This window comes from Sparus aurata, chromosome 15, assembly GCF_900880675.1.
Source record: "Sparus aurata chromosome 15, fSpaAur1.1, whole genome shotgun sequence".
Lineage (NCBI taxonomy): Eukaryota > Metazoa > Chordata > Actinopteri > Spariformes > Sparidae > Sparus > Sparus aurata.
Genome location: NC_044201.1, coordinates 29,763,334 through 29,906,715, shown reverse-complemented (window position 1 = coordinate 29,906,715; position 143,382 = coordinate 29,763,334). Strand labels below are relative to the sequence as shown.

Below are 143,382 nucleotides of genomic sequence, written 5' to 3'. Positions count from 1 at the left end.
TGTGAAAATCATGTCATAAACTTGTGGTGTGAATGTGACACATTATGTAAAAATGTCAATATGGTACGTAGTCGATGACACATACGTGAAATGTATCCATGGTAGCAGAAATATTAACCTCCATTTCTTCCTGGCTGAAGTAGCTGCTCGTTGTCCAAAACTATTGAAAGTGAAACAACTGGCGTCTGATTAAATCCCACGTACACCGTCACGCTGCCTGAAACTTCCCAAAGTATCCAGAGATCTAGAGACGATCTGCTGCACACTGGACACCGTGTTCAGCATCGTCACACTCCGGACCAGATCTGTCTCTGTGCTTAACTTGTTTGCTGAATCAGCTCATCCTTGCGAGCGAGGTGTAATTACTGTTTCTGTTGCAAGCTGTACCTCGCTCTCTGTAAATAATTCAGCCTTGAAATCTGCATCCTACTTTGATAAGCCCGTATTAGTTCTGCTCTTAATGAAAGCACTCTGTGTGAGTGTGTTTGTCAGACGGAGACGGAGAGAGAACAAACAACAACAACACTTGACAGTGTTTTTGTAAAACTAACAAAGCAGAGACGGGTTGTGTCAAATAAAAGAATAGAGAGCCGTCCCTCACCCCGGCACCAAACGTTCATCCAAGTTTTGTGGAAATCTGTCCTGTAATCCTGCTGACAAACCAACAAACAAACACACACACAGGTGAACCTATAACGTCCCTGGCAGAGGTGATGAAATTGATTTTGGTGATCAAAAACTCAGCAGCAGGAAACACAGCGACAAGAGGTAGAAATTAATCCCAAACGGATGGAAGCAAGAAACACAGTTTTCTCCTCTCGTCCAGAAAAAGGACAAACTCAAAATAAATAACACATCCATTTAATGCTACAGCAGCTCTTTACTCACATCCACAGTCTGTACAAGTAGTTGCATATTTCTATATTACTATCTCCAGTTTAATGATGACAGTTTTGTTGTGAATGACATGCCTTGTTTGGTTTCATGTCTGTGGTAAAACTGCGTGATCTCTGATGTGTTTGGGAAATTCCGCCTTCCATCCTTCAGTCCGACCTCCCCTCTAGTACTAGTAAAAATGTTGTGGTGGCTCAGCTTATAAAACATACTTATTGCCCCGTCACACGTACAGTAAACTCTTGAGGAAAGTGTTGTTCAAGAAAGAATTAACATGAGCAGAAAAGCACTGCGGGGTCTCGTCTTTCCTGAAGAGCTCCAGCATCCCAAAAGTGACAAACATGGTTTCAGTGCTACAGTGACACTGACAGCGATGGTGTGTGTTAAATCTGTAAACACCGAGCTACACCAGCACATTTCTGTCCTCTGAGATAGAGAACGAGGCTCAGAGTTGTGCACTGACTGCTCCACAGACAGACACAGTTGATGTCTGAGCTGACATGTGTCTGTCATTCATCTCTGCTGCATTTCTGCTCAGACAAACCTGAGTTCATTTACACTTCACAGCCAAACCTCCTATGGAGAGCAGCGCTGCGGTAGGTGTGATGTGGTTTAAGCTGCGATGGCATGACTACGGTGCTCGGGAGAGTGCATGTGCTGTGATAAAGCTGTAACCGACACACGGACTTCCTCGTAATCACAATCTGAGGAGTTTGAGTTGAAGGAGCCGGATCTTGGCGAACAGCTCGTCTAATGCTTCCCGCCTTCGGTGAAGTCAGGAGGGGCTTAAGACGTGTCTCATGAGGGAGAAGTAGAAACCAGTTGTCATTTCTGTATTTTGGCCTCTTTCCTGCACTCCATTTTTTTCTCTTTGGTAAACAAGGATTCTCAAGATAAAGCTATGTTGGCCACAAAGTGCAAAACACAACTTTTTGAAGGGCAGGGGTGAAAAGAAAAAAAAGGGCACATACAGTGCGTTCTCACCACTGAAGAGGGCACTTTAGCTCACGTTTTGGCTCCCAAGATGGCAGTTTATCATGTTTCAACCAGCCAAGGGGGCAGTATAGTGTGTTTTGCCAACCAAGAGGGCACTTTAGCGCACTTTTTTCAACAATTGGGCCACGAGGGGAGGCGAAGGCGACGGTGACGTGCACACCACTGAACTAGAAATCAAATCACAACATTAATTTGGACCGGAATACCTGCTATCAACAGGGATCGGTGCTGATTGGATGGATGCACTGATAAGGAAGAAAAGTTGTTATTTGTGTGTTTGTATGGATCCCACTGCTGTTTGTCATCTTCACACAATGACTTATAACGTAGAAGCCTTTCTATCAATCCCCATTTACTACCAAAATACTACAGACTGCTGCTCTTTTGCCTTCACCTACCAGTCCTGTACAACCCCTTCAACCCACGCAATTCTGTTCATCAACTTGTACACATCAGCTACAAGCAGCTTAAAACAGCGCAGAGCGAAACCAAGATGAAAAATAAATAAAAACACCAGCACAGTGCCAGAAAATAGGCTCCACGAACAGCTGGATTTTCTGCCAAGGTTTGTGAGATAACCTGAATATTGAGAAGACAAATTCCTTCAGAGCAGGACGGTGAGTACCACGGACAGCTCCTGCATCCCTGACATACCCAGGCTTCAGCACCATGGACAGCGGCCATGACACACTGTCAGTGATCCCAAACAGGAGGTTGTCTTACACTCACCAAGCTAAATCTACTGGAGTCCAACACCACCGCCCAGCAATGAATCCTACATTTATGTGGGCTGTAATGTTTAGAGAGGCGATGAATCATCTTTATGGTCGTCTTAAAGTTGTTTGTTGTGCTGTTGAGTTGTACTGTGTTGTACCGAGAGGTCGTTTCAATGTTTTTTACAACTGTCATTGATAAAAAATGGGTCCGGCACTGTGGTAAACACTGTTCAGAACATTGTGTTGCACAGTGACACTGCTGGACTCTGTTTTTTATTCAGCGTTGCACACAGAAAAGACAAGATTTATGTCTTAAAATCATCCAGCTTCCTATTTGGTGTGGTGAACATATGTATCTGCATTACCTCATCGTCCCCTCCTCGCTTCTGTTTTACACATTTAAGCTGCGTGTGCTTTAATTTTTCTGTCGGCACCTCGGCAACGTCGCAAACGAGGGTTCTCCCTTCATGCATTATTTCTCAGAGGATTTAAATAATTAAACGTGTTAATTAATGAGTCATCTAATGTATTTTGCATAATGCCAATAAAGATAATTAAACGTGTAAATTATCTCATTGCTCCGCTGTAAGGAAAGCGAGTGTAGCCTCTGTTTCATCAGGTGTTTCAGCCCACACATGTGGAGCAGCTTTTGTGAGCTCATGTCGACGTCGGCAACAAGATCAGAGTGTTTGACTTCATGACACAGAACGATTCATGCCGTCAGACTGCATGGATTTGTTCTCGTTTCCTTCATTTAGTACATTTCTGCAGAGGTGCAGGTGCTGTGTGGGAGAATCTTTGCTTTGATATCTGACAGTTTAAGAGGGTGGCACATATTTTCTGTAGTTTTAGGCGACTGGATTTTGGGCAACAGGAAGAATTAACTCTCAGTTATCTTTTGTCTTTTGTCTCCGTCTCATGCTGAGCTGCACCCAGTGGTGGAGGAAGTGTTCAAGGGATTATAAAATTAAAAGTAGCAATCGTGCTCTGCAAGAATACTGCTGCAAATAAAATATTTCATCAAAATAATTCAGCTAACATCATTACGGATATATCAAAGAAATAGTTCACCAAAAAATGTCATTTCAGTAAATAATATTATTCACCCCCTTGCTGATGGAAAGTCAGGTTAAATTTTGTAGTCCACAAAACATTTGTGGAGCTTCACAGAAAGACAGAGCTGCAGCATTCTGCTAAACAACTGAAGCAGCTGGAGACTATTTTAAAAAACAACCCCTGAAAAAGTAAAAATGCTCCATACAGCTCATCAGCATAATCTCCAGAGTCTCCGGAGGCCCCGAGATCCCAAAACTGATTTGAATAGACATTTACACCCTTGACATGCGGTTAAACTTGAGCACCGACATCAGTGGTTACAGTTTGGGCTTAAAACTGTTGTAAACAGCAGTTTCAATCTGTGGGGCTTCCGGAGACTCTGACTCGAGCTGTGTGGAGCAATTTTACGTCTTTCAGTTGTTTAAGTTCCATTTTAAATCAAGTCTCCAGCTACTTTGGTTGCTGAAACTGAGAATGACGCAACACTGTTTTGCTGTGAAGCTTCAAAAATGTTTCGTGGACTTTGAGACTGACTGAGCTGATCATGTGCTTTGTTCTTAATCTGTAATAAAACTTGTACAAGCCGTCAGATAAATGTAGTGGATTAAATTGTACAATAAGTCCCTTTTGAAATGTGGTGAATTAAAAGTATAAAGTAGCATGAAGCCTGAATTTGAGCACACATTGTTCTGTATGAGATGGATCGAGTCTTTGACCCGTTTTGGATCCTTTCTCTGCTGTTTCCACTGGATGTTTCCTCCCTCCAGCTCCAGATATTAATAAACTCGTCCGCCCACTTCCTTCCTCACCACCACCAGCAGCAGCAGCAGCAGCAGCAAGACTCAGACACTGATAGAAACATTTTGCTTTCCAAATTCGATAGATTTTTTTTTTTTCACCTGTATTCATCCACTTGCTTGTGATGGAGCAGACGGCAAAATCTGCTCATGAATGAGTAAAAACTTTAAACCCTCTGATTCAAGATTCCCCCTTTCATCCCGGCCTAATGAAGTCTCAGCGCTCGTCTGCGTCTGTGATCATGTCGTTAGTCAGCCCCTCCTGTCTACATGACACACTTACACCTTCGAGCTCCTCTGAGAAACATGACATCTGCCTTTGAGAGAGTTCAGGTCTTGATGATTTTCCAAAAGGGAGAACATAAAAGCAGTGCCTGCCAAAATGAGGTCAGAAAAGTGGCGACTGCTCAGATTTCAGGAGCAGATAGTGTCTGCCAAAAAATCCTGACCAGACACTTTGCGAGTGAACACCTTTGATCCACTCAGCTGCTCAAACAACTCTTCTGCCAACACACGGCGTAATTTCACTTTGTTGTGTCTGCAGGTAGTCTGCTGCTGCTGGAGGGCACCGACACTGCATACACAATCCTGTCCTTCAGTTTTCCTCTAAAAGGAAGCCGGATTCTCCTCAGAGCAGCTTTCAACCTTTATCTTGTAATCCCTCTTCGGTCCACTGACTCGTGCATCCACGCAGCCGGCGGTGTTGATGATAGATTTCTACCTTTATTTAATTTAGCCAGGTAACACGCTAACAACACGTTAGCTGTCATCCAGCTGCACACACAGTAATCAGCCAGACTCATGTGCAGGGAGTACAATGGAAGCATGCAGAGAGCTGGATGCAGGAGCACTTCGGCAGCTGAATGGTTGCGGGGCATGTCGCATGGTCGCACAGTTGCAGCCGCTGTTTCATTCCAGCTGGCGACCTTTGTTGCACGTCATACCCCTTCAATCTATCTCTGCCATTTCCTCTCCTCTTAGAAAAAAGTGCCAACAACAATCTCTAACCCTGGATCCAATCCTGCAGTTTTAGGTTCCTGGGAGTGAAACATCACAGAGAACCTGTCAAGAAGAAGAAACTCCCGTGCCAAGTTCTAGACAACTTTTACAGAGGAGCAGTAAAAAGCCTCCTCACACCGACACCGATAAAAATAATGAGAAGAAAGCCTTCACGTCCCTGCTGTCCTTCATGCACTATAACTCTAATTAAGTTAATGTATAATGTCTGTTGTGTCCAGTATCCGGCTTTGTTTTCCGTTCGTTGTCATCACTGAACAGCGACTCGTCCTCCATTTACCCTCCAGATGCATTTCCGGAGTTTTAATGTGCTTGAGGTCACAGTTACCTGTCAGACATGTGTCCAGCCTCCTAACGCCTCCTCTCACTTGCTTTTCTGTCTCACTCCACCCTAATTGTTGTGGTGCTTTTACTCGGGCAGCTGATTTTATCTCTGAATTGAGCATTTTGGGCAGTTTGTGTACTTGAAGCTTTCTGCTGCTCTGTCGTCAGCGTCTCACTTTGGAGGTTGGAAAGGTAAAGTAAAGGGCATTTAGTCTGCCGGCTCAAACAACTCTCAGGCCTCTTTTTCACTGTCCATTACTGCATTAACTCTGAATGAGTCCCTGTTGATCCCTGAAGCTACCAACAACATCCTTTAAACTCTTTTTTTACCATTTTTTGAAAGTGCATTGCCCAGATCGGAGCCGGAGCGCTTTTCTTGCAGAGTGGGCTCAAACTTGCTGGATGACTTTTTTTGTATCTGTGAATTCAATTTTACGAAACAAATTGTCTTAGAGACGGCGTGATATTACAGCAGGCATGCAATAAAAGTGACACTTCTACAACATTTAAATGGAAGTGCTGGAGAAGTCAAAGTGATGGAAATCTGCTCAGTATTCATATCCTGCACTGCAGCTACAGTCCTTAATCCTTTGCACACATTGGGACGCAGCAGTGGGAACGAGATGACTCCCTAATGGGGATGGATCGCTGTCTCAAGGGAAGAAAGTGAAAATGTAAGGAGGAGAGATGTGAAGGAGAGCAAAGCTCCACACTGTGACTTTGACATGTCATTTCTCTGCTTGTAAAAATACACCAGCCGAAGTTGTAGCAGCACTCGAGTCTGTGTGACTTACAGCATTTGATATTACAAAAACAACAACATAAAAAAAAAAAACGTTATTTTTGCCAAATCACATCGCAACATATCATGACGAGTTGTTGGAGGTGGAACTTTTATAAGGTTTAGTTGTATCGAACACAATTTTTTTCTCAGCAAGCAGCAGTCAGTGGTAGTTAACTGTAAGATGGCGAGCAACGGCGTGCTAATTGTCTAATATGACAATAATAACGGACCAGCCTGACAAAAAAAATACATTATTTTATTCACAAACTTTGAATAAATACAAATGGATCTGCACTCAGCACACATCCTCTGTTTTAGTTTGAATGAGTGTGTGAATGAATGGAACATGGCTTTCTGTAAGAGCGCTTTGAGTGTCTAGAAGAGCGCCATGTAAATCCAATCCAGTAGATACAGGAAATGTTTCGGCTTCTCTCCTGATAAATGCCACTGATCCAGTGGCGTGCACAGACTTTTTGAAGGGCAGGGGCAAAAAGAAGGGCACTTTAGCGCGCGTTTTGGCTCCCAAGAGGGCACTTTAGTGTGTGTTTTGGCTTCCAAGAGGGCACTTTAACGCGTGCTTTGGCTCCCAAGAGGGCACTCTAACGCATGTTTTGTCTCCCAAGAGGGCACTTTAGCACGCGTTTTGGCTCCCAAGAGGGCACTTTAGCATGCGTTTTGGCTCCCAAGAGGGCACTTTAACATGCATTTTGGCTCCCAAGAGGGCACTTTAGCACATGTTTCGGCTCCCAAGAGGGCACTTTAACATGCGTTTTGGCTCCCAAGAGGGCACTTTAGCACGCGTTTTGGCTCCCAAGAGGGCACTTTAACGCGTGTTTTGGCTCCCAAGAGGGCACTTTAATGCGTGTTTTGGCTCCCAAGAGGGCACTTTAACACGTGTTTTGGCTCCCAAGAGGGCACTTTAGCACACGTTTTGGCTCCCAAGAGGGCACTTTAGTGTGTGTTTTGGCTCCCAAGAGGACAGTTTAGCATGTTTTAACCAGCCAAGGAGGCAGTATAGTGTGTTTTGCCAACCAAGAGGGCACTTTAGCGCACGTTTTTCAACAATTGGGCCACGAGGGGGGGCGACTGCCCCCCTGCCCCCCCGTTGTGCACATCACTGCGCTGATCGAATGTAGATATGATGTGTATGTTAGTGGGAAAGTCTTCTTTTCCTGCTCCATCCTTTGATTTGTTCAGCTCAGTGTTTTGGATTCACATTCCTCCGGTTCAGTCTCTCTCATCATCAACAGTTTCAGAGTCAGAGATGTTTATCAGGAGTTGGTGGAGATCCAATCAGAGCTGAATATTTCATTTGTTATCAGGAAACAGTACTGATTAAATTCTTCAGTTTTTCTGTGTATGGAGGATAGGAAAGGAGAATGATTTGTTGAGAGCTTGTTCCTGTGAAACTTTTAAAGATAACTTTAGATTAAAATACAAAGCAACATGTTCAGACACTGATCTCTGGCGCACACAAAGCTTGTTGTTTGCTCAGAATTCTGTTTGAACCGCAGATTTGTTGCATGTTAGAGAACTGTGTTGTGATTCTTCATCCAAAATCAAACCAACCAGATGAAACAACTCCAACAAAAGCAGCAAGGGATTATGGGTTGTCAACAAATGGCTGCTGTCGTCTGATAGTCAACAGTTACTCATGCATGTAAAGCTGAGCTGCACCGAGTTAAATCTGGACTAATGGTCAGATTTGAGTCAATAGCTAATTCGTCACGTCCTCTCAGCTGGCGGTGTGAACACCACAGAGGGTCAATTTATAGGAATTTGTGCCAGATGAGGAAAATTAGCCACTAACAAGCTGTTTCTGAGTGACACGGAACAAATCCTAAAAAATGCATCACATTAAACTTTTCCACTCAGACTCGGATCAAAGAAACCTGAATCTGTGACTGCAGACTGATTATACCGCCGCGCTAAGTCACTCTGGATAAGCGCTTCAGCTACACGACGAGTATTTCTGGCAGAGAGGAAGTCGGCTGAGAGCGGGAGGCAGAAGGAGTGACAGACAAAAGGCAGTGACAGACAGACGCTGAGAATAAAGCAGGAGAAAGACACCGAAGTGAGGGAAGAAAGACGGAGTGACAGGGCAAAGATGATATGAAAGAATGGCCAGTGGGGATGAATGGGGGAGCTGCGAGGATGTTTCCGGAAGCTGTTTAAGAATTAATCCAACAGCGAGAGGTAAACAGAGCACAAATACATCACACCCGCCGCAGAGCTCCCTGTGCTGAGGCAGCTAAAAGGGAATATTATAAAGATGCAAATGTGGCCCATTTACAGGGGTGCAAAGGCTCCGATTGAAATTTTGGGTGTTTGTGCTCGGTGAGTATATATACGCATAAAATCAAACGCAAGGACGGCAGACGGATGCACACACCACCGATGAGACATGTAAACAACCGACACTGATGAAATATTCCCTCACTGCTCTCTCACCTGACATAACCCCTCATTTCATCACATCATTCAGGTTTATGACATTTTGGGCCTTACGGTCTTGATTTTGTTCGATCACTTACGATAACATAGTCATTTCTGAGATGTGGAGACACAGTGTCATCACTGTAACTTTAAGTAACTTCAGCAGTAAGAAGATCACACAGACAAGCAGGTAGAAGTGACGTGTGCGCACCTGAAGTCAGTAATCCGGTAATCCGTCTGTAATCTGCCACCGCACAGGAAAACTCAGAAACGCAGACTATTATGTAGGTCAAAGCTGAAGCGGAGATGCAACAGATGTTGAATTGTCTTAAATTTCTCCTCCAGCTCCAGTTTGACCTGTTGGTTTGTTCGGTCTCAGTATAAAGTGTGGACAGCTGAAGCTCCAGCAGGCACTGTCAAGCACCGAAATAACAATATAGCATCCGGTTACTTTTCAAAATAAAACACTCCGTGTTGACACCAGCATACAAATCTCAAAAAAGAGACAAACACAAGATCTTCTGCTAATCCTTCGGTCGGGAACACTTCCTGGTGTTGTTTTTGTAACACAGACCTATAACTGCGGTCACGAGTGATTATGTGATTATCACAGGAACTCCTGTGTCGGACTCAAAACGCAACCGGTAGGGATTACCGGACAGCAGAGCAAAACGGGATAGGAGCCGTAACGCAGCGGACAGTAATGCAGCGGACAGTAACGCAGCGGACACGTATCCAGTGGAAATTCGGGGCAAGCAACATCACCAAACACTTTGAGGGCGCACACAGTATGGAGTTAAAGTAATGCAGCATGTTTGATTGCTATAACAAAGCGAGTAAAGTTAGCAGCCTGGCTAACGCTAAAGAATGCAGCGCCCTGGCAGCGGCACCCGGTTTTGTTTCTGTGACTTCAAGTCAGGTTTGTTTGTTGTTAAGCTTGTAGACATTACAGTTGGGTAGACGTTCAAAAACCATCCATGACGAAAACCGATAAAATATCATCCAAAAAAAAAGTACAGATAACAGTAACGTCTGTCCTGAATCTTAACGGTACCCTGGTACCAACCCAATTAGGAACAGGTACCAAAAAGTACCGGTCCTTGGTATACATCCCTAGTGGTGACGATGATGATCCCAGGGTCTATTACGCAGTTCTGTTGTGATACCATCTTAAAATATCTGCGAGTTGTCTTTATCTCTTTATCTGTTTATCTGTCTGTTGCCTTTATGTGGTCAGAGTCTCACAAATCTCATTAACCACAGCGATGTTATCAATCTTTTACTTTCAATTATTGTTCTTCTAATGTCTGCATCATATTGAAATACTCAGAAACAACTGCTGCAGCTCCAGAGTCAAATGAAATCGTGTTGGCGGGACAGAAACATGACTCAACCCCCCCGTCCCCGAACATAAATCCACCAACATGAACTCAATGACCGGCTGAATAAATGAAGCAAAACAAAATAATTCAGGTATGAAACTCTTAAGGTCTGAGACTCAAACTGCTCCTCACTGAGACAGAAATACGTGAGCAGACACACACACACACACACACACACAGCCTCACTTCACCCCGCTCTGAATCGATTACCCCTCCTACATTTAGAGGCTCGGGGTGTTAGCCATTAGCTCTCCGCCTCAACCTCCCCAAAGGAACCCAAACATTAGAACAGCTGAAAGGTCTAAAAACAACCTCGGGGGAACTGAAGATTTTGCCACAGGAAAACTTTCTAACAAAGGCTCCCCCATATTTTCACAGCGTGCACATTATCCCAGGCGAGTACTCAATTCCACAAAACCTTCAGGGTGCTGTCTGAAGAAACACTCATTAGAGGGTTTCAGTCAAAAAGTAATAATTCTGCTGTGCCGCCGAATGAGAGAGGTGGCTTTTAAAAAAACATGTCACCTTCTTCTCTGCTCGGCTTTGTGTTGCTCTGCTTTGTACATGCCGATTGCTAAGCAACGATGAAATAGTGGGATTGAAAAAAATGCCAGCCTTTTTCACCGCTGTAATCATTTTAGCGGCTGTCTCAAAGAGGCAGCTTAATGCCTCCATTATCATCATAATCAGTGCGAGAGGGCGTCATGCAACTAGAAGGTCAACAATTTGAATCCAGGAGGAGCCAATCGCATCAACGCCAAAGTGCACGAAGCCGAAACACTTAAAACACGTGAAACTTCCTCTAATGAGAAGATCGCTTTGAAGATCAGCAACCTTCTTTCTTAATTGTTTGTTCAGGCTTGACATCTGAACTGCAGTAGTAAAGTACTGGTTTAATTCATTCCTCCATCAGCTTCCGGGTCGGGGAAGTCCCGAAGCGACGATTACCGAGTGCGGTTAGAAATCCTCAATTCCGTTCTTTTCCCTGTCCGCTCTCGATAATAACTGTTATAAACTGGCAGGTAAGACACATATGAACTTTGATTGCTTTTCCATGGAGTCATAATCATACATTTTCATCCATGAGCCGCGGAACTCTACTGCACTCGGTAATCGACTCGTCGGGACTTCCCGTCAACAGGAAGCTGCTGCAGAAGAGTGGTAAATTTAGTCAGCTTTTCAGTAGAAATCCAGCTAAGCTAGCGGAGGTTAGATGCCCCGGACTATGTGCTGAGACCCTATTTGTACTGTTGCTGAAGTTTGGTGCTGTTCTGAGCATTATTTGTGGCTTTTTGGTGGCGGTTTATATTTGGATCCATTTACTGCAGTGTATTGTTGTCGTGCGGTCGTTTTCTGAGGTTGATAAAACTCCGTAAATTAGCGGTCTGCTAACTTGATCTCTCGAGAGGGAGTCTAACACAGTTTCACTGTGATTTAGACCATGGATTAAACTTACACCGGAATATCTCTTTAAGGGTTCCTGACAGAACTTCACATATCAGGAGGTAATATGACTTTTGGAGTGCTGTGAAATGGTCACAGTTTGGTCAGGTTGTGTCACAAAAATGACTTGGTTTAGGAAAAGATTGTGATTCTGAGTTCAAATATCTACGTTACTTATGTTGATTTAATTACGTTAGGCACCTCATTTAGGAAACTCAAAACCTAATTCACTTTCACACAGCCACACACAAAAAAGTCCTGCATCCAACACATCCAAGCAACATTTCTAACTTCTGAGGTCAACATCCGCAGTCCTTTAAGCTAAAATAAAACAGCAGATAGAAGTGTTTTCTGATCTGATGCCATCATTTGTCTTTGCTTCCCAAACCTGTTACAAATCACTGCTGGGATAAAACTGCCTCCTTTGCTTCCGTCATGGTTCCTGCGGACGCTAGAAGGCTTTGTCACTTAGATATATGCTCATTAGTCTCAGTCCATACACGGCACTAATGACGCCTACAGGGTGGGACGCCGGGTGAAGCTCCTCGCTGCCAGGTGAAGGAACAAACAACCGGAGACACCACGAGCCACATGGTGTCGTAACAGACGGACGTAAGCTTTCACAACTGTGAGAAAATTGGAAGAAATGGATTAAAAAGCACTCGTTTGGAGAAGATGCTTTTATTCAAAGCGACAATAAGTGCATTCAAACCACTTAGAAACACGAGATATCATCCATAATTGGGTGTATACCCTTTTAAGCAAACGACTAAAAGCCTGCTAAAGGATAATGCACCACACTCACACTTCTGTTCACTCTCGGCTCGTTCAGCTCTCAGTTCTGCCTCATTAGCGAGTCCAAACCCGGAGAGTTCAGCACCACGGACAGCTCCAGCTGTTTCTTTTTTAAACCCACTTTGACAAAAAAGCCTTTAACTTTCTGTTGTCTTCTCCGTCTGAGTCAAAGACGTGTAGATTCAACCTGACGGTGTTGTGGAGGCTCCGTCAGGCTGTGATGGGTTCGCCTTAAACTGTGAGTTCATGATGTCACTTTGCATTTTCTCACATTTATTAAACTTTACTTAAACGTGGAGCCTTTTTCACGAAGGTGTCATGTATCCTCGGGAGAATCAACCACATAATGATGATATGAAATAATAAGAAAGTTGCATCATCCCTCATATATCCTGCTTTATCCTCTGCGGTAAATCTGATGCTTCTGTCCCGACTCTGTCAGTCACAGAAGAAAAGGACGGAGACAAGGTCCTTTATGATGAGAGGCACAGAGATGTTAATGAGGCTTTATCGTGCGGTAAACTTCAGCTGTCATCGGTGTCACTGAGACAGTTTGTGATCATGTCGTGAATGTTTTAAACCAGGTTTACTCTGAAGACTAACGGCGTCTCTCCTGCCCACAGGTGCAGTGTGGGTAAACTTTCCTGACTCTGCTTTTGTACGATCTTTAAACGTTAAAACCCAAATTAAGAATTGAATTATTATAAAGTTTTGCAGGTTCATCAGACTGTGTTTTATGATCAGCATAGACAGGTTGTATATTTCCTGAAGGACGGTCGGGAGGAGCATGTTTACCGGTGGTGTAGTGATAACATTACAGTTATTTTAATAACTTTAGTTACTCATTACTTTTGCAGATTTCCTGCTGCATCTGACCCAAAAAGTGTAATGTAAGTCTTGGCAATCAGATTTAAAACCCCACAGACTTCTATATGAACAATTCAGTGACTCATTTAGCCAATAACAAAATATCTTTTGCAGTCTATTTAATGTTTTCCATGTGCAGTTGAAACTTAAACTCACAGAAATCTTATCGTCTGCTCTTTAATCTCCACGTATGCTTTAACTTCCATCTCGCTGCTCTAATATCAGACTGCAGCCAGATTCAAATCAGGATCTTTTCTCTTCTCAAGAAAAGTACCAGAGAACAAACAGGTTGCTGTGAACACGGAGCGTTAATGAATCTTGTCCTTCAGGAGCAAAGAACAGACGCTGCATCTATTATTAACAGAACTCAGCGTCTGAATACTAAAGAAACACAAAGGGCAGCGTATACGACACTTCGTCCTCACACAACATGTAACAGGTAACTCACAGGACACAAATCAGTCACAGACACTCAGGAGTGATTCTGTAAAACAAGAAAGATCTGGACAAAGTAGCAGTGATGAGAAGCTTTGATGCATTTAAATTATTATTTCAAAGTTGTTGCTTTTGGGATTCTCGCTGACTTCTGTCTTAATACTGATGTACACATTCTGTCCAAACAAAGGTCCCATGATGCACACAGGAAGGGGGGGGGGGACTTTGCCTCTTAATTGCATTTATTAAACCACATTTAGTGCATTTATAAGTATGTCCTGCAGTTTGCTGTAAGTCAGCCAGCGCAGCAGAGTGGCTCCTCATGTGACTCTAACATATATCAGGCGATCCTTCTGTGAGTCTTCTTGTGATTTTGGACAAAAAGAATATCACCAGACTTGTTAGGGTTCAACAAAACCATCTTTTCATCGAGCAGCAGTGGACATGTTGGAACTGTGTCCTCACACTGTTGTGTGAGGCGCTGTGAGATCCCACAGCACAGCAGCTGAAACATTAATGTGACAACGACAGAGCCAACCCAGACGTGACCGAGTCGCGTGTTGGGTCTGTGTTATTTTAGTGTCACTGTCAGGTTGTGTTGCCTCTCTCCCTGTGTGTGTGTCTCTCTCTCTCACACACACACACACACTCTCTCTCACACACACACACTACAAAGACTCGAAAATAGCACTTCTTTCCTCGTGCTGTAATCATGCGAACATTTGCATACAGCAGACTCATTCATTCCCCAAAACCCTGAAGTAAAATCTTAATGATTATCCTCGTTGACCCAAAATCTCTCTCCTTCTCTCCCTCTCTCTGTCTCACACACACACACACACACACGTCTGCAACAACAAAGACTCCTGCTCTTTCTGCTATTTTTGTCCATAATTAATTCATGAAGGATGCTGTGTTTTATGTCTCTTTGCGATGGCCACTGGTCATGTGACCTGACAGCTCAGGCAGGACCGGTGGGCTGCAAAGACGCCGGACAGCTGGCCGCTCTGTGGGGTGTGTGTGTGCTTGTGTGTGTGTGTTTACACATAAATGGCATTCATGCATTTTTGTATGTGTGTCTGAATTTTCGGTATATCCACATTTGCATTTATTTTTTCCCGTGCATGTGTGTATTTCAAAGAGGTCGGCCACTGGGGAGGAAAATAAGCTCAGCTCACCACACATGTGGTTCGCTTGATTACATAAGAGCGGAGTGATGTTGCAAGAGACCGAGGGAGGACGGTGAAGAAAGGGATGGAGGGAGGAGGGAGGGGAGAAAAGGGGGATGCTGAAAGAAAATCTCTCTCCATAAAAATGTAGCTGCAATATCCACAAATTCTGTAGGGTTTCATCAGTAAACTGCTGCGATGCTTCTGAGGCTCTGTGATATTTTACACTTAAAGTTATCACAGGGAGACAGAGTGGATTTAGTCTCATTCAGTGGCAATTACAGGAAGTGGAGAAGAGACTTGGAATCTATTTTAGGTTGGAGGAAGATAATACTGTTGTGTCTTTCCCAAGAAATCAACCTTCCTTGTGTCCCGGCAGCAACAGCGACAATAAGACTTCAGGCCAAAATCTACAAGAATCATAACGACCAAACTAAATTACCAGAAAATAATCTTTCCTCTGATCCATAATATGTTCCACGTCCCCTCCAGTTTCCTCTCACAGACCCGTGAGGAGAAAACACCAGCAGTAAGAAGATGGTGAACATCTAAATGTTGCATTTCTAGGTGACTTCAACTCTTCCTCACACCTGTAAACAGGTGATCGCATCTTTTCGATCGTCTTTCTGCTTCACATTGTGTGTCTGTGGTGGTAGAAACTCCACTCACTTCACTGCTGGGTTCATTTTGTCAAACCAAACTCCAAACTTCAACTTCAATCATGTTGACAATCAGCCAAATGTCCAGATTGTCAAGACACTTTGCATGATTCCCCCTCAGCATGATTCTGAATGATTCTTGTGACCTGTTAACCTTCAGTCTAACCCTCTCATGTGTGTTCTCTACGACAGGAAACAGATTATTTAGAAGTCATCTTAAACCATTTAAGTGTGAGCACCATGTCCCCAAAGCCTTGTCCACAATTTTATTTGATCATTTGTTTGCATCTTCATAAATTAAAAATGGTGGAGGGAAAGAAAACAATGCACCAAGAAGCCTTCAGGTTTGATCTAAATACAGGCCAATTTAATGAATGAATAGTTTCATTAGGCAGAATATAAACCCTCTGGGGCACAACGTCCAGTAAAGTAAAATGTTTTAGTAAAAGTTAAAATTATTCCTGTATCACTTTTTATACCGTTGATGCTCGGCGACTTTTATCTTTAAGTTTTGGCCCTCGAGGAGAAAATGTTTGAACATCTCTCGTCAACATCAGGCCAACATCTGCACCGATATACAAAATACATCTACCACATTGTGTTGAAATCTACTCCACAGAGGATGAACCCTCTTTATTTCAATGACTCATTAATCCTGAAACACTTGATGCAATGACCAGCTTTGATTCCCAAAAAGTTTTATTTGCATATTTTGGGGGAAAATGTGTTTTTCTCCCGCTGTCGTACAATCATGACAAAAAAGAAAACTCATACATTTTAATACTGGAGGAAATCTCCCTCGTTCACATGTTATTTTTGCAGCCTCTTAAATTAGAACGCCGCAGCTCTGAAATGGTAATTCAGTATGTGTATCACCATCACACATTTAATCAGACCCAGCTATTATTTATCTTATTTAAATAAGTCAGTAAACGCATGAAAACACCAGAATAAAGAAATATTCAAGAAAGCATAACACAAGTCGACAAAGACATGAGACAGGAGCGAAATAGTTGAATATTTGATGTTTTTTTGTTCGACGTTTGTGTGTTATAAGTTGTGACCGTGGCTGAGCTCCTGTGTTTGTAAAAAAATGTGAGATTTATGTATTTTTAAATCAGTAATAATCTCAGGTTAATCCCTGTGAACGCTCCCATTTGAGTGTTTTGTACACTGATGCAGAGAAGAAATAAAGGTCAGTTTATTACTCGTTTGCCAGGATGTCATTGTGTAACTTGTTGACAGCAGATGGCCGATGGCAGCCAGTGATGCAGAAACAAGGTTGTGTCTGTGTCGGGGCAGTCAGGCCTCTGCAGAAGAGAAAAACACAGTCGGCAAGAGATATAATAAGCATCTATAAATAATGATAATAACAACAATAACGCTTTGAGGCAAAAGGCCTCGATCAGCATCTGCATTACTGCTTAAGGCACAATAATCTGCCGGTCCATCTCACACACTTTACCCCCACGAGAGAACAAGACCAGCAGAAACGTATTAATTCTGAATACAGAGGGGAGCCACTGATGAAGAAGGAGCAGCCACAGTGAGAGCTGCAGGCGATGGACTTCACACCTCTAACTCCTCATCAAGGTAACCAACTCCTTCTCCCGTGTCCTGCTGTCGAGTGGAAAAAAACTCCCACTGTGTGCAGCGTGAAGTCGGACTGCAGTCGCAGTTATTAAGACAACATGACTTTGTTAGAGGCTCCGCTGTGGAGTGGCCGCTCGCTGCGACCGGCGCTATCGAGCCGCGTTCACTGTTACCAAATCAAAGAATGTTTAAAAAGTTAACACAAGACTGGGCTGTGTTTGTCGTGCATCTGCCATGAAGTAAGACGTCTGAGGAACGATAAAGTCCACGCTCCCCGCTGTCAAAGTGCACTCTGTAAAGACACCATCCAGTACAAGAATGTGGCACTTTATAGACTGGAAACCAAATAATCTGTATATCAGTTACGTTTCCTCACAAACTTTCAGCAGTCATAAACATTTTAGGAGACTCAGTTGAACCCTGAAACGCTCAAAGATTCCCCCAATGGCAACAAAACCTCCCGTGTGCCGCTGAAGAAATGCTAATATGCTAACAAGCCAGCTGTCATCACGTTATGTGTCACTTTGTCATTTTTATTGTCGTCACGTCCTTGATGAAGAATATTCCTCTGAAAAGAAAAAATCAATTTTCCTGACAAGGGCAAGTCAGCTGTTCACACTCCTCACACCTCATCTGTCTTGTCTCCTTTTCATGCAGAACTCATTTACATGTCCTCAGACCGAAATGACATTACGGGTTGTTTGTTTGGCGGTATGAGTGCTCCGAAACGGGCTCGTGTCAGAGTTTTCTGATCCGCCTAACTTAAGCTAAAGACTGAGAAGAGTGCTAATCATCAGCAGCAAGATGTTAATTGCACGAAACTCAATACAGGCTTAATGCGTCTGTATGAGAATCATCAGTAAACAATGAGCCCGATTTCAGACGGATGAAATTACAGACAGAAATGCTTGTTTACATGCAGCATCATTTCCTGCTGAATCCTCGATGTGTGTGTGTGTGTGTGTGTGTGTGTGTGACCCATTTGAAATCCATCACAAGACTCCATTCTAAAGAACTAGTCATGACGGATACTGTGTGTGTGTTGAGAGACGTCTTAATATAACCATACGAAGAAAAATCTTTATTTTCAGCCAGAGGAAACAAATAAAATATGTCGACAGTTGATGCTGTGCAGACGTTTTCCATCCATCAGCTGTATGAATAATGGATGGAGCTTCCTGTTCTGAGTGGCTTCCACCCGCAGTTGTTCCTAACGGCCAGCAGGGGGCGACTCCACCGGTTTCAAAAAGAAGTCAAATTGTGAGTAAGCTTATGAGAAAATGAGCCTGCTTGTCACATCTCAGTAAAAAGTCCAGAACGTCATGGACGACGTGAAGGTGATTGTGTTGACTATTGATTATGTAATTTATGGGTTGTTGTTGTTGTTGTTTTTTTTTAAAGAAAGAACAGGAAACGTCTCTGGGTGTGTATTTGTTTTTGAAAATGTTCTGTGTATAAGCGCATAAATATCATTTCTAGGGTTCCTAAGTTAAATCTACAGCCCGTCCTCATGAGAGAAACGTCTGTGTAAGTTGTTCAGACAGAATTTTATGACACATATTTATGTTTTTCTTTTGTTGCCAGCGACATCGAGCGGCCGTAGTGATAATTACAGCAGCGTAGGAGGACGTCAGATCACTGCAGGGAGGAGCGCAGGCTGGATGTCTGGGCGTCCAGTGTGAAAACAAAAGTGAACAGTGAACGATTTAAACTTTCAGTGAAATTACGTCACGTACATACATAGTGTAGGATGTTCTCCTAAAATCCTAAAAGAGTGGTTTTAATGCCTGAACCCAGCAAAACTGCAAACATCCAACAAAGGTCTGGTAAACTTTATTTGTATAGCATCTTTAAAAACAAGGTTACAACATAACAAATGTTGAAAATGATGTTTTAAACAACTGATTTTATTGAAGCCGACATAACTTGTTATTTCGTCTCCTGCTTTGCGACTTCTTAATTGTCCTTTGTTTGTTTGATTTTCAACTTTTGAATTATGTCTTTAAATGAAGTCACTAATGTGGATTAACAACATCAAATCAACATTAATGCAATGTGAGTATGTTATGTCTGAGTCGACTAATGTAATGGTAAGTAATGCTAATGGCGTCCAGGGGAGTCTTTTGTGTGCATCGAGGACAAATAAACAGAATCAGACGCGCAGGAAAAAAAAAAAATGTCTTTAACCTCCTGTGGTTTTGTATATTTCCTGTTTTGTCTTGTTTGATTTGATGGGATGAATTGCAAACAAGCTCAAGCTGTGACACATTAATCACGGATAAGCGATGCAGATACAGATAAGCACGCGGCTCATAATGCATTCTTTCATAAAGAATGAAAAGCCTAAGATCCAGTTTCCAACAGAGAGTAAGTGCTCTCTGAAGAACGAGGTGATGTATATATAGAAGGAAAGAGCTTGTTGGAAGAGAGTGGAAAGGTGAGAGAAGAAGTGGGGGAGAGAAAGAGAGATGGACAAAGATAGAAAGAGAAGGAAGACAGATGCTGTTTTTCTTTTTGGTCCCCGTCCAAAGAAAAAAAAACTTTTTGGTTGAGCTTTTAAATTCTGAAAATAGGATCCTCCTCAAGGACGAGACGAGTTCAGTGAGATATATTTGGGCAAAGAATCCAGAGCCCAAAATCATGCAGCCAAGCGAAGACTACAGCTTATTATTAACTGGCCAAAAGTATGTGGACGCATATTTCCTCGTTGAACGTGTAATTCTTAAAAAAAAAAAGCTCTCTTTTTTGCTCTCCGTCAGGCTGCAGGTTTGCTCTCATTCAGACTCGTGAGCAGACGAGAGGCGATGTTGGCTGATGAGGCTCACAGTCAGTGTTCACGTTAATCCAGAAGGTGTTTGGATGGGATGGAGGTCACGGCTCTGTGCAGGGGTTGTCATATTGAAACAGGAAACGATGTTCACCCAAAACGCACTGTTTTATAAAACTAATACACTATTGTATCCTGTCAGTCGAAGGCCTCAGGCTGTGTTTGTACTTGATGTTAGGTGGTTAAAGTCCCACTGTAACAGAATAATGGATTACTGATTATCCTACTTTTACTTTACTTTCACTGAAAGAACCGCAGAAGTGCAGCAAAACACTATAAAGTGGAGGAGGCTGCATATCTCTCACAACATACTCTGCTTTCTTCTTCTCCTCTTGTTATCATTCACATTGCTCTCACACTCGTCCTCAGCCTGTCTCTTGCAGTTAGCTAAATGTTGACCTGAACCCTCTTCAGGAGTTTCTTCAGGTAACTTCCTCAGATAACTGAGCATTACGTTTGCTGATAAACTATTTCAATACCTATTTCAACAAGGAAACGTTCGACTCTGCAGCCATTTCGCCATCACAGTTCTTCTTTAAAGGGATAATTTCTGTTGCCGTGCTGGTTTCTAGACTTAAAAAAAATGCGATGCAATATGAGACTAGATGTCCAACAACTTCCACTTGTGTGTTTTTTCTTGATGGTAGTGATCAGAGGCAGCAGTTGCTGAGCTGACTCGATGTTGTCGTCACTGTGAACTGTTGTTGCCGTCTCACTCTGATGTTTGACCTTTTCTGTGCAGAACGATGTTTGAAATGGAAATTACACGAGCAGCTGAAACCGACTAATGACAGATTTGATTGTTGTATCTCTGCAGTTACATTTTTGTAGGAGGCCACGTGTCAGACGCAGTTTTACTTGCCTTGATATACAGAACTAACGAACCACGAGTGCAGGAATATTGCAGTTGATTTGCATCGAGAACACAATGACACAAAATAAAAGTCTTCTGAGGGAGATCAGGGACCAGCAGGCTTTTAGCACCGCGTGTCAGCCTTTCAGAGCAGGTACGTACAGTTTCTGATTCAGAGCTGGTCGGGCGACATGTTGCGTTCTGAAACCTTTAGATGTTCCTTCATTGCAACAAAAGTACGACAGCACGTTCAGGCACTTTGACCACAGCGGGTCTCTATTTGGTCAAAGAACTCAGAGTCCAGAATCTGCGTCGTATCAGCCGTGCGGTGATTTAAGTCTGATGTGTTGTTCGAATCTCCTCATGAAACTCACTTTGAGCGAGACCACTAATGAGCAACTGAGCCGCACAAACAGAAAAAAAGAAAGATGGTCGTTAATGGCGCCTTCTCCTCCTCCTCATGAGTCTCTATTCGCAGAGGCTTTCATCCATCAGAGCGGCAGGTAATAACACATGATTTGTTTGGAGGTATTTGGAGGTCTGTTCATATGTAAATGAGGATTTTAGAAAAAGAAGGTGAACCGCAGCAGCGCTCAGAATATCGTTTATGGCCGTGTTGAAAAATTTAGAGCTGAGGTGAAGATGAGTTACGATCTGATAAATCAAGATGATTTATAAAATGCATCATTACTGGTTTTATGTCTTCCAAAAACTCATTGCGTTGGTGCATGATGAAGAGACTCCAAGCTCAAAACTCACACATTAAACCGTAACCAGGCACAGACGCAGGATAACTTGTGCTCTTTGTCCGAAGAAGATCCTGCTGGTCTTCAGATGTGAGTGATGTCCCTGATCTTTCAGCGGCCGCCCACAGACTCCGGGCCGATGACCTGTGACCGGCTCCGGTCTGCTGTTCACAGACAGCTGCTGATGCTGTTTGTCTGCTGTGTTCGTTCAGAGTCAGATTTACTGCCACTTTGCTCCTGGATTTTCTGCCACAAACATCACATCAGAGTCGCAGTTTGTTCCTCTCTCTCCGAGCTGCGTTTCAGGGATGATTGTGCAAATAGTCAGAGGAGACATAAAGACAGAGGTTAAATATGAATTCCCCTGGATTTATCTGGATATTTGTACCTTGGGGCTATACTTTAAATAGTTTTGTCCTCCAGGAAAGTCAGTCACTCGAATTTACCTGAAATCTTTTTTCTATAATTGGTCCTTGCAGCTGACAGAACAGTGGAAAGAAGAAGCTGCATGTGTCTGATTATTCCAGTTTTTCTCCAAATAAAGAAAAAAGAAAAAACGTTATCTTGTCGTTTGTGGTTCCAGAGAAAGCTGCATAAAACTGGATGAATTGGCTCCGGTGATGTCACTCAGTGACTGAGTTGCACTGTGGGTAATGTAGGCGTCAGGTGAAAAGCAGTCCACTGGTCTGGCACTGCACACCGATAACACTGTAACACTCACTGAGGGCGTTTTAAAACAAATTATAAGAAATTGATCCTTCTCAGAATCTGGCGCCTACATTACCCACAATGCAACTGAGACACTGAGTAACATCACCTGCCCACTCTCACCAGAGATTTATTGGATTACCAGCAGTGTTCTCTGGAGAGTTACCCTTTAAATTGAAAGTTAAATACACTTTTTCGTAGTCTCATTTCAAAGTTTGCCTTCAGGAGGTTTCATAGTTTCTCCTAACAGAGTTTTTGTGTTTACCTCGACAGTTCAGACGTGTTGTCTTCTAATATCTAATCTTGAAAAGGAGACAGTGACTTTACCTTCAGACTTTCATCAGTGTTTCTTTTTGCTGCGTCACGTCTGCTGTCTCCTCTCAGCACGCGACACAATCTCAGCGTCTGAAGCATCTAATGAGCATTTTAAAATGTGCGTGTGTTTGCGTGTTTCAGACTGAGCGTATTTGAATTTCCACTGAGCGAAGTCAGTAAAGCTTCTAATTGACTCGCTGCTTCATCATTCATTATCAGCCTAAACTCACCAACAGAGAGCAGAGAGCACTTTCAGCTTCACATCATTCTGCGATTCATTGCATGAAGAGCAAAAGCAGAAACATGAAAGGATTTTTCCTTTTTAATTGGAAATTTCAGGCTACAAAGTACTTTGAAGATCCCTGCTGCTTCCAGAGCAGTTTTTGGGGTGTAATATTCCTCCCGACTCTGACCAAAGGCGTTTTTATTTGGGGATCGTCAGCTCTTCAAACTCGCTGCTTAAATAACTCTTCAAGAGGAAGAGGCTGGCTGCTGCCTCCGCTGGACTTAAGATTATTATTTTTACATATTTTGGATTTCTGAATAACTTTTGGAAATTGACAGTGAGAGTGCTCAGGACAGCATAAGCTTTCAAGTCCCGCCTACATTGTGGTACGTACAATTTATCAGAGCGACGAGGCCCTCTCTTTTTTTATTCCAGAGTTAATGGGATTAGCCCGACTGAATCCACCGTATCATTCCTTTAACAGAGTCCTCTGTGCTCAGCATAACACCAACTACTGCCACGGCTGCCGCGTGTGATGAGGAAGAGGTGAACAGGATGAGGAAGTGAGTCATGGACGAGAGAGAGAGAATATACACAAAAGTGAAGAGAAATGAAAACACCAATTTTACAGTGGCTTCATCTGAATATGCGGAAAGAGACGAGAATGTGAAAGATAGAGAAGTAGTGTATGAACGCTCAGAGCGGAGAAACAGAAAGACAGAGACTGTCAGAGAGCGTCGAGGCTGCACAGAAGAAAAAGAGGTAGATTGTGTGAAAGAGAGAAAGAGACCGAGGCGGAGCGGCAACAATACCGGCAATGAGAAATCACATTTTTTGTGAATGAAAAAAGAGGAAGAGAGGCAGAGGCAGACGTCTGGTTTGTGCAAGGTAAAAAAAGACACACAGGGAGAGAGCGAGACACGGATGAACTCAAGAATGGAAAGGAACGAAACAGAAAACATTAAATACAAAGAGGCAAACAATGAGAGTGGCGGTGAGACAGATGAGGGTGAATTAAAAATAGAAACGAGGGGCTGAGACGAGAGTTTGTGAAGTAGACAAGAGAACAAGAGATCAATTTAATACATTATTAAGTCACGTAAAAGAAGATATTTGGAAAATGATGAGAACAAAGACGATGTCAGAGGAGGAACGGAGCAAAATGTGAAGACAGATGATGAGAAACTGAACTGAACATCACAAACGTTTTTAGGTCACAGTTGCACAGAACAAAGCGAGCGGCAGCCTCCGACACGCTTTATCTCAGACGCTTTATTCACGCAGACTTTCGGTATGGATGCTACAGAGTGTCATACAAACATCTGTTCAATATGAAAAAAGCTTCCTGGGAGGGAAATTTGTGAATGAAGCAACTGTTGGAGTGTGTGTGAAGTGTGTTTCATTTCCAAATGAGGATCTGGCTGATCCTTGAAAGCAAAGACAGACGTTAGCTGTCATTTTTAAACCATCTTAAAAGCTCAGATGGCAATTTTTTTTTAAACATAAAGGACCCTTCAATTCATCAAAAGTTAAACTTGTGCATTTTGCATCAGCATGCAGCCGGGATGTGATGGAGTGTGTGCATGTTGTGGTTCATACTGTATGTGAAGTGGACCAGCATGAAAATTCATAACTTTTCATTATTCACACTCTTTTTCAATATGACATGTTTAGTGCTCTACGTGTGTGTGAGAGAGAATGTAATGATCGAGTAAATGGCTCCTGACACATAAAGCAATAGTCATCAGAGAAGCTTTCATATCTTAAAGTGGTTTCAAATGTCTTCATTGTGTCTTAAAGTGGCTCCTCACATCACCTCTTTCACAAATTGCATGAATTGATTTTTCTTTGAAAGCATCAGAGGACAGAAGAACGGTTCAACAAACACCTGCGACACATCGTCACCTCACAGCGTCGACAGACGAGCGTTTCTCTACGTGTCTAAATGTGTTCTGTGATAAACTAACATGTGTGATAGTTTCACATTTCCATGTTCAACAAACTGTTTCATATTTATACATCCAGCAGACACAGAACGACATCGACATTCAGTTTAAGTCGTGTTTGAGTTCAATATCTGATTCTTCAGATGTTGCCTGAATAAAACCACGTGTTCAAATTTGTGTCATATATAATCATATCAACTATCAACATTTCTGTATGTGTCATATTGCATTCACGTTGCATGTGTGTGAGCTGGCTTCCATGTCAGGAGGCGGGGGGAAGGTGTGTTGTGACATTTGTAAGCTTGAAACCACCGGATGTTTCTGACAAGACGTCGGGACAATTTCCAGCTGTGTGTGGAGACAGAACCAGGTGAGCCAGAACATGACACCCTCGTCTGGTCACGTGGGATGATGCCGCTCAGAACGGAACAAATAAACTAAGACTGGCCCAAGTCCGGGACAGAACCAGCACACCAGATTAAGATGAGTTGTGCTCAGATTTGGGTCAGATCTGGTTCTCTTTGCTGCATGAGTGCCGTCATCAGACGCAGTTTGTGGGCCAGATGAACGTATCCGGCCTGATCTGAGCTGCAGAAACTGGTGGGAAACATAAAGTTGCAACAGGAGGAATGTTAATAAAACTTTGATCTATAATCTATGTTTGCAGAAACGGACACCAACAACATCTGCTTTGGTTAAGAATCATCTCATTTTTCCTCAAACTAAACCATTTATTTAGTTGCTTAAACCTGACCAGATGATGGATGGATTTGTCAACTTAATGATTTTCTTTTTAACTTTAATTAAAGCTGGAGGGTTTCGACTCCATCGTCCATCTATTATCTAACGTTACGTTTAACTCAGACAATAAAATCATGTCTCCCTGCGGTGCAGCCTTGTCAGGTGTGAACACGTGGCTCTGACTGACTGATTGATTGGCAGGGTGGAGCTGACGGAGGGCAGACAGGGTCGATCTTTGCCTCCACCGTTGATAAATCAAAAATGAATCGGCCCCTTCCTCGTCGCAGCCATTGGCTTAATCACATAATCAGTGCGATGGCCGTCCAGATGAAGTCACTGCTGCCTCCTCGCGCGGTGACTCATCATCAACATGTCTTTGACTCATCGTATTAACATGGCTTGTTGGCTCACGTCATAGTAATAACACTAAAAGCCAATGATTCAGCACTGAGTGACTGTGACAGGCCGTCCACCAACCGCCACAGTCCCCCCTTCATCTTTCCATCGTTCATTCATTTGAGGCCACTCTCCCTCGTGTCTCCTCCCCTCCCATCACCGCTTTCTCTCCCTTTCTTTCACAGCGTATCACTTCCTCTCCACTTTCACTCTGCCCTCCTCCTCATCCTCCCTTTCTCTACATCCCACTCTTTTCTTCCTCTTTTGTTTCTTCACCTCTTTCTTTCCCTCTCTCTCCTCCCCCTCTCTCCATCTCACCAGGCATGCAACACAACTCACTTTCTGACTCGTGGGGAAAACAAACCTCTCACGTCAGAGCTCACAAAGCTGAGCTTCGCCAAGGAAATGAAGTGCAAAAAGAAACAAGGTCCACGTCTTCTTCTTCTTCTTCTTCTTCTACTTCTTTGTGTTAAGAACATTGCAGTAGGTGTGAAGTTCTCCTGGAGTTTCAGCTGCTCTCCCTGCTGTCCGCCGTCATTTGAAGAAAGCAGAATTCACTCTTTATGATGGTATTTCTGAGCATGATGTGGGCAGGCTGAATCAATAGCAGCCGCTCATGTAAAGGCTGCCCTGGGCGGCCGAGTAAACGAACAACAAAGTGCGTCACATCAATCGTAAGTGCACTTTGATCAATAATAACTCAGAATCAATGCAGCTACAGTATCTGTCACAGTAGCAAACTAAACTGAACTGCACTGAACTTTTGATGCGACCGCTGGCGGTTATGATGCTGCCTTTTATTTTCATCGATTGCATTTTCCACAGCTCGTGTGGGCGGTCGTGTCCTCGCATGACCAAATGTCCTTGAGCAAGACACCAGGTGGCGTGAGCGGCAGCCCATTATGCCGAGGGTTGCCGGTTTGAACTCTGCAGCAGGTAAAATATTCTTCTTAGTAACCCTGCAGCGGAGTCAGGAGGACCGTTTCTTCTTGGTCCTGCAGCTCCCTCTGTGTGTGGCAGCATCTTAAAGGTGGAGTTAGCAGTTCTGCAGAGAGACTGTTCGTATTTGTCTCAAACAAATTGCCTTCTCCCTCCTTTCAGCACTCCTGCTGAAGTTGCACCCCACCATGATCTGTGCCACTTTTTGTGTTTCCTACTTACAAAGACAGGGTTGTACACATGCTGATTTTTTTTCAACGCACACCGAGCGAACCACGAGCAGCTCGGGAGGAAGTTTTTGCTGACTTTGACGAAAAGTGTATTTGACTAGAATTGCTGACTGCGTGTTGGTTTGTTCAAACTAAACACAAAGAGATGATGCTGTTCTGCACTTTGTAAATCCAATCTGATGCTCCACACGGAAATGAGACAGTGTGCAAAGAAGCCGAGCGACACACTCTGTATGAATTAATGAACGGGACATTTGGAGTTTTTACTGGTTATGAAACAGTCTCAGTTTAATCAGGATACCACTGTGTGACTTATATACTGAAAGCAAACGAGACCATCAGCGAAAAGATTAACCATGTTCAGACTGTTTGTAATTCATACATTAGCCAGTTATTTAAGAAGCAAGATTATTTTTATATCTTCTAGTTTTGATGGTGAAAACACTTTTCACATTTGTCCACAGGGCCCTCCAAAGCCAGTCGTAGCGACTAGCTGCTGTTAGCATGCAGTTCTGTTAGCTGTGCAGCTAAGTGGCTCTATGAGTTGACAGTAGTTGGCCTGGATCTGACCTCGGATCACAGGGGGCAGTTACCGCTGTTGATGAGGTTTAGCTCATCCCAGTCCCACTCCGAGACACCAGACTGGGACTGGGACTGAACACAGTCTCCGAGACTCAGAGAGGACAATTTGAAGACACAGGATAGAATACAGAGGCGATTTACAGCAGCTCTGAACAACAACATCATGTCTTTCCACGACCATGTCATGATTATTCTGGATATCTTTGGACAGTTCAAGATAAACTAGCTTCTTCTGTTGAAGCCATAGTTCCACGAAAAACATTTTATCGGGCCTGAGCTGATATTTCTCAATAAATATGGATATAAATCTGTAATCAAGCCGTTAATTATTGTTGATGCCATATCTGGTATCAAAAGTTGATTTTAAAGCAATTTGACTGATGACGTGGTCATTTTAGTGATATTGTTCTTAATAAACATCATATTTATTTAATGTTGTTACAGTCAGTCACAGCAAAGTGTTGATGTGTTTTGTGGGAATTCTTTTATATCGTGTTTTAGGACATTTATTACAAGTTGCAATTAGAATTACCGTGTACCGTGCAGCAGTGTTACGTGTCCCCAGAGAGCAAAACCTGAGTGACACTCCGGGGAAACTAACAAAACATTGTACAAGTCACTAAAATGGGTCAAAGCATATTGTTCTGTCAGTGTCTGAAAGGTGGCTGTGGGAATAAAACACACAGTCACTCGCTGATTCTATCAAAATGACAGAGGAACAAAAGGATTGGACCCTGAAACGAACCACAGTGGGAGCCGCTGATTGCAGTCGGCTGAGGGAGAACGATATCGACCTGTGATCTAGATCTTGGAGGGTTCTCTGTCCGTAACAGCAGCTTCTTTTTTTTTGTGAAACCAGCATACATTTTTAAATTTTTGGAAACAAAAGGATGTCCTAGTTTTTTTTGGACATGATGTGACACTGTGTGCTCTGCTTCACATGAGAAAGGCAGCTGATTACAAAAGACAGAGGATATAATGGCTTGAATACAGAGCAGTGAATCACTCGTCTCCATCTTTCTTTTCTTTTCCTCTTCCTCTTTCATTTTCTTGCCATTTCTTTTCCCGCTAATATATTTTGGCATCCTTTCTCCAAAATTACACTCGCACATTTTAAATCTCATTAATCTCATTTAATTTAATAACAACCCAGATTTTATTTATTTATTTTGCTCACATCAAAGCGGTGACTCATCTGTCTTCGCAGACATGCCTCGGTCTTGAATAGTGTCTGGGATTCATTCAGATCGCTGCTGTCGGAGGGAAATGTTTTGTTATCGTCTTTTCTGATCTGTGACAGAATCACACCTGGACTGAGTCTTACCGATCTCTTTTGTTCTGGGAGAAACTTGAATGGAACTCATATTTAGAAGATCATAATTAGGTTTTTGTCTGTAATTATTTCCACATTTAAACAACTAAACACAACTACGTGTTTGTTCTATATTTTATTGAGCGGTGTAATTATATTATCCCAGATGTGTCCAACAATGTTTAAACCAGAGAAATCCACAATTTACTCAAAGTAACAGTGAGTTTCATTTGGTTGCCTGTGACTATAACTTCCAGGAGAGACACGGAGAGAATGATAAAACCATCTGTGAACATTTGTACCTTGGTCACATCGGATGGTTTTCTTTTAATCAGGAATTGTGGTTATTAATCACATGACATGTTTTCTTGTGTTTTTAAAAGCGTGTTTTCATCAGCAGTGTTCGTAAAGAAAGGATTCAAACAAGCTATTTGAGTTATGATGATTGTTTTGCCTGCAGTTTTCAAGGTTTAAACTATCTTACCAACACTGCAGCGACACAATTCTTCTCTTTAAAGTGTTCAGCTTCTCCTCACCTGTACCGCCTTCGTGTGGGGAAACATGAGTGGAAAACGATTACCCCGTCAGGTTACAGTCAGTATTGGCAGGGAAAATGCAAATGAATAATAACGATGTGTTTGCAAAGGAAACATCGATCCAAAGAGTCGCTGAGGGGAGAACGCCTGCCTGCTATTTCAGTATCATTAAATGAATTTCCACAGAGAACATTTGTTGTTGTACCCACAAGTCAACACTCTGCACTCAATGTTGCATAAGTTCACCACTGAACTGTTCAAACATGGCATAAATAAATACATTTAAAAACAGACGCCTCTTTTTTTAGCTATATCTGAGTTTCAGACTAGATGTGGAAATATTTATGGCAGCAATCATTTCTCAAACCGTGTTGTGTAGAGAGAAATACTTGTTTTCTCACAGTGACACTTAAATGATCAGCAACAGTTTATTACAAGATGTGTTACGCAAAAAGGCGCCGAACGATCTGAAATCAAATTAACACCCGCAGCAGACGAGCTGGGACGGGAGTGGAACGACTCCTCCCACAACAAACTGCTTCTGTAATTAACCCAACCAGCGTTATATATATATATATATATATATATATATATATATATATATATATATAATATATGTATTTGTACCCTGTTAAAAGGGTCTTTTTTTCCATCAACATGTGAAGTTTTTCCTCACTTGAATCGAGGGTCTAAGGACAGAGGATGTTGTTCACTGTACAGATTGTGAAGCCCACTGAGGCAATGTGATTTGGGCTATATAAATACAATTGATTTGATTTGATATATCCTGTACGACGGCCGCAGAAAGAGAATCCTTTGCAATCATTAGTTTCATACACATAAACTTTAAAAGAAATCAGTTTAAAGGGAATTTAAACTTTCTAAAAAACCTTATTTCTCAGAAACAAAGCAGATCAAAGAAATTACTGACGTAATCTTTTGTGTTATTAAATTAGCAAGGACACAAATCGTCGGTGTTTTGTTGTTGAGTTGGCAGCCTGTCAGACATCAGACATGATGATCTGGGGACGAGTCTCAAATATGTTTCTCCAGGAAGTTACATTTTGCTGCTTCAAAAGAAAACATGCTGCAACATGGCAGCAATGCACCCGGCTTGTTGGGAAAACCACAGAAGAAATACAGAGTGTCATCAGCGTAGAGAGTCCATGAGGTACACTGACGTTTGATTCCAATGTGAGCCATGAATCTATTATCCAGAACTGTGCACAACGACTGCACCTAGCCTTGCTTCCAGTTTTGAGACCAGTTTTGCCTGGTGGTTGCAAAATGTATATATTTGTCTCAACCTAAATCTTTAGAGCTCCATCTAAACAACCATATTTTCATCTATATTCGAGGATAGTCTCAGTTTTGCATCTGGATTATGTGTATCTATAACTTGGTTCCAGTCTCTGCAGGAGGGGAAGCTGTAAGAGCTGTTAAACACACCACAACACTGACAGCTTCTGCACTGGATGCTATCTGGGGTTCATTTCTACATCATCCCAGCAACGTCCTGAATCAATATCATCTTTAATGCGTCACAGATAAATGTTGTAACAGAGTGGAGACACAAGGTTTCTTTGACACCCTTCTTGTATTTTTAGAAATTTATTCAACAGCCTCAAACACAGAAAAGCAAAACTCTGTTCAGTTATTTATACACAGTCAATAAAGTCAATAAAGGTTTTTTTCTTCGCTATTTAAACTTTGGTACTTACAGTGTAGACAAGGTCAAGATAAAGGACAGGAGTTCAGTTTATGTTTACAATCATTTTTATTACAAAGTTTGGTTTGGCAGCTCAGTTAGAGAGTAACAACTTAGCTTGGTGATTAGTTTCTGTACAAATACTGAAGTAAAGATCGTGCGACAGCATCGTGAGCGATCACTCGTCATCAGTTTGTGTGTTTGTGCTCGGATCAGAACAGGAAGTCCTCACAGCAGAGACGGTATTCACATTGACAGAAATCAAACTTGGATTATATTTTTTGTGTGTATTTAATCACTAATTGGAGCAAATGATGTCACGCTATCACATTTGCTTGTCATCTACTCCTTCGATAAAACTATTCACACTAACATACTGTATATTTACATTAAACACGCCTTAATACTTTTCATTAGAACATTTCCACCCTCGTGCGGTCCATGTTGTCTGTTCACTGCAGTGTTGAAGGTAGAACATTAAAACATAAAAACTGCGACCATCAAAAAGATTAAAAGCTTTAATTAAGGGACGTAAAACTTCTTAAAAACAAAATAAATGTGGAATTAACTATTACTACAGGGTAGCTATAGAAAGGAACGTCAAGGTTTTACCATGACAGCAGCAGAAACACATTTTACATTCTTGTCTACAAGATTTTAATATTTAATGTAATTACACAGGGAATCTGACAAGGTGACGTGTTGCCTCCTTACAGATGAAAGCTATAAAGAATAGCAAGACGAGTTTAATGTGTCACCAGGGAGCGATGGAGTCACCGCTCTGTTCTCCCTCCCATAATATATGTACACATGTTGGTTTACAGTATATTAAAACGATATAATTCCCTTGAGGACGGCTCTTTTTTTCTGTGTACTTTGATGTTGCTGCTGAAAGTACAAAATCCTGCAGGATCAATGTTGTATGCACCATTTAATCCCAGGAAAAAGAACATCCCCTTTGGTACAACTGCTTTAGAAAAAAGGTGATTTGATACATGAAACAGGAACTACACTGTGGTTTATTTATTGTGGCTTCTCCGGTCAGAAACTACTTATGAAGTGGACGTCTTCAACTGGCCTCATTTAGAAACATTTCTGGCTCATTTCTGGAGAACTATGGGCAGCAGTAAGTTTGTGTCACCACCAAGGATGAGATGCTTTTTTAAAATCTTACATCTTATATTATCAATTACACTTTAAATGTTCACATCTTTTGTTGGACAGCCGTCATCTGCGTCATTTGATCTTTGGTTGGTTTCATTTTGAGCTGCTGCGGACACAGATCTGCACATCCTGCAGACTGGACTGTATCGTAGAGGTTCCCAACCTTTTTGACCTCGTATTAAGTATTTTCCCATCTCATCTTACATGCCAGTTCTCACTTCCGACACAGCCTAGCCAGTGGCCCCACACTTCATTAATGGAGGCATCATCTTGTGGAGTTGTATTAAAAGCAAGAGAAGTCAGAGTTTTTGGTTGGATGGGTCGTACACAAAGGTTTGAGTCCTGTGAGTCCAGGTTTTTAAGTTAAATGACACAAATTTAGTTCACACAAAGCCCCTACAAACAACTGGCTTCAAGAAAATGTGATTTAACGGATAAACTGCTTCAACAATGTGACAGAGGCAGCTGTAAAACAATGGATATATTCTTTTTAGTATCACACCCCACATGAAATGACTGTTTTTCAGAATTTGATCCATTCTGTTTTATAACATTTGCAAAGCTCGAAGAGCCGCAAAATGTAATTGTTGTATTCCTGCTGATGTTAATGGAACTGGAACTGTTTTGACTTCATGTGCTGCTGAGCAGCTTTCGTAGGAATGATGAGACCAAATCAAATGCTGTGGCAAGAATCCCAGTCCATTCCTGGGTGTGTTTAGACCACAGGGGGGCTGAAATCAGTCAGCTGCTGAGGAAATGTTGTAGCAGCTTTATTTAAGCCAAAAGCATGATATTTTCCTGAACCTAACCAAGGAGATTTATGCTCAAACATACCTTAACAGCAACTGTTTTGTGTTAATAACAGTCCAAGAGTTTCACAAAATGTTTATCAGCAAGGATAACCAGACGTTGCATCGTGTCTTATTGTTAATATGACCGCAGAGCTCCTCACATGCAAAACTGATGCTGGAGCAGTACATAGATCTTCACTGATAAAGCTGCCATATGTGACGAGTACATGTTGTCTCGGGGGCCCCTGATCCCTAATTTGGGGATATTTTGAAATGAAGGCTTAATCCTTTCTGTGATAGCTGCACCTTCCAGGTATTAGCAGCTCGGTTCCACACCATGCTTCAGTTCCACTGAGCGTACATGAAAGCCAGAGTGCTGGTGGGAAAGAGTGAAACCTGAAAAGGTGGCGCTCTGCAGTGTTATCAGTGAAGGTGACTGGTCTGATCAGATATATCTGTTTGGAGCGGTTTAGGGGCTGAAAGTGCAGCGAGAGAGAGAGAGAGAGACAGGCGTTTTAACTCTGCTCTTTTCAGTGGGAGGACACATGCGGTAACACTTGTCAGCCAGTCTGAGTCCACAGCCGCTGAATGTCACAGGAGCGACATTTCAATTTACCTTTTAACACATCTCCTGTTTCATCTGTCAGTGGCGCTGCCTGACCTGCTCACCTGAAAACCATCTGTGTGGTCACAGTGAGATACCGTGTGAGACAAACCGAGTTTTTCTTCGTCAGCCTCGAGTGAAAGTACCATGAAGTCGGTCTCATTATTAAATCTGCATTGTTAATAATGTCTGATTCTGATTCTGTGTGCGTTTATAAGATTTGTTTTCAGGTCTTGGGGAGCTTTTCAGTGGCTCCACTGGAAGCCAGCGTTGCATTGTGGGTAATGCAGTCATCAGATTTTAAAAAAGGAAGAAGAATGTGAGGAATGAAAAAGGTGATATCTTTGATCATCTGTTTTTAAACTCTTCATAATGAGTCCAACAGTGTTGTAGGAGCGCCGTGTTAGACAGGTGGACTGCTTTGCAAAAGCTTGCGCCTACATTACCCACAATGCAATTACACCACTGAGCGATATCACCGGAGGAAATGTATCAGATTACATGCAGCTTCCTCTGGAGCCACAAAAGACTTTATACGACTTTTATTCACATATGCAGTTACCCTTTAATCTCTTCTACACACAGACATTATTATTATTATTAAGAACAATGCTTCCACTGTCTGAAACTGATATCATCAGGTTGACAATGACTCACTTTTCCTTTTGTGTCAGTGTTGGACGTGGATGTATAGCTCTGCACTCCTCACAGGTTCTGGATTTAATCTGTTTTGGATGGTCTTTTGGAAACACATCCATTGGCAAACCCTCTCCATATATTCGATGACAGGAAATGGAGCCGCGCCATGCGACGGCACCGAGCCCAGACCGAGCACACTTCAGTGGTTCTGTCCTGCTCGCTGCACCAAACATGATTCCTTTACTTCTGAAGCTGAGGGTGTGTAGAACTGTGAACTGTGACAGCGGAAGATGTATTTTACCCATTTGATTAGGGTCCAAGTTAATGAATCCAGATGGCCACAACAGGTGACTTTTTATAAAATAACTTTAATAATAACAACTGTTAGAGCAGGAGTTTGTGAGTTTCTCTGGAGTAACTTTGTGTTGTTCAGTAGACACTTTAGAATTTAGCCCCGAGCCGACACCAGCTTTTGATTTTGGCACACTGTGTGAATCTATAGCACGTCTGTCGCAGTCCCACTTTGGCAATTAAAGCTCAGAAACTGGCGGTTGTTTCTTGTATTAGAAGATCTTGCACAGAGCAGCTTTAATTAGTGACTAGAAAGAGAATAAAGGCAGCAATTAGAGTTCTTACACTCCCTCTGAAAAAGTGTTTCTTGTGTAAGTGACTAACTGCCCTCTGTCATCCTCACTGGTCGCACAGCAAATTCAAGTTAATGAGGGCAAATTTTCAGCAGCACAAACTGTACTAATACTGGTGGGATAAAAAAAGTTCTGTTCTATATCAGTGAACATTTAGGACACAAAAAAAAGACTGCAGTCTTGTGAGAAATATGAATAAGTACCTCTTTGCTACGAACCTCTGTACATATGAAATACTAGAAAGATAAAGCTGCCAGAAACAGAACCGAGCACCAGCTGTCGTGTTCAGGCTCAACATATACACCGAGAGAAGAGCTTCACGTTACACTTAACTATTAATAACAACTGGAAACTGAATGTGCATAACTGTGAACCTGTGCTTTACAATGATGACACTCTGAGCTGATGAGACACCTGCTATCATCCGCTCCACATCGGATTTTCTTATGATGACACGTCTAATAACCTTTTAAGAGTTGAACACATATTTTCTGGAACATTTTTCTCCCAAATTTTTAAATTCAGACATCGTCTCCTCTCCTCCATGCTGATGGAAAGTCACGTTAAGTTTATGTATTCCACAAAACATTTCTGGAGCTTCACAGCTTGAAGTGTAACTCTAAACTAAATCTGGGATCTAGAGGCTTCTGGACACGAGATGTATGGAGACGTTTTAGGTTTTTCTAGTAATTGTTTAGGAGAATGCTGCAACGCTGTTTTGCTGTGAAGCTTCAGGAGTTTTGTGGACTTCAACACTTCACCTGACTCTCCCTCAGCATGTTGGTGGAGCAGACAATGACAATGAGTTTCATTTTTGGGGTGAACTGTTCCTTTAAGTGTGTTGAGGCTGTGTGTGAAAATTGCATTTCTTCCAAACTTTGGATTCTCTTTAATCATGTTGTATCCTCACTTTTCTCTCTGCTGTGGAGTGAGTCGGGCGGCATAGAAAAAGAGGATGTCATACATGTAGCCAGCCAACTGTCAATCAACTCTGATCAAACACACACACACACACACACACACACACACACACACACACACACACACACACACTCCTGATGAAGCAGCGTGGCTTCGATATTTTAGTGTTAAACATTTAATATATCATAACTAAGACAGTTTTTTCCTCCTATTTTGACACCAGATTTAATTTTCAGGAGCTTTTGAGTCATTTATTAAATAAGTAATCTGAAATTAAAGGATGAACTGACTGTCGCTTCGTTCTATCACAGTAAACTGATGTTGATTTTGAGAAGTTGAGATGTGTATTTATTCAAAGTCCTCCACTTAAATGTTTGAGCTTCACTGTGCAGAATAATGTGTGCGCAGCCTGTTAACACCGGGAGGCTCTTTCTATTATTTGCTGCTCAAAGTGTGAATTTTTTTTCTCTGCGCTCACTGAAAATCAGATTTTTAAGAGGCGGGGCAATACGAGCATGATCTGTGACATCACAGGTAGTTCAGAAGCCAATCCTGGTTGAGTATTCACCTGGAAGCCTCCAGTGCACACACACACACACACACACACACACAACAGGGACACATTTTGTCCAGCAGTTGAAAGATATTTGCATATGCACATGTTCTTGAATTCTTTAATAAGAGAAGGAATATGGGTCATTTTAAGGAATTTAATGTGGTTCTTATACTTTTATCCTTTTTCTTCAGAAACCATGTCAGACACATATCAGTCTGATGATCATTAAAGAAACAGTCCTGTAATAATTGATGGTGTGGAGAAAAGTAGGGCATTCTGAAAGCTCTGCGTTTTAACCGTGATCCACTCTTTGATTAGCTCGGTCCTGGATTGCGCCTGTTTTGCGAGCTGTAGTGTGACTGAGCCGTAATCAACTCAGAGTGCCCAGACGGCTGTCACACATCGTGTCAAATCTGAAACATGAGGTGCATAGTTTGAAAAAAGACTCTCATGTGCTGCCACCAACCTTTTTACAATAACAGAGGGAAAAGGCACCGAGTTCTTCTCTCTCTAAACATCTTCATCTGCAGCGTTTGAGCCTCCGTCCGACTAGTTCCTCACAATGTTGTTTTCTTTTAAATGCATGTTTGTTCACGAGCGATCAGCCTGATTTCAGTAAAACAGACCGATCAGCTAGTTGTTTTGCAATAAATAATTGGCCGTGACCAGCAAAGGAAAACCCGCCCAGTCGCCAGGATAAAATGTTGGCAGTTAACATTTCTGCAAACCACCGACGGTTGTGAGCAGACTCTCATGTCAGGAGGTGGAGTGACCATAGATGGAGACTGTGTGACGCCAGTTAATATTTCAAATGAGACCTCGAGACAATTTACAGCCATGTTTGTGTTGAAAAAAAAGACTGTTTCATGAGAAGTGAGGAGCGCTCCTGCATGATGATAACAAGAAAGGAAACAAAGGAAACTTTGCAACATTAAGAAAAGTTTCAACGTACCCCCGGTTTGCAGAAAACACACACTGCCAACATTTACTCTGAAGCCTGTGTTGGGAAAACAGAGCAGGTTTTGGCACATTCAACACAGAGTGATACTGAGGAGAAAAAAAAAAAAAAAAGCATCTTTGAAATATATGAACTCATATCAGGTACATCAGATCCTCATTCAGATCCAATTTGACCTCTGAAATAATGTTTGTTCCAGAAACAGTGTGTACAAATTTTACATGTTGAACTTGTCCACCGAAGCAAAAATCTGCTTTTTTTTTTAGAAGCAGTGAGAAACAGTGTCACCGTGATAACATCTGGTGGTGTGTCTTCACGGGCAACTGAGCTCCAAAAACTTAAAAACTCCTTGTTGTGAATGCAAGTTTTCCTTGGCTCAAACTGGAAATAAAAGACACTGGCTATTAATCATTTCCATCCATGGTGATAGCCGAGTGTTGCTCCAAAAAACATTTGTAACAATATGATGTGCAAAAGGATTGTTCAGCAGGGTAGCAACCAGTTTAAATGCATCAAGGTGGCAACCAAATGTTGGACGTCACCACGAGGGAAATGAACTTTCTGTAATCGGGAGTTCACTGCAGCTGCACGGTGGATTCATCGCCAGTGAGTTCAACTTTCTCTCCTTTTTTTCTCAGTCCTCAATTCTCTTCTGTGCGCCTTCATGTGCATCCATTTAATTACAGCATCCCGCCTCATCTCACCTCAGTAATCATTGTACAAATTAGGGGAAATAACCAGTCTGGCAGCGTGGTGACCTTGTGCCACAGCTTAAGCCCACAGGGCGTTTCCCCTGGTGATTGTCTCTGTTGCTCTGTGCAGCATCAGTGATGAACTACAGCTTTTACACATCCGTATCTGGCTTCTCCACCAGTTTCAGAGCCTCGTGCATGCCTGCCGCTGACAGCTTTCGATTGATGTTCCTGTAGCGGCACCGCAGGAGGTTACTGTAGGTGGTCCTCAGATCACGGTTGAAAAATGCATAAATGAAGGGATTAATGAGGGAGTTGGCATAACCGAGCCACAACAGAGTTCTCTCCAGCCAGAGCGGCACACAGCTGCACTCCACGCCGCAGACGAACGGCCGGGCGGTGGACACCAAGAAGAAGGGCAGCCAGCAGAAGGTGAAGGCACCGACCACGATGCCCAGAGTGGCCGCAGCCTTCTGCTCCCGTTTGAAGATGGACTGGTTTTTCCTCTTCCGGCGTTGGTGGTGCTCACCGGTCTTGAGGAGGCGAGAGACACGCGTGCTGCACTCCTCCTCCACTTCGCGCTGAAGCTTCAGCGCAGCTGCCACGCAGTCCAAGCTCTCCTCCTCTTCGTCAGCTTCCACCTCCGCCTCTGTCCCTTCAACGCTTCCTGTTTCTCCAGACACTGCTGGTTGGCGAGCCTCGTGCCCACCTCTTCCCCCTCGGTGAGCCACCCCTGAACACTGCTCCCCTTCCCTGGGGAAGCCGGTGATGGTGTGTTTGGCTGCACTGAGTTTGGCTGCTCGGTAGATCCTGTAGTACATGATCAGCATCACTGACATGGGGATGTAGAACGCCACAGCTGTGGAGTAGACGGTGTAGCCGAAGTCCTGACTGATCAGGCAGACCCTGCCGTCGTTGACGTTCTGCGCCCAGCCGAACAGAGGGGGCAGCGTGATGGAGGCTGAGAGGAGCCACACTGACAGGATCATCTTGGCCATGCAGCAGCCGTTCTGCCGGACAGGATACGTCAGAGGTTTAGTGATTCCCAAATACCTACAGAGAAAAACACGTTGAAAGTTCACTCAAACATGCAGTAAAAATATTCCTCATGTTTTCTTTTATTTCCAGCCCAACACAGAGACACTGTCTTGCCTTATGCGACCCTGAGTACGTGATGCTCCCTGACCTTCAACAAGGTGCCCTTGAGCAAGGTGCATTTCAACAATCTGTCGCTGCCATATGCAAACCTCAGGTGGGACACTGGGAATTTTTATGAAAGGGGAGCTCCAAGATGCCGAATATGAACACATGACAGCAGCAAACCACTCAGTGTTAAATCAAAGCTCGGGGTCTTCGGTGCACAGTGTGTGGGCAGTTTGACCGGCAGAACACACGATAGTATCAACACATTTATGTTCACATTCAGAAATCTCAGGGGAAAAAATATGGTTTAAAACAAACATTTACAGCCTGGATTCAACCCAACAGCCTGCAGCAGAGACGCAGGCGTGTGTGTTGGAGAAATGATTTCATAATCTTGTTAAACTGCTGCCAACATAAAAGCGGAAACATTTATTTCAATAGATTTAATTCTAAATTTGGGATAATTTGAGAGTCTTTTTTCACAGCACATTGCTTCTGAATGCTTTCAACTCCCACACTGACCCTGATATTCACTTCAGACATGCTGTTTAGTGAGAAAGGGAATGTGTTAAACAGTGGACAAAGACCTGAGAGGAGAGGTCACAGGTTTGATCCCTTTTCCTCACCAATTTTGTCTGAGTGCCCTTGAGCGAGACCCTGAGCCACAGTGAGCCTCCGCGCTCTGACCAAATCCCATGTTTCAGTGTCTGCGGAGGACTGAGCGACAAAACACCACATCAGACTGCGTAATGGGATTTTTGGAAGAATATGGTGTGTGTGTGTGTGTGTGTGTGTGTGTGTGTGTGTGTAGGGGAGAGTGGGATTAAAGAATAGGATGTTGCCACAATGTGTCTATTTCGGACAAAATCTTCACGCTGAGAATATTTTTCCAAAGCTGCGATGCGTAAAAGTAAACCAATTATGTGAAGAAACCTGCCCGTGTGTCTCCTCTGGTTTATCTAAATAATCCTCAGATATCTTTCATATAATCTGATTGTTTGACACATTCTTTTACTGCATTAGGGATGCAAAAGAAAAAACTTCACTTTGGTAAAGACATAAATAAGTTTAGCTCACCTGTCGATGCTGATTACGCACAGACTCATGATGGACGCGGTGCAGCACATCACATCCATGGCAATAAAAACGTTACAGAAGAACTGTCCGAATATCCACTGACCACCAATCAGGTCCGTGATACTGACGAACGGCATCACGGCCAGAGCCACTGACAGGTCCGCCATGGCCAGAGAGACGATCAGGTAGTTGGACGGTTGGCGCAGCTTCTTGACGAAGCACACGGAGATGACCACCAGTAAGTTCCCACAGATGGTGGACAGCGTGAGCATGGTGAGGACCCCGCCGATCAGGACTTTCTCCACCCGGCCGTAGCTCAGGATCTGCTCGCCGCAACGGGTCCCGTTCGTCTCCATGACCTGCGGCTGACTGGAGGTGGACGGAGAAGTCGCTGCTGCCGCTGCTGCAGCCTCTGCGGCGCCCTGCGCAATCATCAGCAGCCGGGGCGCAAGAGCCTCCGAGATCATCATGTTGGTGGAGCCCCCGGGATCTTCACCACCGACTCTGTCCTCTATCATGAATGACGACCTCATGTTGCCACTACCGAAGGTTCCGTTACTCGCTCCCACAACAACCATTCTGCTGCCTTCTGTTCCTTTTTATCCATGGACTTGGAGACCCGTCCGGTGGTGACATAGACGCGCACAGATGTGCCGGTGGTGGTGTGAGAAATGAGTAATTCCCTTCCACAGCCCCCCTCAGGACAAACTACTCTGACATACCCTCCTTTCCTTCAGAAAGCCTCGACGCCTAAATTCTTCTATTTTGAGGCATACTCGTCATTACGCACGTGGCGCGCCGCAGGCATATTCCCAAAATACCTGACCTATAAAATACGTTGTGATGTTCCTGTTGTCTGTGGCCACCCTGGCTACCATCCCGCTTTCCCGCCTGATGTGCAGAGAGACTGAAACTTAAAAACCGCAGTGCGCGCATATTCATATCAGAAAAGTTGTCGCGTGACGTCAAAAAGGCATGTTGGATAGCCTATAGGCTGCCGAATAATTAGTGTCTGAGCATCAACTCGGTGGTCCACAGAAAACAAAATCTCATGGGCCTGTCGGAGTGCATTCTACCGGAAATGTCTTGGCAAGGACAAAGTGTGCCCGTGGATGACCGTGCGTAATTGTGCAGAACAAAGAAATGTTCTTTGGATCTCAAATGCTTTTTTTTTTTGGTTTCGCCTGTTTTAAAGCATTTCTCCCCCTCACGCGCCCTCTCGGTGTACACGCGCACACGCAGAGGAGAGAGAGAGAGAGAGAGAGAGAGAGAGAGAGAGGAACACAATGGGAGAAATTGCAGAAAATGTGAATGGAGGATGAATGACGGTGAGAGAGAGTGGGCCGCCGCCGGGCATTCAAGAAAATTGCCACTATTACACAAATTATCCATGTGAGGAACATTGTGTCAGAGTTTGGGATGAAAGCAGCAGAGTCTCAGGGATATTTAGGATTAGTTTCAGGGTTAACTTCATTTAATCTTTAAGACAAAGACGCGGGATGTTAAAGTGAATTATTTAACATGAAGTTTAATTTGAAAGATGTGTTTCTGAGACGGCTGATGTTCTGGTTTTCTCTTCATCCCCACTTTAATCATATTTACAGTTCAAGACGTGACGTTAAATGAAAGTTTGAGGGTTTAGATTTGAGATTTACAAGCTGCCTTCATCTCACTTCTTAAACGTCTAAGATTTATGTTGCCGGAGGTGAGAGCAGGGACCTCAACTGTTCCCGCAGCCTTTTCATCATTTTCTAATCCAGGCTCAATTGTATGATGAACCCCATACGTGGTTATGGTACTAATGCAGCGAGTAGCCTTGGACAGTAGCGCCCCCCAGCAGCCACAAGCCTCAACTACATGCTGCTGCAGTAGTTCAGTGCTGGAACTCCCTCTTTTCTCTGTGATGTGTTCATAAATGTTATTATTTTAAACAGGAATAAAACAAATCCCCATGTAATGTATTTGATTTTGTCCCAACAAGCCTTACAGATGACAGTATTGAGGTTGGGGTCACCTGAGGTCATCGAGGGGAGGAAGAAAGATCAGAAGCAAGACACAACTTTTACAAATATATGTCGTGGCCACTTAGATGTTTATTAGGACCTTTGGAGAGTCTTTAATGATGTTCATATCAGGCTGTGGTCGCATACTCGTCCATGATTGGATGCAGGCTGTCAGGTTGTTGTATTTGCACACAGATGTGCACGTGATAATGCTCTTTGTATGCGTGTCGGATGCTTCTGGCCTCTACGTCGTCCATTAACGTGCACCTTGTCGGGCGTTACCCTTCCACCCTACCTATATGATAAAGTTTGCATCTTCTTACAGTTAGTGCAGCTACGGTGTGGATTAAAGTGGGATGTTGTGATATGAAAACACCTGAGAAACAAAAGTAAATGTGTATAAATAATATAATCAGCAGTTTAAGAGGTGATGTTGTTACTTTTAATCGACATCAGTCTAAATACACAAGAGGGCGGAAAATAATGGCCGACTCTGCAAACACTGCTGCTGTTTTGACCTGCAGCAGCAGCGCAGTTAGAGAATGTAAACCAGCAAAGGCCACAGATCGACACCAGCAGCACCTGAGGTCAATGTTTCTGCTGATTTGACACCATATACGAGCCCTGTGTGTGTGTGTGTGTGTGTGTGTGCAGCTCTGGGAATAAGAACCAGCTCTTAGACATATTTCAATAAAACCCGGAGCTGTCAGAGCATCAAATAATGCTGACATCAGCTACATTTTACAAACAACATGATGAGAAATATCGTATTATTTATGCAACATGACAGAAGCAGGTGAACAAACCATCAACTTTGTGTGAACTTTGGTCCGACTACAAGTGTCTCCTCGACGTTATTAGTTTTTATATATCGTCAGCAACTTTAACAAAGGTTCCTGAGAGTCACTGATAATGTTTGCTTAAACATTTTATTCAAAGCAGCTGTAAATGAAAAGTCCTTCAGCCGAGGAACCATCAAACAGTCGAGCAGCAGAATGAAGAGTGGGTCCCAAGAACTTTTGGACATTTTTAAAAAGTCACTTTCAGACAGTTTACAAAAGAAAACTATGAGACAAACAAACCAGATATTTGAACAAAGTTTTTCAAGGAAAGCTACTGAAGCGACCGGTGAACTCTGACTCTCTTGAAGGACTCCACCCACATCAGACGGGCTGCATGCTAACATGTTTAGCTTTGCAGCTACACTGAAGATTGACATTTTTTCACATTTTACATTTTAGCAGACACTTTTGTTCAAAGCAACTTACAGTTTTAAAAAAGGGTGTAAATATCATCTCCAGGCTTCTGGAGTCAGCATGGAGCCAATTTATGTTTTTATCCCAGTTGTTTGTATATTTTATAAACTACTCCACAGCTGGAACTTTCATTTTTGGGTGGACTGTTCCTTTAGATAAACCACAGGCTGACATAAAAACACATCTGTTAGAGCAGACATTATCCATCTCTTTTTACTTTGGCACTTAAACGCACTTTTAAGAATTAGATTGTCTCCAAATGGTCGTTGTTTCTATGATGGAAAGTCCAAATCTCAGATATTTATCTGTAGTTTGGCTCCAGGTAACTTTAGAATCACTGACGATCTTCCTGCTTCATTGTCGTCTTTTAAAACAACTTGTTTATTTCATAGTTAGAGTCACGTTGAGTCCGGTTCATCACTCTCATCACTTTATTGTTCGAGCCTCCGGTGTTGTTTTAACACACGAGCTGGGATTTGATATAATGACCTTTCAGTACCTGTTTCTCACCATCTGTGAGTGTTGGATTCATTTTTATCATCTCATCCTCCTTTTGCCGCCTCATTCTTTTATTGCCCCTTTCCATGATCCCGATAGGAATGGGCGGATCAAGCCAATGAATATATGAATAAATGAATACATAAATGACTGACTTTCAATCATGTCACTCGCTCCTGCACAGCTGCAAATTGTTTACCGAGCACATTAAAGTGGATTTATGGAGGTCACGTTCGTTCCTTCGCTCTTTTGTTATGTGATGTTGATTAATAAACCTGTCCGGTGAGTAGTTAGGAAACATTAACCAACCGTAAAGAAACATTTAGGAGGAAGTTAAGACTGATTCTAGAGTGAAGCACATGCATCACACACACACACACACACACACACACACACACACACAGTTCATGTTCTCCAGGTTGTTGGTCATGTGTTTACTTTCTGTACCTGAGTGTGATACATTATTAGAATTATTAGCAGTGCAGATTAAATCTCTTTCACCGGTCACACAGATGTTTTTTACTCATGCTGGCAGTGTGGCTGTGGATTACAGATGTTCATGATCCACAGAGGATGAACGTAGCCTGAATAAATGTTATGAAGGTCAGTGATTCTTGAGACCTGGGACAAAACATGTCTGTGACATAAATCACACTTTTTAGCTTAAAATATGCATAATATATTTTAAAAACCTAACCAAAATCATAAACAGGTCAAGGGTGGCACCACAAAGTGTGTTTTGATGTTGTCTAACATTTTATTTTTATTCTAAATGATGATATGTGACCAGTGCCTGAAAAAACTCATGTCTGGAAGCAGGTCTCATCACAATCCAAGGCTTTAAAAAGTCCATAAAGTAATATACAATTGAACTTTATCAATATAATGTGTAAATTAAGTAGTATTTATTTCACAAATATTACAAAATAATAATTTTTGGGTCTTTTTGATGTACTTTCTGGTCAACTGAAAATGTGTCCGGAGTTTTTGTGAACACCATCAGATTTTTTTAAATTGGGAAAAAAATCAGGAATAATTCAGGGCAGCTATAACTCAAAGGACCCCTTTCCTTCCTCCTTGGTCTTCCTGGTGAAATGAGAAAATTTGAGCTCTGGTAAGTTTTTGATAAAACTTTGTTCTTCATATCTATTTATTAATATGCACATGTCACAACCATAGCGTATCAACTGCAAGTCAACATCTGAGTAAAATTTTCTGCAATCTAGCATTTATTTATATAGATTGGCTCGACCGTGATCAACAGATGATGAACAAGATGGCTCCTGTCAGAATCTTGTGTGATTTAAGGAGAAATGTGCTTTTTTTTTGTCAGCACCATCAGAAAATACAATGTCAGATGTTTTTCTGAATCTATACAGTCTTATGAGAGTTCAGAGGACCTTTTCAATTAGATTTTTCAAGTTGGTGATCACTTTATTGTTCCTGCAATTTTAATTTGTCAACTCCTCTTCAACTCTGTCAGATACATTTTTTTTATAGTATTTCCTTGAAAGGGACATCTGTTTTATTCCTTGAAGGATATTTGTTTAGAGACAAACACATTTCCAATGTGTATTTGTATTTTTAATGCTTAAAAATGAAGACAAATATAATTTCATGATACGATTTCAATTCTACTCACATTCAACATTCTAAATGTTGACTTCTTTAGCTTTAAAAATGTAATTTTATTGATTTAAAGACCTGTGCGCTTTACTAGGGGAACTTAGTAAACTAATGAGTAAAATATTTCCGATAAGATCATTTCAAATAAAAAGTGTTTTTATGTGTCTGATGGTGTTGACAAAAATCAAACATACAATTTACATAAAAAATCTACAACCGGGAGGTTAAACCAAAACATGTTTAGATAGACAAAACATCATTTTATAAAAATGTATTCATAAATTTTAGAAATTATCCAAATATTTTTTAGGAAAATCAAAACCTGCTTTGTCAATTATCTCAAGAATCACTGAGGTACGTTTCTGTAATACCACAGATAAAACTAACATTTATTAAAGTTGTAACTTCATGTTTGTGCTGATGCTTTCATTAGATTTATGCACAAAACCCACTTGGTTAGGGTTCTGGTGATAAATAGCAGCAACACATTTTTATTTACTGTGAATAATAAATATAACTGTATTTATTAATGTATTCAGTCATAATGTGGGTCAGGTGTTTTATTGTCGTGCTTTTATTGTGAAGGGGAGAGTCACCTGAGGGCAGCTCACTGAGCTTCCTCCACCTGTCGTCCTGCTCAGGCAGGAAAAACCCGTTCCGGTGACTCCATCCATCCACCGCCACAGTTTCCGGCTGCCCCTCGAGGACGCGGCGTAAATACTGTGTTGCCAGGTTGGAGAGCAGTCGCTGTGGTTCATCCCTCTGACGAGAAAGCAGCTCGGTTTGTAGGGATGGAAGGAACCGGATGTGGATCGCGTTAGGATTTAGAGTCTCAGCTGGACCGGATTTCAAAACACGGAGAGAAGGGCGTCTGTCCGCTGAATCACCCCCCGCTGCAGGGACAGCGTTTGTGATGGTCCTCGGTCAGATGTCGGAGGGTCGTCGCGGTTCTGTGTCGGAGCTGTAGCCGTGGATTCACCCGAACCGCTCGGACGCTTCCTCCTTCCACCTTCAGCGCACTGACGGCTGGCCTGACATCATTGGCTGCTCGTTGGGAATGAATCATCGTCTTCATCAGGGGGGGTCAGGGATGCTGTCACCGTCACGGCACCCTTAAAAAAAACCACCAGCAGACAACAACACGTACACAAACCCGCCCAGAGACCCGCTGAGCCGCTGGTTGCTCCCTCGGAGGCAGCTATGGAGGAAATCCTGCGCAAGCTGCAGAAAGACGCGTCCGGCCACAAGCACAAAGCGATCCGGGACGCCTGCGCCTTCGCCTGCGGTGAGTGCGCAGCAGCCCCCCTCCGGGTCTCCGGCTCCAGGGAGGGGGAGCAGAGGGATGGGGATGTGGGGAGATCCGTTACCGGGTCCACCTGCTAGCTTTAAAGCCCAACAGAGAGCAGCTGCAGGGGTCTGACAGGCCTGAGCTGAGCTGAGCTGAGGGGGAACCTGTCCGCCGCACGAGCTGAGGATTTATTTAAGGTGGTCAGGTGGAGGGGGGCTCCATGTCCATGTGCAGGTGGGGTGGGTGTAGCTGCACCAGCTGTTTGTGGATGCTGGCTCTGACTGAAATCAAACCTTTTAGTTAATATGTTAGTATGACAGTTTAAGCAATTGGATCTGATTGGACCGTGCAGCTCTCTTAAAGGAGCACTGTGTAGGTTTGAGGAAAGATTTTCATGCCTAAACAAACCAAATAAATAAGAAAATAGTAATAATAATCTTAATCTTCATGATCTTAAAGGACAGCACAGTTTAACTTTGAGCGCTGATTATCACCTCTGTACTCTTGTAAATATTAAACTTCTTCCCCAGAACGACATGGTGCCCCCTTTAATGTAAGATAGCCTTGCAGAGAGCCTTGCATTGTGGGTAATTGTAGGCACCATGTTTGAAAAGCAGTCCTATAACCCTGTTGGACTTGTTATAGACAAACAAATGATCAGAATCGATATAGCAGAGCCACAGATGTCTTTCTTTTCATTTTACACATTCTCCTTACTTTTTAAAGCCTTGTGCCTACATTACCCACAATGCAACTAAGCCAGGGAGTGACATCACTGGAGGTAATTTATCAGATTGAAGCAGCTCTGGAGCCACAAAAGGATTTATACTTCTTTTTTCTACAAATGCAGCAGTATTCCCTGTAAGACCTGCAAACACACGTTAATGTGTAAAATTGGTGGCGTTTCCCTTTAAGGGCAGATTATCTTGTGTAAACATAAGTGGAATTTGAAGGATAACTGGAGCTGAACTTCAGTCTGCAGTGGCCACAGAAACAATGATCATAGAGAACATTTATAATGAGATAAAGTAGAGTCAGATCAAACGACTGTCTGGTAAATAATAACTAGTGATGAAGATATAACGACTAACAGGTTAAAGACGAGTATTAAAACACATCCATCAGTCTGATCAGTTCAGAAAATGACGTCATGTCGCTGTAATGAAGCCTTTAAAAGCAGGAAACAGTTGATGAGAATTTCACAGGAAGTGACATGATGACATCATGCAGAACAGAGCTTATTGAATAGTAACGTTTGTGCATTTTATTTGAAATATTATAAGATAATATAAGATGATTAAAAAGTGTGTAGAGCAGGAGGCGTGAGGCTGTCAGATCCAGTTTCACAGCAAACTAACAGAAGAAAGATTTCACAGCATAACAAGAACAATCATCTGGACTGCTGTGTGTGAATGACTCACTCCTCCTCTCTCACCCAATTAAAAGTTTTCAGATGAAAACCTTTTTTGCACTGAGAGCCTTTTTTCCAAGTAAAAAGGACGAGATTGGACTTTGAACCTTCCAAAGTCTCATTAGTCTGTTTGCACAGTTCAGTGATTTTATTCCCCAGAAGTTGTTTCCTCAGCGAGGCAGAAAAGTCTCCGACCCAGCAGACAGAACACACACAAACACTGAACCGGTTAGCAGCGAACCTAAAGAAAATATATACGAGACGCCATTTCAGCATGGAGGGAAGTGATTCCCACCGGCGCCGGCGCTGCGCTGCGCTTATTAGTGTTATTAATAGCAGCGCTGAGCCAGCCTGACCTTTTGGTGACAGGTGAGACAGCAGGTAGAGAATGGGCTCAGATTGTGCTGATGAGGGGACAATCATGTAATCTTACACACACACACACACACTGAATTAATGCACACACACACACTCCAAGGCCATGTTTAAGCCTAACGAGGCGTGACCAGAGAAACTTGATCCATGCACACACACTCAAATGTGAGGTGTGTGTGTGGATGGAGGTGTCGTTGGTGGCCACAGGCAGAACATCGTGCACTGCTTTTCATTGTGCTGCCCTCTGACTGACGTGTGTCCACCCTGCAGCTGAGTGCAGCTCAGAGGAAAGTGTTCCTGATGGGCCTCATCAGCCGGGGAAACGTTTCACCCACTGCCTTGAAATGTTTTCGCCGTCACGCCCATAACATTAATCAACGTGCAGCTTATAGTCGTCTCTGAATGTGATGAATGTCTAATGACCCTGTGAACTCCACCTTAGACACACACTCACACAGACACACAGACACACACACACACACAGGGCACATCTACAGTAATATACTCCACAGTGCACGGGCAAGGTGAGCGTACAGGAAACCTTGGAACGAGTGCGCAGCGTGACAGATTGTGCAGAGTAGCAGGAGTTATGTGATGTTTTAGAGACGTCAGCAAGAGTCGTAATTTAAGTTTCTAGCGGCGAAATAATCCGCAGTGTGTCCTCTGTTGGCTGAACGTGTGAAGCCAAGGTGAAGCCACTGAAGGTTTTATAGACGCAGCTATCTGAGGTCATTTCAGCATCAAGATGAACGCGCTGTAAGACATCTGGAAGACGTCTCGAGTGTATCGTTTCCTTTTTAAAACGCCTCAGTAATTAGCTAAAGCAGCTGGTTACTGCAGTTTTAATCAGACAAGGAAGTGTGCAAATATATTTTCCCTGGCAGCAGGATCTTGTTCATGCATATTATTTGTTAAACATATATTTGAAATGCAGTGTGAGATTCTTAGCTATGGTGTCTGAGCTCATAGCTTTGTTGTCTCTTTGTGTAAAAGGAAATCTCAGTCTTCCCTCTGAGTGTTTCTGAGCTCAGCATACTGAACTTGAAGCAGCTGTGAACTGGTGTTTGCTTCTTCTTTGTGTCACTGTACTGCAGCCTGCAGTGTCTGCTGGATGTTTTTTAATCCCTGTTTCATTTTCTTTCTTTGTTGCATTTGATCACAGAAACTCTCCAGTCTCAGAATGGATCAGCCAAGATCTCCCCTTCAAAACTTCGGTAAGTTACACGACACAGATTTAGTTTCCGTCCGACTCTGTTCACTTCACTTCAGTGTCCGAGGCAGGAAACCAAAGCTTGTTAACAACAAACTGTAAAGAAGACTGGAAATGTTCTTTTTGTGATCATTAAAAAACAACGTTTGAACCAACGGTGACTTAATCCGTCTGAGCTGAGAGCTGCTGGGCCTGAAGCTTCCTGAGAGCACCTGAAATGTTTGAATGAAGTCGTTTGATAAGTTAGTTGAGTCTTCAGCCACACACACTGTACAGCCTGCAGCCGGCTGATAACCACATACTGAAATTCAAAATGTTCTCTGAGCTCTGTGGTTTTTTTGCACGCCTCTGTTTTACACCGCGCGTGTGATTTGAATGAATTTGAATGATCAAATCATTCCAGGGACGATAATGCAAATATTGAACGGAGGCAGTTACACATCACTTACACATTAGTAAACATTGCAAAGAATATATGAATTTAAATGAACCATCCATGATGCAAATCCAGTACAGCGACTCTGCAACGAGTGTCAAGTGTGAGAAGCTTTAAAAGAATACCTGAGGTGGTTTACACAACAATCTGTCAGGAAAACCTTAACAATCAAACTGGAACAATATAGAGACAGTATTTTACATCTCTTTTCACTGCTCCACAGATGACACTCAGGTATTCCCCTTCTAAGTTTGACAAACCAGGGGATTGCAGACAAACTACAACAGTGTCTCATAGACATTAAGGACTGGCAGGTTTATAACGTCCTTCTGTGAAAAGAGGACAAGATGCAGCTTTGTCCCCCAACATCAAACCTCTGCTGCTCTCCAAAAGCTTTAAAGTGTTCTATAAAGTAAATTAACTTGAAACTGTGTTTTCGACACACCCACCAGGGTTTTTTTTCTGCATCAGGACGACTCTGATCACAGCAGTGCTGCAAACTAAATAAAGGAAACAATGGGAAGACAAACTGAGGTTGTTTTCTGAAAATGAAAAATAAATTCCTGGATTTTCAGAAACTCAGTTTTCCGTGTTTACGTCCAGTCGGGCATAATCAAAGATCTTTGGAAACGATGACGCAGCCACATGTTAATCAGTGTTTGTAGGATCATTAGAACTGGAACTATGTGGTTTATATTGAGTGTTTGAGTTTGTACGGTGACTGAACGGCTGTTTGATGGAAAAGAGAGACAGAATAGGAAAAGTCTCCTTTGCGGTTTCAGCTGTGTTGTGTGAACAGAGATTATTATTTCTTTTTCTCAAAGTCCCAAATTAAATATCTGTGTATCTCACTTTAAACAACTCGCTGGGATCATGTTTAATTAACGGAGACACGAATCAAGACGATTCTGTGTGAATAAAAACAGTGTCGACAGCTCGCTGTAATCTAATCAATGTGTCTTATAGTGGAAATTCATTTTAGAATGAAATTGACAAAGAAGCAGTTTGAAGCTGTGGGTCAGTAACGTGTGTGTGTGTGTGTGTGTGTGTGGTGTGTGTGTGTGTGTGTGTGTGTGTGTGTGTGTGTGTGTGGTCAGAAACACCCTGAATGTTACATTTGTTCTGTTTTGGATTGTATAATGTTTTCCAGGTGATCCTCTTGTTGACTTCACTTCACGTTTATACTCATCATGTCTATTAAATGAAGCTGACAAACTCAAACTGGACATTCACACATGCAGCCAGCTGTTTAAAGCTGCGGACCTCCAGCGCCGGGCTCAAACTTATCAGTGCAGTTTTCTTCTGGTTGAGTGCCTCTGTGTCCTCATTTTTTTATTGCAGGAATATTTGCACCACTTGTCATGGAAATGTTCCTGTGCATTGAAGCTCACTCAGTTATGTCGAGCGCTCCTTCTGTATGAAATGTAAATGTGGAGTGAAAGGAGAGCTGCTGCTGCTGCTGCCGCTGCTGCTGGTCGCCGTCGGATCACGATGAAGGTGCCATAAATTCTGGAGGCTGTTGCAGCTCAACACGCCATAAATGATTTATTCAATAACCTGAATTGTTTTATTAGAGATTATTAGATTAAATATTGATGATAATGTCTTGGTAATGTAGTGCGGTGGTTCTCAGCCAGCGAGCTGTTCTGTCTCCACAAAAAAGATTTCAAGCTTCTTATTACAAAATGAGCTCTCAGCCTCTCGAACAAAGACGACACCTACTTGTGCAACAGCCTGTGGGAGGGTTGGTGTTGGGGAACAGGACGGAGCGGCGGTTCTGTCTGCAGGGCAGCTGCTGTGGGAGCCTCTGATTGACAGAATAATGCTAGCTTTGATTGAGAAAATGCATGTTTGGCTTGAAAAGGAAAGTTTTTATGCTTTGTGTCGTATAACTAACTTAAAGTGCTGAATTTGTTGGTTCTCTGAACATTTCAGAACAGTTTTTAAATGGGTTATGGACCCGTCATGCTGTTCTGTGGTTGGCTTTGAGATTCTCGTCCTGATTAATCGTTCTTTGTGTCTTTTGAAGCAGGAGAATCTATTGTGCGGTGTTAACTTTGTGCTCATGAATAACGTCTGAACTCATTGAGGCTGTTGGGAACCGACTGCGGCTCCTTGCAGCCCGTTTGAACCCGTGTAGTTGTGACAGCTGAGGATGAAGCCGTGTAGCCTGCGATCAGCAGCACAGCGCCGTGACTCAACCAGCTCCAGATAACAACAAGGAGAGCCAGCGAGTGTTCAGCAGTAAACAAAGAAAGATCCAAGAAATGGGAAAAAAAATCAACCCTCAGCTCTGTGATTCAAACACAGTCGCTGCGTTGCGTAACCGACTCTCTCCCACAGTGTCCTTTTGTTTTTTTACATTTTATTTTTAACTGAGAGAAGTTATTTTTATTTCTTTGGGTGAATCCATAAATAAACTCTTCTGAGCAGCTCCACAGCTGACTGTAACTGTTTCCACTGTCAGATATCATCACTATCATCGTCTGGAATTAAAAAGCAAAAGCCAAAAAAAAAAAGAAAAATTATAAGGAGAACAATTTAACATGAACAAGAAACATGAAAGGCACCAGATTACTCTCAGACACGGTATCCACAAGTCAAGATATAGAACTGAAAGTCGCCAAAACTAATTTGTACTTTTGTTTGTATACAATTAAAGTGTCCCATATTAAATGTACTTAAAGAGTAAATTACACATATGTTTAAGATGACTGTGTACTATGAGTCAACCATGATCCTGTCTGATTATCATATCCAGTATGCAGCATTATTCAGTGTTTTCTTTTTAAATCCAGTTGTAGAAAATTTAAGAATGAGTTACTTCGGCTTGGATGCAACATGCAATCTGTAAAGTAACTAGTTACTTAAGTTATCAAATCATATATATTTGATATTGTGGATTTGAAAAGTAGAAAAGATAAATGTAGGTAGTTTTGTCTCAGTAATGCTACACACTGATATGAAATAAAGAAAATCAGCTTCTGTCAGTGTTTTTTCTATCGATCCGTCTGCGTTAAAGTTCCTCATGCCTCGTTTTTATCGTTGCGTGGACTCTGTGTGCTCGTTGCTCTGATGTCTCTGCAGAATCTCAGTCTGAAATGTCTGAAAGTGACGTTGTCAGAAACTAACTGCGTTAGCTGGCAGCAGTTATCACAGCGTCTCTGCACTCCGTCTGCAGCCCAGAGACACTGACTGCCTGACTGCACCTCCAGTCTCATCACTGTCAGCAGAGACGGCGGCTGCAGGCAGAAATATCCTCCCACGGTCTGACTGTGTCTTGTTAACTCTCCTTTAGGATGGTTTCAAAATGCACAGCTGCTGGCCTCTATTGATTCTTGAATGTTTCACTGATACTTGAAATCTCATGACATAATGAAAGGCTTCTCTTTGATTCGCGTTCGTCTTGAAGCAGATTTGAACTTCTAGATCTGTGTGTCTGTGAAATATGAAGTCAGTGACAGAAGCTCACGGTTGTGATTTGATATTCTGAACTTGGAGTACAAACAGAAGCGCTAAGAGCAGCAGAGAGGGAGGAGGATGTGGAGTTCACAGTGGAGGTCAAGACCGAGGCCTTCTCAGATTTTGCTGATGTGTTTTGCTCCTCAGTCCTCCAAAACTTTACTTCCTATTAAATATTGAAGCTGTGGGACAACAATAAAGTTTCCTTTTAGCTGCAGTCTGGTCTGGAGAGGTGAACTCTGACTGGGTTTAATATGAGGCAGTATGGGATGGAGCAGTAGATGAAGTCATGGACAGAACAGGCTGCATTTGGACTGAGCACAGATGTGATGTTCTGTCCATTTCAGGGTAAATCTACTGAAAGCAATGTCAAACTGCAGTCAGACTTCTTGTATCTACACACAAACTTGGATTCTGATACTACGGTAATGTAAGTTGCACTGAAGCGTTGCTGTTAACAGAGCTGTCATGAGCGGTTTGTGGTTTTGTGTGTGTGCTTGCAGAGAGCGCTGCCTGCTGCCTCTACAGATGGCTCTGGAGTCAAAAAACACCAAACTGGGACAGACAGCGCTCACCGGGATGCAGGTAAAGTAATGTACAGCAGAACTGTGACTTCCAACAAATAATAAGGAGCAACAATCTTCTTTTACAGCTGAAAAGTTTAATTTATAGGCGATAACATGCACCTGTGCTCAGGTCAGTTCAGTGTTTTGTTGCTACCAGACGAGCAAATCCCAGACAGGTAGTTCTGTGTTACTGACATCACTGGGTCTTGCAGTGCTGCTGTGTTATAGAACTCATCATGAGCTCATAATCACCTCCCACATATGCAGTCTCACCACTACTTAAGCTAGTTGCAAACACTTAAAAATAATGAAATTGGGAATAAAAGACACTGCATCAGCACCAGCATCAAGATTCTGCAAACAAGCAGCATTTTTAGTATCTTGCTGTAGAGGATAAAGTGTGCAGCTGTGTCACGGTGAAATGTCTTTCTTCGTCTCCAATCAGAAGCTGCTGTGTGAGGACAGGTTTGTGGGCGGAGTCACCATGGAGGTGGAGGTCCTGGAGAAGCAGCTGCTCAGCCAGATGTTGGAGGCCATCAGAGTCACTCCCTCCCTCCATGAAGACCTGCAGGTGGAGGTCATGAAGGTAAGACCCGGGGATGTGTGAGCATGCTGTTTCACCTCCAGACAGTTTGTGTGTCTGCAGACGAACTCTGTGTTTTTAAATGTTTGCTTTTATCGCACTTGTTCCTCCGTGCACGCTCGCTCTGCAGCAGGCCTGCCAGAAAACCAGAGGATGGATGTAAATCTGGTTGGCAGCTGAGCAGCTCTGCATTGCAGCTTTTTCTTTGATGGTTTCCTTTTTTTTTGGCTTCTGTAGAGCTCAGCGTCATGCTGCGTTGTGCCTCTGTCGTTCTGGCAGATCTTGCTAATTTGTGTTCAACTCAACGCGGACCGACTTTGTCTCGGTGCTTTTGATTGCGCCGATGTTACATCAGTTGGAGTTTGTTTCTTTAAGTTGTGAAATTTGAAAAAATAGCAACATTCATCACCAACTTTACTCTCCTCCTCTTATCTCTCTGTCAGAAAGTAAAAAGCTGTGTTTCCGTCTGCAGGTCCTGCTGTGTATCACCTACTCACCAAACTTTGACATTAATGGAGACTCCATCCTGCGGATTGCTGAGGTAGGACCGCCTGAGTCTGTTTTTAGAGTTGCATCAGCAGATGTTTGAGATCTTACAACACACAGGGACTTTTTACTACAGTGATACTAATCAGCAACATGCAGAAATGAATATTTTAGATTCTTTGTTCAGCGGCTGTGTTTAGAAACGCTTCTGAGGAGAAGCAAAGCGTCCAGCTGTCATGGTTTCTCTTGGTTTACATCAGAGTGTGACTGTTTGTACCCCCAGATTATTGTCTTTTTGTACTTGGATTAGACAAACTCGACTAAACTAAAACTCAGTGAACTCGAACAGTTTCACAAACAATCAATATGAGACATGTTTACCTCTCAAACCTCAAGTTTTAAAAGATTATAAACCTGCACTTTGTTTGAAGTTTCTTCTCTGTGCAGCTCTTAACTTTCACCTGATGACGAAGCAAACTGAGGCATCGATTGTTTGCATGATCGCAGTATTGATCGGACCGTCTCAGACCGTGCAGCACAGAAAGCATTGCTCGTTTTATTACATCTAAGAGGACGATTAACTGGGAGCCCAACAGGCAGAACATGAGCTCATTCCCTCCATAAAGAGGAGGCCTCGCTCCGTCACTGCTCAACAGAAGGCCTCGTCTCATGCTGTAGTCTCATCAATTATTCAAAAGGTTGCAATGAGTGGTCCTACACACACACACACACACACACACACACACACACACACACACACACACACACACACACACACACACACACAGAGTCATGAAGATGGGCTGATTTTGACACTTTTCGATCGCTGTAATCCAGACGACCTCTCGTGTTGCTCAGTGTTGTCTCTGAAGGTGAACAACATCAATGTACTGTATGGATTATTAATATTTAAAACATTTATGAACATTTAATGCTGCACATCAAATGGACAGCACATCATTAAAATCTTAAATCATAACACAGCCATTAATCAAGTCTTTCTATCCTGTGAATCAGGTATAACTGTGTATTCAAACTGTAACTATGGAATATAACTCAATCTCAGTTTCTGGTAAAAACACTGGTTTCCTGCCAGTTGACCCTGAGGCGATGTTCTTCTGTGTCTCTTTGTCGAGGCGCTCTCTGGATTTCAGCAGATTCTCTGAAGCTCTGCTCGGCTTTACAGCAATACTGGAGGTTTTGAGAATCTAACAGCTGCCACATGTAAGCTTGAGAGATTACTCTGCAGGCTCCTGAAGGATTGCAGCTGGAGTCAACGTGGATTTCACTATTAGAGAAGATCCCAACGCAAAAAAATGTATTAACACATTTCCCAAATCACTCCAGCAGCATAATCTTTTTCCACCAGTGGTCTGTTTGTCCCTTACTGTCTTCTAACTTAAATCTTAATTGGACAGAGTAAAGCAGCTGTAACAAATCTCCATTTAAGTTATTTTAGAAGCAGCCGTCTGCAAGAAACTGAAAAGAAGTTGTTGCTGTTTGCAAAAACTCTCTAACTGCGACTTCCTGTGAAGCTGCAGCCCAAAAACAGAGAGGTGTATTCAGCTCTGTCGGGGAAACTGTGAGTGTTCAGCACAAACTGAACATAAGAATCAACACCAGGGAAGCAGAGCCGACGGCTGAGTGGATTCAAAAGTTTCTGTAGATGTTTTGATGCTTTTTCTTTCGGCCATTGAAACTTGATCACGTTAGAGCTGATTATTCAAACTTTTTCCAGCTACCATGTGCCCAACCTATATGCACAAACTCGCGTATTGTTCTCCAAGCTGCAGAGCGTTGTCTGTACAGTGTTTGCATGCAGCATCACTCCCCTCAGCAGCAGCAGCAGCTCCTGTACCCAGGTGATGTTTGACGTCCATTAACAGCTCATAAGAACCCGGTCAACATGTTGTGTTAATGGGCTGCGAGCTGCCAGGCCCGACCATCTGCTGCTGTGTGTGGGTGTCTGTTTGCGATGGGTCATAACTCAGGGTGACTGCAGAGGTTGTCAGCACCACTCCATTATCAGTTACATCCCAAACAAACAGCGAGGATCAGAACAGCTCTTAATGCAGAGACCGGCAGTGCGGAGGGATTTATTCAGGTTCAAACACTGGGAGCTGGAGGTCATTACCTTACCCGTAATACGATCATATCTGTGACATCGAAAAGTCATTTACACCCTCGAAATCATCCCTGGCTCCTGAAATTGAAACACAGTCATGCCTGGACCTCCTGCCTGTTTAAAGTTAGCTCTGTGTGCTGTAAACAAACCAACTGGCCAACAGTTTGCAGTGCAGGAGTAGAGATGCATGTAGAAAAGAAAGAAAAGATGTTTTGCTATTATGACTGCGTGATAAATACAAACATGGAGATACAATTCATCACGTGGCTGGAAAATACCACTTATTTTACGAATGAATGTGTCGTACTGTCAGTGTCTGACCAGCAGTCAAATGTCCACAACTCCAGGTACATAATCTAAAGTTTTGCAGCTTTAAAATGGAAATTTTTTTGCCTTGGTCACGTTCATGATTAAACTCAGCTGCTGCGACAAATATCTGAAACATCGAGCGCTTCCAACTGCTGCAATTGTTAAAACAGCCGGAGCTGTTAGCTTTGAGCTATAAGAAGTGTTCATTTTGGGAGGCAGCCCACACAGCTCACAGCCACTGTGGCTGGAAGGTCTCATAATGCAGGATGTATTGATCTGTCATTGATTAGACACAGGTGGTGAATCCCTGAGGCTGCAGAGACATAAACTGTGAATATAATTAGCAGACAGAGCTGTGTCTGTGGCCGGGCCTGTTAGTTCTCAGTCTCTTCATTGTCAGAGGACGGTGCAGATCTTTTGTAATTAGGGAAATAAATCCTGGCTCTCTGACATGTTTCGTATCTCTTCCCGTAAATCATCCGTGTGTTTGCCTCTGTTGTAATTTGTGTCGTTCAATCTAACCAAGACTTACTGTTGCACAAACGTAATCAATCCCAGCTTTATTTCCAAGATCTTAAAGTGAAGCCAAACAATTGAAAATGAACCTCAGGTGAACAACAGTGTCTCTTATGATGATGTCAGAGCCTCCTGCAGGTTCTGTATTGATCCAAATAAGCTCCAACTTTCAAAAATCCCTGCAGATCAATTCTAATCTTCTCCCTAAAATAAACCGTTTTAAACTCATACCTGGGTACAAATAGATGCCTGTGTGTGTGTGTGTGTGTGTGTGTGTGTGTGTGTTGCACTCCTTGAATGAAAAGTGAGGCACTTACACTCCTGTTGTTTTTCATCCCTTTGGGATCATGTGTGCTGAAAATATGCTATACCCTCATGATACTGTGAGCACTTCTGATAAAAGCATCAACTGAGGAACCATGTGTTATAAATAGCTGTGTGTGTGTGTGTGTGTGTGTGTGTGTGTGTGTGTGTGCTGCTCAGCTATATATAACACGTGGTTTTTCAGATGACTAACTTCTATCTTTCCACAGATCCACAGTGTTTCCTCTGTGACCTTCTCATCTGGCTTGATGATGTTTAACCCATTGACAACCCCCCCCCCCCCCTGCTAAATCCGGTAACCGTGGTAACCTGTGACGCCATGGAAACCTCCCGTTAATCTCCCTGATAGCCGAGTGTCTGCCTGTGATGCTGTCTTGGGACTGTGCGTCATCACGCTTCTACGTGTCTCGGACGGAAGAAAGACCTCACACACTGTGTGTGTGTGTGTGTGTGTGTTTAGGTGTGTATCGAGACCTACGTGTCCAGCTGTCACCAGCGCAGCATCAACACGGCGGTCAGAGCCACGCTGAGCCAGATACTGGGAGACCTGACGCTACAGCTGCGCCACAGACAAGAGGTCACAAAACACACACACCATACAGTAGTTACACACACACACACACACACACACACACACACACACACACACACACACACACACACACACGTGTAAACTACAGTGTAAGAAAAATAGCAGAACTCAGTGTATGATGCTGTAAGATTATCAAACTCTGAACTCTTTAAAGGAACTAAACCAAGTGCAGACAGGATGATGAGTTCAGGGACCGTGGGACATTCAAGTACTCACAACAGAAACAGGGCCAGCTCGATCTGTGAAATGTGAAATCTCAGAGGCAGTTGAAGCAAATAGTTGATTAATTGGTCAGATAATAAACAGAAATTTAAACTACAATTTTCATTCATTCATTGTAAAATCATCATTTTTAAAAGGAGTTTTTTGGGAGGAGAGACAGGCACTTAAACAAGGTGTTCAGACAGACGGTGAGTTAAGGTGCTGTAGATATAGGCAGTACAGCATTCCACCAAACTGGCACTCAACAACACTTTCTCAGCTTTTCATCAAAGTGCTGTCACTCTGTCACATACACCATCTCAGTAAACACACCTCCTGCTGCGTCCTCCTCCGCAGGGTGCCGATGGAGACGAGGTGACGGCGCCGCCGCTGCACAGAAGAGGTACGTGCTCTCCTTCACTTCTGCAGATCTCCTCGTCTGCACCAGGGCTGTAATCACCTCACCTCCATTATATCATCACGCACATGATTATATTAAACACCTCTTCAAAGTTCTGCCTTTACAGAGTGGATAACGCAGGATTTGTTGGTGTAAACATGTAGATTTAATCACATGTTTATTACTGACGTCGTAGTTAAAGGAAGTGGTGAAATTATTACATTATGATTAACTTATTTATATTGATAAGAGGGGCAGAATATAATACAACACCATAACTAACTGTGTCCTCAATGCCAACAAACACATATTTTGTTAATACATCTATAATAGTGTCAATTAAAACATTATAGGCATCACAAGCATTGATTAAAGGTGCAGTATGTGGGAATTTTAGTTTAAAACAAAAAAAAAATCATCATTTTGAGGAATGTACCTGTTTGAATTCTTTCTGAGAAGCATCAGTGAATGAGGGATGTTTCTCGAATGGCCACCATAAAGAGGATGAACCTCCTTTGTTTTTAGATAACGACGCAGTATATCCTTTGGTGACTCCTTGAGGAAAAACTTTACATCTTTTTCCTCCTGTAAGAATCCACGACCAGTAAAGTCTCAGCAGGTTTCTTCTCTCCAGCGTGTTGTGAAAATCAAACCTTCATGGAGCCGCTGCTGGCTGTGGATCTTCTTTACTGTGCAGTACAAACTGTTTTATAGTTGTTGTAAAGCCGCTGTAATCAACTATCTGCAGGTAGTAAGAAACACTTCCATAAAGAGAGACTGGCAGGGCTTCTTTATGACAGTCATACACACACATGGAGAGTTTGCAGGCAGCTTCTCAGAGACTGTGGTATTGATTCCTTGTATTTATCACACATAAATGTAGAGATGAGAGTGAGAGATGGGAGAGTGTGATGAGTATTTAATCACTTGATTGAAGTAGGTGCTGTGAATTAACCCGGTTATTGTGTGTGTGTGTGTGTGTGTGTGTGTGTGTGTGTGTGTGTGTGTGTGTGTGTGTGTTTGCAGACATCTCACCCACCAGCCAGGCTCTGTGTGATGATGTGGTGACGGTTCTGACAGTGTTCTGTGAGAAGCTGGAGTCGGTGGACAGGTAACACTTCAGTGTCTTGTTGTTGTTGTTGTTGTCGTGTGGAGGTGATGGTTCTGCTCGAGGGTTTTTGTCTCTGAATCACAAGATTTTTTTCCTGACATGTCATCAGTCTCAGAGGAATCTTATGCCACACAGCTATGTGACGGACGCACATTTAAACAAACAAAAGCTCTTGAACGTGTTAACACACCGTGTTTGTCAGCTGATGTAGTGGAACGAGAATGAACAAGACTGACTGGATGTTACTAGAGGACGTGTGACTTCCAACATCTGTCGTACATGAAATGTCTCTTCTGGTTCCAGTGGTAACCAGCTCCTGCAGCTACTCTACCTGGAGTGCATCCTCTCCATGCTCAGCAGCTGTCCACCCACAATGCACCTGTCCAGAGGTTTCACCGACCTTGTATGGTGAGATTTGTAACGCTGTTCCAGACTGAGGCTGAATCTCCTAATATTAGCTTTCAGATTTATTTTGAAATGGAGGCCAAAGTGACTTCTGCTGAGGAAACACAAGATTAATAAAAGAGGATTGATACTAAGATGCAGTTATTCTCAAGTCAAGCAAAAAAATAACTATTTCCAGTTAATGTTAATTTGTTTGTTAATGTTAATCTCTGATAATGGTACGTTTTGAGTTTTGCAACAATAATATTCCTCCTACAGGAAGCAGCTGTGTCCGTCCCTCGTGGCCATCATGGGAAATCCTGTCAACGACAAAACCATCGCCTCTCACCACGGCTACATGGGAGCGCTGGAGCGAGAGCGCCTCTCAGACAGACTCAGTCTAGGTAACTGGATATACCAGAGAAACATCTAAAAACATTAGAGCTGTCCTGCAGATCCAGAACAAAGTGTTTAATAATATGTATCTCTGCCAGCAGTCAGCTCTGATCTTTGCATTAATCAGTACAGATAATCACAGATGAAGCTGATTTTAGACTCTGGTCTGTCGACTTCTTCCTGGTTGTGTGAGGAGGATGATCTCAGTGATTCAGCTTCATGTCCTCCTCTGCCAGGGATCAGCCTGGACATGGACTCCTCCGGCGGAGGGGTATCCGATCAAGGCAGAGGGTCCGGCTGCTCCTCCAGCGCCCCCGCCAGGATCGCCCCGGTGGTGCGGACTGTGTGTTACATCGCCGCAGAGCTGGTGCGTCTGGTGAGCTGCGTGGAGTCGATGAAGCCGGTGCTGCAGTCGCTGTACCACAGGATCCTGCTGTACCCGCCTCCTCAGCACCGCACCGAGGCCATCCGCATCATGAAGGAGGTGGGAGGAGGAGACGTGCTGCTGCTTCACTGCTTCTAACTTTTCAGATTGAATGTCTACCGTCAGACAGACACTGATTCTCTTTACACTTCACTAAAATATGTTGAAGTAATTCATCTTAGTTGATCTGAAGTCAGCATCATGATGTGGGCGTGCACACATACAAAGGATTCATTCAGGGGTTGACAGTGAGGCGATTAATATAATGATGACAAATATTTATGTGTGTGTGTGTGTGTGTGTGTGTGTGTGTGTGTTAGATCCTGGGCAGTCCGCAGCGGTTGTATGATCTGGCAGGTCCGTGCGTGGTGGAGCCTGAAACCAGGAAGCGCTCTTTCTCGAAAAGGAAGTCCCACCTGGACCTGCTGAAACTGTAGGTTTTACTTCCCTCTCTCTGTTCTTTAAGTGAGTCTTTGGAATATTTTACTTTGCAGAATTTACTCTGAAACCTCAAGTCCTAAAGATAAAAACAATAAAGTAAATGATTAAATAACCAGAATAAAATCTGAATCCTCATTTCTGCTGAATACAAGCAGAGCAGTTAAGTCACAAAGTATGTTTGTGTGTTGTGTGTTTCCCTCTGAAGAGTGATGGACGGGATGACGGAGGCGTGTATGAAGGGAGGCATCGAGGCGTGTTACTCGTCCGTCTCTTGTGCCTGCGCCCTCCTCGGGGCGCTGGATGAGCTGTCGCAGGGCCGCGGCATCCAACCTGAGCAGGTACACCGCTGAGACGGGTTCCACTTTGGCCCTCTAAAGGGGCGTTCAGACCGAACGCGATAGACGCGAATGGAGCGGCTACTCTACATTGAAAATCAATGTAAATGGCGCGATTACACGCGATTCAGGCGACGGCGGCGCGAATGGAGCGTCTGGCGCGGCGCGAATGAAGCGTCTGCCGCGGCGCGAATAAAGTTGAAAATATCCAACTTTTCAAGCGGCATCGCGCCGCGACATCCAATCAGCGACGAGTTCAAGCCAACGACGTCACTTCCATCACCTACGGTTGTTTACGGTTGCTCAGGGCAACGGTGGAGGAGAAGCTAGTTGTAGCTCACCTCAGACAGATGGACAGGCGCTCCACAGCTGAGATGCAGCGCCTGTAGTTGGTGTCCAGGCGGGAGATCCTGGCACCGACCCGAGCTAACAGGTCCTCGAACTGGGCTCCAGTCAGCCTGAGCTACCGCTGGAACCGGTCGTCATCCAGACGGAGCTCCTGGAGGAGACAGTGAAATTCCCCCAGCTCTGTGTGTCTTCGGAGGACTTCATGAACCCAGACACGACGGCGGGTGGTTTTCCGGCGTTTCTGGGACTTGTACAGCAGGTACAGTACAGCAACGGTGGTGATATCAGCCATGATAGACGTGGAAAGACAGCGGGTTGAGAAATACCGGTTCAAAAATGAGCGGGCAAGCGGGCAAGCGCGAATGACGCGAATGAAGCGAATGACGCGAATAGTCCAAAATGATCACGCGGCGCGAATGGAGCGTCCGGCGCGGCGCGAATTAAGCGTCTGAAGCGATTATATTCGCGTCTATCGCGTTTGGTCTGAACGCCCCTTAAGAGATAAAGTTGAGGCGTGGCCAGACGAAACCAGGAGAAAATCTGTGTTGTCTGATTTTAGTATGAATATAAAACAGTAACATGGCTGCTGTGTTTCTCAGGCTCGGCCTCTCCTCAGACGGCTGGAGGACTTGAAAGATGGCACAGAGTCGACACGTGAGTCCATGGAGATCAACGAGGCCGACTTCAGGTGGCAGAGACACATCCTGGCCTCTGAGCAGGCGCCCTTTGACCCCAGCTCTTCCTCCTCCAACATGGCCACCACCGGGGCCACCGAGCGCAGCCCCGACATCAGCATCAGCATCACCACGGAAACGGGCCAAACCACCCTGGATCTGGAGGTGGGGGAGATCAGCCTGGGTCACACCACACCTGAGGAGTGTGGGGAGGACGCACACCTGCCCTCGCCCTCATCCTGTGGTGTCCAGGAGGAGACCAAACGTGAGCCGAGCCACGAACCGGGCCAGGGGATCCAGCAGGAGGAGAGAGGAGGTGCAGGGGAGGTCGAGGGGAGAGGAGAGAAACAAAGAGCAGCAGCAGCAGGAGGTGGTGGAGGAGTAGGAGTCGGGGAGAGAGGAGGTGTAGTTCCTCCAGATGTGGTTCAGAGGAGTCACGGCCTTGTTTACCCTGACATCACCAACTTCCTGTCGGTGGAGTCCAGGACCAGGTCACATCATGGAGGAGGGTCCCGATACAGTGAGAGCAACTTCAGGTCAGTATCTGAAACCAGAAGCTGCCTGGAACAAAGACCAGCATGATCGTTTCTCACAGTATGATTGTTAGATTTAAAGTGATCTACCTGTGTGTTGGTCCGTCAGTATGGAGGAGCAGGACCTGTCGCGGACAGAGTTCGACTCATGTGACCAGTACTCCATGGCTGCTGAGAAGGACTCGGGCCGCTCCGACGTGTCTGACATCGGCTCCGACAACGTCTCGCTGGCGGACGAGGAGCAGCAGACTCCTCGCGACTGCCCGGGCCACCGCTCCCTCCGAACCGCCGCCCTGTCCCTCAAACTGCTGCGCAACCAGGAGGCCGACCAGCAGAGCGCCAGGCTGTTCTTCCAGTCCCTCTCAGCGCTGCTGCCTCGTCTGCTGGGATTGGCCACCGCCACCGATGTGGACCTGTCGCTACAGAACTTCTCCTCCAGCTTCTGCTCTGGACTGCAGGCCGGTGAGCGAGGGAGGGGAGGGGGTTGATTGTGTGTGTGTGTGTGTGTGTGTGTGTGTGTGTGTGTTAGTAAAACAAACAGAGGATATTTGTTGAAGGCAGGCTGATCGGTGCAGCAGCCTCTTCCGCCCTGTCCACAGTTTTACAGACTTTCATTGTTTGCTGTACTCATTATTCTCTGTCCTGGAAACTCTTCTGTCTCTGGTTGACTCTGTATGCACGAGGAGTTCAAGAAATTGCCAATTTAGCCAGAGTGTGAATGTACTGTATATCCTTTAGTCTGTGCTCACTTCATCAATTTCAGCAGGAACCATTTAATTTAACGTTTTGCCTGCGAGGCACGGCCCATAATCCATCAGTGAAAACAGCGAGCCTGCTGGGAGTTTTTACATCGGCAGAACAAAATTAGGAAAGAAATTAAACTGTACGGTTAACTGCCTTAATGAATTTGGTCGCGGCTGTAAATCCCCAGAGTGACTTTTCAGATTAAAACACTTGACTGATCATCAGCTAACAGATTATATCTCACCTGCACACTCATTCCCCGTCTGTCTCTCCTCCCCTCGCTTTTCACTAACTTCCATCTCTTTTTTTTAATTTTAGTTTCCCTCCTGCTTTCCTTTGTGTCCGTCCTCATTTCTCCTCCTCCATTCTTCCCCTTTTCCTCTTTTACTTTTCCCTTTATCTCTGTCTCCCTCACTATCCCTTCATCATCCTCCCCCCATCCTTTGTCTCGTTCTTCTCCTTTCTCTATCCCTCCTTCGTGCCTGTCTTATTTCCCTCCTTTCTCCCTCACTTTTCAGTTTTCTCACGTTCGCAGCCTATTTTTCTCTTCTGTGGACTCCTGCCTCTTTATTCCACTCACTCTCTTGTTCGAAGATGAAATTCTGCATGGATGTCTTCCCCCTTCATTTCATCGCTTTTTCTCTTTCTTCATAATGAAAGACAAGAAGGAACCGATTTAAGAACTGTGTCCATGCAAACGGCCCCCGTGAAGATCAGGGTGCTTTTCAGTGAATGTGGTGCATTGAATGATGTCCTGCGCTCTGCTGAGGGCAACATGCAGGTGTTTCATGTTTTTGTGTTTCTCTGGCCGACCTTCTCTTTCACGTCGTCCATTAATTGCTGCAAACGGACACCTTCAAGGTCGCTATCCCACTTTTTTTGCCATATGCATGAAGAAAGGAACAAGACAATGAATTTGTATTTTTTGTATCCAAATATGAAGTCTTCACAGGCAGAACCTCTGTTTCCCTGACAACACCCGCAATAATAGGATGGAGATAAACTCGTCTGCTCAGCTCGTTGTAGTCTTTGGCTCAGCTATTAGCCAGAACGCTAAGAATGCTGCCAAGATTCAAGATGGGATGTGAGTTCGGGAGGACGGTGTCGGCTACATTCTGCAGCTTGTGTGTTTCAGGCGTCATGTCGCGGTGTTCAGATGGTTTTGCCATTAAAGGGGAGTTCTCTCTCTCTCTCCAGGTGGGATCCACTCTCCAGGTTTCGAGTCGGGCGACACTCTGAGCTGTCAGTCGCTGATGAACGCAGACGGTCTCTACCTGGTGTCGTACTACTCTCTCCTGCTCAACCTCAAGCTCTGCTGCTGCGACTACTACCGACGGAGAACGCTGACGCCCGTCCTCAGCCTGGTGAGCAGAGTGCCGGATCAGTTTGCGGGGGTGTTAAACATGATGACACTGGTTCAAACACTCAAAGAGAAAAAAAAACTAATGGAGTATGTACACGTTGTGGTATAAAATACTCTCCTCCTCCTCTGCTCTTCTCTTGCCAGTAGTTCCCATTCAGAGCCATGTTTGTAGTGTTTTTGAACCGGTCATTTTACCTCTGCTTACTCTCTTGCAATGGCAGTTTGAGTTTAGCCCGAAACTAATAAACTGAATACGACTACGTGGCAGACTGAAGACAAAAGCTTGACAGAAGACGCTTCTTTCACATTTCAGATCCAGGATTTAAATTCAGAATTATACTACACTAGCCGTATTTGAAGATTTTCTGCAATAGGTTAAATCGACTTTGATGCGTGGTGTGTGTGTGTGTGTGTGTGTGTGTGTGTGTGTGTGTGTGTGTTTTGCAGAAGGAGTTTGTGCGTCTGATCCAGAGCAGCGGAGTCCTGGTGGTTCTGTCTCAGGCCTGGATCGAGGAGCTCTACCACCAGGTGTTGGAGCACAACCTGCTGGGCGAGGCGGGGTACTGGGGCTCACCTGAAGACCACACACTGCCGCTCATCACCATGCTGACAGGTACAGACGGCAGCGATGGGCCACATTTTACGTAACAGACTTCAATTGGCAACTCCCCAGATGACTAAGATCAATTTGCAACCTGACCATTTCTTTTTATCTTCATCTCCTCTCTCAGATATTGACGGTCTGGGCAGCAGTGCCATCGGAGGTCAGCTGATCAGGAGGGCGTCCAGCCGATCGCCACTCAGCTGTGATAAGGCCGGCAGTGACATCGTGATGGCAGGTCAGTCGCTCGTTGGGATAAAACTGCTGCAAAACCTCAGAAATGTCCACGCTGGATTAAATGTGGGATCGGTGCATCCATTTTCACGATGAATTATTCATTAGTTCCACACCATCATAACAGATATTTCAATAATAACTCTGGAGTATTGTTCAGAGGAGGCTCTTTTCATCTGCATCTGCCGCGTTACGACACTGCAGGGTTCAGTCACCCTGAATCTGCTGCTGTGTTAATCGTTTGAAAACGCTCCACCTGCTGTGGGCTGAGCGGTGCAGAGAGGTGCCCAGAACGGTGCTGCATGCAGAGCAGCACCTTAAATATTAGCAGACACAGATGAGCTGTAAGAGATGAGTCGATGAATATCGGGGCGGATGCTGCAGGTCTGTAACGGGGAATGTAATTGCAACATCAAGGAACATCAATTAAAATCTACTCACGAGTGAAATATATTCAGAAACCCTGGTGTGCCACTTAGTCTAATGAGGAAACAAAATGATCTCACAAAAGTTCATAAAAAGGAAATCTTTACTCCACCGTTCTCCTTATTAAACAGAAAAATACAACTGCACAGCGTCGGAATTCAAGTTTCTCTCTTTTACTAGACGATTGTGAACTCGTATTAAAGCACACTTCATTCAAACACAACATAAAACACATGAATTCAATATAAGAGTCTTGGTTCGTCTTCACACAGTCACTTCTGGTTTGTGCCAAATAAATCCTCAGTTCACAGAGTAAGATGTGAAAATATTCCTGCTCTACACGCTGTTTTCATCTGCTGCTGATGTCCAATGTCTTTCTGTCTCTCCTCTGTTGCATTTCTGGCTAATCTGACCCACAATCCTCTGTGCACCGGAAGAAACATCACATACATCACTGTGTGTCAGGCAAATATGAACAAACTAAGGGGGAAAAAACATTTGAAGCACATTCAGTTGTAAGGACTTTATTCTTTGTACTCCTCCAAAAGTTCGTGCTAAGGTTGCGACGGATGTAGGAGCAAGAGGGTTCACAGCACACTGTCATCACAAAGAAGTTTGTCCCATGTGTATTCATACTGCATGCAACAGTATGTACTTTGTAAGGGCAGCTGCAATACATTCTTAAAGTAAAAAGACAAAGGATGCGATTCTGAACACAACATAGTCCTGATCAGAGGCGATCTACATCTCCTCAGACCGCCAACGATATCTACAACAGAGAGTGTAGTGATCAGTATGTAGCAGTTATGCCTGCACCTTCTGAGTCACTGACTTGTCTTGGTGTGACTGCAGTGAGAACAAAAAGAGGCTGAGCAGCAAGAAAAACATGAAGTGAAAGGGTCAGAAACAAAGAGCAGGAGAGAGACGGAGAACATGAGTCAGAGACCACCTGAGCCTCTGCTGCAGCCCCCTGGAGGAATAAAGAGCGGCCATTGTTCCCACTGCTGAGTCATCCCTGCATAAACACAACTAATGCTCTGTTTGACTCAACAGCAGCATCAGTTGCTGCAGCCACCTGCTGTGTAAACACCCACTTGTTTGTGTGATATGATCTCGATGAATGTCTGGTCTGTTACATACAGCACCTTGTTGTTTTCATGCATCAGCGACAGCAGCTTCACTCCCGACTCACCGCTTCATCCTGTGTGTTTTGCAGGAGCCGTGTTCTCGCGCTTCATCCTCACAGGCGTGTGGAAGAACCTGATCGATGTGCTGTCCACGCCGCTGACGGGACGCATGGCCGGCAGCTCCAAGGGCTTGGCCTTCATCTTGGGAGCAGAGGGGGTCAAAGAGCAGAGCCAGAGGGAGCGGGACACCATCTGTCTGAGTTTAGACGGGCTACGCAAAGCTGCTGCGCTCAGCTGCGCCTTGGGTGAGCAAAACATGTGTCACATGTGTCTGCATCAGCAGGAAAAACAAGATACAGCGCTCGTCCCTACAGGAATACTTTGTTTTTCCTCCCTGTTAACACAGAGAGGTCGAAGGTCACGGTCGGATACAGCAGCCATGGAGCTGGAACAGATTTAAGTCGCTTTCGACTGCAACACTAAAGGCTTCCAATGAAACCACCCTGCCCTTATAGGAGGACAGCTTCTTCTGTAACAGTTGATAACATAAAAACACTAATTGAATCTGAATACACAGTTTTATTTTGGTGACAAGGAAGCTGTTGTGACTTTTTCTTATCAAAATGAAACAACAAAACAAACCTAACCCACTGAGCGGCTGCTGTACCGGGACTCGTAGTAGTTGACACATCGTCTTCCGGGTCCAATGAATGAATGAATGAAACACGTGAGCGTCTTATGCAGTCACCAAACCGTTATTCATGCCTTTGCGCTCTTAACAAATAAGCGACCTCAGCCGAACTGTGCACACACTTATATTAACTCTGTAACTTCTCACATGTTAGCCACAATGCAATAATAAGACGACGACGACGACGACGACGACTGTCAAAAACTGTGCTTCCCCAGTCAGCAGCACACCTGCTGAGTAATTACCTGCTGTTCTATTTAACAATTACCTGCACCCCACAGTACAGAGCGCCACCTACTGTGGCATCCAGGTACACACACAGGTATACACACATAAACCAAAAAATGGCTTTAACAGATGCAATTTTAAAGGAACAGTTCACTCAAAAAATGAAAATCCAGTTATCATCTCCATCCAAACAGCGTTGCAGCATCCTCCTGAACACCTGAGGAGAGATTTGTTTTAAATTGTAAAAACAACATAGAAGAATATGAAATTCTTCGTATATCTTGTCCAGCATAACCCAAGTCTCCTAATCCAAGATTCTCAATTTTTTGGGAGCTCCAAATATGAGTATGAATCTTCACCTGAAACTTCTGCGTGGTTGCGGAGAGATAATGACTGAATGTTTTTACATTTTTGGTTGAACTGTTCCTTTAGCAGTTTCAAACAGTTTTTACTTTGTAGTCTGACAACATGCAGAGCATCAGCCAACATAGAATCCTTGTTACAGAAATACAAATGCAACTACAAGGCAGCACAACAATAAATCCTCTACTAAACCTCGAGTCATGGCAAGAAACCAAAGAGAACACCTCATGTGGATTTAGCTTGTTTGCTGTGCACAGCTGGGCGTAGAATAAAGAAATGAACATGATATGAAGATATAAAGTGAAATATAGCCTGACATATGTTCCCATCCCTGGCTCCTGCTGTGCACACAGATTTGTTTGGAAATGTATTCATCAAGGGGGGAAGGTCTTGCTGAGCGCTGAAGTGTTTTTCCTGCTTCACATGAAGCGCTCACAAGCTGCCCAGCAACCACCCGAACACTCAGCAGATCCACCGGAGGTTAACAGAGAGGTTAAGGTTGTCATGACGGAGAATATCAGGGGAAATACATTTTTATTATCAACCTCCTCTAAAATTCTGAATGTATCAGTTGTTAACAGTGACTGGCACAACTGCACGGCTGTCAGGGGACCAAACCTGACAGAAACGATCCGCACAGACGCACTGATGAATATGAATGAACACGTGGAGTTCAACCTCAGCTGTTGGACTGTTATAGAGGAGGAAGGTGTAAGGAGGAAGATGGTGCAGTTTTTTAAGTCGGTTTTAATTGGAATGCACCCGAAGGAGAGAAAAAGCTCAGGCATACTGTGCATACATCTGTGAAATCAATTATCAGTACGGTAATGATGTTTTTAGGATGAGAGAATGAATGAAACTCAGCAGCTTGTCTTAACACCATATGTATCTGTGTGTGTGTGTGTGTGTGTGTGTGTGTGTGTGTGTTGTCTCATCAGGTGTGGCTGCCAACTGTGCTTCAGCTTTAGCACAGATGGCTGCAGCCTCGTGTGTGCAGGAGGAGAAGGAGGAGAAGGAGCTGGGAGAGACGGGAGACGCCATCACACAAGGTACTGAGAGAAGCTTGTGTTCGTATGGAAACATGCAGAATTAAACCTTTAGTGCTGCCTGAGGGATAAAACTGGGAGGATGTGTTACAAGGAACAACTACCGGTGAACTTAACGCCCACTTTGAGTTGCAGCGTTGGGGTTTGACCAGATGATCAATGGCTAAAACCAAAAAGAAACCCGTGTGGTTTATTTCTAATTGTGTTGCCAAAAAAAACAAAATAATTTTGAGTGATGGCATCTTTTATTAGAAAATGTTAGACTGTCTCAGAGATGGACCTTTAGTGACATCCAGTGAACGCTGTGGAGAACTACACCCACATCATCAAGCTCTGTCTTCTCTACAACCCCTCAAAGACCGACACAGCTGCCAGCAACAAAAAAAAAGCTATTATTCTAAAATGAGTTTTTTTAGCTTCCAACCATCCCCATATGCTTTTAAAACTCATGTACTGAGGTATTATACGGGTCTTGTTTGGGCGTTCAGGGGCTCTGTGGTGAACATGGTTACGTCATCACACTCTGCAGCATTGATTCGTCAAGAAAAACCGTTAAGTTTCCTCCTCTGGGATAAACGGCATTTTATGTAGCCAAGTTACATTTGTTGTTCCTGTCCAGTGGATGATTTAACTTCTTGAACATCTACATGGTCAGAAAATAAAATATAGGATGTTTTTCACTGAAGAATTTAGAGGATAGTTTTATAATAAATTGCTGTAACGTGTGTGTATGTGTGTGTGTGTGTGTGTGTCCAGTGAAGCAGCGTGTGGAGCAGCGTCTGGAGCAGATCGGTCGTCCTCAGGGAGTTCGCCTCCACACAGCTCACGTGTTGTGTATGGACGCCATCCTGAACGTCGGGCTGGAGATGGGCAGCCACAACCACGACTGCTGGCCACATGTCTTTAGGTACACACGCACATTAAAACAAGGTTAGATTTGGCTGATGAGATGTTTTTGGCTCTCTGGACGACCTGTTTTTCCCCAGAGAGAGCATGGGCCTCTTCGATGGGCTTCAGTTAATCTTGGAGTGGACTTTCACAATGTCATTCAGGCTGTTCTTACCCTTCAAAGACAACAGACACATGAAAATGTCAGAGTGTCAGCGTGCGATCAGTCACAGACGTAAAAAAGTGCTTCACAGCTGACTCGGTTCAGTTTGAGGGTCTTTTCGCTCCGTGTCTTGGTCTCCTGCCCCTCACTCTTCTCCATCCTTCTCTCTCAGGGTGACTGAGTACATCAGTTCTCTGGAGCACAGCCACTTCAGCGACGGCTCCTCACAGTCGTCCTCTTTGACCACCATCACCCAGCAGAGCCAGCAGGCGGTGGACCTGGGGCTGGAGCTGAGCTGCGAGCCCAGCCCGGAGGCCTCGGAGCTGGGCCTGAGTCAGCCGGTCATCCAGCCTCTCTCCATCCAGGAGCTGCTGAGGGAGAGCAGCAGAGGGGGCCGCGGTCTGGACCTGAAGACCGGCAGCCTGATGACCGGTACCGGTGCTGCCAAGGCTGTGTGCACACTGTCAACACAGGCTGACAGGTGAGACACAGATATCACAATGATATCACACATTTATCTCTGTGCATATACATGAATAATCATTTATTGTAGCCGTCGTCCCAAAAGTTAAAAGTAATCTCTGAGTGCTCCTCGATTAGTAACCAGTTCTGGATCAGAGCAGAATCTGATGTGACTCTGATGTTTATTCCTCCAGAAGTTCTGCACCTCACCGTCTCTCTTGATGGAACAGAAATGATATTTTTTGTGTTGACGTATAAACGACATGTAAACACAAAGAACAATACGTGAAGAACAAACAGCATCAAAGTGTGTGTCTACCCTCAACCTGCCAGTCTGCCTCAGTACGTCTTCAATAAAGAACTCAGTACAAAACAACAGTTTGTCACAAATAGTGTGTTTAGTGTGTGGACTGTAAAGATGAGAGCAACCTGATCCTTAAACCCTGATCAGCCTGTTAAATTATCAGGCAGCATGACGGTGAAGCTTCATGAATTTCACTGACATGTGGCACTCTGCAGGAGGTTCTGCTGTCGTGGATCACGTTGATGTGTAACAGCCACAAGATGGCAGCAGAGGTGTTTTTGTTTCTTTGCTCTTGTAAGATCTTCTTTGTTTTTTAGAATTTACGATTATGGAATAAAGTAAAATAAAGACATTTTTGGGAGGCGAGAGCGTTTAGAGACATCATCAGCTCAAAGTCCTCTCAAGTTTAGAAATATGATTGCATGTGTGTTTAAAGTGTGTGTGCCAACAGTTCTGCAGTTATTAAAGTTTATTCCCTGGGGCACACACACACACACACACACACACACACACACGCACACACACACTGCTGCAGTATATGTGCGGTGTGTGTGTGTGTGTGTGTGTGTTCATTCCAAGGATCATCTCTTATATAACAGTTATCTAGGCTGCTTTTAGGAGCGAATAAAAAAAAATGTTCCCTCTGATCTTTTGGAGCAGATGGACTGAACACATTTACAAGCTGAAAGCGGTGCCAGAACATAGTAAATACTCCTCAGCACCGGGCGGCACCAAAAAAACATCTGCTTAAAGGGCGACGCCGCTGCATTTCTGTCATGAAACTCTAAAACTTGACTCTGTTCATTGGGGTTTTTTAACCTTTTCATCAGCAGGGGATGTTTTCTCTTCACATGACATTTGTTGGCCTTTAATTTGGTGATTTTTTGGGGGCTTTACTTTCCAAATATGGGAAATGAGTAATGCAGAAAAGGTTCGCATGACGACAGAATACAAATAGACGACGTCAACAATATCAACTGCAAATCACACAACTCGTGCAACTACGCAAGAGTGCAAATGTTTATATTTTTCTATACTATAGATGGTTACTTTGGTATAACGAAACACCTTCCCATTACTCTGTGTGTGTGTGTGTGTGTGTGTGTGTGTGTGTGTGTGTGTGTGTGTGTGTGTGTGTGTGTGTGTGTGTGTGTGTGTGTGTGTGTTCCAGGTTGTTTGAGGAAGCAGCAACCAAACTGAACCTGGTCGGTCTGGTGGGTTTCTTGCAGCAGCTCAGGAAAGCTTCTCAGTCGCAGCTCTTTGACTCTATTACTGAAACTGGAGACTATTCACTGGCAATGCCAGGTACACACACACACACACACACACACACACACACTCACAGATACACACCTGTCATCACCTTCACTGCTTCAGTGAACACATTAATTTCCTCGCTCCTTACTTAGCTTAACTGTCACCAGCAACCTTCAAGTCTCCAAGTATTTTGAAATCATCTGACTCTCAAAACCTGATGTTTGCTCTGATAACATCTGGTTATATGATATATACTGTATGTATATTGCTGGTTAAAGAAGTTAAGAGGGTTCAGTTGCTTCCACCAATGACAGATTTAGAAACCCAGAATCTTTCAGTAGATGAAGTAGACTTGAAGAAGAGTTTTATTCGAGCCTTTTTGTTCCCTCTGTGTGCCTGCAGGAGAGGCCAAGTCAACGCTGGAGCGACGCAGCGCCCTCCATCTCTTCCGTCTGGGCGAGGCCATGCTGCGGATCGTCCGGAACAAGAACCGACCTCTGCTCCACATGATGAGGGCCTGGAGCGTGGTGGCTCCACATCTGGTGGAGGTGAGGAAGCGTCAGTCTGAAACTCGGGTCGGGATGTGTGAGTGACATCGCTGGAGGCATTTTATACTTTGTTTTTCACATACTGCTTTTTTTGCAGGCGTCGTGTCACAAAGAGCGCCACGTATCCCAGAAGGCCGTCTCCTTCATCCACGATGTCCTGACGGAGGTGCTGACGAGCTGGGCGGAGCTTCCACACTTCCACTTCAACGAGGCGCTGTTCAGGCCCTTTGAGCACATCATGCAGCTGGAGCTCTGTGACGAGGACGTACAGGATCAGGTCAACTTAGATTCTCCTGAAATCAAAGTTTCACGCTTTATTTGCATCATTCAGCAAATCACTCATACTTCAATCTGGCTGCAGGTGGTGACATCGATAGGCGAGCTGGTGGAGATGTGTTCTCCTCAGATCCTGTCCGGATGGAGGCCTCTGTTCAGCGCTCTGAGGACCGTCCACAGCAGCAAGACCGACACTAAAGACTACCTGCTGGGAGAATACTCCATGGGTACGTGGTCCAAACCAGTACACGCTTTTCTGAACAAAACAACATTCGTCTCAACTCCTTCCTCCTTTCCTCCGACCCCTCCTTCACATTCTCTCCTCCAGGGAAGTCCCAGGCTCCAGTGTTCGATGTGTTTGAGGCTTTCATCAACACTGACAACATCCAGGTTTTTGCCAATGCGGCCACCGACTACATCATGTGTCTCATGAAGTTCGTCAAAGGATTAGGTTCGTCTCACTTTTCTGTTTCAGTTTGAAATGTTACTTTTACAATCCTTCAGTTCATTGTGAATAAATGTCAAGGAGTTTCTGCATCATTTGTTCCCACTTGATCTGTACTTAATGATAATATACTGTAGTATGATTCCCTGTGTGATGTCTGTTCTGTGTGTAGGAGAGGTGGACTATAAGGAGATTGGAGACTGTGTCCATGTGTCGGGTTACAGCTCCACTGACCTCTGCCTTCCTGCTCTCGATTACCTTCGTAAATGTTCTCAGGTAAGATCCCCGTGTTAAACCTGGGTCGTCACACTCTGGCAGTGAGTCCTGTGAGGGTAAAAACTCTCCCAAAACTCTTAAAACAAGAGTTTAAGATTAAAGATAAAAAGTTCCTGATCTGTGACTTAATGAAGCCGTGTTGCCTTGATTGACAGCTGCTGGCAAAGATCTACAAGATGCCGTCCAAGCCGGTGTTCCTGGGGGCGCGGCTCGCCAGCCTGCCAATGAGGTCACAGGAACGCTCCATCAGCACAGAGGATGGGATGGACTGCATCCTGCAGGAGTTTGATGATGACACAGGTGATGTGTTGGTCCCTTTTTCTTTAACTTCTCTCTTCTATAGTCGGCATCAGTCCTCTCCTCCAGTCTAACACTGTCTGCTCTCTGTGCGTCCTGCAGGTCTGATCCAGGTGTGGATTTTGTTGCTGGAGCAGCTCACAGCAGCGGTGTCAAACTGTCCTCGCCAGCACCAACCGCCAACACTGGAGCTGCTCTTCACTCTGCTCAGAGAGGTCACCAATGTACCAGGTAACACACACACCTTGACATGAAACGCAAGCAACAAAGAAGTTTTTTTCCAACCCAACACGGAAGCACAAAACAAAAATAAAAACTAAAATGTGTGCCCTCCCTGCAGGTCCGGGGTTTGCCATCTTCTCTGTCATCCAGCTGCTGCTTCCTGTGATGTCACTGTGGCTGCAGCGTAGCCACGGTGACCACTCCTACTGGGATGTGGCGGCTGCAAACTTCAAACACGCCATCGGGCTGTGCTGCGAGCTGGTGGTGGAGCATGTCAACAGTTTCATACACTCAGGTGTGTGTGTGTGTGTGTGTGTGTGTGTGTGTGTGTGTGTGTGTGTGTGTGTGTGTGTGTGATGATGTTTGAATGTTTCACTCAGAACCATTCAGACTTTGTTTGATTGCTCAACTGAAGCAGGAAGTGTCGGATGTGTTCTCGAGTCTCCCACAGTCAACAGAGCGCCACTCTCATCCTCACCACTTCCTTTCCTGCAGTTTTCCTTCTCGGACATGAAGTGGTTGTAGTTTTCTCTTCTTTGATTACCTTGATTGCGATTTTGAGGAAGCTGAGAGGTGTTTCTTGGTCGCTGAGCATGTTGGAGAACACAGTGTCCTTAAAAAAGAAAAAAAAGGACTATACAGTACAAACAAAATGTGACGCAGATGAACAAAAACAGCCGGCTGACTGTCCTTGTGTGACGTCCTTTTTGAGACGAGCTGTGAATGTAGAATATGTCGGGTTAGCAGTGCTAAGCCGTCCTTTTAAGAAGGTCAAAGTTCCCTAATGCTCCAATATTTTGGAACACTTTCCTGTGACCGCTGTTGCCCCCAATTTTTTTTTGTCTCCACACTGTAGTTTGGGCTCGTTTCAGCTGAGATTTGGTGCAGTTATTTACACGAACCACAGAAAGAAATGACAGGAAGGAAAGAAAGATGAAGAAAGGGTAAAAAGGAAGGAAGGGAAATACACATGTGATCTGTGCTGTAACAGATGTGATGACCTGTTATTGTTTGTTAGTGTAAAACCTGCTGCGACGCTCTGATGTGAAGTAGAGCGTGTCTGATGACTTGTTGTTCCACTGTCCGCCTCTTTAGTCAAATTAAATCGTGGCCACTCCTCTCATGTGGTAACAGCCTACGTTGTGTTGTTGTGGTGTGTTTGCGTGTGTGTGTCTGTGTGTGTGTGTGTGTTCCTGTCTCACGTTATTTCAGATATCGGTTACGAGTCTCTGATCAACCTGATGTTGAAGGATCTGTTCAAGCTCCTGGTGGCCTGTGTGTCCGAACCGGCAGAGACCATCTCCAGAGTGGGCTGCTCCTGCATCAGGTGACCGCACACAACTCCTCGTCTTCCTCGCCATCCCACGGAGATCCAGGGAGACAGAGACTCCTGCATTCAATGTGGTTTAAATCAAAAATAGAATAACTTTTGGGGTTGCACATTTAGGATCCTAAAAGCAAACACTGATTTAGTACGTTGACTAAACAACAAAATAAGACTCTTTGCTGCATGTCACAAATGTAAACAGCTCCTTCCTTTCTGGAACTCTGTTTAGGTGCTTTTTGGCCGGTGGGATGCCTTTTAAATAAATAATAATCTTACGATGGTTGAGCACAAAGCGGTCACTGACTGTCAGACATTTTTAAAGTTCTTCAGAAGGAAACATTGAGCTTGCAGCTGAGCGCCAGAAAGTTTAAATAACTAACCGGTTGTTGGTGTTGAATTATGCTCAAGTGAATATTTTGGTTCTTCTCTCTGCAGGTACGTTCTGGTCACAGTGGGTCCGGTGTTCACAGAGGAGATGTGGAGGTTGGCCTGCTGCGCTCTGCAGGACGCTTTCTCTGCTACGTTAGAGCCTGTCAAGGTACACAAACACACATTCATCCACACGCAATTGCATGCAAATACCAAGTGGTGTATAGAGCTGTGTGCAGATAAGAACATGAACACGTATAGAATATGGAAGCACTCTCTCACACACTCAACAGGCCCGTTCGCTGGAGTAAACCACATAATCCATCCCCAATCTGAAGCTGGTGTTTGGGACAGAAGTAATCTAAAAGCCTTTGCTGTTAATACTGTCAACATGCTGACAGTCCACGTTAAGCTTGACAACCCCAGTTAACCTCACACACACACACACACACCCCGACACACTGACTCCTGCAGCTGTGAGCAGCAACTGTTTGTCCCCCGACTGTGTCAGGGCTTTGTTGTGTTCCACCTCTCTTCTCTGTTAAACTGATTAAACTGGGAGGGAAAATAAACAACGCTGCCTCAAAGCCTCCTGACCTTCTGCTGTATGACGGCAAACGGCTGAACCTGACTTTAGTTTACAAAAAACAATGTGATTTAACTTTAGCTTTGAGGGAGAGAATTAAATATATGATATAAAAAAGTGTACTTTCCCTTTAAGACCATATATGTGCGCTAGATATTCTGTTGATTTTGATAATGTGGAGTCAGTGCTTGAGAGCTATGGAAGCAAACGGTTTTCTTACCTTCTCTTCAGTGATTAGTAATTAGTTACACATTCATTTGTAAATCAGTGGAATTATAACTTTGAAACTGAGCAACAAACTGAGATTATTTCTATGTTTTTCTTTATTACAACAACGTTTCTGAAGTGGACTTTTGTTGAGCTGTACAGCTGAGCTGGGTGCACACACTGCCTGCAGAACCTCACTTCTTGCTAACAATAGGCAACTGAGTAAGCCATTGCAAGATCTCAAGACAATTCAAACCTCTACAATGACGTAAAGAAGCTCTTTTAATACGTAGGATACCTAATTAATGATTATTTGTTATAAGCATGGCGGGCAGAGTGACACACTGTGCAGGAGGTCAGTCAGTTCAGAGACTCTGGGTGTGAAGAGTAAAGAAAGATTATCCTGGCAAAAAACATCTTCATCTGATTTTAACACATAACCACCAGACAGACAACAGTTGAATTCCCTATATCACAATTTTGCATCTGAACAATACGACAGCTGTTTGCTTTTGGCCCTGTGTGTGTGTGTGTGTGTGTGTGTGTTTGTGTGTGTGTGCGTGCATGTGTTGGAGGGTGTAATCATTTCAAAAGCGAAGCTCTGATGGAAGAACTTGCTGAGTGCATGCAATCATTTCCCAGCCTGCTCCGCTTTAGAGAAATGAGGAGACCTGTGCTCATTTGCTGATGACGGCACCTCCTGCTGCGTTGATGTGGCGTTTTAGTGCCGTGGGACATCACAGATTTAGAGAGTAGAGCCTCATCGGGAATCCAACCCCCGCTGTTCCATTTCAGCTACACAGAGAGAGAGAAGGACTCCCAACCTTGGCTGAGTGTGTGTGTGTGTGTGTGTGTGTGTGTGTGTGTGTGTGTGTGTGTGTGTGTGTGTGTGTGTGTGTGTGTGTGTGTGTGTGTGTGTGCGTGTGTGTGGAGGTGACATCGGCAGGCGTTTTATTCGCGGATGCTGTGTGTTCCTGCAGTTTGGATTCAGCTGCCTGACTGACTGCAGCTAAGCAGCTTTACAGCTTAGAGCCACATCTGTGTTTGCGTGTGTTTTAGAGAAGTGATGATGATGGTGATGGTGATCTTCCCGCCATTGATGGATTTTCTTTGCTGGCCTCCAGAAAAAAATGATTTTAGGACTATAAGAGAGCAGATGAGTTGTGCTTCTTTGGTCCTTAATGTCCTCAGAAGCGTCGGCTTCTCTGTGAAGCAGTTTGTGCTGGAATAATTATAATTCCTTACATATGCGCAACGACACTAAAGATGATTAAACAAAGCCTGGATGTAAACTCTGGATATTTCATCTCTACAATGCACAGTGTTTGAGTTTTTAAGGGCTTGAAATCAGTTTAATATATAGAATATATAGAAATCTCAACGTATGGCTTAAGATGCTCTTAGTGACAAAATCTGTTACATAAACAAAATGACTGCATGTCTGTCAATGTGACTGTTGTGCATGTTGGGGCTCAAGTTATTGTTTAACATTGCATCATCATATTCATATAGATCGTATGGATGTTTACGTAACGTAAGAAATGTCCTGGTTATCAAAATTGTTCTGCAGATGGAAGAAAACAAATGTCACATCATCATCATCATCATCATCATCATCATCACCATGATAGAATCATTAATCATAATTGTGTTATTTTTACTGACTTTCTGACTCTGTGATGATGCCATTTATTTATTTTTGATTTAAGATGCAGTCACAAAACTTTATAGGTGTGTAGTTGAGATCAAATAAAGGAGGAGTTGGAGCATGGGCGAGAAACAGTCATGAAACTTTACAGGTGAATAGTTAAAGGGTCTCTCCTTTCATTATTTAATGTTAGCGAACATCTGCGTCCACGTCACATCCGACCTGAGTTCCCCACAAAGAAATCCATGGTCCTGCGCAGTGTAACACAACTTCAACAAATCATCCACAGGCGTGCACAAACAACAAGAGAGAGGGAGGAGGTCTCATTTTTGGATGGTTTGACGATGGGTGTGGTCTGCAGATGACCAGTTGCCAGAAGATCACACATAGATTTATGATTCATCATAAGTAGGAAGACAAAATATATTTATTCTAATCCATCTGGAGGTCCACAGGAGTCAACACGACTCCTCTCTTACTGTCAGGGGTTGACAGAACCAGATTTAATTTACCTTGTGGGCTCAGTCCTCTACCTTTCTTTTCCCTAAAGTTGCTCAACTGGAGCAACAACTGGATAAAATATTTTTGATGGAGTGCCGTTTCTTCATCCAACCACCTGTTGAGAAAATCTAGAATTGTCAGGTGTGATAGCTTGATGTGCTCTGGGGAGACTGTATGATAAAATACATTGGTGTAACTGAAATAATTCATTCCAATAATCTGTAAAGTGCTGTGCAGAAGAGTTTGTAGGTCACGGGATGTCCTTGACATAAAGCTTAGAGCATGACATCAATCCTTAACGTGTAGCTTATGCTTTCAGACACGTAAACACATGACCTCTGACTGGATTTGTACAAAAGCTGAATTTATTCAAAGCAATGCATTCAGGTCACATCCACTAAGATGGACATACAGCATTAAACTATATAATGCAGGATGAAGACTACATGTAGTCTGATACTGGATTCACCAGCAGAATGACTCCATGTGCACCGTGCGCTGTATGTTTTCTGTTTTCAGTTTTTTATATGTGTTTAGGTCAATTCATGCCGTCCGTTGAATAAATGTGTGACACCCAACAGATTTGTCTCTTTGTGTTTTGAACCCTGATGACGACCTATACTTTTTTCAATATAAACTTAAACTTACAATCGAGCTACGTTTGCAGTAGTTTGATGCACTCTTAATTTGCAGTGGAAACATGAAATATTTCTGAAAGGACAATAAAATGGAACTTGGTGCAGATCACTGTTAACATCTCGGCGTCTTTCTGTGTCTCTGCAGAACCTTCTGGCGTGTTTCCACAGCGGCTCCGACAGTTTCTCTGGAGACGCCTGTGAGGTGAAGGTGGCAGCTCCGTCCCACTCTCCTTCCGCTGAGGCCGAGTACTGGAGGATCAAAGCGATGGCTCAGCAGGTCAGTGTGGCTTAAATATTGTATGATGACCAAGACCACTTGGACCAAGTGTGCTTCATGTGCTGCAGAGTGAGACTGTGAAGATGTCCGGCTGTGGGCAAGTCTTATTTAAGGTTTTACTTCACTGGGCTGCGTTACTGTTGCTTCAAGCTATAATCCAAACTTCAAATGTTTGTTGTCTCATTTAAAAATAAATGTGTGGGCAAGAAGTTAACAAAGATCAATAAAAGTTTGTGGATTAACTGCAAGTGCTGCTGGACCAGGAGAGCTCATTGACGTGTGGTCTTTGTGTCCCAGGTCTTTATGTTGGACACCCAGTGCTCTCCAAAGACGCCCAACAACAAGGAGGGCTTCGAGCACGCTCAGTCCTGCGTTCTCATCATCGAGCTGCCATCTGACCAGCAGTCCAACGGACACACTCAGAAGAGGTAGACAAAGACACACACAGGAGCATGTCCAACATGTCTGAAAACTGAAACAACTGTTCGCTGCTCTAATCAACACCAATCATGTTGCGAGGGTTCCCATGCGTCCTGGAAAAACTGGAAAGTCTTGAAACAGTTGACCAGTTTTCCAGTCATTGAAAATGAGAGAAAACGCAGAATATCCTGGAAAATCTTGTGTTGTCCTGAAAAATTTCAACTCTCCAAAATTACGGAATACAGAATGTTTAGTGGTGTACTGTGTAGTGTTATATAAAAAGTAGATTTTTCTTAAAAGGAAAGCAGTTTGTTTTAAGGACTTCGTGTTGCTCTTGATGAAAGCAAAACTTCCAGCAGCCTTTTGATAACACACAGTAATGCGTAATAGAAAAAGCATTGGTGTTATGAATTGATTAATTAAGGAACATATTGGTGTAAGGACACACTCCCTGTCTGTCGTACCAGCTAGACACTGAACATTTTCTCTAACTGGCCTGATTGTTTGTGCAGAATAAAAGAAAGCACACAGTTTTCCTTACATTTGTACATTTTAGGGTATTTTACAGACGCTTCTGTCCGAAGCGATAACAACACGCTGGCTTGACCCCGGAGCCAACCTCCTTCGATGTACAGTTAGTCTTCTGTAAGACTGACTCTAGAACTCTAACTCTCACTAACTTTGTTCTTCTTTTCTTTCTGCTGCCATGGTTACAGGAAAATTGGGTAAGGCTGTCTGTAACATCAGTGATGTTTTGTGTGTAAGATGTAGCAGTGTGAAAAGTTCCGACATACAGTACAGCTCACACATAAGGAAGTGACCTGATTATAGGATAGCAGCAGTACATATATATTTATCATGGCCTTAATAAGGATTTTTTCTTGAGCCGGGACTTTCTTTATCCATTTTAAAACCTTATCAGCGTGATTTGACCGCTGTCCTCGTTTCTGAATCCTGCAGAATCCCGTTCCGGACCATCGTTGTGAGCCTTCTGTCCCACCAGGTCCTGCTCCAAAACCTGTACGACATCCTGCTGGAGGAGTTCGTCAAGCAGCCCGAAGGTCACGAGAGGGTCACGCCCGTGACCTCTGACCCCAGCAGAACCACAGCAGGCTTCCTGCGCTACATCTCCATGACCAATTTAGCCATAATCCTGGATCTGCTGCTGGACTCTTACAGGTGACTGCAACAAGAAAGTCATACATGCAGAGAGCTGTGAAACGACTGGTTGGTGATGATAAACCAATCAAATCTCTTGATCTCTTCCTCTGCAGGACAGCGCGGGACTTTGACACCCGGCCCGGTCTGAAGTATCTACTGATGAAGGTGTCGGGTGTTTGTGGAGCGGCTAATCTTTACCGTCAGTCTGCCATGAGCTTCAACCTGTACTTCCAGGCCCTGCTGTGTGCCACGCTGAGCCAAGCTGACAGCATGACCGCACAGCAGGTAGAAACCCATCATCCAAACTCTGCAGTTATTATGTCGCAGCGCCAACAACAGCTGTGGCCACAAGCATTACTTCATGTTTGCTGCTTGTCCGTTCGTTCTTCCCGTTCCTGTTGCCAAACGACAGACGCAGCAACTAGATTGTGGAAAAAGTGGAACATCTAGCAACCAAAGAGCAGGATATCGTTCTTAGGAGTTGGTGGAGAACAAACCAGACTGTACTGACATCCTTTATAAGGCTATAATATGTCCAACATGCATGTTTATCAGCTTAAGAAATAATTTTATGCAGCTTCAAGTTAGTCGTAGCTTTTGTTCTTTATTTAAATAATGATCCAAATATAACAAATATGTTTTTTCAGTTCTGCTTTTGTGTTTTTGATAGGTGTAATGGGAGAAGTTCAGTGCAGTTACCTTTTATGTTTGAAACAAACGCATCAGAAAAATAATACATTAAAATTGACTCATTAATATTTTTTTTTTTATCCAATAATCTGCTCACCTTCACAACCATCCAGTGCCCACCTACTGAAGTCACAGCCATCGCACATTAACGTCTTAGTAACATCAGCAACAGATTAGCAAGCACTTTCAGGATGAAACCACAAACGAGTCATCAGCAATCAAAACTCTTCCACAATTTGAATATTTGGTTGTTTTCCAGGTGAAGAGGATCCTGTACGAGGAGGAGGAGGGGAGCTCTGACTCCTCCCACCCCGGCTCGGCTTCATCAGAGGATGAAGACATCTTTGAAGAAACAGCACAGGTGATGTGCGCAAACATGCACACACATGGCCTGGATAGGTTTTAGCATTAAACTGACTTGATCAGGGTTAGAAAAACATCTTGTTTTTGGATTAATATAACTGTTTTCAACACCACAAACATGGCTGAAAAATGTCCTGCCGTCTCATTAAAAAACCTCCTGTTGTTTCATGCTTTAAAAGGTTGAAACGTCGTGGTCGGTGTCAAAAAAACTCCACCGCCGTCCCCTCTGCATCCCGACATGAACGTCAGCTTATGTACATGTAATGTGAATGTGATGTGAAAGATATTGTTTTATGTCACAGCTGGACAGGTGACCTCCCATTGAACCACAGATACGGAAAAAACAACAATAAGAGATTTATCAGGATTAGTCATCCTTCTAGTCTGTTGTCCATCTCTCTCAGCAGAGGGCTTCCTGAACTTTTCACCCCCCTAATGTAATGAGGAAGATTCATTAGTCATGTTGTTGTCACGATCAAAAAATCCACTCTGCGTTTCCTCCTCTCAGGTCAGCCCCCCTCGTGGCCGGGATAAGCGCCATCACTGGAGAGCTCCCATCCCGTCTCTCAGCGTGCAGCCGCTGGGCAGCGCTGACTGGGCCTGGCTGGTCAAACGCCTCTACAAGCTGTGCATGGATCTGTGCAACAGCTACATCCAAATGCACCGGGACCTGGAGAGCACGCTGGAGGACATGGCACTGCTGAGAGCAGGAGCAGGAGGAGATCACTCCTTCTTCATTCCTTTCTTCCAGTCTGAGACCTCCACCCCGACGTCAGCGGGCGGGCTCTCGGCGAGGGGGACGCCATCGGAGGAGGGCGGGTACAGGTGTCAGACGGCAGACGTGAGCACAGCATCACCAGGGGACACGCCCACTCCCAGCCCAGGATACAGGTCTGCCTTGAACAACACTTATCCCCTAATAAAACACTTCAGTCTTCATTACATTACAGTTATAAGCCTCAAGATGGATGGATGTAAACATGACTGGTGCGTGGAGGCAAACTGTACAGCTATAAGGTTGTAATTCTAGTTATTCTTTGTTCAGATGTAAAATGGACTGTAGGGTTCGTCTGTCTTCTCTTGTTCAGTGTTAGATACTCTCTCAGTCTGTGGAGTCATCTGTGTGGTTAAAACAAACAGTTCCTCTCTATTCGCAGCTGTACAGGCAGTCTGCCCCACCACTTTCGGACCGGAGGTGAGAGGAGGGACTCCAGCCTCGCAGGAAGTTCAGTAGGAGGAGTTCCTGGCAGCGCCATACCGGGAAGGAGAAAGGAATGGTGGGAAAGTGCAGGAAACAAACTGTACACAATCGCCACTGACAAAACCATCAGCAAGCTGATGATGGAGTACAAACGCAGGAAACAGCAGCAGCAGCAGCAGCCACAGCAGAGCCACGTCAACCTGTTCATGAAGGAGCAGGGCCGGGCGGCGGGACCAGGAGGAGGCGTCGGGGAGAGGCGGGGCCCCGTGGAGCCGCAAAGACCCCCACAGAGGCCCCAACATCTAGTGGACCAGCAGGGCCCCCCTCTGAGGCACTCAGTCAGTGCTGGTCCTGAGGTCCTGAGGCAGGAGAAGAGACCACGGTCAGGATCCACCATCAGCTCCCACAGCATCTCACTGAGGGACTCTGAGGCTCAGATACAGGTACACAGTGTGGGGAGTCAATTTACTGTCACACAAGCTAACAACATTAACATCTTTATAAAACAGACATTTACAATAGCTGACTTTTTTAAGGGGCAAGCTTAAGAAACTGATGATTTTAGTTCAAAGTTATAGTTATTAACGAGAAGACCTCTGTTGTTTGTTTTGAAGATACTCTAAATACACAACTCAACAAGGTTCCCAACAATGTTCAAAGAGCCGGAGGAATCTGTTATATTGTACAAGGTAACCGTGCTTCATTTGGAGAGTCAGAGAGTGAGGAAAGAAGTGGGCTCTCCTCCCGTCGGTAACTGTGTCTGGAGCGAAGCAGGATGTGACTCCGGGTGTTTATTCCTCCAGCAGGTCCGGCTCTGAGCAGCAGCCCTCAACCTCCACTCTGCTTAGCTTTTTGTTTTGTTTTGTTTCAACTGAGGGAACTCGAGGGGCTGAAATGACATATTGTCCAATTAAATTCAAATGCTTTTTTATAACAATAGCACCTCACATGTATAGTCATGTGTGTCTGTGTCCCTCTCTGTTTGCAGGCGTGGACCAACATGGTGTTGACGCTCCTCAATCAGGTCCTGCTCCTGTCAGATTCCTCCTTCCTGGCGCTCCAGCCGGCGCTCTACCCCTGCCTCAGCCAGCTGTCCTGTCACGTGACGGATGCTCGCGTACGCCAGGCGCTGCGCGAGTGGCTGGGCCGCGTCGGCAGACTCTATGACATCATTCTGTGACACTGCAGCGGAGAAAAATGCCAAAAAGCCCCTAAAGAATAATGCAGTCCGTCTGTCAGTGAAGGATGTAAACAGATGAAAGACTTGGCTGCTGTGAGTTAGAACAATGACGGTTTGATTGGCCAGCTGAGAGAAATGGCAGACTGTGACATCATAATGTCACAGCGGGGCTGATGTTAGATGATGTGACATGTGGAATCTGTGACACTTTTTGAAAAACGGGGAGAACATTGGGGAACATCATGCGACATTGAATTGGAGGATTTGATTGGTCGATGCAAGAGTCAGTATGTGAAGGATTCTCTGTGTGTGATGGAAAAGATTTGATAGTGAGCGTCAGAGTTTTGTGTCTTGCTCTTCAGTTACAGTTGGTCATCTCCACACAGACAAAAGCATTCAAGTATGAAACCGCATCAACATCATTTTCAGAGGGACCCTGTAGAGTTTTCTGGTCGCCATGTCAGTACGCTACTTCTGATAACTGGCGGTGAGTTCAGTAACACAACGTGAGACTTTTACGGCTGTTTGTTCGTTAGCGGTGTCACCATCAACTCCGATAATCGATTCCCGATACTGTCAGAGATCCTTTATTGAGTGGTTGGGGAAGAGCTCTACTCTGGACAGAAATGAGAAACTGAACTTGAATGTCACTTTTGTCAGATCTTCCAGAATGATGGCGTTTTTTAAATTCTTGGTGAATATTAGAGAGCTGTTGGTGTTGTGAGATATACCTTGGAACAGATCAGGTGATTGTATAACAACACTTTAGCCGTCAGTGACCTTAAAAACCTTAAAATCTAAAGTCAAGACACAAAACTTTACTCCACAGCACCACAAGTGGTCCAAAAACTCTACAGGGTTCCTTTTAGGGATTTTTATTATTATCTATCATTTATTATTGTTTTAATCTACACTGAGGCCATTATCACTACTGATTATGATAACAATAAGTCCTATGGATGGCTGCCAATTGCCTTCTTCAACAGATCATGCAAGGAGGAAAAAAGAGCTGCCTACGATTTAGCACTTAGAATTAATTTGTTGATTATTTTCTCGATTAATTGATTTGTTTGTTTGTTTGTTTGTTTGTTTGAAGTCCACAACCTAAAGATTTTCAGTTTACTGTCAATACGAATAAACATGACAGCAACAGATGACTTGCATCTAAAACCCAGTGAAAGATTAGACCAAGTGTTTAAAGTTGAAAAAGCTTAAAATACATTTATTTTTATTTATTCTACTCGTGTGTGAGGCCGCGTTACAGCCGGCAGAGACTTGTTTTGCATTCAATCCGATTTTTTTTTATGAATGTTTTTGCGCATTTTCTATATCCAGCTTTAAAATGCTCCTGCAACTGAATGTCTTAGTTAATTATTCACCTTCTGGAATGAGATCCTGTATTTAATTTAACCAAATACCACATACAGTATGTGTATTTAATATTTAATGCAGATGATATACTGCACATTATTTTTTGCTTCATGTGCGTAAATGTATTTATGTAAATGCTTTATTATTTAAAATTCGTCATGTGTCATATAGCATTGTCTTTTCTTAAGAGTTGCTTTTCATATTTTACCACTTGACACTTAGCTTTTAATTTATTTTTATTAGTTAGACTAAGTTAGTTGACATGAGCGCTGTCAGTTCAGGGCTTTGACGCTGATAACTAGTGTAAGAGTTAAAGCTGTTGGAGCTTCAAGAACTGCACAACATCATCAGTTTAAATTCATTTCACATCCTTTGCCGTCCCAGATACTTACCTTCTTCTTTAACAATCGACAAAATGCAGCTTTCTACACATAAAGATCCAACTAAAGATTATATTCTTATTCATTTCTCTTTCTTTAGTCCATTAGATGTCTGAAAATCTATCTAGATTCATCAGAGCTGAAGGTCATATCTTCAAATGTCCTCAGCTGTCGAGAACACAAAGACATAAAAACATGTAGTGTAATAAGACAGACAGAAACAAACATGGTCACCTCTGAGGCATTTTTCGTAAGTTATTCAGACCCAAATTTCTCACTTGTATACATGAAATGTACTTAATTTATTGTCTCTCTTCGATAAAGAGAGGCATGTTTTTTTTCTGTTCACATTCTTGCTCCTCAGATGATGAACCCTGTAGGGTTCTCCTCTACTATCACCCTGACTGTTTCCCTTCCAGAGCTTTACAGTGTAACCAAAGTCTTCAGCGAGTTGTGCTCTTTAGTCCCTTAGAGACAAATCACTCTTATATGCCACCCATCAGCAGTCTGCAGTGTTCAGGCTGTTCTTGTGTCACAATACTGGCATTTCTAACTTTGATAAAATACCTTGAAAAATAACAGTATTATTTACCATTTCAAATACCACAGGAAAGACTTGACACAACATTACAGCTGTAGATTAGACTACAGTACAGCTGAGTCTGGACAGATGATGACTGAACAAACAGCTGTTTTAATGAATGAAAGGAGAGAATGTGGAAGTGTTGCTAACTTCACCAGCTCGGCCTTATTGAAGGAAGGTAGGGGAGGGAGGGAGGGAGGGAGAGAGAGAGAGAGAGGGGGGATGGTGGTGGGGGAGGGTTGTACTTGGAGCCCCTAAGAAGATTTACGCTTCTTTTTTTTTCCGTTCGGTTCGTCAACATCATTCGTCTCTCTTCACCGGCATCCTCACTGCTGTTTCATTCACTGGCTCATTTGTTCTTCATGGCCAGCAAGCAAAGTACATATATAGTCTACCACCAGAAATCAAGTCTTTATTGATGGTTTTATAAAAAGAAGAATTGTGTTGGTGAAGAACACAGTCAATCCAGTCTATGCATTATGAAGCTAAAGAGACTCTTATTAGGTTTTGGCCATTCGTCTGCCTGCTCATCCTCGTTTACAAGGCTGTTGGTTTGTTTAAATGACAAGGGTTTGTTGTTTCTGTATCATCATTAACACATAATCCACCTGCGTGATAGTCTCACCCTCTCACCTGAAGGACTGAGCAGGTTGGTTGCCGGTGCAGCACTGACAGGTGTAATGGACAGCTGTTGGACGCTGACATGTTCGGTTAGATTCAGGAGAGACTGCAGCTTCGGGTAGGTTGAGGAGGACGTTGTGGTTTGGATTAAAATAACAATGTCACTTTTTAACATTCAGTAGAATCCAGAAGATCGCCTACAGCCACAGCGAGGCTGATGTGTTTGCTATAATCCTTTTGGGCAACTTCAGTCTTCACGTTTTGCCACTGACAGGCTGAGGTTGTTATTCTAAGTGTACACATTTAACTTAAACTGACAACAAATAAGTGTTTTGCTCTATGGAGTAAGTTTGACGGTGCACCAGTGGTGTTCACATTGGTTCACTACCTATTTCTGTCTTCCATCAGGCATGAAATCTCTCAGACAATGAAACCTGACTGTGGATCCAGTCAGGCACCATTTCTATCCATTTTCACGTCTCCATTGCAGACTAAAGGAATGCATAAAGTCACATTCTGTCCTGTGTTGTTGGTAGTTTGGGAAACAATCTGGTCCAAAAGTAATGCAACTTGGAAGCTAAAGGTGGGAATAAAGTTGTCTAAGTCCACTTTAACATTTGACAACAGACGTGCCGTCACACTGAAATAACATCGGAAAACAGAATCTGAGATATCTGGGTTGAAACATTTTTTGCCCCAATTCCTGCGAGGAAATCTATCTTGCAGGGTCAGTCTTTGCACTTTCGTTCCAAAAAGTAGTAATTTCCGACGGACCAACAGCATTAGCATGTCTCGCCTGTCCGTCCCGTGCTGTCTCTGCTGTCCCTCAGCCCCTCAGCCCCTCCCGGAGTCCCTGACCCGTCCCCGTTTGTACCCATTCACTGCAGTTTTAGGGCGAGCAGCGAGTGGACAGATGTTGTCGGCCATCAGTGTGATCAGCAGCAGTAAAGGGAGGATTTAGTTGGTGTTAAGTCCATGACAGCAAAAAAAAAAAAAAAAGGAAAAAAAAGCAGCAGACTAATGTGTTAGTGTCATGCAACAATTCTCTGGTTGTGTTGGTTTCTACTTTGCCAGGTTTTCATTCACTCTGGTGATTATCCTGCTTTCAGTCTGAGGGATATTGTTTCTTATGTTAACCTCCATCAGTGAGATCAATATTTTGTCTGCGCCGCTTTATTTTCACTCTTTTGCTCCTAATGTATATTTGACGTAGTGCCGCAGAGATTAAGGCGAGATTGAATCGTGAATGTAGAAGTTGTGGCGCGCTGAAGATGATCACGAGCACAAACTTCATCTGCACTCTAAAGCAGATTTGATGCACTCGGGTATAGCTCAGTACTCAAGAGAAGCTCCAAATCCGTCCATTGTCATGTGTCCCATCACCAGAGCGACTTTATGAGAGGGTCTTTGCTCCATTTTTAAGCTCTTATTGCTTCCTGATTTGTAACAGCTCTTTCTTCTGTCCCTGTGCTGCAAAACTGTAATCGCATTTCGACTAATAATATACAGTAAAAAAAATCATCTACAGTTTAGTGTCTTATTGTGCAATCTAGGGATTAATGGGACTCTGAACAGATTGAAGAGGGATGACCTAGTATACTGACTTTGCTCAGAGCTCAGACAGTTTGATAAAAAAGAATTTACTGAAAAGGTATTTAAGGAAAACTTTAGTTAAAGGTTTTGTTTAAATAATAAAATCAGTGGACTACTTTGGAGGCCTCAGTAGGTGGATGAGTACTCTGTCTGATGGTCTGGCTGCCTTGTTGGCTGGGGGACTCAGTTTGTGGTGGTGTAGTTTGCTGGGAGGCTGAGCGACAGTCTGAGTGCGTAGGAGTGGAAGCAAAGCAGCTTTGACTGCGTTGTCCTGTTGTCTGACACTGACAGAGAGAGAATATACATGACCCAGACATCTGACACAGTTTTTTCTAAGTTCACATGACAGTACGAGCCGTTGAAACATATAGAACCAGAGAAATAAAAGAGACTACAGAGCTGCAGACGGATCTGTCTCTCTCAAAAACACATATTTAGAAATGTTCTTGACAGAGATACTTCAGTCAGGTTTTAACAATGTTCAGGAACCAAGATGTTGTTGGAATGTAAGCAGTATAAAAAGATAAGCCGCTGAGGACGTCTGCTCTGAGCAGGACAGAAATAACTTCAGACTCAAAAGATCCTGTCTAAGAGTGAGAAAGAGAAAAAACAAAAACAAGATGGGACCATCCCCGTGCTCAGATACTTCTGTATCTTTTGTCAGACTGCGGCTCGGTGGAGTTAAAGTGTCCACCGGGTTCTGTGCAGACATCTCACCTCACTGCTCTGTTGATGGTACCAGTGATGTTCTCGGTGGTTTTAATCAGCAGCTGTAGAGCCTTCCTGTCCTCGGCTGTACATCACGGCAGACCGGATGATGTGAGTCAGAGTTAGTTTCTGTTACGCCTCTGTAAGAGTTGATGAGAACTTGGTGTGGGAAATTAACCTTCTTTAATTTCCGTATGCAGTAAAGCTGTGTCATTAGAAGCTGTACTGCTTGGAGACAGTTGGTACATTATTGTAATTGTCCCGATCTTCTGGGATGTGTCTGCTGAATCACTGTTGTTGTATCACGTCTTGTGTGACTCTGAGGGAGCTCTCCAAAGCCTGACAGAAAGTCTATACATTTTTTTACTGAACGCCTGCATTATAATTGGAAATTCATCTCAGGTGGTCGAACAAAAGATACAACTGTGTTGCAATGTTGAAAAATGTAGGATTTAGCAGCTGTGGTGCAAAACACATGCAGGATATCTTGGTACTTTGGTACTTTGGTTCTGACCATTCGGTTTTTCAAAGTGTCTCTTGCCAGTCCTCCAACTTTATGTTATTGACATGTCAAATCACAGGTGTACCCCTTTAAACTGAACCTTGATGAAACGAGCTGTAAACGAGGATACGCAGTGGTTTTATCCATTAAAAGAACTGGTTAAAGACAGAACCCACCCAGCTTTAGTCTTTTCACCCTTGACGCCTGACAAAAGACACAGAAGTATCCTCGGCACTTGCTTATATTTTTATTAATAATTCTGTACAGTATGTAATCAGTAACAGCTGTGGTTACTCCTGTAAGCGACGACTTAAGTAACACTGGACTGGATTTTGTGTTTTCACATCACTGGACTTCACAAACTTTGTTTCCTTTTCAACTGCACCTTAGTTTAAACTTTACTCAACCAGATGAACTGGATCTTGAGCTCTGCCTACTGCACTTGATCTTGAACCGCTGACAACGTAAAGGCGAGCTGATCGTTCTGAAGTTATGTAGGTGTAAATAGATTCTTATCTCCAAAGAAGGTGTTATTGTGTTTGTGCGTACAAGCAAAGCAAACACTTTTGTGTCCCCTTGAGTCATCAGTGGGAGAGACTGAATGGTTTGTGAGTGATTTGTGGACTATAAACATGTATGACAAATCTTTCAGTATCCCTGAAGAAGAATGTACAGAAGGTCCCTGACATGAACACAGGCTTTCTGCACATTCAGGCAGTTAGTGTGACTGTTTACTTCCTTTGCTGACCTTGAATGCTCCGCAGCCGGACCGACATCAGCAGATCGGCTAATGTTGTGACTGTGATTTCTAAAAGTGTATTTTTTCTGCTTTTGATATCAAAGAAAAGCATCTGTAATCCCTCCTCCTGATGTTTCTTGACCTGCTCTGGCTTTCCTCTTTTCTTCTGAGCTCAGTCTGACAGTCGTGTAACTGCTGTTTGTTTCAAAGTGCTTTTCCAGGAGCCCTGTCTGCTCTGTGTGTTGTACAGTAAAAGCATTTTATCTCACGGGTTTGTCGTCGTGTTGTTGTGTTTCACATCTTCACAATCTATGTTTAGATGCCTCCTGCAGTAACCTGCTCCTACAGTGTCTTCTCTGAAAGTTGTTTACCTCAAAAGCAGGTCAGGGTCAGATAATGACTTCAGGGGAATGCTGAGTAACTATGGGAGTAAATCATATCATGTTAGAATTCATTTAAATCTAGTAAATGCAGTGACTTTAGTTTTTCAACTTTCTAGTCCTTTCTTCGAGTTTTTACTGAAGTTCTAAAAGTATTAAAAAAGTAGCAGTACAGGTTAATCTCCTGCACTTTGGTGTGATCAAGCAATCATTTGGGTTTATAATAGAACGGTCAAACAAGATACTCAGATTAGTTTATTTCAACACAGCTGTGCATTTTGAGAGAGAAGAAGAAGAAGGAGGTAGAGGATGAAGATGAAAAAAGGGAAGAGGAGGATGACGCTGCTGTGAACCATCTCCCAGCATGTGTGGCTAAATCCTCCCATCAGGACCAGTGACGTCTCTCCTCGCAGCTGGACACCCGGACTGTCTGCTGCCCTCATTTCTTCCTCCCTCCTCCCCCTCTCAGTTGTTATTTCAGGCTGATCACTTCAGCTCTGCGGTCAGTGTCTCTCTGAGCTCACAGCGGACTCCTCGTCTCTCTGTCCATCATCGTACAGCACCTCCTCTGAGCGCTCTCGGCCCCTGCAGCCTCAGGGCTCCGGCTGGGCTTCAGATCCTCCACTCATCCACCATGCGGTCTCTGATGGATAGCAGCTGGATGAAGTTCGGACCGGCCGGCCGGGACTCCCTGGACTGGTCCCCCGGACCCTCGGCTCTGCCGTCCACTGACAGATTACCGGTGAGTTTGTTCAAATCCAACAGGTGTGTTGGGACTATTGTTTATTAATTTTAAAAAAAGAGACACTAGAGGTGAACAGGGTTGAACATTTTTAAGGATATATCTCTTTTTCATCACTCCGTATATCATTCATCTTCAGAATATTGTATTCCCAAAAAGCATGATGAAAGTTGATCATTTTTAAATTGCTGCTCACAGTATTTTCTGATTAACGAACACAGTTCTCAAGGAGAAACCTTCCGAATATAGAAAGGCGTATAAGTGGAATGTTTGGTGTATGCAAGTGATGCTGAAGTTGCTATTTGTGGCCGGAGTATGAGTAAAAAAATAACCTACTTTTGAGCAGTTCCATAATATATGTGTATATAAAGCAATATATACTGACAATGATATGAATTTATGATATTTTATGTTTAAATATACAAAATATGATTTGAAGCAAAATAACTCAAGATAACTTAACATGCACTTAAGTTAGAAAGAAAAGAAAGTAAGTGTTTTAATAGAGCAGAGAAGCAAAAAAACAAAAAACAAATAAGAAGTTTCCAGACGTGTTCACAGTCGGATGCTTTTGTCTCTTATATATTTTATAGGCTTCACAGTGAACTAGTATATTACACATTTTTGTAGCATTTTTCAACGTTACAAAGGTTGCAACAAAACCAGGTGTGATAATAATAATAAAATACAAATATGGGCTTGCAGATGCACCTGGCTTCATCAGCATATCAACAAAATGATGGCATTTGTCCAATGAGATTATATAACACGGTAAATACCAGATAAACTCCTTATCTGATTGTTGAATATTGGAGGTAATCACGAGGATGATGGAGTTAAACAAATATTTTTTTTTCTCTTTTATATTGCAACTAAATAAGTGTGATTCGGAAAGTATGTTTTCAAGCGTACAATCCCAGAGATGCATCTTCAGCTGTGTCTTTTTTCATATTTCCAGGTGGTTTATGTTTGAAATATTCAGTGTTAGTGTGACTCTTTGCTCAAACATCCACAGCAAAATGTAACACTACGTCTTCATTTTAGTTTTTCATTCTTTCAATTTACGAAGCGTTTAAACTCATTCAGTGTTTGTGTGCTCACATTAACCATCCGCCGCTTTGATGGTTCTGATTAATTCCTGCAAAGCGGCCAAACAGATGTTTGACTCACAGCACCCTCTGTTGGACAGATGTTGTCTGAATACCAACTGATTCAGTATTCTTTACCACTAAATGTGATTTTTGAAGTTTCCGTATTTACAGCCAACATCTCATCATGGTACCTAGAGTGGAATTGATCTATTCTCAGTGTATAATACATTTAATTTGTGTTTGACGACAGGGCCAGAGCTCAGGTGAGGCCATCATCAGCACAGGAGCCATGACCTACATCGGCATAGCAACCGTCTCTTTCTTCCTGCTCTTCATCAGTTTCCTCGGCTTCCTGATGTGGCGCCGCAGGCGTGGCTTCAGCTTTGACAGCAAACTGGGACTGGCCAACGTGATCGCCCTGGAAGACCTGCAGGACCCGGAGAGGAACTGTGAGCTGCTGTCGTCCATCCGTCGCAGTCGGAGGGAGCACCAACTCCCCAGCTCCAGCTCCGAGCAGGACGTGACGGACGGCGTGTTCCTCATGGTCTACCTGCCCTCGCCGTATGAACAGACGCTTACCAGGATTGCCAGAGCTGCCAGCACGAGCAGCTCCAAGGACGTGGAGCTGCTGCCTCCCAGTCCTGGACCAGAGACGGGCAGCAGAGAGGAGGAAGAAGACAGGAGGCTGAACGACAAAGCAGTCATAGAGGAAGAAATTAAAGACTGAATCAGGCAGAATAAGAAACGAGACACGGGACGATGAGAACATATCCAATGAATTCCTCCTGAGGAAATCATCAAATCATCTTTACTACAAAAGACTCTCCTGTACATCAAACTAGATCTTGAGAGAAACAAAACTGGCAATAAAAGGCTGTCATCACCAGCCTGTCCTGCGGCACCAGCACCTCTTTGTAGATCTGTGTAGATTTTTGGACGTGGATTGACGGGATGGGATCCAGAACAAATCTCCTGTCTTCAAACCTCCCGCTGGATGTTATCCTCAGTTATTCTTCTTCTAACAGTGAAGCTCACTGCTGCAGAGAACTGTTTCTTGTTGTTAGATGTCTTCTTCAAGATGATGATCTTTTGCAGGGATTAAACCTCTGATTTTCTAGTGACAGTCCACTAAGAGCCCCGTCGGTACCCTGCTGCCCTGCACCATCCTGCAGAATGTACAGTAAAATGAGTGAAGAGGGTGCAGAACAGACTGAGTGTATTTAATGTGATATTTTACAGAATACATCATAAGTCATAAATAACCTGAAAGGACAGTGTCACTTGTTGTTTTCTTTACACATAACATTGTAAAAAATGTACATCTGTATTAAAGTCATTCTATTTTTTACTCTCACAATGTGCATTTCATCCATAACGAAGCTGTAGCGTCTTTCTAGAGTTGTATTTTCCCCCTCCGACCTCAGTCTGTCATGGAAGTGGAGAGCAGTGAATATTTATTTTGTAATACGATATTTGTGTAGGTTCACACATTGTGTCTCATTGGTTGACTTCTGGATACAATGACTGACAATAAAGTGAGGAATTCTTGAGTTCTGCAGTTCACTCTCAGTTGCGTTATAGCATTTTACAATATTTTTTCTCTTACACGTCCAGTGTTGGTCATGAACTCGTTCATATTTTGTGCGAACGTGAACTGAACGTACTGTATTCTGCCTGATGAACGTTATTGTGAACGCGTTCATTCTGGCGTTTGTGAACGGCGCGTTCTCACAGTTTAACTTTGTTCAAGACAGTGCCAGATTTCCATCGAGCCTTCCAGGCGAAAACCGGCTAAAACACGCCGTGAACAGTAATATGTAGCGGAAAAACACCCAGTCTGGCTGTTGTGTATAAAAAGGACGCTGGACGAGAGGTTTGAGCAACTCGCTTTACTTTCGATCAAAACGAAACTGAACTATTTCAGACAGAAACAGCTGCATACCAAACATGCAGTGAGGCATTACCAAACGAGCACAGATGAATTCGTCCTGAACGGACACAACACTGGCAACACCAGCCACCACAGAGTCGCACCGCGCATGCGTCATCAATGTGCTAAGCATGGAGGCAAAAACAAATGAAGGCTTCACATCTATTTTTTTTATTGTGATATATCTAAAAAGTTTTGGAGTGATGTTGAATCTCATTTTTTTTATGCTGCTCTCTGTCCATTCTCTGACCCTTAAACATGTTATTTGCTGTTAACCCAGAAGATAATGCTCTTGAACAGATGATGAACTTTGTTATCCGCAAAATGTTTTATTCACAAACAAAAATTGCAAAATCACTACCTAAATTTGCTCCTTTTCTCCTGGAACTGAGCTCTTTGCTTAAATCTCTGATTTTGTTAAATAACAAAAAAAGTAATACCTTACTGAGTCATTATGAAAAGTTTTTCCCTGAAGCCACTGTCTGAACTATCCATTTATGTATTATTTTATTTTTCCCTTTCTTCTTTTTCTTTTTTTAAAAATTATTTATTTATTTGCTTATTTATGTATTTTATTTTTAATTTGAACTCTAAAGCACCCGGCGAGCCTTTCAAGGTCTGTGCAAGTGAATGAAAAATCAAAAGACACGGCAACGGTGAGCCAAAACAGATCCTCTACCACCCAAATTGCATTAATGGCGTACAGTAGCGGCTCCGTTGTCTTCATCTCCCAGCTGCAGCTGGACAACCTGGTGTTGCAGAATATTGTGGGAGAACTGCAGTTTCAGTGTTAAAACTGATGAAATAATAGCTGTCTGTGGTTCTATATGGGCTGTGGCAATAATTCAGAAAAATAATAGCTCGCATCAATATATTGAAAAAAAAAAGAACTATGAACTAGTTCATTTTTGGAACTGTGAACTTAACTAGTTCATTTTAAAATTTGCGAACTGAACTTTGAACTAGTTCGTGTAGAAAGTGAACTTTCCCAACACTGTACACCAGTGATGTGCACAAGGGGGGGGGGGGGGGGGGCAGGGGGGGCAGTCGCCCCCCCTCGTTGCCCAATTGTTGAAAAACGCGCGCTAAAGTGCCCTCCTGAGAGCCAAAACGCGCGCTAAAGTGCCCTCCTGAGAGCCCAAAAAGCATGCTGAAGTGCCCACTTGGTTGGCAAAACACACTAAACTGCCCCCTTGGCTGGTTAAAACATGATAAACTGCCCTCTTGGGAGCCAAAACGCGCGCTAAAGCGCCCTCTTGGGAGTCAAAACGCACAATAAAGCGCCCTCTTGGGAGCCAAAACGCGCACTAAAGCGTCCTCTTGCGAGCCAAAACGCGCGCTAAAGTGCCCTTCTTTTCGCCCCTGCCCTTCAAAAAGTGCGCACGCCACTGCTGTACACGTCACCAAAACAAAGGCATTGTATGAACTAAAAAAAAAACGCAGGGCAAGTCCTCCATAAAAGGCAGGAAGTGATGTGTCATTATTATGGTTACAAGGAAGGTGCCACAGTTCCCGTCTCTCAGCTTCAGTGGCATCAGTACAAACAAAATGTCAACTGGCAACAACAAGAAAAACTTCTCCTAAGTAGTTCTGCCAAACCTTAATCACAGATAGGATCTGCTATCTGTGATTAAGGTTTGGGGAAACTACTCATGCATCATTATTTCAGGTCTGTCTGGTTTGGATAGTCCGCGCATTTTGTTTATTCTCCTCTACCTTAAACAAAAAACTGTCACACATGGAGAGTCGAAGAGAGTCAAAAAATAAAACAGCCTGGGCTGAACCCTCTGCCTGAATTTATTCTGGAGCAGACTGATCATTATCCAACAGACCAATCGCAGCCAGCACAGCTTCCAAGACAGGGAAGGAGGAAGCAGGTGAGTCTACACTTCATCGAATACAGTTTGAAATTGCATGTTTTTCTCTCCATTTAGGTTTCTTGCTTCATCATGTTTGTAGTAGCTATTCTCAAAGTTTAAGATCTGTTACATACACATTGAGTACTTCCTTGGGGTGCTGATTTTCTCTGTGATCACTTATTTAAAAGGTTTTTATATAACTCACCACACTATACACCTCATGTCATTAACCTCAATTTACGTCGATTTGGTTACACAAATGAATAGTTATAAAAAGTGAGTTTATTGTGCAGCCGTGCAGATCTGCAATCAAATCTCTATTCAATTTGATTTCTTAATCACAGAAAGAGAAAAATAAACATTTAAATCTGACTGACTATACTTTGACTTGGGCTGTATTACAACATGATTAAAACAGAATTCACGTGATGGTGAAAACAGCTTTGTCCTGGCAAATAACAAAACTGATTCAAGAAAAAGAGGTGCAGCGGTCTTCCTGTCCTAAAAGTATTTCACTGTACTTCCATTTTTAGTGTAGCTGTGAGGAAAATGGTGTAAATGCTGGTGTGTGTAGAAGCTAGAGAGAGCAGAGAAGGGCCTGTAAATCTGTAGATGAGCTCACGTGAGTCACGTTACACTCACAGCTATATAGTGTTTCTGTGTGTGTGCGTTCATGTGGACCTGTTTGAGTGCGGGGGATCGCTTCAGGCCTCGGCGAGTGGCAGCTTGTCTCTTCTGTGTTTGAAAGAGAGAGAGAGAGAGAGAGCGTTTGAACATTATATCATTTCTCAGACATGAAATATGTATATATATAAAACAAAAAAATGCTGTTAATTTTGCACTATATCATGTAAATATGTATATATGTCTATTTATTTCTTCCCTTTTTAATTTTATTGCTTATTTTTGCTATTGTTTCTGTTTTTGTAATATTCTGTCGCTGCTGTGACAAACAAATTTCCCCATCTGCGGGACATTAAAGGATTTCTGATTCTGATTCTGATTCTGATGAAAGTGTCTGTGCTATGCGACGCCGCACAGCTGCATCACTGTGTGTCAGTGCAGCACAGTGATGCAGCAGAGTTGTAATTTCGTGGTTGCTCGACATGTTTTGTCCTCTGTGCATTAGAGATGACCGAGTCTTTTGGGGGGATGTACGTTGGAATGCTGCTCAGTTTGTCCGTATAGCCTGAGGCTTCTCTGGCAGCCCTGCCCAGCACTCAAACATGACGCAGACCCTATCTTATACAGGTTGAACCAGTGCCAAATACATTCTGCTGCACTCTGGTCCGCGCTCCTGCACACTCAGCATGGCTCTCAACGTCCCGGGACTAGTGGCCACTATCATATTCTACCTGCTGGTGCTTGGGATCGGCATCTGGGCTTCAATTAAATCTAAAAAGGATGAAAACAGGACACAGGCAAACCATGCAGACATGGCTCTGCTGGGGAACAGAAAGATCAGCTTGGTAGTAGGAATCTTCACCACAACCGGTGAGTTTTCTTTGTCTTGGTTTGTGCAGCACTGCAGCAGATGCAACCTGCAGGTTCCAAGTTTTCTTTGAGACATTTAACAAATCATAGATTCAGTTTTTTAAGTTTTGGTTCTGGTTTGTTATATTTGTGTAATGCTTATGTATATTTGTGAGGCTGTGTACATACATCTGAATGTATACCCTGGTACTGTAAATGCAGGCTATTCAAATTAGTACAAGCTCAGTTCAGTCAAATTTTTGGTTTAGAGTTGATTAATGTGACTGAATAATCACGTAATTACTGAGGACTACTGAGGCGGTAATTTTAGATGGCAAAGTAATTTATTCACTCACTTACATATAATATTAATGATGATTTGTGTGGTTTGATGGAGTTTGAGGTTGAACTAAGTTGACATGAATGTGGAGCTAATCAGAGCAAAATCTGCTTTATGTGTGTCATTACACGTTGTGAATAGAAAATACATATTTTCCAGTAACACAACTGTGCGTGTGTGTTTCCCTGCAGCTACCTGGGTTGGTGGGACCTTCATCATTGGCACAGCTGAGACAGTGTACGATCCAAAGCTGGGGCTGATTTGGGCCGTGATGCCTTTAGCAGCAACACTGGCCTTCCTTGTTGGTAAGATTTTTTTTGGTTTTTAAATTTCTTAAACTGAACTTGACTTAATCCAACACTCCAACTCCTTTCATTGTTCAATCTTCAACTGACACTTTTTTTCATCTAATTTGAGTCCGAGTTAACCAATACTGTGTGTATGTACATCTCTTTTTGTAGATGTAGTGTTATTTCCACAAGGTTGTCAGGACTTGACTGTGACTGTGACTGCAGACTGTGAGGGATTTGTCATGTGCTGTTTGACAACAAACCATTCTTAGTTCGTCCCTCTTCCCCTTCTCAATCAGACTTAGAGAACAGCAGTGGTCTGGTGAGCTAGAGAGTGAATGGAAAGAGGGAGTGGCTTTATCTGCAAGCAAATCAGAGTAATCAAACATTATTTTCGAACTGTTAAACAGGCAAATAAACATGTCCGCAACTCTGCACACCCCTGCTCTGTGTGAGTGTATCTCAGCTCCGCCCTCAGTCAAACAGACACACGTTACCCGGTAAGAATGATTTTGTAGTCATAACCCAAACAACACATCGTCATACTGAAACGACTGAACAGGTTGCTTGCTTATGACTGTGAAAGCTACGCACAGTGTAACACGTTACCAAAACAGCAGTGTACTTTGTGGTACGCCCAGAGTTAGTTTGAGGTTTAAGCAACAAACGTACTTGGTTAGGTTCAGAAGACCTTAACTTATGTTATGATAAAAGCTTACTAAGTTCAGAATATTAGTTTACTATATTAACTCACCGTTGACTTAAGCAATATTACCCGAAAGGGTGTGCTTTAACGTCATTTGAGCATGACAGTGATGCGCTCAGCACTGAAATTTATCGCCAATCTCTCACTCTCTTGGGGTCAACGGAGAAACGTTTAGCGGATGCTTCTCCCGAGTTTTCCTCTGCATATTTTACAGCAGAAAGTTTGAATTTTAAGCAGTTTATTTTTTTTGCTCCAGCTCTGACAGTTACTATGTTGCCATGGAGATGGATACACTATTGCCACAGACTTGGCGGAGTAATATTTTGAGTAATGAGTCAGGCGTGCTTGTCATGCTGATTTGAGCACGGTCAAAATGTCTTGTTGACCAATCAGATTGCTTGGTCGGAACTACTTGTTGTATAATTTGAAATCTTACATCATTCAAGAATCTTTCATATTATGTTTGCGGTATCTTTTGTTACAGAGGTTCTCTGAACTATTATCATTTGCATCACTGCAACTCTCCCGCGTCTCTTTTAAAGGTGGTCTTTTCTTCGCTGAGCCGATGAGAGACAAGAAGTACGTGACCATGATGGACCCTTTCTGCATCAAGTACGGAGACAGACTGAGTGGCCTTCTGTCTGTGGCACCGCTGATGTCCGAAATTATTTGGGTGACATCGACGCTGATAAGCTTGGGTAACAAGTAATCACCCTACTGTACATCCGCACGAACATGTGTGTGTCCATGTGCATGCTGTGATTTTAACTGTACTATTACAGCATCTGTTCGGCCAAAATGCTGCAGTACTTGTTTTCTTTTCATCTTGCTCTGCTGTATTTTATTTTGTTACGCAGCTGCTTTTCAGAAAATATTACATTTATTCATATGTTGTAATTTCTGAGCCATTAGTTCTTTTTTTTATACTATGCTACTAATGATGAAATGTAGGTATGTTTGTTTGATTGTGTCTTTACGTGTGTGCCTATACTGTTTGTGTATTTCAAGTGTGCATGGCAACTGCATGTGTGTTTCACAGGAGTAACCATGAGTGTGATCCTGGATCTGTCCTACGCTGTGTGCATCTGGATTTCTGCTGCTGTGGCCATCACCTACACCCTGCTGGGAGGTCTCTACTCTGTGGCCTACACAGACATCATACAGCTCACTCTCATTTTCATCACTTCGGTAATTTGGTCGCTGAGTTTGTTTGAATCACCAGTTACAAAGACCCATTTGCATGTCAAATCATATCAGGGTGTCCATTCAAACCACTCCTGCAGCATAGTAAAGACATTCCCATCAGTGCCAGTGGCATTTGTCAAATAATGATCTTTTCGTTGGGGTCATTTTGTGTCCAAAAATGCTGCCTCCTACATTTCCCATAATGCAAATCAATAAAGTCATTCATTGTACCTCCCCTTGCATTCTGAATGCTCATTTCTTTAAATCTGATGTAAGTGTTGTTGTCATTCGAAATCCCCTCCTCCTCTCTATGTTTCCACATGACCGTATGCTGTAATCACCAGACATAGCAGCAAATGATTGGATCCTGTTTGACAGGACCGCCTCTGTATGGAGTTCTCTGTCCTGATTGGATAAAGTGGGTAGAGATATTCAATATATCTATCCGAGAGATCAGATATACTCCTGATTGTAGCAACAGCTTTCCTAATAAAAATTTATTTTTGACTCCAAACTCATAGAAACTGACGCTTTGCGATGGCGGCCAACCTGTGTGTTAGTGTTAATATTTGATGAGTTGGCAATGAGACTCATATTAATATAATTTCCAGCAGCTTTAAAGCCCCGATTACATCATCATGATGACATCATTTTTTTTCTCCAAAGCCACAGCTTTACATTACATTACATTACTTTACATTTTACAGAACAAACTGATTAAACTAAACCTTTTTTCTCATATTTTGTATAAAGACAGTGTGCTACTTCAAACTTTTATTTGAGCATATCCATATTTAGATGATTTAAAGGGTCTATATATTGTTTTTATTTCCTAGCTGTATGAAAAGAGGTGGACTGCTTCAACAGTATGTGTTTCATCGTAGTGTATTTCTGTCTCCTCAGTGGTTGTGCATCCCTTTCCTCTTCATGAGTCCTACCTCTGTTGACATCACAACCACGTCCTTCAACCACACCTTCCAGGCTCCGTGGGTGGGCACCCTGACTGCAGACAGAGCCTGGAGGTGGATTGATATATTTTTACTCCTGGTAAGGTAATAAAAGGCATTTGATGTTTGAAACTGACCAAGACTGATCTCACAACAATAGAAACTATGACTATACGTAAAAGATGACGTCATGTGTAACTGTGGAAAGAAGCTCCGGCATTATTTGCTCATGAATATCTCTTTCTTTCTTCCTCTCCCAAGAGTATAGGAGACCTCGGTTTCCAGGACTTCCACCAGAGGACGTTATCAGCCTCCACCTCGGCCACGGCCAAGTTGCGATGTTACGCTGCAGCGTTTCTCATCCCCACCTTTGGAATTCCTCCTGTGCTCATTGGGGCAGTGGCTGCATCAACAGGTAAAGCAGTAGTGCTCAGTACTGGTCAATTGGAAATTTAAATGTGATATCCATTTTTTTCTGTCCACTCATTATGAGTGGCGCTCATAACATTGCAACCCTATACTTCTTCTATTTCTAAGACTGGAACCTGACCTCATATGGGTCTCCATCTCCTTTTGAACGAGGTCAGACAGGTCTGATTTTACCTCTCTCCCTGCAACACCTAACCCCGCCCTACATTTCCGTTGTTGGAATTGGCGCTGTGGCTGCCGCTGTGATGTCGTCAACTGACTCCGCCCTGCTGTCTGCAGCCTCTATCTTCACCTCAAATATCTACAAGACGATCCTGAGGACCAAGGTAAATGTGGAGGGAAGAGGGGGAAAAAGTGTAGCCACACCAGTCCATCACTGTACAGGTGGAAATTGTTATTCATGTTCTTATTTATTCTTATCTTGCAGAAACCACCATGATGTTTCCCCAGTTGATTACTTACATTGAGACAATTTTTTTTAGTTTTCAGGAAATACTGTCAACAGCCATGAAGAAATCTATTTTCACTGTATTTTCAGAAGAGTTAGATATATATTAAATGAATGTGTCAGTCCAGTACAGCCTTCTTCAATCTTGCCCTCACTGTGTCTTGTCTTTGCAGGCATCAGAGAACGAGATCCGATGGGTGATTCGTATCGCTGTGGTTTTTTTCGGCCTGGCTGGTACATCACTCACCTTTCTCCACACAGGTGTTATGGCTTTCTGGGTCCTGGGTGGAGAAATAGCCTACATTATGATGTTCCCGCAGCTGGTCTGCGTGCTCTTCTTCAACATCTCCAATGGTTACGGTGCCACTGCCGGCTTCTTGGTTGGTTTTTTCTTAAGACTTTTGTGTGGAGAGCCCTTGCTTAGGCTACCGCCTGTCCTCCATTTCCCAGGATGCACCTTTGAAGATGGTGTTTACGTTCAGTACGTGCCCATCAGGACCATCTGTATGTTGGTTTCTTTTGTCACCATATTGCTGGTCTCTGCTTTGGCTTCTGTGCTCTTTAACAAAGGACTGATACCTCAGAAGTGGGACGTGTTTCAAATCCAAAACCCACCACAAACACAAATACCAACAGAGGGTGCTCAAAGTGATGAAATCCACCACTCACAACCTCTGTGTGAGAACGGTGGAGTCTCAGATCCAATGTTGGAATCAACTTGTTGAAATGGAGATGATAGAAAATGACCATCATTGTGTCTTGTGGAGATTAAGGAAGCTCAGAGTGGTGATAGGTGCAACCAATATTTTTGATGCTGTTATACTGAGATCAAAATTAAGTTTTCTCCCGATGGAGAAGATTGTCTTATTGAGATAAATGAACCTGTTATCAGAGGAAAAGAAAAAGGTTTTTCTCCCTTATTCTTATGCCCACAGAGCAGTGTGTGTGTGTGTGTGTGTATGTGTGTGTGTGTGTGTGTGTGTGTTTTGATTGAATGTGTGTATCATGATCCGCTCTTATGAATCTTATCATTTTCTTGTGATAAATTATCTCATCAACTCAGGAATTTTTTTTTTTTTTTTTTTTTTTTTTCATGAAATAACAAGATGAAATAAAATCTTGTTCTAATTTGTAATGGATGTGCAGCAAGTGTGAACTTTTGCCAGTTTGGCAGTTTGCTATGTAGATCAGGTCCATATCACAACATCACAAAAGAAATGAATAGTTCCAGGCGGCCATCTCACCTCCTTTAATCAGGTGGTAAACAAGCCTTCTTATGTAGATCAGTGAGTGTAAGAGTACTTTAATAAAACAAAGTAAGGGACAACAAACTAGAGGCTCCAGATTCAGAATCTTGGATTTAGGATTTAATGGCAAATTGCTGTGGGGATGGAGGTCCCAACCAACTGAACACCCCTCGTCTCATTCCCCTTATGTGTCCAGTAAGAACATGAAGGGCCGTCTCCAGAGCCAGTGTTTGGTTTGGGAAATGTCTCGACAAGGTTTGGGAGGGTAACTTTAAAAAATGTATTCAGATACAGTTACCAATTGCTTATTAAAAGATGTAGTCTGTGATGTAATCCAAGTATCACAATAACACAGTAATGTAACTTCATTACTTTCCTTTACTTTTGAATTGAGATGACTGTTTAACTGTGGTTCACACCAACATTTAAATGTGGCTTTAGTGTTTGCTGATGGATCTTTACTCTGATCAGAGTAGCTCTCCTCTGAGGACACAAACATGGTCAGTAAACTGTCACATCTACACTCTATATAGATATGCTTTATTTGTACCTTTACCTTCTCAGTTAAGTTACATTTATTTCAGTGTTGGAGGTGGTCTCATGAGTTTATAGATCCATTATTTTTCACCCCTCTCAAAACATTTTTCTAAAAGATTTGAAATAAATGAATAAACTTTTAGGTTATAATCGTTACAGCAAAAACACGTCATTTAGACACACCTCCTGGTATGCATCACTACAACAACAGGAAGACAGACGTTTAAAAGTTATAACGTATTGTAAAGCTCTGCTTTTGTTGTGTTGAAAGCGCAACTCAGCAAAAAATATAGAAAATACAAATTATATAAGAGTATAATAACTTCAACTATCTAGTCGCTTAATCAGAAGAGACACAGTGAAACCAGCTGAACCAGCCAACTGAAGCCCGGTATTTTCACCAGAGGGCATCCTTGTTCCTTTCAGTTGGACTGTTGTTTTTCCTGTTTCTCCTCTGAAATGCCCTCCCTTTTGTAAATACTCAGCTGGTCTTTCACTCAGACATCATTCAGTGAGGGAACCAGTCAACCAGTCCACCATGGCCGTCAACATCCCAGGAGTGATAGCAATGGTGGTTTTCTACCTCCTGGTCCTTGGGACCGGCATCTGGGCTTCTGTTAAGTCCAAAAGGGAACAGAAGAAAAGTGCAGCCACTGGAGTGGAGATGACCCTGCTGGGAAACCGGAACATAAACTGGGTGGTGGGGATGTTCACAATGACAGGTGAGGAGAGCACAGCTGGCAAAACTAGGATGGAAACTGTGTAATGTGAATTCAACTCATAATAAATCTCCTTTACACGGTAGGTGCAGGCTGCAAAACGATGGAAACAGTTTCCATTTAGCAGCAAGATGTTTTGACTTAAGTTATGTGAATTTCATTTAAATACCTGCTAACAATGCACCAAGCTGCAGCTATTTGCAGAATGACAGTAAGTAAGAATTCAGTAAGTTTCAGAAACATGATGAATGAATGAATGAATGCCCAGCCTGATGTTCTGTGTCAGCTGCTGTTTCCTCTGCAAATGACTTGCTGTGTTTATCCATCCTGTAGCTACGTGGGTCGGAGGAGGATTCATTGTGGGCACAGTAGAGATGGTGTACACGCCCTCCATGGGACTAACCAGGGCAATCGTACTATTAATGGGATACAGCACATCTTTTATAATTGGTAAGACTTTGTAGTCTCATCTGACAGGCTACTGTTTTTTCTGCATGGTTTACAAAATAAACTCTCAAAACAGGAATTACTGTAAATTAGTACATGAATGAGAATCAGCTCGGCTACCGTTACTCTTGACATTATATGTGCTTTTTTTGAATGTAACAAGGCTGATAGAAAAGAATTAAAAATGGACGATTACACCAATGTAATTTATCATTTTAGTTGTTTTGTGTTTTCTATCTGTCACTTGATTCTTGTTTTTTCTTTATGTCTAACTCTGATGTGGTCTTTTCCCTTTTTTAAAAATAATAAATAAAGGTGGCCTGGTGTTCGCCAAACCAATGAGAGAGAAAAACTATGTGACGTTGCTGGACCCTTTCCATATCAAGTACGGAAAAGTACTGACAGCTGGACTGAGCCTGGCTTCAATTATTCTTGAGGTGCTCTTAGTGCCTAATATCCTGATTGGTTTAGGTATGATCTATGGTTGCATCATTGTGTGTGTGTGGCTGTACACAGAAATTCACACAAAAACTGGTAATACAATTTCACTGATAGAATGTGTTTGACAGGAGGAGTTATGAGCGTGGTCCTGGATTTGTCCTTCACTGTGTGCGTCTGGATCTCTGCTGCTGTCGCCATCACCTACACACTGCTGGGAGGTCTCTACTCTGTGGCCTACACAGATGTTATACAGCTGGTCCTCATATTCATCAGCTTGGTGAGTTTGCTGTAGTTTCAGTCTTCTTCTAGAGTCTCTGGCTATTTTTTTTTAAAGAAAACACTCTGACACAAGGCATCGAAAGCTCCAAATCACACCTTCAAATGGTGCGTTTATTCATCATTGACATCGATTTTTTGTGTCTCTGCAGTGGCTCTGTGTTCCCTTTGTTCTGATGAATCCTTCTGTCTCAGATATCAGTCAGACGCTGATGAACAACACCTTACACGCTCCCTGGATTGGTAAACCAGAGCTGAAAAAGACCTGGATCATGATCGATGAGTTCTTATTCTTCGTAAGGAGGCAACAATACAGCCTTTATCAAATACAATTCTGTCTAGTTGTTATGGCTGTCTTAAGACTGATGATAAATTATATACATGTTTGAATGGTGGATAGTTTTCCATTGTAACTAAAGGATCAGTTCGTAGGCAGAGGCTATTAACTGACACAATGTGACTGTTAATGTCAAGTTGAAATCAACTGTCCTCTGACTGTACTTAGTATGTTTAAGAATGTTTTCCTTAAATCTAAGAGGGTGCTTCGAGGCTAGTAGCAGGCAAACATTTTCTGTATTTCCCCTATGGATGTGACACGGTCATGATTGTATCAACCAACTAACTGTTTCACACCAAAGGCGCTGGGCAGTCTGGGATATCAGTGCTTCCACCAGAGGACCCTGTCAGCTTCTTCCTCATCTACAGCCAAGCTCATGTGCCTTGTTGCTGCCTTCTTCTTACTTGTACTTGGAATCCCTCCTATACTGCTCGGGGCAGCTGCTGCATCCATAGGTAATAATGTTGTGGCGTGTTTTTGATCCAAACCTTGTTAATACATGCTTACAATAACCAACTGTATATCATGTACCAGTGCTATGACAAAGAGAAGACCTGTAGATACCAGATTTGAATAACAGAAGCTAAGAAACACTCATATCTTGACTGTGGATGGTCTCAGGGTGTCTATCTGATTGTTGAAATAATTCAGTCTTGACCAAAAGGGTAGACCTATTGAACGACAGACTAACCAGCCCATTCTCCACGGAAACATTTTCAAAAGGTTCACTGTAAAAGCAATTTATTATGACCCATGTTTATGTTTCTTGCTAAGCAGCGACCTTTAGTGGCCCTAGCAATTTTTACAGCAGCAAAGGAGGAAGTCATGTGAAGTAGTATAAAGAGAAACAACGTTTGCAAAAGGTAGGAAGTTGGGAACAAGTGGTAGGGTCAAACAAGCACAGGACATTCAGGAGACTTGTTTGTGTCCAAACGAAAGTCAAGTAATTTAGTGTAATTCACGAACATCATTAAGTTGTGTCATATCCACGAAGTTACGTATGTAACGTGGGTGCATTTGTCAGTGAAATCACAGAAGTAAAATAGTTATTATTACCAAATCACGAACAAACCATGAAGTGCTAAGTATCTCCTGAAATTAACATACATTTATCAGTCTTTCCTTCTTTTGTGTCCATGCTCCAGACTGGAACCAGACTACCTATGGTTCTCCATCTCCATATGAACGTGGTGAAGCAGCCCTAGCTCTGCCCATCGCCCTGCAGCACCTCACCCCGTCTATTATCTCCATTATGGGTATTGGATGTGTGGCTGCCGCTGTGATGTCATCGACTGACTCTTCTTTGCTCTCTGCAGCTTCTGTCTTCAGCTCCAACATCTACAAGAACATCCTGAGGCCTCAGGTGAGAAAATGCACTTTTTTTCTCAATTTACTAGGTATAGGTGTTAGTCAATATGTCATAGACTTTATACAAAATGAAACATGACATAAAGTACTTAACCTTAAAAATACTGTCAAATGTGTTTCTTTAATGGTACAAATACATCGATCAGCCACAAGATTAAAAGCACTGACAGGTGACGTGAATAACATTGATCATATCATCACAGTGCAATGTTCTGCTAGGAAACCTTGGGTGCTGGCATTCATGTGAATGCCACTTGACACGCACCACCCATCCAAACACCCCCTCATCACAACAACACTACCTGATGGCAGTGGCCCCCCAGCAGAACAATGTGCCCTGACACACCGCAGACACTGATCAGGAACAGCTCGAGGAACACAATAAAGGGCCCGAGTTGTTGACTGGCCTCAAAACTCCCCAGATCCCAATCTGATAGAGCATCTGTAAGATGTGTTGAACAGGTCTGATCCATGGAGGCCCCATCCCCCCACATACAGGACCCAGAGGTGTATACACCGATCAGGCAGAACATTATGACCACCTGCCTAATATTGTGAAGGTTCCCCTTGTTTAGCCAAAACAGCTCTGACCTGTCAAGACATGGATTTAAGACTTCTGAGGGTGTCCTGTGGTGTCTGGCACCAGGGCATTTTATAGTGGATCCTCTTGGTCCTATATGTTGCGGTGTGTCAGGGCACATTGTCCTGCTGGGGACCACTGCCATCTGGTAGTGTTTTTTTGTGATAAGGGGGTGTACTTGGTCGACAACAGTGTTTGGATAGGGGGTGCGTGTCAAGTGGCCAGCACCAAAGGTTTCCCAGCAGAACATCGCATTGTGATCAGATGATCAATGTTATTCATGTCACCTCTCAGTGGTTTTAATGTTGTGGCTGATCGGTGTATGTTGGGGTTTGTGTGTAGACGAGTGAATCAATGAGCAAATGGATGATTTAAACTTTGAAATTGTACAAAAATTCCTTGCTGCATAAATTGCACAAACAGTGCTCCTGGCAACAGTTCCATCATCACACTCCAGTGGTTATTGATATTATAGTATTTGTTTTTTTGACAAATTACGTAATTTTGTGCTTAAACTCTTCTTTCTCCCCTTTTCTTTGTCAGGCATCAGACAGAGAGATTCAGTGGGTGATCCGTGCTTCTGTGTTGGTAGTGGGCCTGGTTGGTACATCACTCACCCGTGCAAACGCCAGCATCCTAATGTTTCTATTTCTTAGCACAGAAGTGGCCTATGTCGTAGTTTTCCCTCAACTTGTCTGCGTCCTCTTCTTCAACATCTCCAATGGTTACGGGGCTATTATGGGCTTTCTGGTGGGAATACCATTAAGACTGCTCAGTGGAGACCCATCACTAGGGTTAGCACCAGTCATACACTTCCCAGGATGCACTCTAGAGGATGGTGTTTATGTCCAGTACTCTCCAGTTAGAACAATCGCTGTGCTGTTTGCTATTGCTGCCATCCTGTTGTTCTCCTATCTGGCTTCTGTGCTCTTCAATAAAGGCATGCTTCCTGAGAAGTGGGATGTGTTCAAAGTGAAAGTCCAGCACTCACCACAACCTCTGACACCAATAGGTGACACCACAGAACATGATGAGAATGAGAAATTGAACAGAAACAACTCTCAGAATGAGGCATCGGAGCCAATGATTAGCACAAACTGTTAGTGTTCCTGTTCAGTAGTATCTGTTTTATATAAGTATAATATAGACCAGTAGATATGAGTAAATATCTCCTTTATTCCTGAGAAGAATTTCACTTAAAGGCTAGAACCAAATCAGATGAAACAGCCCTCAGTTTTGTCTTCAGCTCTGTTGACAGCCTCCCATTGGCCCTCAGAACATGTGAGTCAGCTGACACCTTGAATGTAAACTAAGATAAAACCTTTACAGAAGGACACTTCAGTGAGGAGAGACTTTCGTCAGAGAAGGGAAGCTGTGAGTTGTAGAGGAAAACCCCTCAGTGGAGTCTAGACACTGGCTCTTTGAAGATCTGAATGAAATGAGGAGTAGACTTGATGAGTTTAAACGAATATGATGAATTGGTGGTGGATGAGGTGGAGGAGGGTCACAAGGATTTTGCGCTGAATGACAGCTGACAACAGCAGAGAGGAGACCAGATTTAAAGTTTGAAACCAACAACTTGATTGGTTGGATGGCCATAGTCAGCTGATTAAGAAGTGGGCCAGAGGGAGAGTTGGAGTGAGAGAGCATTGTGAATAGAAGAGCATTTAGAGTCCTCCTGACTGAACCAACTCTGAGCCTCATTTCCAAAATCCTCACAGGACTTCCCATTTGTCAATGTATGGGGCACCTCTATCTCTGTTATCTGTGTTTTGTTCTGCTTATCTTCGATCGATTCTTAACCCTTTTCTTTTAGGCTCCTTTTAGAATCATGTCTTTCACTGTCTTCACATGTTATACCAATCACCTCCATTTTAATGACAGGAATGTCTAACCCTGTAAAGAAAAACAATCTTGAACATATAACATACTGCGGTGGGGACAAACAAAATTGCAAAAAAACTAACAACCCACATTAAACTTTTAATTTAGCTGGGTATATTGTTATTATATTATATTTTATTTTTAAAACATGAAACCAACATTTGAAAACGATATTCTGTGTTGCTTGTTAAACAGGTGCTTGCTGTGATAACTTATGGCCCGTTTTCCATCTCCACTGAGAAGAAAGTTATCTAAAATAAAACAGGAATTCAAAAATAAGCATGTTTTGCAGACCTTGAGGCAACACTTAGCGTGAGATTAGTGGAATTAAAACAAGTGAGAGTTTCTCTCTTCTCTCTCCTGCTTTTCTTCCCTTTACTTGTTGTGTCTCTTCCTGTCCGATCTTTCACTCGGCTGTCCAAGCTGAGTGGAAAGTTACAGTGGGGTCGATGATAATGTTTTCAAAGATTATCCTTGGGTGCTAGTCACTACATTTCACAGAAATAACAATTGTATCTCATGTGTTCACATACAGCTGCTGACCTCTTCACAGAGCAGTAGACACTCAATGACCAACCTCACTTTCGAAACGATCCTTGTTTCCTAATTTTAGCTTACTTTAAAGGTGCACAGTGTAGTTTTGGGGGAGGAATTATGATAATCATGAATTAATTTTAATGCCAAAATAACCTTATCAAAAACTGTTTCCATGTCTGAATAAGCTGAAAAAAACAAACTGACCTTAAAGGGCAACACAATTTCATACAGTTACGTTTTGGAGGACCCAGCACTCCAGGAGAACAGCTTGTTTATTCTGTTATGGAAAAAAATTAATATTTCTGATTTTAGTGTTGGTAATTTAATTTTACAATTCTGTGATTGAATCTCTTCTCCAAAACTCCATATTGCTCTCTGTAACTCATATTTTCTTAATATATTGCATTCACATGTTTGTTGTTTGTCTATGTGAATGATGTGAAATATGTATTTGTTTTCATAAAATGCAAAATACATGTATAGATTCTCAAGTAAAAGCAAAAGAGTATCCTCTTCATCCTTGTGTCCTACCTTCCTACATCCTTCTTTGAAAGTCTTTAGAGTAAAGCGGTTATGGGTCATGTGGTAAAACAACATTTCTCCACAGGGTTGTTTGTGGTGACATGAGGAAGTTCTGGTATGATCACTGGCATTCGTTTTCAGAAAGATGTTGGGTGAAAAGCAATATTTAAAGTTTCACACTATCTACAAAGATACAAAGTCTTTAGGCGGTATTATTCAATATTGTTATGCCATATCTGATTCATTCACGTTAATCACAAATGATAATAACAATAAAATAGTAACCAAATAGTTAAATAGCAGTTAAACAGCAGCATGTTGTTGATTCAACATCAATGGATAATTTGTAGTCTTAGGAGTCCATCCAGTGGTGAAAATATAATGATCTTGAAAAAGATACAGTAGGGAAGTGTCACCCATGTCCTCAATCTTGATATGATCTTGTGTTTTGGTATAAATTAATTATATCCAATTTATTACAACGAATATTGAAAGTACTGTATATATTCATTTATAGTAAATAAAAAATATAAAAAATCCACATAACAACTGCAGTAAAACAGTTTACCACCTAATAATACACACGTGCATTCTACATTTACATTAAATATCAGCAGCAAAACAAAACAAAGCCTGACAGGTGTATTAATCATAGCACAGTTTGCAGAAGCCAAGGAGATTTCTGTATGTATGGATTCATTTGGTAGAAGCGAGCACAAAACATGATTCCCAAACATGTTTGGATGCAAAAACATGGTTTGAAAAACAATGCAATGATTTTCGAATACCTAAGGACTAATACAAGAAATGTTATATCAAAACTGACAACGCTGATTATTCTTTTGTAATGATATGAGGGTAAAAAAAGGAAAACAAATCTTAAACATTTTACAATGAAGGCATAAGCAGAGGCTTTCCACACTTACTTTGAGTTTTAGCCTCACTTTTTATTGTTACACTGAATCACTTGAATTGTTGGATATAATACATAGTCTGCCAAATAATACAAACCTGTTACCTGAGTGATCAATCAAGAGTGTCTATAATGCACACATTAACTCTGACAAGTAAACTCAGCAGAACATGGAAAAAAGGAATCAAAGCCAATACTATTTTAAACATTTATCACTGCACTATGAACAAAGGAAAAGACAACATGCTAAAACACTAACTACACATAGTGTAGTTAAAGCACAATAGAGCAGCTGAGAGATGTTGGTAGACATGTGGAAAATATGCAGAGGAATTACATTTTGTTCAATTTCAAACTCTGTTTCAGACTTGCAGGGGGTCCATAGACAACACATTTTATCTACATTGTTGATCTTTTGCTTCTGAACACACTCCTATTAAACAAAAGTATGTTGCTTCAACTGGTGTGATGACAGGGGTTGTCGTGGAGGGGGAAGCAGCACAGTGTCAATCCTCCAGCAGGCCTTCTTGGAGCTTTTTTCTGACATCCTGGGGTGCGTTTGTTCCCATGGGTCTGTCTGGGTCAATATTGTCCACATTGTTCTATCCAAATGGCATGAAACTCAGCTGACTACTTTCCCATGAGTCCCTTGAGGCTCTGTGCACAATTTTGACAGAAGACCACTAGGTGGCACTCTTTAAATTGAAGTATTTTATATCTTTACATCGGTTGGTCGGATCAAGATGAAACTTGGTACCATTTTTGCCAATGCCCTCCTGAGGACAGCTGAAGGTGGCGCTCTGGTGGCAGTCTAATTAAATATTTGGCACTGTGCCCACACCATAACTATTATGTCAATGAAAGTCATAGATGTGGTATTGACTGGCTCCTGTAACTCACACATCAAAAATGACCAGCAGGTGGTGCCAAATAACTCCCACATAATATGGCCCACATTTTAAAACCTTATGTGTTCCCTAAATTCAGCTGAATTGTGTGATGTAGGCCACGCCAACTTTTGCGGGAAATTTACTATTCACAAAATCGCCAAAAATGAAAAATGTACTTACCTTTCAAAAGTTTGCACCAAACTCTGAATGAAGCATCTTTGGACCCTCTTGAGAAAAACTTATCAAAACAATTTTGACAGTCCACAATATAAAACAACAAATTCCTGCACATTATGTTTATAATAGACAGTCTTGCATATTTTCACCAAATACAGTCCGATTACCACAACACTTTTGCAAATAGTGTTCCATGGCCGGATGAGGCTTTGTGCAAATTCTGTGCAAATCGCCCAATACATGGCATTTCAATGGCTAAATGATGAAAGAACTGACCGCATGCTTTCACTTTTGAGGAGTCAGGCTTTCTCCACCAGAGGGCAGTGCTGCTTTGCTAATGGATACAAACCTCTGTTTAACAGTCTGTAGGGTCACACAGTGTACACCTCTCATTATTTCTTCAGTATGTACATTGCAGGGAGTTCTTCTGACTTCAGCGTATATTAGTTAATACTGGCAGGAGCAGGCAACCAAATTATGAAGGAACGATTTCCTCAACTGAAGGTGTTGCGTGAACAAGCTTCCAAGGCAGCATGCCCCGACACGCGTGGACTGCGTGGGCCCATTCACACACCCTGGAATGGTACGCAGGATGCCAAATTTTAATGACGTTGACAAGATGCTATCTTAGAGTGCTTGGATTGGTGATGTGTGTCAATGGCATTCACATCAATGCCAGGCGCCAAGGTTTCCCAGCAGAACATTGCATTGTTACAAGATGATCAGTTTTATTCACTTCACCTCTCAGTGGTTTTAATGTTGTGGCTGATCAGTGTATAGTCCAATACTGCGCTGCCCTCACAGTGAATCTAACAAAAGCTTTTGATACTGTTGACCATGCTTTGTTCATACAGAGGTGAACTGATGAACTGAACTGAGATATCACATATCCCCACGTTCCGTAGGAAACAAATCATTGAAGCTGTCTTTTTTTTTTATCTGTCCTGGATTTTGGTGATGTTATCTATAGACATGCCTCTCTCTCCTCTCTACTAGACTTGGTTTATCACTCCACCCTCAGATTCATTACTGGTGACTGTTATTCCACTCGTCATTGTATTCTATATGAAAAAGTTTGGTGGGCATCTTTAACAGTAAGACGTGACAGTCACAGTGTTGCCATATTGGGCGGTTTTCCGCTTTCCGCACCAACCCCACCCCCCAGCTAACGGCAAGGAGCATAACTCTCTCTCTCTCTCTCTCTCTCACACACACACACACAAGGGTGTCTGGCAACTTCCTGATTTGGGCTGGTTTTTAGTGGATTGGGTAGGTTCTAAGATCTGATTGGGCTGGAAACTGTCATCCGATCTGGCAACATTGGACAGTCATTGGTTTGTGTTTCTTTTCAAAGCCTTGAAGGGCAACATGCCACCATATATCAGCTCTTTATTAAACTGGTCACATGGTCACTCTAGTGAATAATGCTGCAAGTTCCCTGGGTAAACACTAAATTTAGGAAAACTGCTTTCAGATTCAGTGCTCCATACACTTGGAACATTTTACAACATACATTTAAACTTGACACAGTTATACCTATAGGTCAAGACTTTGATTTCAAAGTACTCAGCATTTGAATGTAACTGTTTTCAAACTGCGTACTGTCCTGTATGGTTGTCTGCCATTTATATTTTTTGCACCTCAGTTTTATTTGTGTTTTGTCATGTTCATTTGCTGCAGTTTCTTATCATTTTCCGTTTTATTGGTATTCTGTCATATTGCTTCTTATCTGTTATCATTTTCATGTACCCGTTCAGTTTATGCGCTCTGTGGTTATGTTCGTTGTTTCTGTTTATCACATGTTATCACATTTTTGCAGCTGTACTGTTTTTATGTGTGCTCTCGATATCATTGACAATGATTTTTCGAGATTTAAATAAAAGTTGAATGAATGAATGAATGAAGGAATACTGCGCTGATACTTCATAATTTTCAACATTTTAGTACAGTTATCTAGGTTGAGTAACTTGCACACAAGTTGCATAGTGTAGGTTTAAAGCAAAAGGGGGACATAACGAATACTAAGGTGAACTCATGGACATTTTTCAGAGATTGAATTTTTTAATCAAATTGTTCAGCTTTAATGAAGACAGTATGATATATGGCATGAACAGAAATGATTAAGCTGTATCAGTTATAGAGAGTATGGTGACATAGAAGTATGAATTAGGTTGTGCAATGTAGTTGCTGCTTAACTTCCAGTGAAGGCAGTAAATTCAAGTTCAGGTTTATAAACCGGTACTGTGGTGTCTCTATGCTTGCCAACCCAGAGCAAGGGGAAATTTATCATTGTGATGATCGACTAGGTTCTTGTTTGTCCTGTTTTTAATGTGTGAACGCCTTCCCTCTCTTCTTAGCCAATCTGTTACTTAGACTTCAGATGTTATCCATCGTCAGCGAGGAAGCCAGTCTACCAGTCTATCATGGCCGTCAACATCCCAGGAGTGATAGCAATGGTGGTTTTCTACCTCCTGGTCCTTGGGACCGGCATCTGGGCTTCTGTTAAGTCCAAAAGGGAACAGAAGAAAAGTGCAGCCACTGGAGTGGAGATGACCCTGCTGGGAAACCGGAGCATAAACTGGGTGGTGGGGATGTTCACAATGACAGGTGAGGAGAGCACAGCTGGCTAAACTGGAGTGGAAACTGTACTACTGTGTTTATAAAACTCTAAGAATATCATTAATGCCCTTTATATTGTGGGTGTTGCAAAAGAACAAACAGTTTCCAGTTCGCAATAAGATATTTTTTTACACGTGCACAGGGTAGCACAGGTAGACTGGAACTCTTGGGTGTGTCTCTCAAAATTAGCTAAGGCTAAAGGCTATGAGAGGAGCGAATTAGACCAAAGGGAGTAAAATATACACTGTGTAAGTACACACTATGACTTAACTAAAAGTGAAAATAAAATCAAAATACACACTGAAATATTGCACAGTATTTCAACACTGAATTACTGCACAGGGCCATGTGCCTGGAGAGACTCTGTATGACAGAGGTGAAGGTTGTCATGTACAGTGAGGGGGGGTGAGCAGACCCACACATTCTTTTCACACTTCACTGTGAGCGTTTTTCAACACTTCCATTGATTTCTCAGAAAATAATAAATAATGCATTACTTGTATTTGGGTGGCTGCCATCTACGACTGAGTATAAAATGGGACTGTCTGGCGTTGACAGAGGTATGTGCAATAACAGTTGAACACTTCTTATGTATTTTCAGACTGTTTGCTTCCTCGTACTTGACATGTCTCTTCATGTAGCTCTGCTAGTGAGTCCATTTGTCCCAGAGGGGATAATTTAAGTCACATGGAGTAGTTGTACACAGAAACAAGAAAAGTCAGCATGTGTCCATACTAATTAAATAAAGATAGCATAAAATAGACTAAATAAGCTAAATAAGATATTTAATGTATGTGTGATACTTCCATTGGACAGAAAAGAGTATCCAGGTGTTTATCATCCAGATTATTTCCATGAAAAAGGTTAAGTTTTTTAGAAACACAGAATCACACCATGAAAGGTAGCCTATTGTGATATGATGTGCTGAGGACAGCCCTCCTGCACCAACTGTATCCCCTGATCCACAGCAATTCCAGCTTACTCTTAGCAAATCAGAAGGACTGATTGGTGGACATTTGAACATAATAAGCGTTGTGTCCAAGACGAAGCAGCTTGAAGGCTTGCTGAATGATTCTTTTCATTTCAGAATCATGGTTAACTGAGGCATCAGAACCAAGGACAGATTTTTTATTTCTGGGTTTCAGATTTTTACAAAATCTAGAAAATTACGCAGAGGAAGAGTTTAATTAATTTGAAATTAATTCCTTGCTACACTTGGAAAGCAGTACTGTCTCCTTGTCCGTTCACTTTGTTACTGATGATCAATCATCACCCTTCCTTTGGTCCTCTGTACAAATGGCTGCTCTTTGTCTTTGTTTAAATTTACTTGCTGTGTTTTCATCCATCCTGTAGCTACGTGGGTCGGAGGAGGAACCATTGTTGGAACAGCTGAGATGATGTACACGCCCTCTATGGGACTAACATGGGCAATCGTGATCCATCTGGCATTCAGCACGTCTTTTTTAATTGGTAAGAATTTGAACTTACATTTGAAAAGATACCATAATTCTGTCTGTATAATCACACACATATTGACTATGTAGTTTTTGGGCTTTCTCCATCAAAGGTGTCAGTGTATAGTATGTTGATAAATGAGTCTTCTGAGGCAAGGCTGGTGGAATGTTAGAGCAATCTTTATTGAAAACAGATCTCAATTGCCAGCGTCCGTCCAGGCACGGCCGTTACCCGGGTTTCTCAAATTTATGACAAAGTCCTGCCCAATGCTTTGCCCTCTGCTCTAACAGAATTCATATCACCTTCGATATCGGAAAACTACAAAATAATGCCACCACCCTTCTCCACTTGTGCGGGCCTTTTTAAAGTCTAATTCCTGCATCGTCCCACTTCTTCTTATTGGTCACTTTGGTGGATTGAGGGTCCATCTATCCAATAGTAGAAAGAGAAGTTAGTCTGCCTCCTCCTATACATTATCTAACTTCCGCTGAGGTCACTTCTTGGAACTCACAGCCTGAAATGGACCAGATGGTCTCTTCATACTGATAGCTAAATGTATATCTTAAATCAACTCTAAACAACTGTCATAAGAGATAAATGCAGTTTTATTGCTCCATATGGATCTGTCCTCCAGCTAACCTTTAACTTACACACAGAGAACTGTTTAATTGCTCTGGGGCCCCTAGATATGTAAACTTCCCATCGACCATCTCTCTCACCTCACAGTAAAGGAAAACAACTATCGCTATTAAAGATTAGCTCTGAATGTGTATATGTGCAGACACCTCAGCTACTTACTTAAAGGAGTCATCACCCGGAAATCGCAATTTCTCTCATTAAATCATGCATATTGGTGTTGGACCTCTGTTGAAACTTGCCTGAAAAGCTGGAGTTTGAAAGTGGCTTATTTTTTTTGCTTTGGCTCTTTTTCCGAACAGGAATAGCGCACAGTAGTGCGCGTTCCTAAAGCATGAGATTTTGACTCTGCTCCTGTGGTGACGTTACCACAGGAGGCTACTTGCATAAGCATCGGCCCACAGCCGTCCTCAGCCAGAGTTAGCACGCCGAATCTGCTTATTTCTCTGTCATTTTCACGCCATACATTGTGACCGCCAGCATTAAAACTCAGGTCTTACATGTAAAACACGAGTGTGAAAAGTAAGAAGGAAAAAAAAAGAATTTACCATTCAGAGACATCCTGCTGTAAACGTGTATCTTCCACCATCTCTGCCTCTTCACTCTCCCGTTCAGGTTCCGAATCCGGCTCGTACATAAATGCCTGAATTCCGTAAGGTTCGTCATTTAGTGTGTGCGCCATGACAGGGGGCTGTTTATGTTTTGGAGTCTGTGTGCATGCAGGCTCGCCCCCCATTCCGGCTCTGTCCTTCCTGCGGCCAATCAACGCGCGCCTCATTACATATTAATACAATGCACATCCGGACCGCTCAAAACCTCGCGCATAATCTCGCGTGAGAAAGTCGCGGTATGAAAAAGTGTCAGAACAAGCTCTCTGTTTGATTTATTTTTTTTTTTTTTTCTAATAAGTTTTAAGAATTGATCCAAAGCGATCCAAGAGGGACTGGATATGTAAAAAACCAGGTGATGACTCCTTTAAACCTGAAAGTCATTTTGTAGGCAACAGTAAAGTTGACTTACACAAAAGTGATATGACCCAAACGCAGACAGAGTAGGCAGCAGGATGACTTCAGGGATTTATTGATGACATAGATTACGTGCAGGTACAAGTCGGCAAACAGGAAGTTTGTTTGCAAAAGTCAGCAAAAAAACTTACTGATACAAATACTGTCAGCTAAAAACACATCCTATCCCCTTCCCATGGGTGCTGCCATTGTTGACTTTTGATCTAGAAAGAGGTTGAAATGTTTTCCTGAACACAGCATTATAATGTCATGAATGGAAATGGAACCAGCTCCAGTGATTATGCAAAAAAATTATGCAACTGAAAAAAAAATTATACCAACTGAAATATTTTGTTTACAGACAGGTTCAAATTAACATGTCAATGTTATGGCAACTGTAAACAGTAAAAACAGTAGGCAAATGAAATGCCAAAAGATTTAAGACCCAAAATAAAGATTGGTATAATAAAGATTTTGTGAATCTGTCACGCTGGAGCACAGAAGGTGCATCCAAATGGATGAGAGCAGGCAGGAAGTGCGTTGTATGAAGTTTTTCTGCATAACGACAATACGAGGAACCAGCAAACATAAAGGATCATCAGAGAAACAGGAACAGCAAGACAACGCAAACTAAGCAGAATCATGGAAACAAGGCAGCAGCTAGATCACAGAAACTAAGCAAGATCGCAGAAAAGAAGCAAAATATCAGAAACTAAGCAAATGACTCGACAATGACTGAACAAAAGACTGGACTCAAATACAAACTAAATAAACGATGCAATGAGGAGCAGGTAGAGTGAGGTGGAGTAGCAGGTGAGAACAGAAAAACTCTAGTAACAGGTAAGATGCTGAGAGGCTGGAAAAAAAGGGGAAGGGCTAATGAGGGAGATCAAGTGCAGGTGTTGAGAGAAAGCAGCGACAGGAAGAACTCCGATAACAGGGCGGAGCTAATCAGGCAGGTGAAGAAAACAAGATGAAAACAAGAATTGACAGCTTCCTTACTGAAGCTCAGGATGTTGTATAATTTTCTGCGTTACACGTTAAAAAGCTGACAAGATGGAAGAAATTTTCCTCACCCTATTTTAATTCCTATTTGTACTGTGGTCTGTTCTTTCTCAAATCAAGTTGGCTCGGTGTTCGTCGAGCCAATGAGAGAAGCAAACTATGTGACGATGCTGGACCCTTTCCATATCAAGTATGGAAAAGTAGTGGCAGCTGGACTGAGCCTGGCTTCAATTATTCTGGATTTTCTTAGTGTGCCAGCAACATTAATTGCTTTAGGTACAGTATATATGTATATACTTTAAATACATACGTTCAGATATGTATAATTGTAACTGTGTTCTTACATTTGTGTAATCTGTTAAGTAAAATAAATGTATACATGGATGTCATTTCCCACCTGTATACCTGTGTAGAGATGACCCACTCATATTGATTTGAAGCGGTAATAGTCACTCAGAGACTGGTTATAAAATCTCACTGTTAGAATGTGTTTGACAGGAGGAGTTATGAGCGTGGTCCTGGATTTGTCCTTTGCTGTGTGCATCTGGATCTCTGCTGCTGTCGCCATCACCTACACACTGCTGGGAGGACTCTACTCTGTGGCCTACACAGATGTTATACAGCTGGTCATCATATTCATCAGCCTGGTTGGTTTGCTATAAATGCTTTATATATGTTGTTTTCATTAGGGGTTTTCACACTGCAATCCTAATCCCTGCAAACTCAGGACTAACCTACTCCAGCTAGAGTCAGGGTCAGCCTACTATGGAATGTGCCAACATTGTTCGACTGCGAAGGCCTTCTATGCTGGTTTTCCAGTACATTTGCTGGCTTAACTGGTTTGACTTGGCATGGCTGAGGTTTGGCTGTTGAGTTGAGTATTGATTTTCGGTGGAGACGGTTGCAGTCACAAGACTTGGAGACGGGGCAGCCTGCCACTTGGCTCTGCTCCGGAGCAGGTCCATCGCCGGCACAGCGAGGCTCAACTCAACTCAGTATAGCTGTTGACCGAAAAGCATATCAGCGAAGCTCGGTTTGACTCGGCATGGCCACAGGTGCTAGTGGAAAAACAGCATTAGTCTGGGGCTAACAGGGGCTTAGTGCAGTGTGAAAAGCTCGATAGAGTGTCAGGCGTTTTGTTTTAAGAGAACACTTAAAAGCAAGGCATCAAAAAGTCCAAAGGACACCTTGAAAATATGTGTCAATCATTTTCATTTGTATAATTGTCTTTGCAGTGGCTCTGCGTTCCCTTTGTTTTGACGAATCCTTCTGTCTCGGATATCAGCCAGACGCTGATGAACAACACCTTACACGCTCCCTGGATTGGTAAACCAGAGCTGAAAAAGACCTGGATCATGATTGATGATTTCTTATTCTTTGTAAGTAAACAGCAAATAATACTGTGAACAAACTCACTGTTACTAAAGATAAAAACAGCTTGTGGCCAGAGGATAATACTAATAATAAATACTAATACTAAAAACAGCATGCCTGTAAGTGTCCAAGAGAAAAAACTATCATTTGACTGATTTATGGAGATGCCACACTGCTAATTATTAACCATCTGTTTTACTTTGAAGGCACTGGGGACTCTGGGATATCAGAGGCTCCACCAGAGGACCTTGTCAGCTGATTCCTCAGCCACAGCAAAGCGCTCATGCTTTCTTGCTGCTTTCATCTATCTTGTACTTTTGATACCTCCCATACTGCTTGGGGCTGCCACCGCGTCCACAGGTATTAAAAGCTTTTACATACTGATGTCAACTGTCAAAGCTAATGTCTATATTCTGATCACTCTGAACTGTGTTATTTTTTTGCAAATGTCTTTTATTTGAATTTTGTTGAAATTCTTTTATGATAATATTTGTTTTTTTGGTTTGAAATGTTTTCATAACAAAAATCTAACAATTTATCAATCAATAATGTAAAAACACGAATGATTTATGATTTACTTTAACAGTCATGAAAGACTGTCCAACTAGAAGTTGTCAACTTTGTGGAAGCCACCTTTCCCTCAGGTTGAGTGCACTTGAACATCTCCTGAAATTAACCTAAATGTGGAACAGTGAGGCCAGATGCCAAGATACATGGTAGTCTGGGTCCTTAATGTTGCTGGTGGAAACCCACTCAAAGGTTTCCTCGTTAAGTCCATAACCCTCTCAATCCACTGAATACTGGCCCCAATTACCAAGGTGACAACTGTAAGAAAGCACTTGATGGAGGAGAACCAACAGACAGACAGACAGACAGACAGACAAATCGTTTGTCCAGGCCATTAAGAGGGAGGATGTAATTGCCGGAAAGCTATCCTTTTCTTGCGAGCCCCATTCAATATACAACATTGATGACAGATGAGTGTTTGGGCTGAGGGAACACTGACTTCCCTCTACAGCTCAGGGAAGGCTGACCAGAGTCATAGAATAGCAAGCATACTGAACCCAGAAGGGGTGTTTGCTACAGGTGGCTGGACTCTGGGAGGGAAGGCAGCAAAGGCCAGTTTCCAGCTCCTGGTCAAGCCATTCAGTTCTGGCCATTGGTATGGGGAAGGTAGGCAGAATAGAGTCTGACCCTGGCTAAAAGCAAAGAAAAAAACACCATCCAAAACATTGACATAAATGGAGGTCCAAGATCAGACACCACATCATTTGCAAAACCCATGGGACAACCTCACCTACACTGTTTCTGTGGTGGGCAGCTTGGATAGAGGGATAAAATGAACCATTCTGAAGAACCTGTCAACAACACTGAGGATGGTGGTGTTACCTTTAGAGGGAGGTAGACCTGTGATGAAGTCCAGAGAAATGCCTGACAAGGGACAATGCAGCATCGGGTGTGCGTATAGGAGTTCAGGAGGAGGATGTCACAAGGCTTTGTTCTGGTCAAATACTGAGCAAGCAGCTGCATACTTCCCTAACTCTTTCATAATCCAAAACCAGTTGCACAGTCTTATGATGAAGATGCCTGCTGCACTCAAAGATGACATGAGAAACAGATGTAACAGATAAGACACAATGTCAGCTTTAGTGTTCTCAGAGGAGTAATGTTGAATAAAATGGAGCCCACCTGGCCTGTCTGGTGTTGAGTGACTTGGCTGCAGATGTACTTCAAGTTCTTGTGGTCGATCCAAACAAGCTAAGGATGCTTGCTCTCTCCAACCAGTGACACCGCTCATCTGATGCCACTTTCAGTGCCAGCAGCTCTCTGTTCCTCATGTTTAAGTTTCCGAGCTGTGAAGGCACACGGATGGAGTTTCTCATCCTCAGTGGAGTTATGAGGGAGCATTTCCACAACGCCGACATCCGAGGCAACCAGGTGCGGAGGTGAAACTTCCTAAAGAACTTTCTGTAGAATTAAGCAAACCTGAGAAAACAATGGCACTAGCTTTTGACTGGTAGGCATAGGCCAGCCAGCTACAGTGCTAACACTAGCGGGGTGCATCTGAATGTTGTTAGATAATGCCACAAAACACAGGAATGAAAGTGAGGAAACATGAGACTCAAACTCTGCTTTGATGAAGAGCCGGTGGTCAAGGAGGCACTATGTGAGTCTCTCCGTCCTGGGAAAAGATAAGGATATCATCGACTAAGACAGTGGTTCTCAAATGGTGGGGGGCGTGAGAGGCAGGGCAGGAGCAAAGGTCTGGTGCACTGCGTGTCTGCTCCGTCCAGCTCTGGCAGTCCGGAGCCCTCCAAAACAGCTACGCGGGACTTCTATATATCTGGCGGATGCCGGAGCACGACACAGCAATTCCGCTGAATTTTGCAGACAGGAAGTCAAGCGACGAAATAACAATATAACATCTGGTTCCTTTTCAAAATAAAACAGTCCGTGTTAACACCTCTAAAAAAAGACAAACACAAGCTCTTCTGCTATTCCCTCGGTTATCCACTTGTGTGGCAAGTGGAGGGTAGTAAGGTGTCACCGACAACGCCACCTGGGGAGTTTCGCCCCAGGAAATAGTTAATTGTGGAAAAGGAATAATTGATTACCTTTATTACAGGTCGCACAGTCCGAAATTACCACAGGCAAGAGACGTTTTTAGAAAAATCTAAACACAGTTTTATTTAACAGTTAATTAATAAAACAGACATCATTGGCTGACTCATTTGCTGCTAGGCTGTGGCCAATGAAGGGGTGAACAGGGCTGAGGTTACCTTGGTGCCCGAAATCAAATCAAGGGAGGGAGAATTAACAAAAGCACCCGTGACACTGCACACACACACATTCGTGAAGAAAAGGGTCCACCACCAGGGATTAGGTCACCGTCAGGGGCCCACAGCACCTGTCCACAAACAAAAAGAATATAACCAAGCCTCACAGTCCTAGCACAGCCACTTTAACACACACACACACAAACACACACACACACACACACACAATACATTAATTGAATAACAATACATTAATTGAATAACAGGGAAATAAACAAAGACCTCATTCCCAAAACACAATACAAATCTTAATTATATTCATTAATTAATGAAGTTCCCACACAAAACACAGTTGCAGTATAACCAAAACAGCAGTAGGTCCAGGAGGTGATGGCTTCGGTGTTTTTGGACCTCACCGGCACAGCGTCGTGGAGAATCAGAATAAATATTCTAAGGCAACACACAAAATAGCAATCAGCTGGAGGCGGAACAACAGAATGGAAAGCGAGGAGCGGACAACGCTGACTTACCACGTGGAGAACACAACGACACCCAGATGGGCTTCCAGTGGGACGACCCAGCCCCACGGCACCACCAGTCTGCCACACTGCAGCGGAGACAACTGTGTCACATTTACACAATCGACAAGAGAGTGGGGAGAAGAGGCAGCGGTGCGCTTTACTGCGCCTTACCTGTGCGCTGCAGAGATAACGTGCGTCTGCAGAGATAACGTGCATCTGTGGTGAAGATGCCAAGGACGCTCCAACGCCAGCAGAGCCACACCACCTTAGCTTCGCCACGCTGACATCCACTCCGCCACCACTGAGGACGAGCAGAACGGCAAAAGGAGAGGGCACGCCAGGTAAAAACCACCTGCTATATAGAGGAGTGACCGCCCATCAATCAGTGCACCAGAGAGACACAGCGCCCCGCTGTGAGGAGGGGTGAGGGTGCTCAGGCTACATATGCAGCAGGAAATATGACGATGCTTACATAGACGTTGGGTTTACCATGAACCCGGTCGGACGTGGGGAAAGACCTGTTTGTGTTTTATGCAAAAAACTCTGGCAGCGGACAGCATGAAACCATTTTGATAATCAGGTGATTGTATGCAGAATGCTGCAACTCATACAGTGGTTTATACAGATAAATAAATATTATCAGGTTCTTAATAGGATTTCAATTCGGGGGGGGTGCGAAAAAATTTCTGTCCTCTAGGGGGGGCATGACAAAAAATAATTGAGAACCACTGGACTAAGACAAACTTGTTCAGCATGTCCTGATGAATGTCACTGCAGATAGACACCTGTGGCATTTGGGTGCTGTGATTTGAATAGTGGGTTGGGGTTAAATGTTTAACACCGCCTTCTCTGATTTGTCTGTCTTATCACACAGCGCTCACCTCTTGGTATATACATGTTGGGCCTCACCCCACATGGCTCGAATAAAAAAGAGGCCTGTAATGAAAATCAAAAGCCTAACTACTAGGGCCTTATCAACTTGAGGAAGTTAAAAACAAGAAGACAACGCCCAAAAGGTGTGAAGATCTGTCAACTCAAGGTATGACCCATCCCCAAAACTTTCACCTTGTCCCTATTGGTTTAAAGTGGCCGCGGGCCCTGCAACTCCACCAGGATGACCATGACATCACTCAGCGTTTAAAGGTCAGGAGACCCCTCTGCACATCACATTCCCAGTGTAATGTGATGCTGTGAAGAGACTCCAGTTTCATCCAGCAGTTACCGTAAGGGTGTACTTTGAGAAACGTTTTTCACTTTGCTTGACCTAGGCTTCAGCTCCTTCTCGCTGGACGAGAACACTGCACAACCCAGTCGTTCCTCACCACCTGCAGAAGGTTATCTTCAGAAGAAGACGGAATCACCGAGGTCCGGTCCTTCCATTTGATCGATCTTGCTGTGTGATAGCAGCCTGCCTTAATCAGCTGTTAGGACGCTACAGTTGATCCCGTCCTCACATCCAAAACAAGTTGGAGTTTCTAGTTGGACGGAATACACGCCAAGTAAGAGGCTACTGTTTGGGCAGAAACAGTAGCGTGTTTTTGTTGTGCTTATATTTGTTGTGAAGGGACCTCCGAGTCCTACTTATGGTTGACTGTACTGTGCGCTAACTGTTATTAGGGATCAGTGGATAGCTTGTAGTCTTGCCGCCGAGTGTGATCACAGTACATCGTATTCCAGCTCAATCAGCTGACGATAAACAAACCTCGATTCGCTTGCCGGCCACTGGTTAAGGGAGAGACAGCCGCTGTGCACCACATGGTCATTGTGTTATTCTTTGTTGTCTGCTAAGCGCTTGCTTAGCTTCTTTCCTTTTACTAACTTACACACTCACTTACATACACATCCTGGGTAATATACACACGCAATCTTATGAGCGATCTGTTGGAAACTTATAGTGAATAACCCCACTATGACATAAGACGTGTGATATATATTCCCTCGTATTGACTTCAGAAGCGGACTCCTCACGGTAGCACGACAACCTTTTTGGAACTGTGGGTATTATCCCTCCAAATTCACATCGTGTGCTATCAAACCGCACACAAAGGCAAAGACGATGTAACCGTCATCTTTGTTCAAATCACCTTTGGTCGATACGCACGCACGCACGCACGCAATGCACGCACACACATATTTCCACCCACTCATGTTTGGCTTGCTTATGTTTTTGTGGCGCTAGTTGTAGAGAACTCTTGTTTATTGAAGTAGGTGGTTTGTGTTTTGGAGAAAGCTTTAATAAACACGGTTGATTATAACTGAGCAGTCTCTGTGATTATTTTGCACAATCCCATATTGTAATAACAGCTGGTTGAGATGGTTGGTGCTCGGATTTACGCCTTCCCTCTTATCTAAGTATTGATATTTTCACAACATTGACAAATTGATTAAGTTCAGGCTTTGAGACTAAAGGTATATAATTTGATAATTGATCCCTGATTTCAGGCTGGCGCCCCGTGTTCATTAATGAATCATAGTAACCTACATTTTATTAATTAACCATAATAATTGTATTATTAATGATAACATTTTAATTAATAATCAATAATCAACATCGATTCCCAACATACAGTAGACTAGGACAGATAATGTGACAATTTTTCAGTCTTTCCTTCTTTTGTGTAAATGTTTCAGACTGGAACCAGACTACCTATGGTTCACCATCTCCATTTGAACGCGGGGAAGCAGCTCTAGTTCTGCCCATCGCCCTGCAACACCTCACACCATCTGTCATCTCCATTATTGGTATTGGATGTGTGGCCGCCGCTGTGATGTCATCAGCTGACTCTGCTTTGCTTTCTGCAGCTTCTGTCTTCAGCTCTAACATCTACAAGAACATCCTGAGGCCTCAGGTGAGAACAATCACTATTTATTTTTCAATTTGCTTCATCACAACCAAAATAAACTGACTAAAGCACTGTTTGTTATTGTGAAGGTGTCGCATTTATTTTAAAATGGAAGCAATGGAATACAGAATAGAATGAATGAAATAAAGTATCACGATGGAAAACAAGCTAAGAAAGCAGGGATAGAGGTATCTGAAAGCAGGACAGTCTCATCCATTTATTGTTTACCTGTTCTTCTCCCTCTTCTTTTTCCTCTTCAGGCATCAGACAGAGAGATTCAGTGGGTGATCCGTGCGTCTGTGTTGGTAGTGGGCTTGGTTGGTACATCACTCACCAGCCTGAAAACCAGCATCCTTTTGTTCTGGTTTGTGAATGCGGAAGTGGGCTACATCGTAATTTTCCCTCAACTCCTCTGCGTCCTCTTCTTCAACATCTCCAATGGTTATGGGGCTATTATGGGCTTTCTGGTGGGAATACCATTAAGACTGCTCAGTGGAGACCCATCACTAGGGTTAGCACCAGTCATACACTTCCCAGGATGCACTCTTGAGGACGGTGTTTATGTCCAGTACTCTCCAGTTAAGACCATCTCCATGCTGTCTGCCATTGCTGCCATCTTGTTGTTCTCCTATCTGGCTTCTGTGCTCTTCAACAAAGGCATGCTTCCTGAGAAGTGGGATGTGTTCAAAGTGAAAGTCCAGCACTCACCACAACCTCTGACACCAATAGGTGACACCACAGAACATGATGAGAATGAGAAATTGAACAAAAACAAGTCTCTGAATGAGGCATCAGAGCCAATGATTAGCACAAGTTGTTGATGTTCCTGTGTGTTCAGTAGTAATTGTTTTCTAGAGGTATAATATAGAACAGGAGATGCCAGAATATATCTCTTTTCCTCAGAGGAATTTCACTAAAAGGCTAGAACCAAATCAGATGAAACAGCCTTCAGCTCTGTTGACAGCCTCCTACTTTTTGGGCAGACCCTGCCACCTTTCCAGTTTCAAACAGTGTTCTGGGGATCAGCTTTTTGGGATCTCTAGGAGAACAGCTTCTTTAGTCAGCTATGGAAAAAATAAATATGTCTGATCTTACCTCATTAATGTTGTTAATTTTACAATTCTGAAATTGAATCTCCTCTCCAAAACTACATATTGCTCCCTGTAACTCATATTTTCTTAAAGGGATATTCCGGTGTAAGTTTAATCCATGGTCTAACACACCGTGAAACTGTGTTAGACTCCCTCTCGAGAGATCAAGGTTGCAGACCGCTAGTTAACGTAGTTTTAGCATCCTCAGAAACGACCAAACGACAACAATACACTGCAGTAAATGGGTCCAAATATAAAACCGCTATCAAAAAGCCAGAAATAATGCTCAGAACAGCACCAAACTTCAGCAAGATCAGAAACAGGGTCCCAGCACATATTTTATATATTGCATTTATATGTTTGTTGCTGATGTATGATGTGAAATATGTATTTGTCTTTATAAAATGCAATTAAACATAACATAATAAAAGCAAAAGAGTACCCTTGTTATCCTAGTGTCCTCACTTCCTACATCCTTCTTTTAAAGTCTTTAGAGTGAAGACTTTATGGGTTATGTCGTAAAACAACATTTTCATAATATTGACAAATTGATTAAGTTCAGGCTTTGAGACTAAAGGTATATAATTTGATAATTGATCCCTGATTTCAGGCTGGCGCCCCGTGTTCATTAATGAATCATAGTAACCTCCATTTTATTAATTAACTATAATAATTGTATTATTAATGATAACATTTTAATTAATAATCAATAATCAACATCGATTCCCAACATACAGTAGACTAGGACAGATAATGTGACAATTTTTCAGTCTTTCCTTCTTTTGTGTCCATGCTCCAGACTGGAACCAGACTACCTATGGTTCACCATCTCCATTTGAACGCGGGGAAGCAGCTCTAGTTCTGCCCATCGCCCTGCAACACCTCACACCATCTGTCATCTCCATTATCGGTATTGGATGTGTGGCCGCCGCTGTGATGTCATCAGCTGACTCTGCTTTGCTTTCTGTAGCTTCTGTCTTCAGCTCCAACATCTACAAGAACATCCCGAGGCCTCAGGTGAGAACAATCACTATTTATTTTTCAATTTGCTTCATCACAACAAAAATATCCTGACTAAACCACTGTATGCTATTGTGAAAGTGTCACATTTATTTTAAAATGGATGCAATGGAATACAGAATAGAATGAATGAAATAAAGTAGCATGATAGAAAACAAGCTAAGAAAGCAGGGATAGAGGTATCTGAAAGCAGAACAGGAGGAGAACAGCTTCTTTAGTCAGTTATGGAAAAAAATAAATATGTCTGTTCTTACCTCATTAATGTTGTTAATTTTACAATTCTGAAATTGAATCTCCTCTCCAAAACTACATATTGCTCCCTGTACTCATATTTTCTTAAAGGGATATTCTGGTGTACGTTTAATCCATGGTTTAACACACCGTGAAACTGTGTTAGACTCCCTCTTGAGAGATCAAGGTTGCAGACCGCTAGCTAACGTAGTTTTAGCATCCTCAGAAACGACCAAACGACAACAATACACTGCAGTAAATGGGTCCAAATATAAAACCGCTATCAAAAAGCCACAAATAATGCTCAGAACAGCACCAAACTTCAGCAAGATCAGAAACAGGGTCCCAGCACATATTTTATATATTGCATTTATATGTTTGTTGCTGATGTATGATGTGAAATATGTATTTGTCTTTATAAAATGCAATTAAACATAACATAATAAAAGCAAAAGAGTACCCTTGTTATCCTAGTGTCCTCACTTCATACATCCTTCTTTTAAAGTCTTTAGAGTGAAGACTTTATGGGTTATGTCGTAAAACAACATTTTCATAATATTGACAAATTGATTAAGTTCAGGCTTTGAGACTAAAGGTATATAATTTGATAATTGATCCCTGATTTCAGGCTGGCGCCCCGTGTTCATTAATGAATCATAGTAACCTACATTTTATTAATTAACTATAATAATTGTATTATTAATGATAACATTTTAATTAATAATCAATAATCAACATCGATTCCCAACATACAGTAGACTAGGACAGATAATGTGACAATTTTTCAGTCTTTCCATCTTTTGTGTCCATGCTTCAGACTGGAACCTGACTACCTATGGTTCACCATCTCCATTTGAACGCGGGGAAGCAGCTCTAGTCCTGCCCATCGCCCTGCAACACCTCACACCATCTGTCATCTCCATTATCGGTATTGGATGTGTGGCCGCCGCTGTGATGTCATCAGCTGACTCTGCTTTGCTTTCTGCAGTTTCTGTCTTCAGCTCCAACATCTACAAGAACATCCCGAGGCCTCAGGTGAGAACAATCACTATTTATTTTTCAATTTGCTTCATCACAACAAAAATATCCTGACTAAACCACTGTTTGCTATTGTGAAGGTGTCACATTTATTTTAAAATGGAAGCAATGGAATGCAGAATAGAATGAATGAAATAAAGTAGCATGATGGAAAACAAGCTAAGAAAGCAGGGATAGAGGTATCTGAAAGCAGAACAGTCTCATTCATTTATTGTTTACCTGTTCTTCTCCCTCTTCAGGCATCAGACAGAGAGATTCAGTGGGTGATCCGTGCCTCTGTGTTGGTAGTGGGCTTGGTTGGTACATCACTCACCAGCCTGAAAACCAGCGTCCTTTTGTTCTGGTTTGTGAATGTGGAGGTGGGCTACATCGTAATTTCCCCTCAACTCCTCTGCGTCCTGTTCTTCAACATCTCCAATGGTTACGGGGCTATTATGGGCTCTCTGGTGGGAATACCATTAAGACTGCTCAGTGGAGACCCATCACTAGGGTTAGCACCAGTCATACACTTCCCAGGGTGCACTCTTGAGGACGATGTTTATGTCCAGTACTCTCCAGTTAAGACCATCTCCATGCTGTCTGCCATTGCTGCCATCTTGTTGTTCTCCTATCTGGCTTCTGTGCTCTTCAACAAAGGCATGCTTCCTGAGAAGTGGGATGTGTTCAAAGTGAAAGTCCAGCACTCACCACAACCTCTGACACCAATAGGTGACACCACAGAACATGATGAGAATGAGAAATTGAACAGAAACAACTCTCAGAATGAGGCATCAGAGCCAATGATTAGCACAAGTTGTTGATGTTCCTGTGTGTTCAGTAGTAATTGTTTTCTAGAGGTATAATATAGACCAGGAGATGCAAGAATATATCTCTTTTCCTCAGAGGAATTTCACTAAAAGGCTAGAACCAAATCAGATGAAACAGCCTTCAGCTCTGTTGACAGCCTCCTTCTTTTTGGGCAGACCCTGCCACCTTTCCAGTTTCAAACAGTGTTCTGGGGATCAGCTTTTTGGGATCTCTAGGAGAACAGCTTCTTTAGTCAGCTATGGAAAAAATGAATATGTCTGATCTTACCTCATTAATGTTGTTAATTTTACAATTCTGAAATTGAATCTCCTCTCCAAAACTACATATTGCTCCCTGTAACTCATATTTTCTTAAAGGGATATTCCGGTGTAAGTTTAATCCATGGTCTAACACACCGTGAAACTGTGTTAGACTCCCTCTCGAGAGATCAAGGTTGCAGACCGCTAGCTAACGGAGCTTTATCAACCTCAGAAACGACCGAACGACAACAATACACTGCAGTAAATGGGTCCAAATATAAAACTGCTATCAAAAAGCCACAAATAATGCTCAGAACAGCACCAAACTTCAGCAAGATCAGAAACAGGGTCCCAGCACATATTTTATATATTGCATTTATATGTTTGTTGCTGATGTATGATGTGAAATATGTATTTGTCTTTATAAAATGCAATTGAACATAACATAATAAAAGCAAAAGAGTACCCTCATTATCCTAGTGTCCTCACTTCCTACATCCTTCTTTTAAAGTCTTTAGAGTGAAAACTTTATGGGTTATGTCGTAAAACAACATTTCTCTACAGGGTTGTTTGTGCTAACATGAGGAAGTTCTAGTATGATCACTGGCATTCATTTTTAAAAGGATGTTGAATAGGGCTGGGTATTGTCAAGAACCTCACGATTCGATTCAATTTTGATTCTTTAGCTAGCAATTTGATTCAATATTGATTCGATTCAATATTGATTTAAATGCTTCGATATCGATTCAGTAATAAATAGTAATAAACAAATAATTCATTAGAGTACCTGTTGATAATTTTTTAATTAAAAAAGTCATCTTAAATTACAACTCTTTCCTTCCATACAAACTACAAATACGAATGGATACACTCACAATGTGTCACAATGACAATAAAGACTATTCTATTCTATTCTATTCTATTCTATAAAATAGTGCACCGCGGTCCCTCTGCCCTCCGGCGAGACACGAGGGGGTAAACGTTGACATTGACGATATTGAATTGGGAAAAAATATATTGCAATGCATTGATGAATCGATATTTTTACCCACCCCTAATGTTAAATGAAAGGCGATATTTAAAAATGTCACACTATCCACAAAGATACAAAATCTTTTGGCGGTATTAATCAATGTTGTTATGCCATATCCGATTCATTCACGTTAATCACAGATGATATATACAATAACAACAAAGTAGTAACCTAATAGTTAAACAGCAGTTAAATAGCAGCATGTTGTTGATTCAACATCAGTAGATAATTTGTAGTCTTAGGTGTCCATCCAGTGGTGAAAATATATATACTAAAGAAAATGATCTTGAAAAAGATAGGGAAGTTTAATCCATGTCCTCAATCTTTTTGTGTTTTGTATAGATTAATCATATCCCATTTATAACAAAGAATATTGGCAGCATATAGTCATTTTCAAAATGAAAAACAAAACAAAACATCCAAACAACACTGCAATAAAACAATTTACCACCTAAAAATACAGAATTCTACAATTTACATTAAATATCAGCAACAAAACAAAAAAATGCATGTTTGGATGCAAAAACTTGGTTTGAAATACAATGCAATATTTTCAAATCATTTAGGACTATTAGTACTGATACAAGATATGTAATATCAAAACCGATAACTGATATGAGGGTAAAAAAAGAAAACAACTTAAACATTTTACAATGAAGGCATAAGCAGAGGCTATCCACACTTTGAGTCTTAGCCTCACTTTTTTTTATTACACTGAATCAATTGAATTATTCAGCGATATAATCCATAGTCTGCCAAATTATACAAACCTATTACCTGTGTGATCAATCAAGAGTGTCTATAATGTAGCCTTAACTCTGGTGACTAGCAAACTCAGCAGAACAGGGAAAAAAGGAATCTGTACATGTGTAAACTGTCTGAAATCCAAAGCAAAGACTTTTTAAAAACATGTATCACTGCACTGTGAACAAAGGACAAGACAACATGTTAAAACAATAACTACACATAGTGTAGTTAAAGCAACAAGCAGCTGAGAGACGTTGGTAGACATGCGGAAAATATCCAAAGTAATTACAATTTGTTCAAGCCTCTCATCCACTTGAGACAGGAACTCTCCCCCAACCGGGAGGGAGCAAGCCACCTTTTTCCGGTCGAGAACCATGGCCTCAGACTTGGAGGTGCTGATTCTCATCTCAGCTGCTTTACACTCGGCTGTAAACCACCCCAGGACAATGAGTAGCACAAGTTGTTAGTGTTCCTGTTCAGTAGTATCTGTTTTCTAGAGGTATAATATAGACCAGTAGGTACGACGGAATATCTTCTTTATTGCCCAGAGGAATTTCACTAAAAGGCTAGAACCAAATCAGTTGAAACAGCTCTGTTGACAGCCTTCAACTCTTTTGGCGGACCCTGCCACCTTTCCAGTTTCAAACAGTGTTCTGGGGACCAGCTTTTGGGAACCCTAGGAGAAAAGCTTGTTTATTCATTTATGGAAAAAATAAATATGTCTGATCTTTCCTCATTAATGTTGTTAATTTTACAATTCTTAGATTTAATCTCTTCTCCAAAAATACATATTGCTCCCTGTAACTCATATTTTCTTAAGATATGGCATTGTTGCTGATCTATATGTATGATGTGAAATATGTATTTGTCTTTATAAAATGCAATTAAACATGTGTAGATTGTCAGGTAAAGGCAAAAGAGTAGGGTTACATTTCCTACATCCTTCTTTTAAAGTCTTCAGAGTAAAGACTTTTTGGGTCATGTGGTAAAACAACATTTTTCCACAGGGTTGTTTGTGGTAACATGAGGAAGTTCTTGTATGATATTCAAAAGTATCACACTGTCTACAAAGATACAAAATCTTTAGGCGGTATTAATCAATATTGTTATGCCATATCCGATTCATTCAGTTTAATCACAAATGAGAATAACAATAAATAGTAACTGAATAGTTAAACAGCAGTTAAATAGCAGCATATTGTTGATTCAACATCAATGGATAATTTGTAGTCTTAGGAGTCCATCCAGTGGTGAAAATATATCTATCCATCCATCCATCTTCTTCCGCGTTATCTGGGGCCGGGTCGCGGCGGCAGCTGCCTGAGCAGGGACACCCAGACTTCCCTCTTCCCAGACACTTCGTCCAGCTCTTCCAGGAGGATCCCAAGACGTTCCCAGGCCAGCCGAGCTACATAGTCACTCCAGCGTGTCCTGGGTCTTCCTCGGGGTCTCCTACCGGTGGGACATGCCAGGAACCAGCCAGGGGCAGCCGAAACAGTGCCCAAGCCACCTCAGCTGGCTCCTCGCGATGTGGAGGAGCAGCGGCTCTACTCCGAGCTCCTCCCGGGTGACAGAGCTCTTCACCCTATCTCTAAGGGAGCGCCCCGCCACCTTGCGGAGGAAACTCATTTCGGTCGCTTGTATCCGGGATCTTTGCCTTTCCCTTTCGGTCATGCCCCAAAGTTCATGGCCATAGGTAAGAGAAAGAACGTAGATTGACCGGTAAATCGAGAGCTTCGTCTTTCGGCTCAGCTCTCTCGAACGGGTCAGACGAGAAGCAACGGAGTGGTCGGATAAAGGCAGTTGGCTGTTGGTTTGAGTCTGGGCGGTGTGTGGGGGCCTTAAACGGATTCTGCAAGGTTCAATACTGGCTCTTGTCTTATTCACAATCTCTACTAACAATATTACAACAGCCATCTTTTTGGTGATGATACAGTCATGTACTGCATATAAAGCCTTCTCAATTGTAATTTCTCATCACAATTACACAACTGCAAGATTCTCTTTTTACTTGAAATTTGTCCTTAATGCAAACAAAACCAAATTCATGATATTCTCAAGAGCCAGAGATATCACAGACATTGGTCTGCATGTTACCACTCTAACAGGACTCAGCAGCGCCGGCCCTGAGTAATTTGGTGCCCTTGGCAAGATCTTAGCTGGCGCCCCCTTGCATCGCAGCCAATTTCACAATCAGTTTTCATATACTCACACAGAAACTGCATGTATGTATTCAAGACAAAAATATCACACCAAATAAAAACTTAAGAAAGAAACAAGTAATAAATACAATATAAATAAGACATTGTATAAACATATTATGTGAGTGCCGTCTCTCACTCTATTGTCAGCCGCTTTGCAAAACGACCTCCATGTTGTCATGTGGGAATTGTGCTCCCGGCTATCCTCATGAACCTTCAGCAAGTGGCTTGCATTTGTCCAGTCCTATAGTCCTTCCTTATTAAGTCTGTATTCTTTTGGAGGAAACATTTAGCAGCAGAAGCAGTGCAAGCTATCATTTCTGTTTGAGTACATCAGCCAGCTGCTTTTGATTTTTTTCAGCATTGATCAAGACTCTGTTACAAAAGTCATGTTGACACTCTCCCATCTTTGTTTTTGGGAAATGTGTAACTGCTTTTTTATTTGAACTGGTCCTCTGTGAACTAACTCTCATCTCACTTTGTCAGTTAGAAGAGATGTCCAGTCAGCAGGTCTGTTGGTGCCTTTAGTCCTGATGCTGTGTCACTCTGCTGTGCTGAGGTAGAAGGACAGGAGCACCTGATGCTGTGTCACTGGGCTGCTGCTGAAATACTTTAAAAGTGCATCTGAAGAGAGAAGATACGTATATGTGACCAGTGGATGTTAGATTCAATAGAAAAAACAGATGCTTGGTGTGTGCTATACATAAGACTAATACTGAAAATGTGATGAGATTCATTCAACTTTGTTGTCATTGCAATGCAATTCAGTCTAACCAGAGTGCAAGTATATATATATTGCCTATGAATGATATGAGAAAGCTAAGGTGAAAATAACACCTGATCAGGTCTAACGTTAACTTTCCAAACGTCCCTGATGAATTTAAGGTGGAGTAACACATGTCGACTCAGCTATTTATTGATTATTAAACAATGCTGCTATCGTCCGAAGTAAGCTAGCAAGTTAACACTCTGCTCCAACAAAGATGTTGTTAACGATGCATTAAACTATTGTCATTCACTTCATCACACTGACCTTACTGTACCTCTATCTTCTTCAAGTTTTTCTTCCTCTTCTTCCTCTTCCACCCTTCACTGGGTGCCGGATGGTTTCAGTCTTTTGGACCTTGTGGTTCCGCTACAGTATCAGTAAATCCCCCCCCCCCCCCCACCGAACCATGAACCAGACAAAAGGCCTCTCCGTTATTTAATAGTCTTTGATATGACTTTATGTTGCTGTGGGCTTATATAATGTTGAACTGAATCGCGATGAGTCCTTGTCCAGCTAAACTTTAGCACCGCTCCATGTTTAGATCCCTGTGTGGCTCACTACACTGTCATTTGTCAGGCGCGCACATGCTGTTAACGGTACCATAGGCTGCAGACTGTGACTGTGATCTGTCAATAAAAATCAGCCAACACTTGTTCTCCTCTGAACTACATTGGTCTCATAAGTCGCCTCTCTGAAGTTTGAATGTTGGAAATCCGTTGTAGCGATGGAGAACTTTAATCCATGAAAAAGTAATTGATGACCTTGACCAGTGCAATCTCAGTGCTGTGTACGGAGTGGAAACCAGGACCTTAAATACAGCTTTTAAAAACCAAGTGGTAATGCAGTGTGAAAGGCAGATAGATGATTTTGAAAGTGCAATAGTACGTTCCAGGGTAGACTGAGAGATTTTACTGAAATAGGTTAACGTTAAGAGTGGGCAGGAGTCAACTACCATCTCTCTGAATTCAGTGTCAAAAAGCTGCCGAATCTCCACTATTTTGTTAAAAAAGTGATTAAGAAATTCTTCACATTTGTCTCGGGAGGATTCAACTGGGTGGCTAGGAGGGGGGCCTGTTAAAATAATTCTGCGATAATTTAGAACTGGAGGAAGGAGATCGGAGTCAGCTCAAGGTTCAAACAAGGTTTTAATCTTGTACAAGTGGAGCATTCACAGAGCAACACGCAGGTCTGTTACAAAGTGAAGACTCAATATCTGAAGATAAAAGCATGGTATATATCCGTCATTGTGGGTGTGTTTTCACTCCATTAGTTCCTAATTTATGACCTGCACTTAAAGGAATACTCCACAGAGAAGGAAGTGATAGGCTCCAGTGGTCACTCAATACCACACATAGATAATAAAACGGCCTAAAACAAGGTCACAGGTTACAGGTCATGTTAAACAGTTACATTGAACATTCCTATGTAAGACTTCAATTCACATCTCTCTTCACAAAGTACAAAATTTCCATCACAGGGCCAACCACAGAATTTAGAATTTAGAATACAGTTTTAGAAAGAATTCTGTGATTATGACCTTGTTTGGCAATCAACTCAGAAAAATAGTTACCTCTTGCTTCTCTGATTGTACACTGATAAGTGAACATTAGCTCTTTGAGAGAAGCAAGAGAGACACTGAGATGATCCTTTTTTCATTTCCATTCCATTCTTTGTTCAGCCATGGCAGAGAATGAGGTTTCAGCTTTTTAAGTCTGACTGGAGCTATAGAGTCTAAAATATTTGTGCAAGAGCCGTTAAAACCAATGGCAAGTTCATCTACGGTGAGGCCATATTGTTCACCTGTATTAAGAACTGTGATTGAGGACATAAAAGCTTGGCAGAAGCGAGGAACGGAGAGTGAATTTAGGGGGCGGGAGTAAATCGGTGTAGGGGTATGGGGTCAGGAGAGACCCCATCCTAACAGGAATTCTAACAGGAATAAGTGACTTGGCAATCAGTTGTTATCCACATGCTCACAGAGGAAGCCAGTCAACCAGTCCACCATGGCCGTCAACATCCCAGGAGTGATAGCGATGGTGGTTTTCTACCTCCTGGTCCTTGGGACCGGCATCTGGGCTTCTTTTAAGTCCAAAAGGGAACAGAAGAAAAGTGCAGCAACAGGAATGGACATGACTCTGCTGGGAAACCGGAACATAAACTGGGTGGTGGGGATGTTCACAATGACAGGTGAGGAGAGCACAGCTGGCTAAACTAGGATGGAAACTGTATGACTGTGTTTCTAAAACTCTGGGAATATCATTGATTCCCTTTATATTGTAGGTGTTGCAAAAGAACACACAGTTTCCAGTTCATAATAAGATGTTCTTTACACAGGCACAGGGTAGCACAGGTGGACTGGAACTCTTGGGTGTGCCTCTTAAAGTTAGCTAGATGAAAGGCAGAGAAATGCTATGAGAGGATCAAATAAATACAAAGGGAGTAAAATATACACTGTATAAGTACACACTATGACTAAACATGAAAATGAAATAAAAATTCACACTGAAATGTTGCACATGTATTATTTCACTACTGAAATACTGCACAGGGCCATGTGCCTGGAGAGACTCTGTATGACAGAGGTGAAGGTTGTCATGTACAGTGAGGGGGGGTGAGCAGACCCACACATTCTTTTCACACTTCACTGTGAGCGTTTTTTAACACTTTCATTAATTTCTCAGAAAATAATGCATGGATGTGTATTTCACACATCAGTTGTATTTTGATGGCTGCGATCTATGACTGAGTATAAAATGGGACTGTAGGGCGTTGACTGAGGTATGTGCTCTACTTAGTGCCATTAGTTTTAAAAAAAAATCTTTTTGCAGCCTATCTTTAAACTTTACTTTAAAAAAACAACAAAAATAATTGAAAACGCAAACAGTCTTCAGTTCCTGGTTAGTCACCTGCTTAATTTTTTTTGACATTTTCTTGTGTACTTTTGGAGTGTTTGCTCTTACTTGACATGTATCACCATGTAGCTCTGGCAGTAGCTCTCAATTCAATTGAAATATTTCAAAAATACTTTATTTGTCTCCGAGGGGATAATTTAAGTCACATTTAGGACAGAAACAAGTCAGCATGTTAAAACAAGTCAGTCACTTTAAAAGGAAAAATACTAATCAAATAAAGATAGCATAAAGTAGACTAAATAAACTAAATAAGATGTTTAATGTATGTATGATATTTCCTTTGGACAGAAAAGAGTATTCAGGTTTTATAATCCAGATTAGTTCCATGCACAATGAAACTTTTTTTTAGGGAAAGAAAATTAAAAAGACTGATTGGTGGACATTTGAACATATTAAGCAATGTGTCCAA

The 143,382-nt window shown here is 42.7% G+C and overlaps 7 protein-coding genes and 1 long non-coding RNA gene across 11 annotated transcripts in view; 7 read left to right on the top strand and 1 right to left on the bottom strand.

The window, feature by feature from the left end:
* Window positions 1-31,320: 31,320 nt before the first annotated feature.
* LOC115597184 (5-hydroxytryptamine receptor 7) lies at window positions 31,321-41,830 on the bottom strand. Its single transcript, XM_030442936.1, has 2 exons — window positions 40,618-41,830; window positions 31,321-39,450 (listed from the first exon to the last, which is right to left on the bottom strand). The coding sequence occupies exons 1-2, from the start codon at window positions 41,193-41,195 to the stop codon at window positions 38,550-38,552; spliced, it is 1,479 nt and encodes a 492-aa protein (XP_030298796.1). The 5' UTR covers window positions 41,196-41,830; the 3' UTR covers window positions 31,321-38,549.
* A 42-nt stretch (window positions 41,831-41,872) lies between these two features.
* On the top strand, window positions 41,873-44,604 carry LOC115597185 (uncharacterized). Its single transcript, XR_003987040.1, has 2 exons — window positions 41,873-42,570; window positions 42,607-44,604. It is a non-coding gene; the product is annotated as an uncharacterized LOC115597185 (long non-coding RNA).
* A 2,028-nt stretch (window positions 44,605-46,632) lies between these two features.
* On the top strand, window positions 46,633-94,224 carry arfgef3 (ARFGEF family member 3). 3 transcript variants are annotated; one of them, XM_030442934.1, is made up of 42 exons: window positions 46,633-47,285; window positions 50,237-50,288; window positions 54,686-54,767; window positions 55,197-55,334; window positions 55,804-55,872; window positions 59,552-59,668; window positions 60,242-60,287; window positions 61,311-61,395; window positions 61,699-61,803; window positions 62,059-62,183; window positions 62,412-62,659; window positions 62,920-63,032; window positions 63,246-63,378; window positions 64,323-64,933; window positions 65,040-65,392; window positions 66,872-67,038; window positions 67,485-67,650; window positions 67,769-67,876; window positions 69,515-69,730; window positions 71,646-71,756; window positions 72,510-72,660; window positions 72,977-73,285; window positions 74,742-74,875; window positions 75,230-75,375; window positions 75,473-75,652; window positions 75,737-75,878; window positions 75,980-76,102; window positions 76,269-76,372; window positions 76,528-76,672; window positions 76,772-76,900; window positions 77,010-77,186; window positions 78,104-78,218; window positions 78,654-78,756; window positions 82,313-82,444; window positions 82,742-82,872; window positions 83,581-83,589; window positions 83,825-84,043; window positions 84,139-84,310; window positions 84,975-85,076; window positions 85,587-85,969; window positions 86,236-86,722; window positions 87,268-87,459. In XM_030442934.1, exons 1-42 carry the CDS (start codon window positions 47,201-47,203, stop codon window positions 87,457-87,459), a joined length of 6,915 nt encoding a protein of 2,304 aa, XP_030298794.1. In that variant the 5' UTR covers window positions 46,633-47,200. The 3 variants fall into 3 exon arrangements, with proteins under 3 accessions (XP_030298794.1, XP_030298795.1, XP_030298792.1); XM_030442932.1 differs by having other exon boundaries at window positions 47,201-47,285; window positions 55,194-55,334; window positions 87,268-94,224; XM_030442935.1 differs by lacking the exon at window positions 83,581-83,589 and having other exon boundaries at window positions 55,194-55,334; window positions 87,268-94,224.
* A 5,300-nt stretch (window positions 94,225-99,524) lies between these two features.
* Window positions 99,525-106,834, top strand: LOC115596264 (high-affinity choline transporter 1-like). The gene is made up of 9 exons (XM_030441153.1): window positions 99,525-99,976; window positions 101,210-101,452; window positions 101,963-102,076; window positions 103,310-103,465; window positions 103,807-103,955; window positions 104,856-104,999; window positions 105,161-105,314; window positions 105,437-105,654; window positions 105,950-106,834. The coding sequence occupies exons 2-9, from the start codon at window positions 101,269-101,271 to the stop codon at window positions 106,499-106,501; spliced, it is 1,671 nt and encodes a 556-aa protein (XP_030297013.1). The 5' UTR covers window positions 99,525-99,976; window positions 101,210-101,268; the 3' UTR covers window positions 106,502-106,834.
* Window positions 106,835-106,867: 33 nt separating this feature from the next.
* LOC115596206 (high-affinity choline transporter 1-like) lies at window positions 106,868-114,599 on the top strand. The gene is made up of 8 exons (XM_030441056.1): window positions 106,868-108,282; window positions 108,613-108,729; window positions 109,042-109,197; window positions 109,296-109,444; window positions 109,596-109,739; window positions 110,082-110,235; window positions 110,926-111,143; window positions 112,272-114,599. The coding sequence occupies exons 1-8, from the start codon at window positions 108,099-108,101 to the stop codon at window positions 112,830-112,832; spliced, it is 1,683 nt and encodes a 560-aa protein (XP_030296916.1). The 5' UTR covers window positions 106,868-108,098; the 3' UTR covers window positions 112,833-114,599.
* A 4,454-nt stretch (window positions 114,600-119,053) lies between these two features.
* LOC115596157 (high-affinity choline transporter 1-like) lies at window positions 119,054-132,136 on the top strand. Its single transcript, XM_030440978.1, has 8 exons — window positions 119,054-119,258; window positions 120,624-120,740; window positions 123,491-123,646; window positions 123,869-124,017; window positions 124,606-124,749; window positions 124,951-125,104; window positions 130,674-130,891; window positions 131,146-132,136. Exons 1-8 carry the CDS (start codon window positions 119,075-119,077, stop codon window positions 131,704-131,706), a joined length of 1,683 nt encoding a protein of 560 aa, XP_030296838.1. The 5' UTR covers window positions 119,054-119,074; the 3' UTR covers window positions 131,707-132,136.
* A 513-nt stretch (window positions 132,137-132,649) lies between these two features.
* LOC115596218 (high affinity choline transporter 1-like) lies at window positions 132,650-135,502 on the top strand. 2 transcript variants are annotated; one of them, XM_030441073.1, is made up of 3 exons: window positions 132,650-132,993; window positions 134,045-134,262; window positions 134,505-135,502. In XM_030441073.1, the coding sequence occupies exons 2-3, from the start codon at window positions 134,182-134,184 to the stop codon at window positions 135,063-135,065; spliced, it is 642 nt and encodes a 213-aa protein (XP_030296933.1). In that variant the 5' UTR covers window positions 132,650-132,993; window positions 134,045-134,181; the 3' UTR covers window positions 135,066-135,502. The 2 variants fall into 2 exon arrangements, with proteins under 2 accessions (XP_030296933.1, XP_030296934.1); XM_030441074.1 differs by lacking the exon at window positions 134,045-134,262.
* Window positions 135,503-141,982: 6,480 nt separating this feature from the next.
* LOC115596219 (high-affinity choline transporter 1-like) overlaps window positions 141,983-143,382 on the top strand; it is a 12,249-nt gene continuing 10,849 nt past the window's right edge. Inside the window, exon 1 of the mRNA XM_030441076.1 lies at window positions 141,983-142,248. Coding sequence (XP_030296936.1) covers window positions 142,065-142,248 — 184 coding nt within the window. The 5' untranslated portion in view covers window positions 141,983-142,064. The remainder of the gene's footprint in view (window positions 142,249-143,382) is intronic.

Bases quoted from the DNA above. Each gene is read 5' to 3' on its own strand.
- LOC115597184 (XM_030442936.1), bottom strand. From the start codon at position 41,195: ATGGTTGTTGTGGGAGCGAGTAACGGAACCTTCGGTAGTGGCAACATG. The intron at 39,451-40,617 runs GTGAGCTAAACT...TTTTCTCTGTAG, and splicing joins TGCGTAATCAGCATCGACAG to GTATTTGGGAATCACTAAAC.
- arfgef3 (XM_030442932.1), top strand. From the start codon at position 47,201: ATGGAGGAAATCCTGCGCAAGCTGCAGAAAGACGCGTCCGGCCACAAG. The intron at 50,289-54,685 runs GTAAGTTACACG...GTGTGCTTGCAG, and splicing joins ATCTCCCCTTCAAAACTTCG to AGAGCGCTGCCTGCTGCCTC. The intron at 63,033-63,245 runs GTAGGTTTTACT...TTCCCTCTGAAG, and splicing joins CACCTGGACCTGCTGAAACT to AGTGATGGACGGGATGACGG.
- LOC115596264 (XM_030441153.1), top strand. From the start codon at position 101,269: ATGGCTCTCAACGTCCCGGGACTAGTGGCCACTATCATATTCTACCTG. The intron at 102,077-103,309 runs GTAAGATTTTTT...TCTCTTTTAAAG, and splicing joins AACACTGGCCTTCCTTGTTG to GTGGTCTTTTCTTCGCTGAG. The intron at 105,315-105,436 runs GTAAAGCAGTAG...TCTATTTCTAAG, and splicing joins GGCAGTGGCTGCATCAACAG to ACTGGAACCTGACCTCATAT.
- LOC115596206 (XM_030441056.1), top strand. From the start codon at position 108,099: ATGGCCGTCAACATCCCAGGAGTGATAGCAATGGTGGTTTTCTACCTC. The intron at 109,740-110,081 runs GTAAGGAGGCAA...TTCACACCAAAG, and splicing joins TCGATGAGTTCTTATTCTTC to GCGCTGGGCAGTCTGGGATA. The intron at 110,236-110,925 runs GTAATAATGTTG...TCCATGCTCCAG, and splicing joins GGCAGCTGCTGCATCCATAG to ACTGGAACCAGACTACCTAT.
- LOC115596157 (XM_030440978.1), top strand. From the start codon at position 119,075: ATGGCCGTCAACATCCCAGGAGTGATAGCAATGGTGGTTTTCTACCTC. The intron at 123,647-123,868 runs GTACAGTATATA...TGTGTTTGACAG, and splicing joins AGCAACATTAATTGCTTTAG to GAGGAGTTATGAGCGTGGTC. The intron at 125,105-130,673 runs GTATTAAAAGCT...TAAATGTTTCAG, and splicing joins GGCTGCCACCGCGTCCACAG to ACTGGAACCAGACTACCTAT.
- LOC115596218 (XM_030441074.1), top strand. From the start codon at position 132,913: ATGTCATCAGCTGACTCTGCTTTGCTTTCTGTAGCTTCTGTCTTCAGC. The intron at 132,994-134,504 runs GTGAGAACAATC...CTCCCTCTTCAG, and splicing joins AGAACATCCCGAGGCCTCAG to GCATCAGACAGAGAGATTCA.